At 45.5% G+C, this 121,896-nt stretch overlaps 1 protein-coding gene across 1 annotated transcript; it reads left to right on the forward strand.

The window, feature by feature from the left end:
* The first annotated feature begins 42,824 nt into the window (after positions 1-42,824).
* On the forward strand, positions 42,825-121,108 carry LOC144259183 (transient receptor potential cation channel subfamily V member 6-like). The gene is made up of 15 exons (XM_077807362.1): positions 42,825-42,952; positions 90,397-90,494; positions 90,741-90,863; positions 92,335-92,475; positions 106,427-106,525; positions 107,365-107,540; positions 108,204-108,350; positions 109,782-109,994; positions 110,904-110,990; positions 111,072-111,148; positions 111,315-111,480; positions 112,597-112,663; positions 113,662-113,930; positions 114,356-114,462; positions 120,808-121,108. The coding sequence occupies exons 1-15, from the start codon at positions 42,825-42,827 to the stop codon at positions 121,106-121,108; spliced, it is 2,199 nt and encodes a 732-aa protein (XP_077663488.1).
* Positions 121,109-121,896: the final 788 nt, after the last annotated feature.

A 121,896-nucleotide genomic window follows, 5' to 3' on the forward strand; every position in this document is an offset into this window, starting at 1 on the left:
CCAACCTAAACCTCCCCCACTGCAACTTGAGACCATTACTCCTTGTCCTGTCCTCTTCTACCACTGAGAATAGTCTAGAACCATCCTCTCTGGAACCCCCTTTCAGGTAGTTGAAAGCAGCTATCAAATCCACCCCTCATTCTTCTCTTCTGCAGACTAAACAATCCCAGTTCCCTCAGCCTCTCCTCATAAGTCATGTGTTCCAGACCCCTAATCATTTTTGTTGATTCTCTCCAATTTATCCACATCCTTCTTGTAGTGTGGGGCCCAAAACTGGACACAGTACTCCAGATGAGGCCTCACCAATGTCGAATAGAGGGGGACGATCACGTCCCTCGATCTGCTCGCTATGCCCCTACTTATACACCCCAAAATGCCATTGGCCTTCTTGGCAACAAGGGCACACTGCTGACTCACATCCAGCTTCTCGTCCACTGTCACCCCTAGGTCCTTTTCTGCAGAACTGCTGCCTAGCCATTCGGTCCCTAGTCTGTAGCTGTGCATTGAGTTCTTCCGTCCTAAGTGCAGGACCCTGCACTTATCCTTATTGAACCTTATCAGATTTCTTTTGGCCCAATCCTCCAATTTGTCTAGGTCCCTCTGTATCCTATCCCTGCCCTCCAGCGTATCTACCACTCCTCCCAGTTTAGTATCATCCGCAAATTTGCTGAGAGTGCAATCCACACCATCCTCCAGATCATTTATGAAGATATTGAACAAATGTAACAAGAAAAGCCAAAAAAGGAGTTTGAAGAACAGCTAGCCAAAAACTCAAAAGGTAATAACAAAATCTTTTTTAAGTACATCAGAAGCAGGAAGCCTGCTAAACAACCAGTGGGGTCCCTGGACAATCGAGATAGAAAAGGAGCACTTAAAGACGATAAAGTCATCGCAGAGAAACTAAATGAATTCTTTGCTTCAGTCTTCACGGCTGAGGATGTTAGGGAGATTCCCAAACCTGAGCCATCTTTTGTACGTGACAAATCTGAGGAATTGTCACATATTGAAGTGTCACTAGAGGAGGTTTTGGAATTAATTGAGAAACTTAACAGTAACAAGTCACCAGGACCAGATGGCATTCACCCAAGTGTTTTGAAAGAACTCAAATGTGAAATTGTGTAACTATTAACTATGGTTTGTAACCTGTCCTTTAAATCAGTTACTGTACCCAATGACTGGAGACCAAAGCAGACTGTGAAGAACTTCAAAAAGATCCCACAAAACTAAGTGATTGGGCAACAAAATGGCAATTGAAATTTAATGTGGATAAATGTAAAGTAATGCACATTGGAAAAAATAACCCCAACTATAATACAATATGATGGGGGCTAATTTAGCTACAACTAATCAGGAGAAAGATCTCAGAGTCATCGTGGATAGTTCTCTGAAGACGTCCATGCAGTGTGCAGTGGTACTCAAAAAAGGAAATGGGATGTTCGGAATCATTAAAAAAGGGATAGAGAATAAGATGGAGAATATCTCACTGCGTACAGATGTGGTCCCCTCATCTCAAAAAAGATATACTCGCATTAGAAAAGGTTCAGAAAAGGGCAACTAAAATTATTAGGGGTTTGGAACGGGTCCCATATGTTAGGGGGCTTATTCCTTCACCCACTTACTTCCCTGGTCCTTCTCGCATGAACAGAGAGCAACAATACCCAAAGTCCAAAGGTGCAAACAATTCAATGTTTATTGGGGTGAACTTCCAGCAAGCATGATTCCAGTTTCCTTCCTTAGTGTCCTCCTTCCCAGCTCTGACACCACAGAGCCTTAGACCTGTGTCCCTGTTCCCATTCCTACCCTTAGCCAAACATGATTCCAACTTCCTTTCTCCCATTCCCTGTTCCCATTTCCCCCTTTAGCAAAACATGATTCCAGTTTTCTTACCCCCATTCCCAGCTCCCATTTCCCTCACCCACATGCCCATGCCCACCCCCACCCACACCCACTCACTTCCTCATTGACTACAGATTATGTAGTAAAACTTGAGTTCTGCTTAGCTATACCTTAACCAATCATTTTCCTGAAATTTAACTAACCAATCCTAACATATTGTCCAATTATATCCCACCACCTTAATTAGTTTACACCCAGCAAAATTAATTATACAGCAGACAGGAACAATCACAGAACCAGACAGAGATTATAGAGACAAACAATAGGAAAGTGGGAACTACAATGACAAGGCAACACAGAAGCGAGGATTTCACATCCCAGCTATTGAGTTCTTGCCAGACAGGATGCTATCAAACTAAGTTTCCTTTTACATTTTCTAGGCACTTCCCTTTCTCTGGAGGTGATAGGAATACAATCCTGTCCTGATAGTGCCTAACAGCCCAATAGCACCTTCTTTCAATGTGACTAGTTTGGAATGTGAGGATGTGACTGTTCGCTTCCTAGCTTATGGCTGCCTCTGCTGCTTAGCCAAAGGCCTTAGCCTAAGAACAGGGCCTCAATCTGTCACAGTAAGAGAAGGCCCTTACACCGGCAGACAGTGATTTCTTTCTTTTATACCTCTAGAACTAGCCAAGCGATAAGAATACACCTAAATTCTTAAAGTACAGGCCTTTGCAGACAGGCCTGAATATCTATATCCTAACACCATATGAAGAGAGATTAAAGAGGCTAGGACTTTTCAGCTTGGAAAATAGGAGACTAAGGGGGGATATGATAGAAGCATATAAAATCATGAGTGGTGTGGAGAAAGTGAATAAGGAATAGTTATTGACTTTTTCCCATAGTATAAGAACTAGGGGCCACCAAATGAAATTAATGGGTAGCAGGTTTAAAACAAATAAAAGGAAGTTCTTCTCACTCAGCGCACAGTCAACCTGTGGAACTCCTTGCCTGAGGAGGTTGTGAAGGCTAGGACTATAACAGGGTTTAAAAGAGAACTGGATAAATTCATGGAGGTTAAGTCCATTAATGGCTATTAGCCAGGATGGGTAAGGAATGGTGTCCCTAGCCTTTGTTTGGATGGCAGGAGAGAGATCACTTGATCATTACCTGTTAGGTTCACTCCCTCTGGGGCACCTGGCATTGGTCACTGTCAGTAGACAGGATACTGGGCTGGATGGACCTTTGGTCTGACCCAGTATGGCCATTCTTATGTTCTTATGTAAGCTAAAGGTGAAAGGTTTGCTCATGGGTGGAGTGCTGAGGCAGACCACCTGGCTGCTGATTTTGAGCAGCCAGACACCAGGGCTATCAGAGGGGCCCAAAGGGGGGCAATTCAAATCAGGTTTTGAGTCAACATTTTGAAAATGAGAACCAGTAATGTATATATCTATGATTGGTACTGCAACATTATGTTACATCTAGTTTTCATAGGAAGCAATTGTGAAATCTGGGGCCTTAAATTCCAGTAAGCAAATGATTAAACTGCCTCTGTACGTCTTGGTAGTGCCTGGTATCTCAATTTGTCGGACACAAGTAAAGATTAGTTATTGTTCAAAAACTTTGCTTCTATTGCACAAAAAAACAACACACATGCACACACACACACAGGGTGGGAAAGGCGGTACCAAGGAAGAGAAGACTTTCAGAAGTGTGTGTAGGTCCAGCTATCATTTTGAAAGTTGTCCGAGGGGATGGCGTGAATGGGAAACCAAGAACACCCAGAAAGCGGAAAGGACCGTGTGGGCAGAGTTTGGGGTTGGGGAATAGAAAAGAGTTCTGAATGTGTTGCAGGGATAGCGGGCATGCATCTGCTCAGTCTGCAGCATTATTAAGGAATTCAGCATCTGCATTTGCTCTTAAATGACTTTAATCATCCACACAGTAGCGTCCTTAATGAACTCCTGATTTTCTTTTCTCTCCTGCCTGTTGGCTTCCCTCCACTCCCTGCCAGGGATTTCCCTACATCCTCCTCGACCCCGGAATTTCTTCAGCACCCCCACTAATTGTCAACTAGTTACACGCAGTGTTGCCAAGTTAGTCATTGGTTGGAAATTTGAATTGAAATGGAAACATTAATACACACTTTAGCATATGCAGTCTATGATAAAATACTTGTACCTGAAAAAACATAATAGGTTTGAAATGTATGAACAAAGACTAGCTTCCTCACACAGCTGTTGTTTTTACGACAATGTCAATGCATTCCTTTTAGTGGTGTTGGCCAACCTAATAATTTCAAATTAGGATTTCTAAGCAAGGTTTAATGAGCTCTCCCTGACAGCTAGTGATGAGCTGGGGGGCTATGGGGAAAGGCTTCAGTACCAGATTTTATTTACATGAACACACCTAATCTGCCTAAGTATCCAGCAGACAGAGCTGTGTTGCCCAAGTGGTCAATTTTGGCTGGTTTTGGGTTACAAATCACCTGAATGCAGTGTTAATGAAATGTTGTTACCCCTATTATATGAGTGAAGGGAAGCAGAACTGTGCTTAGCCTGTCCTGGTTGAGGGTGCTTCACCCTAAACTGAAATGCACTTGCTAAGCAGGGGGTTCGGATGCCAGTGGAGTGAGAGAGTGGGACAGGTGTTTTGCTTGATGGTCTGTCTAAGAGTAACAAGTACTATTTGACCTGCTCCTCTCCACTGTTTTGAGATAGAGCTGATTAGGCTTGATAGAGAGTCTTTTGTTTTGTTAAGTGACCACTACAGCTGAAATCACCGATAAACAGGTCTAAGTGCTTAGACCTGCTGTGGGACAGTGGTTCTGTGGAAGAGACAGCCCAGCCTGCACTAGCAGTTAGTATCCCCCACTGAGAGCTGGGTGGAACCTCAAGAGATCAACTCGCAGAGGTCGCAATGGCAGGTGGCAGGAGAAGGCGACAGCGCAGCGTCATCTGCAACAGAGCAGTGGAGTGAACAGTGGCACGATGAACAACAGTGGCCAGAGCGAGCGGTGAGCAGCTAGAGGACAAGCAAGGTGCCTTCTCCCCTCCTCACCACCCCCTGCCCTGGGAGGTAAACTCACGTGAAAGCATCTCTGAACACTGAGTCTCCACTGACCAAGGACAACAATGGTGAATGGGGTGTGGTGGAGGGAAAAGTGAGGAGCACGTTAAAGGAACATTTTTTGTTGGACTATGTTTTAGTGACTTATATAGCATCTTTATGATATTTTCTGTCTTGTTGTCTACCCCTTTCCTAATGGTTCTTAACATTCCATTAGCTTTTTTGACTGCCGCTGCACATTGAGTGGATATTTTCAGAGAACTATCCTCAATGACTCCAAGATCTGTTTTTTGAGTGGTAACAGCTCATTTAGACCCCATCATTTTGTATGTTTAGTTGAGATTGTTTTCCAATGAGCATTACTTTGCATTTATCAATATTGAATTTCATCTGCCATTTTGTTGCCCAGTCACCCAGTTTTGTGAGATCCCTTTGTAACTTTTCACAGTCTGGTTTGGACTTAACTATCTTGAGTAATTTTGTATCATCTGCAAATTTTGCCACCTCACTGTTTGCCCATTTTCCAGCTCTTTTATGGATATCTTGAACCGCATTGGTTCCCAGTACAGTCCCCGGAGGGACACTATGATTTACCTCTCTCCATTTTGAAAACTGACCATCTATTCCTACGCTTTGTTTCTCATTACTGATCCATGAGAGGATTTCCCTCTTATCCAAAGACTGCTTACTTTTCAAAAGTCAATTTAAATTAAATATATTTTTTTAAATATTTGTTTTAGAAATCTAGACCTGTTATGTGTTTTGGTGTAATTTGCATTGTCCTTATGTTAAATTTGCATTATCCTAACAAAATATTTAATTTCTTCATATCTCTTTTATATGTTGCAGGTCAAAATGAAAAGACAAAAACCAATGCAACTATTTTTTCCACTCAAAGGCCTCAAAAACTAACCAAGGTGAAGAACACACCAAGAATACATCAACATGTCAACTGAAGGTTCAAGTGGTGCATCTACCTCTGACCAGCCCGAAGCACAAATACAGCTACCTACTGAAGAAACAGTGTCTCTAAAACCTAAACACAGTTTGCAATGTTTGTTGGTAAAGTTTTCTCATTTATTGAAGTTACAAAAGATGGCTACTAGTGCACCTCTTACAAGAAAGCTTGCGAAGAAGGAAAGCTTCCCAATGCTATAACTGGTAAAAGTGGAGGAGCTTGGTTTGCCAGACAGATCAGCAAAGCCAATGCTGACAAACTACGTGAAAAGACTGCAAAACATCAAGTCTCTGAACTTCAACAACATGCAGAAAGCCTTATAAGCCAGTCACTTTTCAAAGCCAATTTCAGAAGTAGTTAGTGAGGCTGTGTCATGGGTCTGGCCCACGGTTGTGCCTGCGCACCGCCAGCCGGGGCTGTGTGGCGTAGTGGCCAGAGTCAATCCCTGCCCCCCAGGCTCAGGGCTGTGCAGCCTAGCGGCCAGATGAAGTGGGAGTGGGGGCTTGGGGGAAGGGGTGGGGTGGGAGTAGGGCAGGGGAGGAACAGGGGTGGGAAGAGGCAGGGTGGGGGCAGGACCTGGGATGGTGTGGGAGTAGAGCGCCCCCCCCCCCCGGTAGAGGGGAAGTCGGTGCCTAAGGCACAGCCTCCTCTCCCCAAATACTGAGCAGATCCTGCAGTTCCACAGAGGTCCAAACGGGAGAGCATTTGCTGCATGAAGGTGCCATGGTCACCTTGTAAGATGCAATGAGACCTTTCCAAGCCGAGCAAATGGGAAATGGAATTTCAAAAATTCCTGGGGCTTTAAACAGAAAGGGACAGATGGTTGTTTACCTGACTGCAGGGCAACAGAGTTCAAACTGCTGACCAAAGCAGTCAGGATGGGCTTTGTGGGACACCTCCTAGAGGCCAATTAAAGCAATAAAATCAAGCGTGGTGTCTACCCTGGCACTTTGTCGACAAAACTTTTGTGCAAAAAGCCTTATGTCTCTCATTGGGGTGGTTTTATTTTGTCACCAAAATAGGGCATTTTTGCCACCAAAAGTCACATTGTAGTGTGTACGCGTCCACTGCTTTGTCGACAAAAGCTGCCTTTTGTCAACAAAACTCTGTACGGTAGATAAGGTATTTAGGTGACTAAGTCCCATTAATTGATTGAAATTAATAGGAGTTAGGCACCTAAATACCTTTGAGGATCTGGACCTAAGGGACTTGGCCAAGGTCACATAGGAAGTCTGTGGCAGAGCAGGGAATTGAACTTTGATTTCTTGAATCCCAGGCTAGATATTAGCCCCAAAGTTGGTAGGTTATGCCTTGGGCTGAGGTGCAAGAGGAATGGATTTAAGGTGCAGGAGAGCAAATTCAGATTCAGTATTCTCTCTGCACTGGCTTGTTAGAATAATTGGACTCTCCTCTCTATCTATCTCTGTCTGTCTGTCTCACCCCTTTTCAAATTTTCAATTATCATGTCTTCTCGCAGAAGGAGGGGAGATGGAGCAGGGGGAAGAGAGAGAAAAGACCAAAAGAGAGAGAGAGAATAGAAGGAAATATAGAAACATGGGAAAGAAATAGAATGAAGGAAGAAGTGTAAATTGAATTCCAAAACAGCAATCTCAGATGTTAAGAGTCTTATTTCTAAGGCACAGTAAGGATAATCTTATCTAGTAGCATCACAGGAAATGAATTCTAGCTCAGTAGCACAGATTGAGCCATGTCATGTGATAATGGATCTACAGGGAGTTTCACAAAAGAAAAGGAGTACTTGTGGCACCTTAGAGACTAACAAATTTATTTGAGCATAAGCTTTCGTCAGCTACAGCTCACTTCATCGGATGCATTCAGTTTCAGAGTTTGCTGTTGCATGTTGAAGGGCTTTCTATATAGATGACATTTTCTGCTAGCAGTACAGCTGCTGAGCCCTGGTCTACACTAGGACTTTAGGTCGAATTTAGCAGCATTAAATCGATGTAAACCTGCACCCGTCCACACAATGAAGCCCTTTATTTCAACTTAAAGGGCTCTTAAAATCGATTTCCTTACTCCACCCCTGACAAGTGGATTAGCGCTTAAATCGACCTTGCCAGCTTGAATTTGGGGTACTGTGGACACAATTCTATGGTATTGGCCTCCGGGAGCTATCCCAGAGTGCTCCATTGTGACCGCTCTGGACAGCACTCTCAACTCAGATGCACTGGCCAGGTAGACAGGAAAAGAACCGCGAACTTTTGAATCTCATTTCCTGTTTGGCCAGCGTGGCAAGCTGCAGGTGACCATGCAGAGCTCATCAGCACAGGTGACCATGATGGAGTCCCAGAATCGCAAAAGAGCTCCAGCATGGACCGAACGGGAGGTACGGGATCTGATCGCTGTTTGGGGAGAGGAATCCGTGCTATCAGAACTCCGTTCCAGTTTTCGAAATGCCAAAACCTTTGTCAAAATCTCCCAGGGCATGAAGGACAGAGGCCATAACAGGGACCCGAAGCAGTGCCGCGTGAAACTGAACGAGCTGAGGCAAGCATACCAGAAAACCAGAGAGGCGAACGGCCGCTCCGGGTCAGAGCCCCAAACATGCCGCTTCTATGATGAGCTGCATGCCATTTTAGGGGGTTCAGCCACCACTACCCCAGCCGTGTTGTTTGACTCCTTCAATGGAGATGGAGGCAATACGGAAGCAGGTTTTGGGGACGAAGAAGATGATGATGATGATGATGAGGTTGTAGATAGCTCACAGCAAGCAAGCGGAGAAACCGGTTTTCCCGACAGCCAGGAACTGTTTCTCATCCTGGACCTGGAGCCAGTACCCCCCGAACCCACCCAAGGCTGCCTCCTGGACCCAGCAGGCGGAGAAGGGACCTCTGGTGAGTGTACCTTTTAAAATACTATACATGGTTTAAAAGCAAGCATGTGAAAGGATTACTTTGCCCTGGCATTCGCGGTTCTCCTAGATGTAGTCCTAAAGCCTTTGCAAAAGGTTTCTGGGGAGGGCAGCCTTATTGCGTCCTTCATGGTAGGACACTTTACCACTCCAGGCCAGTAACACGTACTCGGGAATCATTGTAGAACAAAGCATTGCAGTGTATGTTTGCTGGCATTCAAACAACATCCGTTCTTTATCTCTCTGTGTTATCCTCAGGAGAGTGAGATATAATTCATGGTCACCTGGTTGAAATAGAGTGCTTTTCTTCAGGGGACACTCAGAGGAGCCCATTCCTGCTGGGCTGTTTGCCTGTGGCTAAACAGAAATGTTCCTCGCTGTTAGCCACAGGGAGGGGGGAAGGTTGAGGGGGTAGTCACGCGGTGGGGGGAGGCAAAATGCGACCTTGTAACGAAAGCACATGTGCTATGTATGTAATGATAACAGCAAGGTTTACCCTGAAAGAGTGTAGCCACTGTTTTATAAAATGTGTCTTTTTAAATACCGCTGTCCCTTTTTTTTTCTCCACCAGCTGCATGTGTTTCAATGATCACAGGATCTTCTCCTTCCCAGAGGCTAGTGAAGCTTAGAAAGAAAAAAAAAATGCACTCGCGATGAAATGTTCTCCGAGCTCATGCTGTCCTCCCACACTGACAGAGCACAGACGAATGCGTGGAGGCAAATAATGTCAGAGTGCAGGAAAGCACAAAATGACCGGGAGGAGAGGTGGTGGGCTGAAGAGAGTAAGTGGAGGGCTGAAGACAGGGCTGAAGCTCAAATGTGGCGGCAGCGTGATGAGAGGAGGCAGGATTCAATGCTGAGGCTGCTGCAGGACCAAACCAGTATGCTCCAGTGTATGGTTGAGCTGCAGCAAAGGCAGCTGGAGCACAGACTGCCACTGCAGCCCCTCTGTAACCAACTGCCCTCTTCCCCAAGTTCCATAGCCTCCACACCCAGACGCCCAAGAGCGCGGTGGGGGGGCCTCCGGCCAACCAGCTACTCCACCACAGAGGATTGCCCAAAAAAAAGAAGGCTGTCATTCAATATATTTTAAAGTTGTAAACTTTTAAAGTGCTGTGCTTAAAGTGCTGTGTGGCATTTTCCTTCCCTCCTCCACCACCCCTCCTGGGCTACCTTGGTAGTCATCCCCCTATTTGTGTGATGAATGAATAAAGAATGCATGAATGTGAAGCAACAATGACTTTATTGCCTCTGCAAGCAGTGATTGAAGGGAGGAGGGGCGGGTGGTTAGCTTACAGGGAAGTAGAGTGAACCAAGGGGCGGGGGGTTTCATCAAGGAGAAACAAACAGAACTTTCACACCGTAGCCTGTCCGGTCATGAAACTGGTTTTCAAAGCTTCTCTGATGCGTACCGCACCCTCCTGTGCTCTTCTAACCGCCCTGGTGTCTGGCTGCGCGTAACCAGCAGCCAGGCGATTTGCCTCAACCTCCCACCCCGCCATAAACGTCTCCCCCTTACTCTCACAGATATTGTGGAGCACACAACAAGCAGTAATAACAGTGGGAATATTGGTTTCACTGAGGTCTAAGCGAGTCAGTAAACTGCGCCAGCGCGCCTTTAAATGTCCAAATGCACATTCTACCACCATTCTGCACTTGCTCAGCCTGTAGTTGAACAGCTCCTGACTACTGTCCAGGCTGCCTGTGTATGGCTTCATGAGCCATGGCATTAAGGGGTAGGCTGGGTCCCCAAGGATAACTATAGGCATTTCAACATCCCCAACAGTTATTTTCTGGTCTGGGAATAAAGTCCCTTCCTGCAGCTTTTGAAACAGACCAGAGTTCCTGAAGATGCGAGCGTCATGCACCTTTCCCGGCCATCCCACGTTGATGTTGGTGAAATGTCCCTTGTGATCCACCAGAGCTTGCAGCACTATCAAAAACCTTGCGGTTTATGTACTTGGCGGCTTGGTGCTCCGGTGCCAAGATAGGGATATGGGTTCCGTCTATGGCCCCACCACAGTTAGGGAATCCCATTGCAGCAAAGCCATCCACTATGACCTGCACATTTCCCAGGGTCACTACCCTTGATATCAGCAGATCTTTGATTGCGTGGGCTACTTGCATCACAGCAGCCCCCACAGTAGATTTGCCCACTCCAAATTGATTCCCAACTGACCGGTAGCTGTCTGGCGTTGCAAGCTTCCACAGGGCTATCGCCACTCGCTTCTCAACTGTGAGGGCTGCTCTCATCTTGGTATTCATGCGCCTCAGGGCAGGGGAAAGCAAGTCACAAAGTTCCATGAAAGTGCCCTTACGCATGCGAAAGTTTCGCAGCCACTGGGAATCGTCCCAGACCTGCAACATTATGTGGTCCCACCAGTCTGTGCTTGTTTCCCGAGCCCAGAATCGGCGTTCCACAGCATGAACCTGCCCCATTAGCACCATGATGCATGCATTGGCAGGGCCCATGCTTCCAGAGAAATCTGTGTCCATGTCTTGATCACTCACGTGACCGCGCTGACGTCGCCTCCTCGCCCGGTATCGCTTTGCCAGGTTCCGGTGCTGCATATACTGCTGGATAATGCATGTGGTGTTTAACGTGCTCCTAATTGCCAAAGTGAGCTGAGCGGCCTCCATGCTTGCCTTGGTATGGCGTCCGCACAGAAAAAAGGCGCGGAACGATTGTCTGCCGTTGCTCTGACGGAGGGAGGGGCGATTGACGACACGGCTTACAGGGTTGGCTTCAGGGAGCTAAAATCAACAAAGGGGGTGTCTTTACATCAAGGAGTATTTCAGGCAGGACTTCACGGAGGGTTCCAATAAGAAATGGTGCACCTAAGTTATCGTTCTTATTGGAACAAGGAGGTTAGCCTGGCCTCTGATTGATACATGGCTAGATTTACCTCGCTGCACCTTCTCTGTGAGTGACTGCAGTGTGACCTAGAGGAATGAGTCCCCTAGACAGGGAAGGAGGCAAATGAGTACAAAACAAATCTGGTCTATTTCTTGTTTTGATCCACTCCATCTATTTTTTACATCTTTGGCTGGCAGCAGACGGTGCAGAAGGACTGCATGCCATCCACATCTCATGGCTGCTCGGCAGAAGATGGTACAGTACGACTGCTAGCCATCCTCATCTCTTGCCTGCCTGGCAGAAGATGGTACAATATGACTGCTAGCAATCTTCATCTCTTGCCTGCCTGGCAGAAGATGGTACAGTACGACTGCTAGCAATCCGTATCGCCTGCCTGCTCACCATAAGACAGTTCAATAGGACTGACTGCAGGACTAAAGAGAATGACCTGGTCAAGTCACTCCAAATTTAGTCCCTGCGCCCATGTCTGTCCAGGCGCTCCCAGCCGACGTGGCCAGGAGCACCTCGGACATGACGATGACGGCTACCAGTCGTACTGTACCGTCTGCTGCCACAAGGCAAGGGGTTGCTGCTACTGTGTAGCAATGCCGTACCGCGTCTGCCAGCACCCAGGAGTCATAGGGTGATGGTTACCTGAGCGGGCTCCATGCTTGCCATGGTATGGCGTCTGCACAGGTAACTCAGGAAAAAAGGCGCGAAACGATTGTCTGCCCTTGCTTTCATGGAGGGAGGGAGGGAGGGAGGGAAGGGGGGCCTGACGATATGTACCCAGAACCACCCATGACAATGTTTTAGCTCCATCAGGCATTGGGATCTCAACCCAGAATTCCAATGGGCAGCGGAGACTGCGGGAACTGTGGGATAGCTACCCACAGTGCAACGCTCCGGAAGTCGACTCTAGCCTCGGTACTATGGAAGCGGTCCGCCGAGTTAATTCACTTAATGCACTTAGAGCATTTTCTGTGGGGACACACACACTCGAATATATAAAACCGATTTCTAAAAAAACGACTTCTATAAATTCGACCTTATTCCGTAGTGTAGAGATACCCTGAGCCAGGAAAGAAATAGAAGTGTTGTTCCAACTTTTACTTTTACTTCCTTCAGACTATAAAGGTGGAATACTCTATCTGAGGACCAAGACAGCAGCAGTATAAGGTCATCTGAGGTTCATGAGAATAGCAACATAAGCCTCTAAGATCCATGGGGATGGAGATGCATGGTTTTGAGCTTGGGTCCTTGGGAATGTGTTCTTGAACTAAATGCATAGGAATGGGGTACAGGGCTACATAGGGCTCTTGAGGATGTGTGGCTTTCATACATGGGAGTGTAAGCGCACTTCTGATCGTGGGGGGTCACTAGAAATGGGAGGCATTCTCAATCCAGATTCTGTGGGAACAACAGTGCAGGGCCTTGATCCAGGGTCCATAGAATGGCAGTGTAGCCTTAATTTGGGGTCCCTAGGAACAGGTGTGCCATGCCTCCATGCATGTGATTATAGAGAGCAGTGGTGGGAGGGGAGTCACTGAGTATACTGGCAGGCCCCTGAGTTCATTCCTCCCCAGGCTGAAAATTGCTGACATTTTTCTGGCATGTTTTCTTTATGAATGGGCAGTTCTGCTGAACTCCGTCTTAATTTTTCTTGAGCTTCCTCCAGAGCTGAGCACAAAATTTATCTATTCCTTTGGTAAAGTATGTGTATCGCTGCTGCAATCTTCTTCCAGGCTGTAATTAGTGTTGGGACAAATGAGGTCAGCTAGAATTTCAGCCCTGGGTGCTGAGAGAATGGTATGCAAACTCCACAACCCACAGAACCACATTCATGTTTCGCAGACCTTTCATAACATTTTAAACATTCCCACCAATCACGTGGGCTACTCAAAACTGCATATCAAAAATGGGATTAGAAAAGACTTTTAGATTTAACCCTCAAGATTTTATCCTACCAAAGGCGTGGCCATTCTTTGCTCCTCACCCTGCCTTTACCCTGTGATAAGTAAGTACTCTCTTCTGAGTAGAGGGGTGGGGTGAATAACTGATTTTTCCATTTACAGTTCATTCTGAAAAATTGAAAAAAAAAATTGGTTTAGGTCAAACTGACACTGGAATTTTTTTGAATTTTCAGCCAGTTGAAAAAGTTGAAAAACTTTTGTTTCATCTCAAAGGGCTAGAGTGACAAAAATAGAGTCAGAGTCTGACAGCCCAGCAGTTAGGGAACTCAGCAGGTTACCTCTCCCTGCTCTGGAGGAGGTACTCGTACCCACATCTCCCAGCTGACTGTCATAACCAGTGGGATACAGAGTCTTTTGCCCAGTGACTATGCATGTATCTCATACAAAGTAGAACGGCTTCAACAGGAAAGACAGAGAGGCCAACACCAGACTACCCTGTAGCCTGAGAATTAGGGCTCTCAACTAGTAGAGGGAAGGCCTGGATTCAAGTCACTTTTCTAAAGTAGGAACTCAAACCTGGGTCTCACACCTCAGAGGTGAATGCCCTAATCACTGGGCTGTTTGGGCATGACGGGGGAACCTTACTATTGCCTTTGTTGAGTGGCACCTCAATCCTCTTGTGAATCTAGCCCAAAAAATCAAAATGTGTCATTCTGACAATGTTGAAATAAACCATCTGACATTTCTGAAATATATTTCTTTTTTGGTTTTGTCTGTGAAAGAATCAATGTGAATTTGTGAAATGGTTTGGTTGACACATTTTTCATAAAGAAAGTCTCCTGAAAATTGTTGCTCACCCTACTTCTGAGCTGCTTCCTGACTTCTCACAACTCCTCAGCTCTCACCCAAGAGTGCCCTAGCTCTTCCTCTTCTATGTCTCCATCATGTCATGGTTGAAAAATGGAACCATGGACCAGAGCAATGGAGGTTTTCCAGAAACTGGTGTCACATATGGACGATATGCTGGGGAATTGGGTAGGCTGTAGTAGGGAGGCAAGTCACATGGGAAATGCATGCTGGAGGTCAGAAGTGCTTTCTAGCACTAGGTGGACTGCAGTTTTCCAGAAGATTGGCGAAGGCAATGGGAGGCAGGTTTGCATGAGCAGCAAGCATTTCTGACATTCTGGAAATTGGGTGGCCTCCCCCACTATGAGCAAGTTTCCTAGTCTGGCACCCTACTCTTTCAATCTCCCAGTCTCTTGGAAAGAACCTGTACCGATTGTCAGTGACTTAGAAGCTGCCATTCTGCTGGCCCAAGACTGGTGTACAGTGCATGGTGGTGTGCAGCCAGCTCTGCCCTACCCTATGCCATGGGAATTCCCAAATGGCTCTTTAATCCAGCTTTCTGTTGCCTTTGTGCAAGAGTTGCAGAAAGGAGGTGGACTGGAGCCAAATTCCTGGCCCTGAATAGAAGAGGCAGTGTGGTCCAGTGGCTTAGATACTTGAGTGGGCCTTGGGAGGTGTGGGGTTTATTCCCATCTCTGCTGCTGACATTCTGTAGGTCCTCAGGCAAGTCAATACCCCTTTTTGTGCCCCTGTTTCTCTTCCCACCCCATTGGTCTACTTATGTATTCTGTGGGACAGTGACAGTTCTCCTGGTATGTTGCCTAGCATGGGACCCTAACCTGAGCCAGGGCCTTTAGGTATTACCATAATAAATCTGCAGTACAATGAAAACGAAGGTGTTATAGTTTCAAGCTACATATGTATACTACACAGTGGCACTGAAGTGAGTAAAAGGGAAAGAATGTTCAGCTAGAGAATCAATAATCAGTGTTGTCCAGATTCACTGTAACAAGGGTGTGTATTACTGTTCTGAATTTATAGCAAAGCCCTAATGTATATTTAAGGATATTTTCCCCCAAGGTCAGTGAGAAACTTCTGGGTAATGAGGTAGCAAGTGAACTGAGAGGAAAAAACAGCCTTTTAAATTTCCTATTGTGAGCAGGGGTGTCCCAGGGTTGGCAGCCTCAGTGGAAAAAACAAAGGAGAAATGAACAATGGAGACAGAATCCCATACAAGTTGATTCTCTGGGTCAGAGACAGTGTGTGAGAGAGAGAAGCTGCAAAGAGACAAGGAGTAAATGGGAGAGGAAACCCCAGTATCCTTTGAGTTTAGAACTGAGGCACATTGGCAAGGACTGGAGTGTGTGCAGGCAAGGTTTACACTGAGTCTGCCTTACTGTACCTGGGCATAAGCAGAGGTCATCTGTCTGAGGTGCTGTCAAGTCAGCATTTCACCAGCATTTAGTTGAACTTATAAAATGTTAAAGGCAAAGAAAGAAAACAACACAGGAGCAAAGGGGCTGAGTGCAGAGAGTTTATTTGCTCTGCATTTCTCTGCATAAACTCAGTGACTCCAATGGGTGTAGTGCGGAAAATATCCTTGGGTAGCTGGAGGATGCTGAGATGGAAAAGTACTCTCTGATCTGTCTCTAGACACTGGGGAGTGGCCAGAAGGAGGTGGGGGAGGAAGTGGATGGAGAATGTGAATGTGGAAAAATACTTGACTTCGCTACGTTCCAAATGGAAGCAGTGGTCTGTGGCTGGCCCAGATGTAGGGCATTCCCCATGTTTTCCAGAGTGGTCCAGATCAATCCATGTTTAATTACTCAAATAAATATGCCAAGTCCAAACACTAGCATAGTGGACAAACCCTGCCCTTCTCTACCATGACCAGAAAGTGCATTCTTCTAGCCATCCCACTCTGCACAGGCAACTGGTTTTTGGCACACCCGCTCCATGAAGGCTTGCTACTTTCTGCTACACAGTAGGGATTTAGAAGTGAGGCTGGGTGGGTCAATGGATCTAGTGCTGAGCAGATTCATAGATTATAAGGCCAGAACAGACCACTGACATCATCTAGTTTGACCTCCTATATAACATGGGCCATAGGACTTCCCTGAATTAATTCCTGTTTGAACTTGGGGATACCATTTAGGAAAACCCAATCTTGATTTAAAAATCTCCAGTGATGAAGAATCCATCACAACCCTTGGTAAATTGTCCCCATGTTTAATCACCCTCTCTTTTAAAAATGTATGCTTTATTTCGAGTCTGAATTTGTCTAGCTTCAACTTCCAGCCATTGGATTGTGTTATACCTGTCTCTGCTAGTGTGAAGAGCCCTCCATTATTAAATTTCTATTTCCCATGTAGGCACTTATACACTATAATAAAGTCACCCCTTAATCTTCTCTTTGATAAACTAAATAGATTTTGATCCTGAAGGCTATCACTAGAAGGCACATTTTCCAATCATTCTCATAGCTCTTCTCTGAACCTTCTCCAATTTTTCAAAATCCTTCTCGAATTGTGGGCATCAGAACTGGACACAGTATTCCAGTGGTGGTCATACCAGTGTCAAATACAGAGGTAAAATAACCTTTCTACTCTTACTCGAGATTCCCTGTTTATGCATCCCAGGATCACATTAGCCCTTTTGGTCACCGCATCGCACTAAGAGCTCATGTTCAGCTGATTATCCACCATGACTCCCTAGGCTTTTTCAGGTTCACCAGTCATTCCTAATGCATGGAGGGCCCACAAAGCTAGATGCTATTTCAGCCCTGTAGCTGTTACACTGCCTCTGCTTGCCTTACGGGAGAGATTCTTCCTGCCAGCCCTTAGCAATTCCCCTCATCACTGTTCAGAATCTTTAACTAGAGCTGGATGCATTTTTTCACGCAAATAGGGTTTTTTGCTGAAAAATGCTTATTTTGGGTGACGGAAACTATTCATGAATTTGGGTCGATTCTGGCAAATAGTTTTGGTCAAAAAATGTTCAAAGGGTTCCAACTTTTCATTTTGGAAAGATTTTTTTTTTTATTTTGAATTTTCTGAAATTTTACCCAAAAAATTAAATTACATTAAAAACCTCAAGACCAGAGAGAAACATTTTGTTTAACCTGAAATGAAATTTTTGTGACTTTTCATTTCACTGAGAAATTCAAAAACTTTTCATTTTAGTTTGATCCGATATGGGTTTTTTTCCAGTTCACCCACCACACCAAAAAAATCAGTTGTTTTCCCAGCTCTAGTTTCAACATCTTACTATCACTTCTCAAACTAAATCCTTTAGGCAAAATGTTATTAGTTTAGTCTCAGCCCAAAGGGGAATTCCAAAGGGAAGGCTTTTTTATTTATTTATTTTTTAAATTCGAGTTAAACAGGTTAATCCACTGTTGTGTAATACAAGGATGAAAAATATACACTTTGCCCATTTTAAATATGCAGTTGGATTTACCATGCCTCTTTTACTTTAATATACAATGAAGTGTGCAGGTATATTTTATCCTAATAGATGTGTAATTATCGTCTAATTAGCTAGGATATCTATAGGATGGTGTCTACACTCCAGTCACAATCTCATTGAGAACTTCTTTCTTTGTCTCATGGTGATGTCAGTGTTTTGTTATTGTGTGTCTGCATCTAAAGGCAGAAGGACATAATTCCTTGGGAAGCCTGTATCAAGGAGGTGGATTTTGCACTTGGATATGAACACAGTGGAAAAAAAGAGCTAAATGCTTTGCAGAGTGAGAGAGAGAGAAAGAGAGAGGAAAGACAAAGAGATGAGAATTGTATGGACAGATAGATCCATTTAGAATTTTTTAGATTTTAAACTCTCTGAGGCAATGACTGTCTCTTTCTATGTGTTTGTACAGTGCCTCGCACAATGAAGCCCTGAACCTGATCAGGCACTATTGTAATACAAATTATTATTAATAATACTAATAATAATTTTCACAGCCAGGATCCTGCCTTTGTCACTCCCCTAACCCCAGCACTCAAGGATTTAAATATATGTCTCTCTTCAGTGACACAGTTCTTATGGAGTACAGCCATTCTGGTGAGTTCTCCTAGACAATCAGCCTAACTCTGAGGTAGCTCTGTGTGTCACAGTCAGCACTATTTAATTTTCAAGGATTTAATTATTAATTCATTTACATTTAATTATTTTTAACATTGAAAATTTAAACAAACCTGTGCATGAAAAAGCTGTTTTCAAATAGTGCTTGCTAATGGTCTCAGCTACAACTGTTGTAATCTGACACAGACACAGTGCTAGGGCTAGACTGTGCCTTTAAGGGAGGGTCTACGCTTGCAGCGGTATGTAGAGTAGACACTGCATGCCCAGCTCACATGGGTATAAATAGCAATGTAGACAGTGAGGCTTTTCTTCGGTGAGTGGACTACAGAAGCCTACAGTAAAGAGCATGCCTGGCTGTCTACATGCCCAAGGAATGCCTCCCCTGTCTACACTGCTGTTTTTATCAATGTAGTATCCTGCTGTGAGAGCCTTTCCCCACTGCCAGAGAGGCTTTCACTGCCGTGTGTAACTACTCACAACAGGGTGAATGTAGCCTGCTTTTCACTGCAACGTGTAGCCACATGTACCCTACACACCGCAGCCAATGCAGACAAGGCCTAAGGCACAGCCTTTAGTGCGCAAACCATGGCTTGCCTCTCCCCATGACCCTGTGCACTCACTATCTGGAGTCCATTCTATAGAAATTCCAGGCATCCAGCATTTGGCAGCAAAGCAGTGTTCTAGGGCACTGCTTTCAGATACTGGCATCATGGCCCAGAGAACAAAGAAAGGAAGCCGTCTCCTAAGCCACTACTGCAACCTCATGGTGGCTGCAGCACACCATGCCTGCTGCATCCTTCTCTATGGGAGACAGTGAGGAGGAATGGCCTTGGTCTCTGCTGAGAAGTGATAACAGGGCAGCAGGGTGGTGCTCTAGCTTCCAAAAAGCAAAATATTACTATTGTAATGAAGGTGGTAGAGAACAAGAGGTGGAGTGAGAGAAAGGAGAAAATCAGCCCAACAGACAGAAAAGCGGAGAGAGAAGGAAGGAAAACAAAAGGGGAGAACAGAGAGCAAGACAACTGGTGGAGGGAAGGAACTGAAGAAAAAGAGGAAAGAAAACAATCGTGAGCAGACATGGATTGGGGAGTATTAGTATCTTTTAACCCTATCATTTCTGCAGTGGTTTTCTTGCATTTTCCCTGGCAGGAGTCCTGTACATTTGTCAGTTATGGTGGAATAGCTCAGGTGATGGGACTCCAGTCAAATTAGTCTGTACAATTATATGTAGGCATGGAACTGGCTTAATGGGGCATTTATTTTAAAAGAGAAATGATAAAACTATGAAAGATGGCCTCTTATTCCCTAAATTTCAAGCTGTGCCTTAGCTGTTTTCCTGGTGTCATCTGTTGTTGGAGGTGAGACACAGAATTTCACATGCAGAGACAGCAGGTGCAATGGTAATACTAATGTCTTGCAATTTTACCAATTTGGTTTGGAGGGGCCATCTTAAGAGTGAGCAAGTAGTTCAGTCTCCTGCCTCCCTACTGAGATTGACAACAAGGAGGCCAGTAATGCGAGCTGTGATGGATTTATTTCCATGTGTACATCTGCCCACTTAGAAATTGGACTGAGAACCGCATAATCCATTGATATAGTCATCGGATGAGAACAACTCTCAGACAAAACAGATTGAGGGTCAGAGTAGAGCCAGTCCAGTCAGTAATCCACCCTGAGTCGCCCTTGCCCTTCTGAGCTTTCCTAAGAAGTCCGGTGTTCTGAAAGCATCCAGTATAATACCTGAGCTACTTGCAAACTTATTCAAGTGAACATAAAAAGATCACCGTATCAGTCTGTCTCTCTTTCTCTCTTTCACCTATTCATGGTCTTATTTCTGTCACATCATCCCTGATTTCTCCCTCACCTTCCTTTGTTTGTGATCATCACTCAACAAGTTATGTCTTATTTCAGGGCTGGATCCTGCAGACACATGCAGTACCACTGGGCATAGTACTTACCACTATGCCCAGTTGTAAGCACTATACCAGTAGCAAAGTATCTGCAGGATCAGGATTTTCGTATGAGTCACAATTTCCCTGCACTTTGTGTCGTTCTTTACACCAGTAGAAACAGGGGTTAATAAGCTACCAAATCTAAATGGCAGTGTTTTATACTCACTGGTGTAAATAATGGCAAAAAGTGTAGGGCAGAGAATCAGGCCCGCTGTCTTTTCCTGGACTATTAGCTCATGTATGCAATTTCACACACAATATATTAATAATAATACTTTATTGTTATATTAACCTCCTCTCAGATTTTATCCTGGGATTGTACCTTCTCCGGATATTCAGTTTTTAACCCTGGATGAAACTGATGTAATCCTCCACAGACACAGTACAGACACAGTTAATTTCAGATTTGTTCCTATATATTTCCTGACATAGTATTAGAATCATAGGGTTAGAAGGGACCACAAGGGTCATCTAGTCTACCCCCCTGCCAAGATGCATGATTTGTTGTGTTTAAACCATCCAAGACAGATGGCTTTGCAGTCTCCTTTTGAAAACCACCAGTGAAGAAGCTTCCACAATCTCCCTAAGCAATCTGTTCCATTCTCCTACTGCACTTACAGTTAGGAAGTTTTCCCTGAGATTTAATCTAAATTAGTTTGTTAGGGACTAACTATTGTTATTATTAGCTGGCTTTCAGCCAGATCTAGCTGCTCCATTGTATAACAGCTCCCTGATTTACTTAATAAGTGGCTAAATTACAGTTGATGGTTTCAATAGCTGCCTGTGGGAGATTATGTTGTTCTGTTAGTTTGCAATTAAACTTTATTTTGTAGCACACTTTCATGGTGTACAGAGTCAAACAGTTCACTAACAGCCACAGAACTTCAATAAGGCAGAAAATACGATTCCTGTAAAAATGATAACGGAGAAGTAGAGTCAAAAATACATACATTAAATAAATAAAACAAATAAACCACTCCAAAGTCAGGAGATCTGCAATTGCCATTGCAATGTCAGTTTTGAAGGGATGTAATGGCTGGAGGGAGAGAGAAAATTTTATTGTAATTTCTGGTTTTACTACTTGGCAAGAGGTTGGAGTCTATGATGAAAATAGACAGATAGACTGACTGTCAGGTTTTTTATAAAACTTCAAAAGAAATGCTCCACTTTATACACGCTCCAGTGGAAATATATATTTCAAACACATGTTTGTCACACTTCATAACACTTTGCTAGTACAAGGGAACCTGATAATGACAAGAAACAATGTGAAATTGCCTAGTCTCCTTCGTCCAGATGTGTGACACACACAAACTCAGCAAGCGGTATAAATAGTGCATCGGATTCAGGCACCACATCTTCATCTATAAACCTTAAATAATCTCTCACCATCTACATTTCTGCTGCCATTTTTTCTCTCAGCTTCACAGTCATGCTGCCCTGCAAACCAGGGATGTCATTTCCCTTTCTTCATCTGAAAATGCCCTCTCTCTCCTCCCACCTCATCTAGTAATCCTTTCTTTGTGTCTGCTTTCATTAATAATCCCCTCACATCTCTTGTCTGGAACTTGTTCTACGTCTTCTATGTGTCGACTGTAAACTCTTCTGGGAGGGCAACACTGCTTTATCTATATTTGTAAAGTGCTGTGCAAATTTACCGTGCCACGCACATAATTTCCAATAATAATCAGCATAAGAGAGAAATTTCAGGTCAAAACTTTTGCTGTAAATTAGGAGGAGGCAAAAATAGGGTATAGGTCATTGAGGTTATGGACTCATAACAGTTCACACTTTGTTCTTATATAGTGCCTTTTATCTTAAGTTCTCCAGCTACCTGAGCTAGTAAAACCTAACAAATGAACAAATAATGCAACACATCATTTATTTGACTTATAGTTGAAACTGTCTCGAGGATTATGAAGTTAGGGAAGAGAAAAAAAGTGAGAGGTTATGGAGGTATGGAAGGAAAAATGATAGTGCTGGGGTCATAAACATAATGAATCTATCTGCTGCAGACACACAGCTGGAGGAGGCCCAGGCTGCCCTGAGCCACCCCAATCATACCAGATGGCCCAAGCCCCGGGCCAGCCCCAGCTCCTGAATGGGAAACAAGCCATGCTGCGCCTGTCCTCCCGAGACGCCTGACGGGAAAAGCAGAAGCTCTTCCAGAAGCACGTTGAACATTTTATATGCACCATGCAGGTTCTGGGTCTGCTGAGGGGGCGGTTCCTGGGCTCATCAGTAATCTCTCTTGAGCCCAGGGAGATTATCAATGAAGCCAGGAAGCTGAATAGAAGATACCATCTCCTCAGTCACCCCAGAACTTGCATGGCGCATAATAATAAGCAAAATCTTCCTCTGGCAGAAGCCCAGCACTCACAAACTGTCAAAACCTGAGTCCAGCAGCGGCAGCTGCACCAAGGGATGCTTAGCCTTCCCTGATCTAGTATAGCTGCTGCCTATACACAAGAGTCTGGCTGTTTATACAGTACAGATAAAATTGGATTTTATGCCTCAGTGAGTTTACAGTTACACTGACTTAATCTAAAATAATTTAAAACCGAGTTAAACCAGATTATGTATGTACTGTACGGGTTGCATAGGTTTAACTAAATTCATTTAAATCAATCTTGTTAAAACTGGTGCATCTTTTCTGGTACAGACAAAGCGTCTCTCTATGTCTTTGTTCCCAGCTGGAAGTAATGTAGCCTGCAAATCATTTTCACATCTTCCAGCTAGATATGCTGTATGCTTCTGGCAGGATTCCAGTGATGGTGATACTAGTATTTGGCATGTCTACAGTCAGGAAAAGAGTCCAGAACACTTGAATGAACTGAGCCTCACAACTCATCTATAAGGTAGGTGGCGGTTATTATCCCCATTGTACAGATGAGAAAACTGAGGCACAGATCATAGAATCATAGAATAACAGAGTTGGAAGGGACCTCTGGAGGCCATCTAGTCCAACCCCCTGCCCAGAGCAGGACCAATCCCAACTAAATCATCCCAGCCAGGGCTTTGTCAAGCCTGACCTTAAAAACTTCTAAGGAAGGGGATTCCACCACCTCCATAGGTAACGCATTCCAGTGTTTCACCACCCTCCTAGTGAAAAAGTTTTTCCTAATATCCAACCTAAACTTCCCCCACTGCAACTTGAGACCATTACTCCTTGTCCTGTCATCCGCTATCACTGAGAATAGTCTAGATCCATCCTCTTTGGATCCACCTTTAAGGTAGTTAAAAGTAGCTATCAAATCCCCCCCTCATTCTTCTCTTCCGTAGACTAAACAATCCCAGTTCCCTCAGCCTCTCCTCATAAGTCATATGTTCCAGACCCCTAATAATTTTTGTTGCCCTCCGCTGGACTCTCTCCAATTTCTCTACATCCTTCTTGTAGTGTGGGGCCCAAAACTGGACACAGTACTCCAGATGAGGCCTCACCAATGTCGAATAGAGGGGAACGATCATGTCCCTCGATCTGCTGGCAATGCCCCTACTTATACACCCCAAAATGCCATTGGCCTTCTTGGCAACAAGGGCACACTGTTGACTCATATCCAGCTTCTCGTCCACTGTAACCCCTAGGTCCTTCTCTGCAGAACTGCTGCCTAGCCATTCGGTCCCTAGTCTGCAGCGGTGTATGGCATTCTTCTGTCCTAAGTGCAGGACTCTGCACTTGTCCTTGTCGAACCTCATCAGATTTCTTTTGGCCCAATCCTCCAATTTGTCTAGGTCCCTCTGTATCCTATCCCTACCCTCCAGCATATCTACCACTCCCCCCAGTTTAGTGTCATCCGCAAACTTGTTGAGGATGCAATCCACACCATCCTCCAGATCATTAATGAAAATATTGAACAAAACCAGCCCCAGGACCGACCCTTGGGGCACTCCGCTAGATACCGGCTGCCAACTAGACATGGAGCCATTTATCACTACCTGTTGAGCCCAACAATCTAGCCAACTTTCTACCCACCTTATAGTGCATCCAACCAGCCCATACTTCTTTAACTTGCTGACAAGAATACTGTGGGAGACCGTGTCAAAAGCTTTGCTAAAGTCGGAGAATAACATGTCCACTGCTTTCCCTTCATCCACAGAACCAGTTATCTCATCATAGAAGGCAATTAGATTAGTCAGGCATGACTTTCCCTTGGTGAATCCATGCTGACTGTTCCTGATCACTTTCCTCTCGTCTAAGTACTTCAGAATTGATTCCTTGATGACATGCTCCATGATTTTTCTGGGGACTGAGGTGAGGCTGACTGGCCTGTAGTTCCCAGGATCGTCCTTCTTCCCTTTTTTAAGGATGGGCACTACATCAGCCTTTTTCCAGTCTTCCGGGACTTCCCCCAATCGCCATGAGTTTTCAAAGATAATGGCCAATGGCTCTGCAATCACATCCGCCAATTCCTTTAGCACTCTCGGATGCAACGCATCTGGCCCCATGGACTTGTGCACATCCAGCTTTTCTAAATAGTCCCTAACCACCTCTATCTCCACAGAGGGCTGGCCATCTCTTCCCCATTTTGTGATGCCCAGCGCAGCAGTCTGGGAGCTGACCTTGTTAGTGAAAACAGAGGCAAAAAAAGCATTGAGTACATTAGCTTTTTCTACATCCTCTGTCACTAGGTTGCCTCCCTCATTCAGTAAGGGGCCCACACTTTCCTTGGCTTTCTTCTTATTGCCAACATACCTGAAGAAACCCTTTTTGTTACTCCTAACATCCCTCGCTAGCTGCAACTCCAGGTGTGATTTAGCCTTCCTGATTTCATTCCTACATGCCCGAGCAATATTTATATACTCATTCCTGGTCATTTGTCCAATCTTCCACTTCTTGCAAGCCTCTTTTTTGTGTTTAAGATCAGCAAGGATTTCACTGTTAAGCCAAGCTGGTCGCCTGCCATATTTACTATTCTTTCTACACATCAGGATGGTTTGTCCCCGTAACCTCAATAAGGATTCTTTAGAATACAGCCAGCTCTCCTGGACTCCTTTCCCCCTCATGTTATTCTCCCAGGGTATCTTGCCCATCAGTTCCCTGAGGGAGTCAAAGTCTGCTTTTCTGAAGTCCAGGGTCTGTATTCTGCTGCTTTCCTTTCTTCCTTGTGTCAGGATCCTGAACTCAACCATCTCATGGTCACTGCCTCCCAGGTTCCCATCCACTTTTGCGTCCCCTACTAATTCTTCCCGGTTTGTGAGCAGCAGGTCAAGAAAAACTCTGCCCCTAGTTGGTTCCTCCAGTACTTGCACCAGGAAATTGTCCCCTACAGTTTCCAAAAACTTCCTGGATTGTCTGTGCACCGCTGTATTGCTCTCCCAGCAGATATCAGGATGATTGAAGTCGCCCATGAGAACCAGGGCGTGCGATCTAGTAGCTTCTGCGACTTGCCGGAAGAAAGCCTCGTCCACCTCATCCCCCTGTTCCGGTGGTCTATAGCAGACTCCCACCACGACATCACCCTTGTTGCTCAGGCTTCTAAACTTAATCCAGAGACTCTCAGGTTTTTCTGCAGTTTCATACTTGAGCTCTGAGCAGACATACTGCTCCCTTACATACAGTGCAACTCCCCCACCTTTTCTGGCCTTCCTGTCCTTCCTGAACAGTTTATACCCATCCATGACAGTACTCCAGTCATGCGAGTTATCCCACCAAGTCTCCGTTATTCCAGTCACATCATAATTCCCTGACTTTGCCAGGACCTCCAGTTCTCCCTGCTTGATAATTTAGGGCAAATGTTTTAAAAAGTGCCCACTAGTCTCTGTAAAGTTGGGCACCAAGATTAGTAGACACTTGGAAATTTAAACTTAAGCAACTTGTCCAAAGATGCAGAGCAAGTCAATGTCAGAGCTAAATATAGAAATGAGTTCCCTAGGTCACAGCTACCTGATGTAACTATGAGGCTGCCTTACCTCTCGTGATCCATTGGCTCTAACAGAATGACATGCAGCTCCCCGTGGACAGGACTTGATAGCAGTTTGTATCTTGCTTTTGGGGTGGCATGATTGCAATAGACTTTCTTATTCACTCCCTGCTTCTTTACCTGACTTTATGGAGTTATCCTGGTCACATACGCTCCTTACAACTGCCGTGTGTTGCCATGGACACTGAACACAACTCTGAGCAGCTTGTTTGAGAGCTCACCCCTTGCTGCAGTCAATTATACCAGTGAACATCATTCCAAGCAGCATCTTGAAGTCAATTAAAGTATGTGGAATATGGACATCATTCCTCAGTAGGCAGCTCCTGGGCAGAATTCAGCTCCTCCATCCACAGCAGTGTCATGCTCTTGGCAGTTTCTCTAATGCTTGACCCAAGAGTGAGCAAGGTGAAGGTGAGTGATGCTAATTCACACTTCTTCCCAGAGGGAGGGCCAAATCCTGATTGGCGCTGAGAACTTGCAGCTCCGTTGGAAGTCAGCAAGAGAGGAAGGTGCTCAGTGTCTCTCAGGATTTGGCCTGGGGTGTCAGCTATTATAGTAAGTCTGCTGTATGCTCTCCTATCAGCTGGGGGGAGGGATAGCTCAGTGGTTTGAGCATTGGCCTGCTAAACCTAGGGTTGTGAGCTCAATCCTTGAGGGGGCCATTTAGGGATCTGGGCCCGGAATTGGTCCTGCTTTGAGCAGGGGGTTGGACTAGATGACCTCCTGAGGTCCCTTCCAACCCTGATAGTCTGTGATTCTATTCACTCCCAGAGTAAATTGTTCCTGTCTGGTGACCCCAAGCTTATCCAGACTGGCAAATGGCTTTAATTTGGGTCTGTGCAGACAATGAAACTAGTCTACAGTGTCATGGGCTAACATGCCCTCTATGAACTTCAGTATTTTTTGTGCAACAGCATCTTTGACACAGCACAGAGACTTAGCATCAATCCCAGGAGCTGGAGGTGAAGTTACTGTAACAATAATTTGCTCTGACAGCGTATAGCTCCTTTTAACCCATAGCACTTCGCAGGAGGGGAAACTGCGGCACTATCAAGGGAAGGACTTGCCCAAGGTCATGCAGCAAGTGGGTGCCAGAATCTGTATTAGAAGTTAGTCCAGGTTTCCCTCGCCCACCAGACCCCAGGGACCCCATGTTTACTGAGCACTGTTTGTTGTCTGGAGAAGCTTCTGATTCAGCCTCAGGCAGTTCATTATCCATTTGTTGATAAAAGCTATTTACTGTGGCCTCATTTTGGTGCTGCTTCTTTGTCTTTGTTGCTTGGGAACTCATGTCACACGTGTGACTAAGTGATGCTTTAGTCATATCACCTCTCTGTGTCTCCATTTCCCCATCTGAAAAATACAGAGAACAATGCTTACTTACCTGTGAGCTATACAAACAGAAGTGCTAGGTATTTAATAATACCAATGCATTATTAAAATCATTAAAATTATTATTAAAAATCATGTGTATAGTGCCAAACAATAATACAGTGCTTTACTAATACAGAGTAAGACATGTTCTGTGCCTCAACAAGTTTACAATCTAAGAGAGACAAGAGCAGAGATTAACAGGTCAGCCTGGACATTCCAGTAACATGGGTTGTTTTTTGGTTTGGGTTTTGGGTTTTTTTTCATTTAATGTAATATGCTATAAATAGCACCTTTCATTCCAAAGTATCCCAAACCCCTTATGCTCCTGTCATCTTCAAAGTACAGTGCAAACACTAACTAGTCCACACAAGAGCACTGTGACCTGAAGCTGATCTAGATAACAATTCAATGTCCACATAGAACTTCAAGGTACCACTTCACTTCACTGCATCCTCTCACACCAAAAGCCCAGGCCCCAACCATGTGTGATAAAGGAGAATTGCTTGTAGCGGTATAAGGTTTACAATATGCAGCTAAGCAGTTCTGATTCTACCCAATAGAAGGCAGTGGTGAGACACCAGCTAGTTCAATAGTGTAACACTATTCTCATTTTACAGTTGAGGAAAATAGAATATGGAAAAGTTAAGACGCTTGTCTAAGGACACACAATGAGTCCAGTGGCTGAACCAGGCTGGGAATCCAGGATTTCCTGACTCCCCATCCATTTCTCATTTATCATTAACCCAGTTAAGGATTTATTAATGAGTTTAATGTTGACTACATTCCCTTATATAAAAGGTGCTGAGTCCTGCAATTCCCACTGAGTGGCAGGTGGTGAGCACCTCTTAGGATCAGGCCTGAGAAGTTGTTTTCAATCTCCAAGCTAGGCAGCTATGTGATGGCTAAGCCTGGTAGTGTGTGTGTATGTATACATATATATGCTAGTGTAGGATAGCAACTGAGTACTGTGAATGCCCAAGAGAGGAGGGGTGACAGAAAAGGGAGATAAATCAATGGTGTGGGTTAGAGGACAGAGGAGATAAGAATAGGAATCAGGGAAGAAGCAATAGGGGTAGATTTTGCTTATGGGTCACAAATGTTTACCATGGCTCTCGTGATTCTGCATGATGGCTAGCTGCTTGTGATCCCTATTCCTTCTGCACTCAGCAGTACTTTTATTAAAGATGCTGTAAGGTAAGTCATATTGGATTCCTTAAATACCTAGGACTTTTCACATCAAAGTGCTTAAGTGGCCTTCTGCCTCTGGTGTGATGCTGGAGCTACTCAGAATTCTGCCTGTAGGTCAGGGCGTGGATTCTGTACCCTCCAGTGCACTGCATGTGATTCTCTTCTCTAAAGCCTGATTATTCAGGCTTTTGGGGGATGGGAGTGGGGTTGAATTCCACCCTAGGGAATTATCCTGGTTCTGTGGATGAAGGGAAAGCAGTGGATGTATTGTTTCTTGACTTTAGCAAAGCTTTTGACACGGTCTCCCACAGTATTCTTGTCAGCAAGTTAAGGAAGTATGGGCTGGATGAATGCACTATAGGGTGGGTAGAAAGCTGGCTAGATTGTCGGGCTCAACGGGTAGTGATCAATGGCTCCATGTCTAGTTGGCAGCCGGTGTCAAGTGGAGTGCCCCAGGGGTCGGTCCTGGGGCCGGTTTTGTTCAATATCTTCATAAATGATCTGGAGGATGGTGTGGATTGCACTCTCAGCAAATTTGCGGACGATACTAAACTGGGAGGAGTGGTAGATACGCTGGAGGGGAGGGATAGGATACAGAAGGACCTAGACAAATTGGAGGATTGGGCCAAAAGAAATCTGATGAGGTTCAATAAGGATAAGTGCAGGGTCCTGCACTTAGGACGGAAGAATCCAATGCACCGCTACAGACTAGGGACCGAATGGCTAGGCAGCAGTTCTGCGGAAAAGGACCTAGGGGTGACAGTGGACGAGAAGCTGGATATGAGTCAGCAGTGTGCCCTTGTTGCCAAGAAGGCCAATGGCATTTTGGGATGTATACGTAGGGGCATAGCGAGCAGATCGAGGGACGTGATCGTCCCCCTCTATTCGACATTGGTGAGGCCTCATCTGGAGTACTGTGTCCAGTTTTGGGCCCCACACTACAAGAAGGATGTGGATAAATTGGAGAGAGTCCAGCGAAGGGCAACAAAAATGATTAGGGGTCTAGAACACATGACTTATGAGGAGAGGCTGAGGGAGCTGGGATTGTTTAGCCTGCAGAAGAGAAGAATGAGGGGGGATTTGATAGCTGCTTTCAACTACCTGAAAGGGGGTTCCAAAGAGGATGGCTCTAGACTGTTCTCAATGGTAGCAGATGACAGAACGAGGAGTAATGGCTTCAAGTTGCAGTGGGGGAGGTTTAGATTGGATATTAGGAAAAACTTTTTCACTAAGAGGGTGGTGAAACACTGGAATGCGTTGCCTAGGGAGGTGGTGGAATCTCCTTCCTTGGAAGTTTTTAAGGTCAGGCTTGACAAAGCCCTGGCTGGGATGATTTAACTGGGAATTGGTCCTGCTTCGAGCAGGGGGTTGGACTAGATGACCTTCAGGGGTCCCTTCCAACCCTGATATTCTATGATTCTATGATTCTATGATCCATTTCTGGTGAACACTATAGTGCTCTGCTTCCCATTCCATACATACAGATTACTGCATGGGTGGTTCATATGATTATGTTCAGCAGCTGCTGTTTTCAGTGGATGGGATGGGAGGTTTATTTTTTGTAAGAAAGTGTAACAGGGTCCACGACCTGCCCCTCTTCCTAGGGCCCACTTGCTGCCCCCAATAAGGCTCAGAGAGGCTTCAGGGTTGTGCAACACCTGTGTCTTTATTTACCTGCAGTTATCCCACCACCAGTGTTTATCTATTTACAAGCTTTACAGGATTATTCAATCTCTTTTACAGGCAGAGTCAGCCTTCAGCTAGGAGGCCTCCAGTTCCCTCCCCGACCCACCGACTTCTCCCTGGCTGCCCCCCTGGCTTCTGGCTCCCTCCCCAGCCTTTATAGCCCTTGGCTTGTCAGGCCAGCAGGTGTAGCCAATCCTCAGGCCAGCATCAGGCTTTTTCGATCAGCCCCAATCTGTTTCTCCTGATTGGAGCTGACTGGGCAGGGGCTAATTAGGTGCTTTTGCACCAGCAACCTGCTACATACCTCCCCCCTTAAGCCGATGCCAGGCCTGATCTTCTCGGCCCCGCTTTCCTCGGCCTGGGGTTTTACTCTGGGGGTGCCCTCCCTGCCCAGTGGGATGGTCCCTGGACTCCACCCAGTGTTTTCCCCAGGAATTGAAATGGGGGGGTGGGGTTCAAATTTACAGGGGCCGATGAGGGGTGAGACCGTGAGGGTGAAGGCAGGCTGTATAGCACCATAGTAAAAACTGAAAAATGTTTCATGACCATTTTATTAGATTTTAAAATCATCACACAAATTAAAGTTCTGCCTTCTATGAAACACTACATCTACATCCTTCTTGGTTTCTTGTTATAATTTTGCACAACTCTGTTAATGAACTTCTTGAATACAATGCATTCATCTTTGGTGGCTTCTCGTGTGTCCGGTACTTCCATTCCTTCAATTGATATGCTCATTAGTTCATTCACATGATCAGGCAGAAGGCGACTTCTTTCAAAACACAAAATTTTATTCAATGATGAAAAAGAATGTTCAACTGTAGCCGTTGTGACTGGGAGTAGCAAGAGATGAATTTCTACTTCTTTCAGCCCAGGAAACATAGCACAAAGATTGGGTTGAGCCACTAGTGATAAAAAAAGAAGTTGAAGTCAAATCTTCATTCATTTGTCATATGATATTCCACTCTCTGTTCAAATTCTCTATTCTGTCCTGAGCACATGGCAGTCCCATTGCTGGTAGCGCCTCACTCCACTCAACTGTCAGTGTTTTATAAGACAGGGATCTGTAAAAGCTACGCAGAGGTTGAGTAGAATCAAGAAGTCGCTAATGTAGATTTTTAAGAATCAAGTCTGTGTGCTTTTTCAGTTGTCTTAACAAACACTTCTTGTCCTCTTCATTTAAGGATTCAATGTAAATGCCTTCATTAGTCAACTTCTGGACTGAAGTCTTTGCTTCTTCCAGTACTTTTTCAATGGATAGCTCTCTGATTGATCCAAATGTAGCTTCTATTGCTGAACAAAGATCTACTACTGTTGTAGCAGATGCCTGGATGGCATTGTTTAATGACCCAAGTGGTTTCAACAGTAGACTTACAAGAGAGAGAATGGCAATAGTCTTCTCTGAAATTAGTAACAAAAGTAGTCCACCAGCCTCACTACTTAGATCCGTCCTATCTTGGCAGATACTTTTCAAAGCCAGTAATAATGGCTGGAGTAATTTTAAGACAACAGCCAAGGATTGCTCATGAGAAAGCTAGAGGTATTTCCCATGTTGGACTAATTTGAACTTCAGTCCCAGTGTATCTTCTATATTTTCCAAGATATTCAATCTTTTTAGACTCTTGCTGAAAAAAGAAAATAATGAAGACATTAAATTTATAGCTTTTTAAATGTCTTTTGAAGAGTCTGCAGCTCGTACTAGCGCTAGTTGGAGTAGATGTCCTCTGCAGTGTGTATAGGAGAGACTAGGGTTACATTTTTCTCTGAGCAAAACTTGTGCTCCACCATGTCTTCCAGAGAAGTTTGCAGCTCCATCCAATGCACAAGCAGCCATCTGTTTGGGGTCCAATTGACAAGCATTTAACTCTTAGAAGATATGGGTTGTCACAGATGCAGCCAATCTGTCTTCTATAACTTGAACATCTAGAAATGCATTACTAGCCTACCACTGACATCAAGATAATGTACAAAGAGTCTTAATACTTGATGACCATTTGCACTGGTGCATTCATCAGCCATGTATGCAAATTTTCTGAATGCGGTGAGAGTTCTTCACTTTTTCAACTGTTGAGTCTTTCACTGTTGCACCACATGCATCTAGCCAGTCAGTTGAATTTCTTGCAGAAAGATAGTGGGGGGGGGAAGGTGAAGGGAAATCCCTGGCTCCACCCTGTGGGATTTTGGCATGCCCCACCCACAAAAGGTGCATTGGGTAGGGGGTGGGCCTGCCCACAAGTCCACCTCCGCCCAGAGGTCATCACACCAGTCGCAGCCTTAGGCAGGTCACCCCGAACGCTCTCTTTCCTTCTCTGGTGGGGGAGACGGATCAGAGCCAACTGCCCTGAGTCTGCCCCCTGCCTCCGGTTCAGGCCCTCTGCCTCTTGGAGTTTGGGCCTCCCTCTTTTGGGTTTCTACCTTCTGATATTTCTTTAGCTTCTCTACCTCTATCACTGGGATTCCCTCCCCGGGTGGTCCTGTTCTGGGACATTTGTTCCTTCATCGGTCCCTCCAGTAGGGTCCTGATCCTGGCTGTGTTGTCTAGGGTTTGTATCTTTTTCCCCTTGAGGTTGTGGAGACTCCCCTTTCCCAGGGTCCACCCCCATAGGGGACTGGCCCCCTCCCTCTAGGTCCTTCTCTCCCGCTTTCTCTGTTGGTCTCCTCCCTGTGCCCTCTTTCTCTTTTGGGGAAGGGTTCCAATCCAACCCCAGGACCACAGGGTAGGGCAACCCCTCTATTACCCCCACCCGCTTCCAGGCGAATCTTCCCTGCACCTCCAGGGGTATCTGGGCCATGGGACAATACTCCCCATCCCTGTGGATGCACTCCACCAGCATCCTTTCTCCAGGGATAAGCCAATGCGGCTTCACCAAGCAGCGCTGTATGAGGAGCGGGCTGAAGCCGTATCCACTAGACCCCTCTGGGGCTTTCTCCCCACCCGCATGGGGATGGTGGCTATTCCACGCCTCTTCCTCTGGTCCGCCAACATTGGTCCAACCACAGAATTCAGCAACCCCACAGTTCATCACTGGGCAGTCATGGCTCTTATGCCCCGCTGTCCAGTGCCAGCACACATGCTGCCCCGGGCGGCTAGGGGTTCCCTTGTGCTCCTCCCATCGCTTGCCTACCGGCTTCCCAGTGGGGTGCTCATGGGGTTTCTTGCCTCCCTCTGCGTCTCGCAGGGTCCAATGCTCCCTTCGGGGGAAGTTTGCCTCTGCATACTCCTCTGTCTTTTTGACGGCGGCTTCTACAATGCCAGGCTGATGTCGCCGCACCCAGACCTGCATGCTATCGGGGAGGCACTGCACAAATTGTTTGAGGATCACCTGATCCATTATCTGCTCCACTGTTTGGGCGGCAGGCCTCAACCACCGCGTCACCCAGTCCGTCAATCTCTGGGTGAAGGCCCGGGGCCACATGCCCCCCGGGCTGCCTGAAACTTTTGCCAGTATTTCTCTGATGAAAGCCCCAGGTGGTCCAAGATCGCTGCCTTCACTGTGTCATAGTCCCTAGCCTGGGCATCTGTCAGGGCCATATACCCTGCCTGCGCCTCTCCAGCAAGATATGGGGCTAGCCACAAAGCCCAGGTTGTCCTGTCCCATCCTGTGCCCAGGGCCATCCACTCAAAGGTACCCAAAAAGGCATCGGCTCATCTGCCAGGGCCATCTTACAGATGCTGAGGGCAGGGGCCAGGGGCCATCTCCCCCTGCAGGACTCATCAGTTTCTGCAGGACTGCTGCTGCACTGTTGCCTGTTCCTTGATGAAGTCCTGCAAAGTCCATTGCTGCTCAGCCTGCCAAGCCAGTAAAGCTGGCCTCTCCAGCTGGTGGGACTGCTGAAAGGACTGCAGCATCTTCTGCATCTCCTCATGTTGCTCTGTGAGCCACTGCAGAGTGCCCTCCAAACTGTGTCTCTGGCAAAGGATCCCGGACAAGCCCCCACGTGTAACAGGGTCCACAACCTGCCCCTCTTCCTAAGGCCCACTTGCTGCCCCCAATAAGGCTCAGAGAGGCTTCAGGGTTGTGCAACACCCATGTCTTTATTTACCTGCAGTTATCCCACCACCAGTGTTTATCTATTTACAAGCTTTACAGGATTATTCAACCTCTTTTACAGGCAGAGTCAGCCTTCAGCTAGGAGGCCTCCAGTTCCTTCCCCCAACTGACTGACTTCACCCTGGCTGCCCACCCTGGCTCCCTCCCAGCCTTTATAGCCCTTGGCTTGTCAGGCCAGCAGGTGTAGCCAATCCTCAGGCCAGCATCAGGCCTTTTCCATCAGCCCCAATCTGTTTCCCCTGATTGGAGCTGACTGGGCAGGGGCTAATTAGGTGCTTTTGCACCAGCAGCCTGCAACAGAAGGCTAAAAACTGAAACCATAAAAATTGTGTTGAACAAATCACACAAAACAACTGAGAAGGAAAAATATTGTAAATTTATGTAAGGCAATGAAATCACACCTGATAAACACAATTACAGTGGAAAAATATCATCTGGGTCTGAACAGGACATACCTTACTTATTCCTATAACAAACAACATGGGGACAGAGAGGTCACCGTCACCTGTACTCACATGGCAGATGTGTAGTCATGTTGCTTAATACAGTACTGGAAGGAGCAAAGACACCTACAGTGATGAGGGCCATATAAGAGCCTATATAGAAAAGAACCAAAAATATTCGGACTTCCCTCCCCATCCTACCTCACCACAGGGTGTTCAGTTTCTAATGAGTTTCTCTCTGTACTCCTCATGCACTTAGCATAGTGTGGTTGCTGTGGGATATCCAATACCCAATAAGAACATAATTAAGTATTACGATATTGATAGTTACTATAGATATGCTGCCAAGATTTCAAAATTGGGTGGCTAAAGTTGGGTGCTTAAGACCAAATTAAGGCATCTAAATAACTGATTTTAAAAGCTGCTGAGCACCTATAAGCTCACTCATTTTACCCATTTGTGAAAATCTTGGCTTGTAGAAAGATACTATAGGTAGGTAGGGCAGACAGATATCACAGTATCATAGCAGATACACAGATGCTATGGTATGTAGACATGGACAGACGCATATATATATATACAAAAAAAAATAGTACTGATAGAGTAGATAGAATACTGCACTGCAGATGAAATTTCAAATAATATCCATTGATTTTATTTTAAATTTCATTAAATGTTCCTATTCATAATTAGACTGATTTTATATCTATATCTATATTTATGTTTATCTATTTATCTATATATCTAGCTATAGATCTAGATCTAGATCTTAATTTGGTCTATAAACTTACTAACAGATGGTTTATGTGCAGAGTGCGCACTTGTTTCCTTTTCAACATTCATATTTAATTTTTACGAGTACAAAACCACAAGGACATCAACTCTATGATCTGACCAAATTCCAGTTTGAGGAATTGACTTCTGCCAACTTGCAATTTCTCAGTCTGCATTGTGGTCAGGAACAAGATTATGTACAATCCGTGTCACAGAATGAAAGTCCTTTCTCTCCTGGCCATGTCTTCATGGGAAAAAAGAAACTCATGTTCTTAACTCAAGTTAGCGAACACACAATAAAATCCCTGAACACAAGGCTGTTTTTGTTTTCACATGAGTTAGTAGGTCGAGTTAAAGACCAGGCTTCCCCCTAAGTCTTTAACTTGACCTGTTAACTCATCTGAAAAGTAAGTACTTGAGTTAAGAACACACAATTTTTCCTGGTGAAAATCCATTTTGAAGCACTTGGAGGAGAGGAAGTTGATCAGGAACAGTCAACATGGATTCACCAAGGGCAAGTCATGCATGACCAACCTGATTGCCTTCTATGATGAGATAACTGACTGTAGATATGGGGAAAGTGGTGGAGGTGATGTACCTTCATTTTAGGAAAGCTTTTGATATGGTCTCCCACAGTATTCTTGCCATCAAGTTTAAAAAATACGAATTGGATGAACAGACTACAAGGTGGATAGAAAGCTGGCTAGATCGTTGGGCTCAGTGGGTAGCGATCAATGGCTCAATGTCTAGTTGGCAGCCGGTATCAAGTGTCCTGCCCCAGGGATCTGTCCTGGGGCTGGTTTTGTTCAACATCTTCATTAATGATCTGGATGATGTGATGATTTGCACCCTCAGAAAGTTCGCAAATGATACTAAGCTGCGGGGAGAGGTAGATATGCTGGAGGGTAGGGATAGCGTCCGGAGTAACCTAGACAAATTGGAGGATTGGGCTAAAAGAAATCTGATGCGGTTCAATAAGGACAAGTGCATAGTCTTGCATTTAGGACAGAAGAATCCCATGCAATGCCACAGGCTGGGGGCCAATGGGCTAAGCCGATCGAGGGAAGTGATTATTCCCCTCTATTCGGCACTGGTGAGGCCACATCTCGAGTATTGCGTCCAGTTTTGTGCCCCCCACCACAGAAAGGATGTGGACAAATTGGAGAGAGTCCAGCCGAGGGCAATTAAAATTATTAGGGGGCTGGGGCACATGACTTATGAAGAGAGGTGAGGGAAGTGGGCTTATTTAGTCTGCAGAAGAGAAGAGTGTGTGTGTGTGGGGGGGGGGTGCGGATGTGATAGCAGCCTTCAACTACCTGAAGGGGGTTCCAAAGAGGATGGAGCTAGGCTGTTCTCAATGGTGGCAGATGACAGAACAAGGAACAATGGTTTCAAGTTATAGTGAGATAGGTCTAGGTTGGATATTAGGAAAAACTATTTCACTAGGAGGGTGGTGAAGTACTGGAATGAGTTACCTAGAGAGGTGGTGGAATCTCCATCCTTAGAGGTTTTTAAGGCCCAGCTTGACAAAGCCCTGGCTGGGTTGATTTAGTTGGTGTTGGTCCTGCTTTGAGCAGGGGGTTAGAGTATATGATCTCCTGAGGCCTCTTCCAACCCTAATCTTCTATGATTCTATGAAAACAAGGCCTCAGTGACTCCAGATCAAAACTGCACTCTTTCCAAATCAAAACCTGATTTTCTAACCATCAGCATTACAAACTCAATCTAGAATATGAAAATCCATGTGTGTTCTTTTTGTGTCTTGTATAATAATACCTAACACTTTAAGTACTTCCTGTCTTCAAAGTACTGTTCAAACATTAGTTACAGCATCTACCATTACAAAGGCAACAGTTATAAAACACAGTGATATCTGAGATTATTACCTTTACCCCCGGGAATTAGAATTGGAGATTGGTAATTGGTAGTCAAGACTGGCAAATAAGAACTCCTTAATGGTTTGTACTCTAGTTAATTCTCACCACAACGTTGCAAAATTGTTAAGAATCATTGTCCACATTTTACAGATGGGCAAACCAAGACATGGAGAGGTTAAGCAACTTGCCCAAGGAAAAACAGTCCTTTGTGGCAGAGTCATGATTAATATTATTAATATTTAACACCTGAATATATCAGCCTCGGAAAGCCTGGGTCTTTGCATTTCAAGTAAAGAAACAGTCCCTGCCTGAAAGAATTAATAATCCACACCAAGAAGATTAAAATCCAGCCTACAGCTTCAGCTCCGTTTTGTAAGTAAACTAAGCACAAATTGGTCTTGGAAGTAGGATTCCCACAGGATTAACACTCTGGACAAGCAATCCCCATCTCTGATTTGTACCAGAAGGTTATGTCATGTGTCATATATGCTTCTTGGAACTGCAGAACTGAGCCAGAAAACTTGCCTGATAGTTGGTGTGTCATGGTCAGCAGTAGAGCTGGGTGGAGAAAAGTAATTTAAACTATTTTGTGTAGGATTTTAATATTTCAAATTTTTTTAAATTCTCCACGACAGGCAGGGAGCAACCCTCTGAGGGCCATTGGAAACTTCTTGGTCAGTACCTCTGAGATAGGCCAGATAAGAGGTGGAGGAGGGTGACAGTGTCTGTGAGTGTATGTGTGTGTGTGTTGTATGCCCCCTGCTGGCATGGATCAGCCCTGCTCCTCTCTGGACCCCTGGGGCAGTCCACATGGAAGACATCCTTAGAACCATAGATCCAGAAGCCTCGGCTCCCCAGCCGGCAGCTGAGTGGGCGAGCTGATTGGAAACCAGACAGATTTTGAAACCCATCTGGCAGGCAGGGTTGCAGCTTCCATCAGCACTTCAGCAAAATCACCATATCTCCAGGAACTGTTTTGGTTTTCCAAAAGAAACAAAGTTGTATTGGAATTTCCTGGCCAGGTTAGTTTTAGGTGGGATAGGGTAAATCACTTCAGCTGCATATGCTATCAGAGAAGGGCTGAACTGCAAGGTCCTGAGTGTCCTCAAGTCCCTCAGGAGTCCATGGTTGCAAGGTGCTCCTCATCTCAGAGAACCAGGCCTTAAGTGATGGCACTTCCACGGGCTTCTCGGTGCTGTTTTGGCTAACTGCTAAGCTGTTAAGTGGGGCCCTGCTGGTGCTACTTTGGAGTATGCCCCTATTGAAACATGCACATATCCAAGAAGCTCTCTGGCCCCTTGTGGATTTTGCATCTGGAAGAACCTGTCCCTTGAATTAACTGCTGTAGATTGTGCAGAACTGTGATGAAGGCAAATTAAATCTGCAGCGATTTGATTTTCGGAGTGGGGCAGGGGCCCAGTTGCTTCAGTGGCAGAAATGCAAGCAGGGCCAGAAATAGGATATTAGCGAATGAATTAGCGCATCCAGTACATCTTATGGAGGTCTGAATAACTGCCACTTGGCTGCCACTCTCGGGACTGAACCAGAGACCCCCAGACCTATTATAAAAACAACAAACACAGTCTGTTACAGCTGGATCTATGGATCCATAATTAATAGGTAAAGGGGAAAGCACTATAACAACTCATATTCTCATGGTTCAGAACAGAGGGTGACCTGTAAAACACACTCACCAATGGGTTACACCAGTGCAAGATTATACCTGTTCCGGGGCTCTGTCTGGTCAGACTTTAAACTTCTCGTGTTGCGTGGTTTCCACCACTCTCCTTGGGAGAGACTAGTCTCAGCTCGGGCCATTAGAACAGCTGATATTTCACTAGTATCTTTTCCCGGGTGCTTCTGGAAAGCATAGAAGCTGTCTTTAAATGCAAAATAATGAGGATCACAATTGTGAGCATATTGTTTTAAACCCACAAAAAGGTTCATGGGTGGTTAATTTCTATTTAACCTTAACTCGCTCACCCACATCACGCACAGCAGGAGTCGGTGGGGCAGCTGTGGACTGAAGTACTTTTCCGATCATAATCCCACTCAAATGTTTGCACAAGTGCAACTCTAACTTCCTGATTGGCCCTGGCACGGGGAGAGAAAGTGGTTTATGACCCCAGCCACCCATGCTCTGATTGTTTCTGTAAAAAGAAAACAGGAGTCGGCTCCTAATTGCCAGCTACAGCGAGATAGATTTTATTCTGGGTTCACAGGGTTTATGCTCACAGCGTTCAGCAGACTGGCTGCACCTTGGGGCCAGGTTCAGGCAGGGGTGCCAAACCTGCAGAGGTAGCAGGGTGCAGCAGTGCTCGTATGATCATTACTGTTCATGCCTCAGTGCCGTGTGCTTCCCTAATAACAATTTTAAAATCAGGCTGTCTCCCCCTTTGTCATGGTGCTGGCTAGGGCACATTGCAGGTTCCCCACTCTCTGTTTAGTAGAAACATCCACTGACCTAATCCCCATACCATAGACCAAGTCCGGACATGGGCCGTTTTCTCTCCCCACACCTGCATGGGCTGAAATCCAGGCCCAGCTGGCAAGGCAGAACAGTCTGGGACAGGTGGGCAAGAGGGATGAAGCAATATAATGATCCTTGGGCTTTGAGGCCAGGGATCCTGATCTGGGGTGAGATTTTCCAAGTCATAAAAATGTGCCACCTGTGGGGACAGTTTTGTTGGTGTGAGCATGGAAGGGTCTTGCAATTGATGGGAAGTGAAACTGAAGCCCCTCCTCCCTTCCCCACTCCTCACCATCCCCAGTACCCTACACATTTTACTATACATGCAGGGGGAGGAGTGGTTCCAGGACTCATTGAAAGGGGGCTCATTTGCAGGCCTCCTGGTGGGAAAGGAGAGGATAGCAGCATTGGCAGGCCTGGAGGGAGCTGGTCTTTGGGATGTGCATGTGCTACTCCTGGGGGAATTCTGTGCCAAAAATTAAAAATTCTGAACACAGTATTTTAAAATTTTGCAAAATTCTGCATATTTTGCTTGTCAAAATAGCACAATATAATCACTCCAGTTTGAATTAGTTTGGTAATTTATTTCAAAATACCTGTCTACAAGTATGTCAACAATACTGACAACAACAACAAAATTCTCCCAAGAGTAGAGAGTTAAAGAAACCCCTATGACAACCCACTTCCAGTTGGGAGGTGTTGGAGCGGGCTGCGTGGGACCCCCAGAGCCCAGACGCCCACACTCTCCTCCCCTCAGAGCCCAGCCATGGGGCACCCCCCAGCCCAGACACCTGCACCCCCAGAGCCTTTACTCCCCCGAGCTTCTTTACTGTCCAGCTGGGGGATGTGTTGCAGTGTGGCCCTGCCCTTCTTCACCCTTTGCCAGAGCTTGGTCTCCCAGGACCTCTCCTGTCTCCAAGAGAATGAGGATTAAGCCAAGCAGCCAAAGCTTTACGAGCCTTCATCCCCAGCGGGCTAGGCACTCTGCTCACTGCAAATCTGGCTTCTGCAGAGTCCAGTTGCCCCTAGTGGCACCCAGCAGCTCTGCAGCCTCAATTCCGTGGGGAAACATGGACTTCTGCACAAATTCTGCATTGTGCAGTTGTGCAGAATTCCCCCAGGAGTAATGTAGTGAGCCAGGCTGTTTTCTGCAAAGCTTGGCAAATAACTAATTTTTCAGTTTACTGGCAGTTCCAAAAAATTGAAAAAAAAATCAGTTCTGGTAGAACCAAACCCTAACATTTTGAAAAATTTTGGCAAATTGAAATGGTTTTATTTGGGGCATTTTTCCAGGCACTAGATTTGCAAATGGCCAGATGAGGCACCCCTGCCATAACTTTTAGTCCAGAGGTTAGGGCATGCATCCGTGGCATGGGTGATTCAGGTTCTATTTGGCAACAAAAATGATTAGGGGTCTAGAACACATGACTTATGAGGAGAGGCTGAGGGAGCTGGGATTGTTTAGTCTGCAGAAGAGAAGAATGAGGGGGGATTTGATAGCTGCTTTCAACTACCTGAAAGGGGGTTCCAAAGAGGATGGCTCTAGACTGTTCTCAATGGTAGCAGATGACAGAACGAGGAGTAATGATCTCAAGTTGCAGTGGGGGAGGTTTAGATTGGATATTAGGAAAAACTTTTTCACTATGAGGGTGGTGAAACACTGGAATGCGTTACCTAGGGAGGTGGTAGAATCTCCTTCCTTAGAGGTTTTTAAGGTCAGGCTTGACAAAGCCCTGGCTGGGATGATTTAACTGGGAATTGGTCCTGCTTCGAGCAGGGGGTTGGACTAGATGACCTTCTGGGGTCCCTTCCAACCCTGATATTCTATGATTCTATGATTCTCTGATTCTATGATTCTATCTCCCCACTTCCTCCAGCAGGTGAGTGCTCTAACCACGGGGCTATGCAATCATTCTCACACACTTTCCCTAGGCCAATAACTACCCATTGTCTTTCATAGTGCCAATTCATAGTCATTCATAATGATAATGCCTAGTCATTAGGACAAAAAGAGAGTGTGAGAATGACTGTATAGCCCATGTTAGGACACACACACGGGAGGCCCACATTCAATTCCTTGTGCCAATAAATATTTAATTATTTATACAAAGTGAAACAGCTTCAATAGCAGAAATTGAAAGATGCCTCCCTCCACCCCTAAACACACCTCAGAGTAGCCCATGGCCTAGTGGTCAGAGTGCTCTTTTGTAATGCGGAATTCTCTACAGAAGAATTCTCTACATCCTTTGTTTGTTCTTAAAAAAATTCTTATCAGCTTTAAAATATCCAGTGGAAGTTCTGTGTAGCTTAGAAGTGAGATTGCTCAATAGACGTGTGGGAGTGTGAGCGGCTTCCAAACAAAGCTGTGTCTCTTTAAATCAGAAGGTAACTTAGTAGAGAGGGGTGTGTTCTCGCTCTCAGCAACTCCCCGGCAGGTAGTATCTGTTTCTGAGACACAGCCAGGTGCCTGCCTCAACTAAATGTTGTAACCATCCACCTCTCTCCCAAACTGACATTTTCTGAAGGAGCATCCATCTCCCACTCAGATCATCCTGCCCTCCTGGAATGAAGAAGTAGAGAGTCATTCACAAAGAAACATCACAGGAAGAAGAGCAGCAGGTCTGAGTTCAGCTGACGAGGAGAACACAGGACAATGGGGATGTTCCTGCCTGGGGATCATGGGCTGCTCCTTGGGCTCTGGAACTCTCTGTTGCACAGATTTCAGACTGAAAAATCCTGGACCAGACGCCTGGATGAAATCAGTTTGCTGCAGCAGAAAAGGTTAGTCCCAGCCTGGCAGCTCCCTCCTACTTCTTCTTCAATCCCTTCTCTTTCATGTCGTTTCTCCTGGGGCTCTTCCTGCAACAGGTAAATGGAGAGTGGGCTCTGAGTAGTTGCTTATGTCCTGGCTACCTCCCCTGCAGACAGGTGATCCTGTCATTTTACATTCCCAAGGCAACTTTGCAAAACACTGTAACTAGATCCCCAAGGGAAAAGCTACTTGTAGTTTTCACCTGCTTTCTGCACCTGGCTGGGATGAAAAACATAATCTCTGTCTCCAGCCAGCAGAGAAGCACTTCTGTCTTTTCTGGAGGAAAGAGGCACTTTTTCCTGTGTTTCTGGCTTTAGGACAACTATGCCTCTTGAGCTGCTACAGACACCAGCCAACAAACTTTAAATAAATCTACCACACCCAGGTGCACCCTGATCTTAGAAGTGGGACTGGTCCAGTCAGGGAGGAAAAGAAGAGTTTGATGGGGATCCTGTGCCAGCTGTGATGTTCTGTGGCAGGGGTGGGCAAACTTTTTGGCCTAAGGGCCGCATCGGGTTTCGGAAATTGTATGGAGGTTCGGCTGGGAAGGCTATGCCTCCCCAAACAGCCAGGCATGGCCTGGCCCCTCCCCCGTATCCCTTCCCCCCGCTTCTCACCCCTTGACAGCCCCCTCCCTCAGGAATCCTCCCCCATCCAACCCCCCCTGTTCCCTGACAGCCCCCCTGGTACCTCTGCCCCATCCACTAATACTGTTATAATAAATCAATGGGATACCATCTGCTGTAATGATGCACTCAGTTTTGGTTATCTTATATAAAAAAGGAGATAGAAAATGAGGGGGCTCTGAGATGGGTGACAAAAATTATTTAAAGGCATAAAGAGACTTGGTAAAGACTGAAAAGATCAAAATTGTTGAGTGTAGAGATGAGAGGTGTAAAAGGAGATGTGAAAGCGGTTTACAACACAATGAATGGGATAGAGCAGGTAAATTTGATAGTCCTGTTTATCCCTTCTCATAATACAAGAACAAAGAGATGTTCAATAAAATTGAAAAGCAATACATTTAAAACTGATTAACGGAAGTAGTTTTTTGAGCAATACATAATAAACTAGTGGAACTTGTTGCCACTAGGTGTGACTGAGACAAAGAGTGTGGCATGATCCAAAAAAAGAATTATACACGTCCATGAATAATGAGAACAAGAGGTATAAATAATGTGCAAGAGGTATAAACCCTCATGCTTTACATAATAAGCCAACCACTAAGTCCAGATCCTCTAATGTGTTTAGGCACCTAACTCCATGAAATAGCTTTGAAGATCTGGGCATAGTTGCCTGAGATTCAAAAGATACCTGTCCTAAGGACATGTTCATACTGAATGGGCCTCTTCCACCTTCCTTTGAAGAATGTGGTATTGGCTACAGCCAATGACAGAATACTGGACTGGGTGCATCACTGTTGTGATCCAGTATGGCGATGGCTAGGTTACTGTAGTTTCATACAGTAAGACAACTATAGTGCCATTCAGTGTGGCTTAGAGAAGTGAGTGCAGGCCTAAGAGTCAGGTAATCCTGACTTCTTATCCTGGATTTACCTACCTTAGTTTCCCCATCTGTACACTGGGGATAATAATATTTATCTACCTCCCTCCCAGAGGTATTGGGAGGAAAGGGAAATTAATTAATTAATGTTTGCAAAGAGCTTTGAATAAATAAAGTGCAGTAAAAGGTGCTGAGTATTATCATACAGTAAATCTGAAATATTTATAAATATGAGTTGGATGCCTTTCCAATTGTATTATTTCTTTCCATTACAATCTGTACATCATGCTAACATTCTTGATACACGAACAGCCACATGCCTGCAGTGGGATGTATGTACCTCATATTGTGTCAGCCCTGAGTGGTGATCTGGAAATCAAAAAGGTGACTCAGTGCCTAGGGGAATTGGAATTTCATGTAGAACTGTCTGGCGCATTCTTCTGAATGATCATATAGACTGGTAGCTGCGGAATGCAGTATGGTGCACTCAGCCATGTTGCTGGCCTGTTAACATAGCAGTGATGATTGTGAACCACTCAGATGTGATTGATGTTTAAGAGTTGTGTTTTAAGATATCTTTATCTTTATCTCAGGTTTTATTATACAACTCAACCAGCCTAGAGCCATTTTATTTTTACGGGCTAAATTCTAACCTCAGTGACACTATCCAACCTCAAAAAGAAAAGGAGTACTTGTGGCACCTTAGAGACTAAGCTCTGATGAAGTGAGCTGTAGCTCACGAAAGCTTATGCTCAAATAAATTTGTTAGTTTCTAAGGTGCCACAAGTATTCCTGTTCTTTTTGCGAATACAGACTAACACGGCTGCTACTCTGAAATGTATCCAACCTTAGTGAGATTATATGGGTGTAAATGAGGCTAAAACTTGGCCCTGTGGCCCAAAGTCACCCCTGGTGTAAAGTCACTTCAGCTGAATAAGAACAGGGATGAATTAGGTGCTGTGGAGCTGCTTTTCAGAGGTATTGACTGCTCCTGGCTCCCATTGACTTTAAGTGGTGTTGACAAAGGTCAGTAATTTGGCAAATCATCAGGCCCTATGGGTTTATCTCTTACCAGAACAGCAATCTGATGGGTCATGCAGGATAAATCTTTTCACTTGCTGAAATATTTCTGGTAAAACTTTGCAGTAACATCTCACCAGTATTGCTCTGGAAGAGGCCTGTGCCTCATGCTGATGTTAGGCTGGGGCCCTTAAACAAGAACAAACTCTTCAATGGCCTTAAGCCAACTGCAACACTGTTTTGGGTTGTTGTTTTTTTAAGTCAGCAGTTACCATAAAGACATTTTGTACCTTCAGCTGTTCTTTTTGTTAGTAAGAATAATCTGATTAGATATGTCAAGCTGGATCTCAAACGCATTTACTACACTCTATTAGGGCATCACTATACAGGTGCTTATAAAAGACCCTGTCTGTTGGGGCAAAATTCTATGTTTTAAAGAAATCATAGACACTAGATATGAAAATATCTTTTATCTCATATAGTTAAAGCTAAGATTTTGTCACAGATATTTTTAGTAAAAGTCAGGGACAGGTCACAGGCAATGAAGAAAAATTCACAGAAGCCATGACCTGTCTGTGACTTTTACAAAAAATATCTGTGACAAAATGGGTGTCTGCAGGTCCCCACACTGGCTGCTGTGGGGCAGCTGCACGTCAGCTAGGAGCTGCAGGGGTCCCCACTGCAGGTTGGGTATCGGAGCTCGAGGGTTCCCTGCTACCTACAGCTGGAAGCTGCAGGCCCAAGCCACCTGCAACAGCTTACACCTCAAGGGGTTCCCCCACCGCCCATGATGGCCAGGAGCTGTGGGGTGCTTCTGCCCCCTGTGGCAGCAGGGAGCTGCAAGGTACCCCTGCCGCCATGGCTCTGGGGGCCTGTGGCAGCCAGGAGCTCAGGGGTTCCCCTGCCACCTGCGGCATTGGGAGCTCCAGGGTTCCCCATCACCCGCAGCTCCAGGGGCCCCCACCACTCACTGCAGTTGGGAGCTCAGGGGTTCCCCTGCCGCCCACGGCATTTGGGAGCTGCGGGATGCCACCACCACCTGAGGCTGCTTGGAGCTCTGGGGGCCGCCAGAGGTGGTGGGGGTGCCCAGGAGCTCCCTGCCCCTGTGGATGGCTGGGGACCCTGCAGCTCCTGACCACCGCAGGCTGAAGTCATGGCGGTTGCTGGAAGTCACCAATTCTGTGACTTCCACGATCTCCGTGACTAAATTGTAGCCTTACATATAGACATCAACCTGCCAATACGGAAGTGTTCTTAGCAGTACACGTCTCAAAGCATTCAGCATATGGGATGGTTAATACTGAGATCTATTAGGCTGTGGCATGGTCTTCCAAGTGGAGTTGTGGAAGGCCTTTCTCTTAAGTCCTTTTAAATTGGACTGTATAATATACTGCCAGGGCCGGCTCCAGGCACCAGCTTTCCAAGCAGGTGCTTGAGGCGGCATTCAGAATGGGGAGGCAGTCTGTGTCCCGCGGTGGCAATTCGGTGGCAGCTCCGCCTCTCTTGCGGCGGCGGCAATTCAGCGGCTACTGCTTGGGGCGGCAAAATTGGTAGAGCCGCCCCTGTACACTGCCATCCAGCTGTACTGTATTATAAGGAATAACCCTGAACTGGTCTGGTGAGGAAAGAACAAGATGTACCTTAATGGGAACTTTCCATCTCTGCGTAATTTTTATGATGAAGATAATGGGTTGTTAGTGCTATTTTTGTAATGTTCCTTTTTATACTTCCCCCCCATTGAAATTATTTTCAAATAGGATGGATCTGAAGTAATAAACAAAGGTCATGCTGGTTTTAAGCTAGGTATGCAACTACTCTGAGGATTGTACTGATTTCTACCAGACCCCATGTTGAAGGATCTCTGCTAATGATGAGTAAATACCTAAAAAGTTCTGCTTGCTTAGGAGAACAACCCCAAAGTTTGAATGTTTGGCTTAACCTTCTTGGGGCTGCAAACTAGATGGAGAAATTTCAGGAGAGAACATCCTTGCCCTCAAGAATTCAAGAGAGGCAGCGCTGTCTAGTACTTAGTGTAGGACACTGAGAGCCAGGAAACCGGGGTTCTTTTTTCACTCTGTCACTGACTGTCTGTGAGACCTTCAGCTCATCCTTTCACTTCTCCGTGCCTCAGTTTCCCAATCTGTATAATAGCAATAATAGTAGCCCCTTTTTGTAAAGTGCTTTGAGATCCTCAGCTGAAAGGAGCTATAGGAATATGTAATTTGTCACTTCCCACTCCATGTCAAACTAAAAACACCTTGATAACAGTTTGTTTTAGGTTGGCTTTAACATTTAGGCCTGGTCTACACACAGAAATTGCACCAATTTAACTTTGCTGTTTTCTAAATTGATTTAGCTAAATTGGTGCAATTTGAAAAGGCGTACTTGTGGCACCTTAGAGACTAACCAATTTATTTGAGCATAAGCTTTCGTGAGCTACAGCTCACTTCATCAGATGCATACTGTGGAAAGTATAGAAGATCTTTTTATACAGACAAAGCATGAAAAAATGGTGCAATTTCTGTGTGGAGAGAAGCTCTTACAGTACCAGCTAGGATCCAGAAGCATGGAAGCAGCCACAGTGAAAATACAGAACTAATATGGGGGAATGTATCAGTCTTTACAGTGCACTTAAAAATTAAATAGCACATAATGTCTTCTCCAAGAACATTTGAGTAGGACAGGAAAAGTAGTTATGGAAAGTACTTGGGTAGTGGTTACTGTCAAGTCTCCTGCATCTTTGTATGTGCATAGCACCTGTCATCCAAGGATCTCAGAGCACTTTATAAACACTAACAAATTAAACTCCACAACACCTCTATGAGCAGCATATCATTATTTCCATTTTACAGATGAAAAAACTGAGCCACAGCAGGACTAACTTTGGCAGTCTGAGTAGGAATCCTAGGGCCTGTGATTCCCTTTTAATATGTGTTCCCTTTTGACAACAACAATGATCCAACCTTCAAAATACAGATTGGGGGAAGTGGAAAGGCCGTGTGAAATGGGGACAATATTGGACATGCAAGGAGGGGCACAGTAGATGATTCATAGATTACAAGGCCAGAAGGGAATCTAGATTGTATAACACAGGCTATAGAACTTCCAAATGATTCCTAGAGCTTAGTTTTTAGAAGAAAACATCCAATGTTGATTTAAAAGTTGTCAGTGATGGAGAAACCCCCAGACCCATGGTAAGTTGTTCTAATGGTTAATTACTCTTGCTTTTAGTAAATTGCACTTTACTTCCAGTCTGAATTTGTCTAGTTTCAACTTCCAGGCATTGGATTACGTTATACCTGTCTCTGCTTGATTGAAAAGCCCATTATAAATATTTATTCCCCATATAGATACTTACAGACTGCAATCAAGTCACCCCTTAAACTTCTGTTTGTTAAGCTAAATAGATTGAGCTCTTTGAGTTTTATAAGGCAAGTTTTCTAATCCCTTAATCATTCTTGTGGCTCATCTCTGAACCCTCTCCAATTTATCAACATCCTTCTTGAACTATGGGCACCAGAACTGTACACATTATTCCAGTAGCCGATGTACCAGTGCCAAATACAGAGGTAAAATAACCTTTCTACTCCTACTCAAGATTCCCGTTTATGCAACCCAAGATTGTATTAGCTCTTTTGGCCACAGCGACACACTGTGAGCTCATGTTCAGCTGATTATCCACCCCGCCCCCAAATCTTTTCCAGAGTCGCTGCTTTCCAGGATAGAGTCCCCCATTCCGTAATTATGGCCTACATTCTTTGTTCCTAGATGTATACATTTATTTGTATTAAAACACGTATTGTTTGTTTCAGAGTAGCAGCCGTGTTAGTCTGTAGCCGCAAAAAGAAAAGGAGGACTTGTGGCACCTTAGAGACTAGCCAATTTATGTATTTATTGCATTTAGTTTACCAAGTGGTCCAGATTGCTCTGAATCAGTGGCCTGTCCTCTTCATTATTTACCACTCCCCCAATTTTTGTGTCATCTGCAACCTTTATGGGGATGATCTTATGTTTTCTTCCAGATCATTGATAAAAATGTTAAATAACGTTGGGCCAAGAACAGATCCGTGTGGGACTCCATTGGAAACACACCTGCTTAATGACAATTCCCAGTTTACAGTTACGTTTTGAGACCTATAAGTTAGCTAGCTTTTCGTGTGTTTAATGTGTGCCATGTTAGTTTGATAGCATTCTAGTTTTTTAATCAGAAGGTCATGAAGTACCAAGTCAAATGCCTTACAGAAGTCTAAGTATATTACATCAACACTATTACCTTTATCAGCCAAACCTGTAATCTTATTTAAAAAATCAAGTTAGTTTGACAGGAACTATTTTCCATAAACCCTTGTTGACTGGCATTACAGTAGAACCTCAGCGTTATGAATATCAGAATTATGACTGACTGGTCAACCACGCGCCTCATTTGGAACAAGAAGTATGCAATCAGACAGCAGTGACCAAAAAAAAAAAAAGGAAAAAAAAGAAAAGAAAAGCAAATACTGTGTTAAATGTAAACTACTAAAATATAGGGATTTGACAAGGTAAGGAAACTGTTTCTGTTCCATTTAAATTAAAATGGTTAAAAGCAGCATTTTTCTTTTGCATAGTAAAGTTTCAAAGCTGTATTAAATCAATGTTCACTTGTAAACTTTTGAAAGAATAACCGTAAAATTTTATTCAGAGTTATGAATAACCTCCGTTCCCGAGGTGTTTGTAACTCTGAAGTTCAACTGTAATTACATTGTGGCACCTTAGAGACTAACCAATTTATTTGAGCATGAGCTTTAGCTCACGAAAGCTCATTCTCAAATAAATTGGTTAGTCTCTAAGGTGCCACAAGTACTCCTTTTCTTTTTGTGAATACAGACTAACACGGCTGTTACTCTGAAACCTGTAATTACATTGCCCTCCTTTAACTCTTTCTTATTGAGTCCCATGTCAGCCGCTGCATTACCTTGCCCAGTATTAATGTCAGGCTGACAGGCCTATAATTAACTAGGTCATCCCTGTTACCCTTTTTAAAAATTGGCACAACATTAGCTTTCTTTCAGTCTGCTGGAACTTAACCAGTGCTCCAAGACTTATTGAAAATGAATGTTAACAGCCAGTGAGTTCCTCAGCCAGATTTTTTTAAACTCTTGTATGCCAGTTATCTGGACCTGCTGATTTTAAAATGTCTAACACTTTAGGAGGAGATGGTATGATGGGATAATATGATTATGGCAATTGATTGATCTTTAAATATTCATGGTAAATAGGCCCAATGGCCTGTGATGGGATGTTAGATGGGGTAGGATCTGAGTTACTACAGAGAATTCTTTCCTGGGTGTCTGGCTGGTGAATCTTGCCCATATGCTCAGGGTTCAGCTGATCACCATATTTGGGGTCGGAAGGAATTTTCCTCCAGGGCAGATTGGAAGAGGCCCTGGAGGTTTTTTGCCTTCCTCTGTAGCATGGGGCACGGGTCACTTGCTGGAGGATTCTCTGCTCCTTGAAGTCTTTAAACCACGATTTGAGGACTTCAATAGCTCAGACATAGGTGAGGTTTTTCACAGGAGTGGGTGGGTGAGATTCTGTGGCCTGCGTTGTGCAGGAGGTCGGACTAGATGACCATAATGGTCCCTTCTGACCTTACTATCTATGAATCTGTGAACATTAGTAGTTTCTGTGTAACATCCTCCAGAGATACCAGTGGAATGGAAAGAGTGTTATCATCACCATAAAATGAAATTATATCATCTGTTTTTCCCCAAGTACAGAATAGAAATATTTATTGAACATTTCTCTCTCTTCTGCATTATTATTGATAATTCTACCATTTCTATCTAGCAATGGACCAATACCATTGTCAGGATTGTTTTTGTTCCTAATATATTTTAAAAAACTCCTTATTGATATCCTTAGCTCTTGGCCATAGATTTCTCCTTGAGCCACTTTGTTTCCCTCATCAATTTTCTACAATTCCTAACTTCTGATTTATATTCATTACTATGCGCTTATATAGCTGCCTTAAATCAGCATGGCCTTCTTCACTCAGTTGTGGGATTGTGGCTTTTGGGCATCTAGTAAGGTGTTCTTAAATGATTCCACATTATTACATTTTTCTGATTAAATTCTTCCTCACAACTGATTTAGCTCATAATTATTTTCAGCTTTGTGGAACTGGCCCTATTAAAATACCAAGTATATATATTATTGGTCTGGACTTTATTCTCCTTGCACATTGCAAATGTATAAACACTTTAGATGGTAACAAAATTTCCTGCAAGGGGATATAGGAGTTCAGAGCAAGGGGCTGACCTGGGAGTGGTGAATCTCCCAGCCTTGCTACTGAATTAATTCATGACCTTGGTCAGGCCACTTAATCTTGCTGATTCAGTTTTCCCATTGGTAAAATGGAGATAATGCTACTCAGGGTGAGGTGAGGCTTAGTTTTGCTTTAGAAATTGCTATGAGATCCTCGGATGAAGGGTGCTATATAAAGACAAAATATTTACTTTTATAGCTCCTTGCTCATGGTCCCTCACACTATACTAGATTGTTTTACTACATCATACAGTGAAAGACTGACCCAAGCCACCAAGTTGACATTCAAGTCTGAGTCTAAGCATTTGAGGCTTGGGGGAAAATTTGCATATGGACTGCTCAGATTCGACCCACTTCTATTTATAATGGTAGAAATCAAAGGTGCAAAAACCTTTTAGGCTATTTGGTCCATTCTCCTTCCTCATAGCTAATGCAAAGTAGTGCCCTACTGAACAATTTCCAAAGCTTTGCCTTGACTTGAAAGGAAGGATGGGTTAGTGGTTATGGTGCTAGTTTGGCCATTGCAAGTCTTAGGTTCAGTTCCTTTGTTGTATCAGGTCTCCTATAGGACTCTGGGCAAGTCTCATAGTTTCTCTGTGCCTCAGTTCCTCATCAGCACAATGGGGATGATGGTCCTTTCCTCCTCACAGCAAGTGTTGTGAGGAGACTGTGGTAATGGGGGCCATTTAAGCACCTCACATAAATGAACAGGAGTACTTGTGGCACCTTAGAGACTAACAAATTTATTAGAGCATAAGCTTTCGTGGGCTACAGCTCACTTCATTGGATGCATAGAATGGAACATATAGTAAGAAGATAGATATATATATATATACATACAGAGAAGGTGGAAGTTGCCATACAAACTGAAAGAGGCTAATTAGTTAAGATAAGCTATTATCAGCGGAGAAAAAAAACTTTTGTAGTGATAATCTAGATGGCCCATTTAGACAGTTGACAAGAAGGTGTGAGGATACTTAACTTAAGGAAATAGATTCAATATGTGTAATGACCCAGACACTCCCAGTCTCTATTCAAACCCAGGTTAATGGTATCTAGTTTGCATATTAATTCAAGCTCAGCAGTTTCTTGTTGGAGTCTGTTTTTGAAGCTTTTCTTTTGCAAAATTGCCACCCTTAAATCTTTTACTGAGTGGCCAGAGAAGTTGAAGTGTTCTCCTACCGGTTTTTGAATGTTATGATTCCTGATGTCAGATTTGTGTCCATTTATTCTTTTGCGTACAGACTGTCCAGTTTGGCCAATGTACATGACAGAGGGGCATTGCTGGCACATGATGGCATATATCACATTGGTAGATGTGCAGGTGAACGAGCCCCTGATGGCGTGGCTAATGTGGCCAGACAATCCAGGAAGCTTTTGGAAAATGTAAGGGAGAATTTCCTGGTGCAAGTGCTGGAGGAGCCAACTAGGGGGAGAGCTTTTCTTGACCTGCTGCTCACAAACCGGGAAGAATAAGTAGGGGAAGCAAAAGTGGATGGGAATCTGGGAGGCAGTGACCTTGAGTTGGTCGAGTTCAGGATCCTGACACAGGGAAGAAAGGTCAGCAGCAGAATACGGACCCTGGACTTCAGGAAAGCAGACTTCAATTCCCTCGGGAAACTGATGGGTAGGATCCCCTGGGAGAATAACATGAGGGGGAAAGGAGTCCAGGAGAGCTGGCTGTATTTCAAAGAATCCCTATTGAGGTTACAGGGATAAACCATCCCGATGTGTCGAAAGAATAGTAAATATGGCAGGCGACCAGCTTGGCTTAACAGTGACATCCTTGCGGATCTTAAACATAAAAAAGAAACTTACAAGAAGTGGAAGATTGGACAAATGACCAGGGAAGAGTATAAAAATATTGCTCGGGCATGTAGGAATGAAATCAGGAGGGCCAAATCGCACCTGGAGCTGCAGCTAGCAAGAGATGTTAAGAGTAACAAGAAGGGTTTCTTCAGGTATGTTGGCAACAAGAAGAAAGCCAAGGAAAGTGTGGGCCCCTTACTGAATGAGGGAGGCAACCTAGTGACAGAGGATGTGGAAAAAGCTAATGTACTCAATGCTTTTTTTGCCTCTGTCTTCACGAACAAGGTAGGCTCCCAGACTACTGCACTGAGAAACACAGCATGGGGAGTAGGTGGCCACCCCTCTGTGGAGAAAGAAGTGGTTAGGGACTATTTAGAAAAGCTGGATGTGCACAAGTCCATTGGGCCGGATGCGTTGCATCCGAGAGTGCTAAAGGAGTTGGTGGATGTGATTGCAGAGCCATTGGCCATTATCTTTGAAAACTCATGGCGATCGGGGGAAGTCCCGGATGACTGGAAAAAGGCTAATGTAGTGCCCATCTTTAAAAAAAGGGAAGAAGGAGGATCCTAGGAACTACAGGCCAGTCAGCCTCACCTCAGTCCCCGGAAAAGGCATGGAGCATGTCATCAAGGAATCAATCCTGAAGCACTTACACAAGAGGAAAGTGATCAGGAACAGTCAGCATGGATTCACCAAGGGAAGGTCATGCCTGACAAATCTAATCGCCTTCTATGATGAGATTACTGGTTCTGTGGATGAAGGGAAAGCAGTGGATATATTGTTTCTTGACTTTAGCAAAGCTTTTGACACGGTCTCCCACAGTATTCTTGTCAGCAAGTTAAAGAAGTATGGGCTGGATGAATGCACTATAAGGTGGGTAGAAAGTTGGCTAGATTGTCGGGCTCAACAGGTAGTGATCAATAGCTCCATGTCTAGATGGCAACCAGTATCAAGTGGAGTGCTCCAAGGGTCGGTCCTCAGGCCGGTTTTGTTCAATATCTTCATAAATGATCTGGAGGATGGTGTGGATTGCACTCTCAGCAAATTTGCAGATGATACTAAACTAGGAGGAGTGGTAGATACGTTGGCAGGTAGGGATAGGATACAGAGGGACCTAGACAGATTGGAGAATTGGGCCAAAAGTTATCTGATGAGGTTCAACAAGGATAAGTGCAGGGTCCTGCACTTAGGACACAAGAATCCAATGCACCGCTACAGACTAGGGACCGAATGGCTAGGCAGCAGTTCTGCGGAAAAGGACCTAGGGGTTACAGTGGACGAGAAGCTGGATATGAGTCCACAGTGTGCCCTTGTTGCCAAGAAGGCCAATGGCATTTTGGGATGTATAAGTAGGGGCATAGCGAGCAGATCGAGGGACGTGATTGTTCCCCTCTATTCGACATTGGTGAGGCCTCATCTGGAGAACTGTGTCCAGTTTTGGGCCCCACACTACAAGAAGGATGTGGATAAATTGGAGAGAGTCCAGCGAAGGGCAACAAAAATGATTAGGGGTCTGGAACACATGACTTTTGAGGAGAGGCTGAGGGAACTGGGATTGTTTAGTCTGCAGAAGAGAAGAAGGAGGGGGGATTTGATAGCTGCTTTCAACTATCTGAGAGGTGGTTCCAAAGAGGATGGTTCTAGACTATTCTCAGTGGTAGAAGAGGACAGGACAAGGAGTAATGGTCTCAAATTGCAGTGGGGGAGGTTTAGGTTGGATATTAGGAAAAACGTTTTCATTAGGAGGGTGGTGAAACACTGGAATGTGTTACCTAGGGAGGTGGTAGAATCTCCTTCCTTAGAAGTTTTTAAGGTCAGGCTTGACAAAGCTCTGGCTGGGATGATTTAATTGGGGATTGGTCCTGCTTTGAGTAGGGGGTTGGACTAGATGACCTCCTGAGGTCCCTTCCAACCCTGATATTCTATGATTCTATGATTAGGACTTATGATGGTGTCACTTGAATAAATATGTGGACAGAGTTGGCATTGGGCTTTGTTGCAAGGATAGGTTCTTGGGTTAGTGTTTTTGTTGTGTGGTGTGTGGTTACTGGTGAGTATTTGCTTCAGGTGGGGCAGCAGTCTGTAAGTGAGGACTGGTCTGTCTCCCAAGATCTGTGAGAGTGAGGGATCATTTTTCAGGATAGGTTGTAAATCTTTGATGATGCGCTGGAGACGTTTTAGTTGGGGGATGAAGGTGACAGCTAGTGGCGTTCTGTTATTTTCTTTGTTGGGCCTGTCCTTTAGCAGGTGACTTCTGGGTACTCTTCTGGCTCTGTCAATCTGTTTCTTCACTTCAGCAGGTGGGTATTGTAGTTTGAAGAATGCTTGATAGAGATCTTGTAGGTGTTTGTCTCTGTCTGAGGGATTGGAGCAAATGTGGTTGTATCTTAGAGCTTGGCTGTAGACAATGGATCGTGTGGTATGTCCTGGATGGAAGCTGGAGGCATGTAGGTAAGTATAGCGGTCAGTGGGTTTCCGGTATAGGGTGGTGTTTATGTGACCATCGCTTATTAGCACAGTAGTGTCCAGGAAATGGACCGCTTGTGTGGATTTGTCTAGGCTGAGGTTGATGGATTTCCATCCCCCCATCACCTTCAGCCCCCAAATAAAACCTTTCCAGCGCATCCGGATACAGACTAACATGGCTGCTACTCTGAAACAATGTCACATAAATGACTGTAAGTTGTCTCAAGTGATGGGACATCCACCATTTCCCTGGGTGCACTACTGTACATTTAAATAGCCCTAGTCTTACATACTTTTTTCTGATCTCTTCTAGAAGTTTTCCAGTGACTGCAAATCCTACAAGGGTTGGTTGGGGTATGATGACTTTTTGGATTGTAGGTAAAAATGACAAAGGACATTTAAAACATGTGGTTGTCATATTAACCGATGTGTGAATCATAGAATCATAGAATATCAGGGTTGGAAGGGACCTCAGGAGGTCATCTAGTCCAACCCCCTGCTCAAAGCAGGACCAATCCCCAATTAAATCCTCCCAGCCAGGGCTTTGTCAAGCCTGACCTTAAAAACTTCTAAGGAAGGAGATTCTACCACCTCCCTAGGTAACACATTCCAGTGTTTCACCACCCTCCTAGTGAAAAAGATTTTCCTAACATCCAACCTAAACCTCCCCCACTGCAACTTGAGACCATTACTCTTTGTCCTGTCCTCTTCTACCACTGAGAATAGTCTAGAACCATCCTCTTTGGAACCACCTCTCAGGTAGTTGAAAGCAGCTATCAAATCCCTCCTCATTCTTCTCTTCTCCAGACTAAACAATCCCAGTTCCCTCAGCCTCTCCTCATAAGTCATGTGTTCTAGACCCCTAATCATTTTTGTTGCCCTTCGCTGGACTCTCTCCAATTTATCCACATCCTTCTTGTAGTGTGGGGCCCAAAACTGGACACAGTACTCCAGATGAGGCCTCACCAATGTCGAATAGAGGGGAACAATCATGTCCCTCGATCTGCTGGCTATGCCCCTACTTATACATCCCAAAATGCCATTGGCCTTCTTGGCAATGTGGAAGTATAACATTGTATAAGTATAACGTTGTATAAGGGGACATGCTGGATACATTGTATATGAGAGGGCATGCCAAAACATGTTACAAAGTATCTGAGGGAGCACACGTAGGGACAGTTAGCTTTTGAATGGAGAAGCAATCAAGATAGAGCCAGCACGTCTAAGAAGCAGGCATCAGAATGGAAGGTGTGAAGGGCAATTAGTTAAGTCAACTGGAAGCTGTTCAAGGAGATTGTTAAGGGTGGCAGGTAATTGAAGATATGTGACTGGTCTCAGGGATCTCGAAGGGTGGTGGCTAAAATCTTTTTCTTCTTTTGTCTGTAACTTCTCTGTAACTTGTTCTCCAAAAAACTGTATAAATTAAAAGACACAAGCCCCACTCGGGGGGCTCACTTCTAAATGTATTAGCAGAGCAGCTTTGCTAATAAAACAGAGTGGTCTGATAAATTGTGAGTCTGAGTCAAACTTTGACAATTTGGAGGTTCCACCAAGATGGCAAGCGGCTTCACTGAGGCTGTGTGATCCCTGACTGCCTTGCAGGATGATCATGGCAGCCGGCGCCTGGACGCTTAGTCCAAGTGATCCTCCACAAGACAGAAGGTACACAGCAGCAGCGCAGTCTATGCCATTGAACTTGTTCATTCCCACTCTGTTCGGGTAGGGGTCTTTGGATCCAGCTTCTGGAATCAGACGTCTCAGGTAATTATTATTTTTGTGCTTTAACCGGTTTGAGGACTGTCTTGTCTTTGTGTCTATCCGTCTTCCTCGTGGTGTGTGTGTGAATCTGGGAGCCATCTCTGTCCGGAGACTGGCTGACCAAGGGGTCCCCGTCCCCACGGTCTGAATAAGTGGAATCTGCACAGCTGCAGCCGCACCTCGCCTTGGGTATAATCCCTGGTGTGAAAGCAAGGGCAGTTGAGGCAGTAGCCTGTGGGCTCCTTTCTGTGTGTTGCACCGGGTACCGCTCTGCTGAGCCCGAATTTCCTTCTTGTGTGAGTGCTGTGTGAAGTCCTCCTGGATGGGTAATCAGAAGTCTAAGGTAGAACAGTTCCCTAAGGGAACTCCAGCTTATTTTATGTATTTTAGGAGGGGTCCGGACTCTTCTAGGTTTCTTGAAAAATGGTCCAAATTAGCTCTAGAGAACCCCAAATTACAGCGGCCACTGTTAGGTTCTTGGGACAAGGATCGAGTGGACGCTTTAAAAAGCAAACTCGTCCTCCCAAAAACCAAATTGGAGAGAGGAGAAGTAGACTGCTTCATGCAGTGGTGGGAAGAGGCAAATCGTAGATGGACTGAGTCAAAACTCACCTCTCTTAAAAATTCTATCAAAAAACTAACAGTTCAATTGGATGCAGTCTCTCCCACCACTAGTCCGAGCGCTCCCCTTTGCCCAGTCCTGTGCAATGATCCGGATCAAACCCGACCCCCACCATACTCCTGCGCAAATAAGAAATCAGAAAAGGAAAAATCTTCAGTGACTACAGATAATGAAAGTGAAGAAGATACCCTCATTGGCCTCGCAGCTCTGCAAAATATTATGAAGAAGAAATCCAAAGCAGACTGCAAAGATTCTCTTGACATCTCTTCTTGGAAAGGAGAACCTGATGGGAGGTTAATGAGAGACTCTAATCAAACTGTTGTGGCACCCTTACGAGTCCTAAGGATGAGAGAAAGTGAGTCCATATGGGATTATAAGCCCTAGACTCGTACGGAACTTTTATCTATAGTTAAAAGTTTTCCCAAACCACAGGAAAACTGTGTCAAATTTGCTGAGGAGTTTCTGTTAATCTGTGAAACCTATGAACCCTCTGAGACAGATCTCCTCCAACTGTGTAAATTGTTAGCTCCTGCCAGTTATTATGAAAAATGGTTGGCTGCCGCAGACTAGCCAGCTGAGGCACGCCACTCAACCATAAAAAGTGCTGGCCCAGATTCGGCATACAGAGACCGGTGTATGGCTCTTTGGAAGTGCCTGCATCAAGCCATTCCCAAAGTGTGGTCTCCTAAAACAAACTGAACAGCAATACGTTGCTGTAAGCAAGGGCAAGGAGAAAGCCCAGGAGACTATAGGTCCCGGCTAACTGATATTTTCCTAAAACATTCAGGAATACAAGAGCCCGATGTAAATGGGCAGGGGGCCTTGGCACATGCATTTGTTGATGGTCTTCTCCCTGGCACAGGCAGCATGTTAAAACGAATAAGTGTGGGATGGGAGACTGAAACCATGGACAAATTGCTGGCAGTAGCAGAACATTGCCACCGCACTTTTAAAGGAAAGGAGGAACAGTCCTCCCAAAAGTTAATGGCTCTGCAGATACAGCATTATTCAGGACTAAGCAGACCATACCGGGGACAGGGATGGGGTTGCGGAAGGGGGCGGGGGGCTGGATTAACTGGGGTTTGTAACTACTGTAAACAGCCTGGACACTGGAAAAAAGAGTGTCCAAGACGACCTAATAATTGTATGGAAAATGAAGTGAACCCCCCGCTGGTTCCTCCAGCTGATCCCCAACCCTATTTTTCACCCCAACAATGACGGGATGCTGGGGAACCTCACAAAGTTTTAGCTTCCTTATTACCTCTGTCCCCTACTGGAGAATGTGTCCTGACTGTAAATGATCTCTCTCTCCCTTTCCTTGTTGATACTGGAGCTTCTCTTTCTACAATCCGCACCACTGACTTGCCTGAGGTTCCCCCGATCTGGAAAATCTGTGTCTGCTGTTGGCATTACAGGGATCCCTACCTCTTTTCCCCTCTCAAAACCTTTGTCTGTTCAGGTCGGTCCCCTCTCTGAGGAGCATGCATTCCTCCTCTCTGATTCCACCCCTGCAAACCTTCTGGGACGGGACTTGCTATGCAAACTTGGCTGTTCTATTTACTGCTCCCCAGATGGTGTCTATCTGCAAATCCCTCAGTCTTCCTTATGTGATTCTGTAGCCTCCCTGCTGTCTGAAACTTCCCTCTCCACTCCGGTCCCTTGCTGTCCCTTAACTCCGTCCCTAGAGCACCTAATCTCTCAGGTTCCTTCCTCCCTATGGCCATCTCACCCATCTGAAGTGAACCCATTAAATACTGACCCAGTTCGGATTACTGTAGACAATTCCAAACCTCTGCCTCGCCTGTCTCAGTATACTTTGAATCCTGAGGCAGAGGCTGGGATTGCTCCAGTTATATCTGCATTAAAAGAACAAGGAATTATTGTCCCTTGTTCCAGCCCCTGTAACACCCCTATCCTCCCAGTTCAAAAGGCTGATGGCAAATCATGGCGATTTGTTCAAGACCTTCGAGCTATTAACCGTATTGTCATACCTTCTTTTCCAGTGGTTCCTAACCCTGCTACAATACTAGCGTCTATTCCTCCAAATGCAACCCACTTTACTGTTGTAGATTTGTGCTCCGCTTTCTTCTCTGTCCCAGTTCACTCTAAATACCAGTATCTCTTTGCCTTCTCCTACTAGGGTCAGCAATATACGTGGACTACCCTTCCCCAGGGGTATACAGAGAGTCCATCCTATTTTTCTCAAGCCCTAGCCAGGGATCTCGCTGATCTGTGTTAGAGGGCTTATTCCTTCACCCACTTACTTCCCTGGTCCTTCTCGCATGAACAGAGAGCAACAATACCCGAAGTCCAAAGGTGCAAACAATTCGATGTTTATTGGGGTGAACTTCCAGCAAGCATGATTCCAGTTTCCTTCCTTAGTATCCTCCTTCCCAGCTCTGACACCACAGAGCCTTACACCTGTGTCCCTGTTCCCATTCCTACCCTTAGCTAAACATGATTCCAACTTCCTTACTCCCATTCCCTGTTCCCATTTCCCCCTTTAGCAAAACATGATTCCAATTTTCTTACCCCCATTCCCTGTTCCCATCTCACACACCCACATGCCCACCCCCACCCACACCCACACCCAGTCACTTCCTCATTGACTACAGATTATATAGTAAAACTTGACTTCTGCTTAGCTATACCTTAACCAATCATTTTCCTGAAATTTAACTAACCAATCCTAACATATTGTAACATGATTATGTAACCAATTATATCCCACCACCTCAATTAGTTTACACCCAGCAAAATTAATTATACAGCAGACAGGAACAATCACAGAACCAGACAGAGATTATACAGACAAACAACAGCAAAGTGGGAACTATAATGACAAAACAATACAGAAGTGAGGATTTCACATCCCAGCTATTGATAAGTGAGTTCTTGCCAGACAGGATGCTATCAAACTAAGTTTCCTTTTACATTGTCTAGGCACTTCCCTTTCTCTGGAGGTGATAGGAACTATCCTGTCCTGATAGTGCCTAACAGCCCAATAGCACCTTATTTCAGTGTGACTAGTTTGGAATGTGAGGATGTGACCGTTCGCTTCCCAGCTTATGGCTGCCTCTGCTGCTTAGCCAAAGGCCTGAGCCTAAGCACAGGGCCACAAACTGTCACAGTAAGAGAAGGCCCTTACACTGGCAGACAGTGGTTTTGATTCTTTCTTTTATACCTCTATCACTAGCCAAGTGATAAGAATACACCTAAATTCTTAGAGTATAGGCCTTTACAGACAGGCCTGAATATCTATATCCTAACACTCCACCCCTTTTTTTTTTTCTTTTTCTTTTGGGATCCTCCTGCCCAGGTATCCCTGGAAAAGCATAGGACATATGGCGACACATTTCCTGATAGGGCCAGGCATCAAGGTGGAAGGTGTCGATATTCCATTTGTCCCACTGCCCCTTGTGTAGTATTGTGCCCTGCACCTTCTCTCATACGGGCATACCACACTTATTCCAATTAGTGTTCCAGACTTCCCATTAGAGTGGGCCTGAGAAGGTTGGGTCCGGGTTGTCTAGTACACTGCAGGGTTTGGAGGGCTTATTACATTCCTAATAGGTTATCTCCCTATGCAATGTAACACAAGTACAGTTAACAATTCAAAATCCATAGCAACACTGAGTCCTGACCACTGCAGTATGGTCCAACATCCGAGACACCCCCAAAACACTGCCTCTCCTCCTTCGATGGGGTCACGATCTTGTGTCCAGTTGCTGGCAGTTGCAACAAGCTGCCCCTGGAGGTCTTGCTTGCTTTTGTCCATATCATAAGTCCATTGAATGTTCACAGAGAAATGGGATATTGTCCAAACCAGCTTGACCACTTGGTATGGAATCAGGCAGTAGGCTTATTTACAGCAATAAGATTCACAGATCCATTTGTGCACCAAAGTCCATATAGCAGCATGTAGATGGGTGTAGTTTGGTTATGGGCCGGTGTAATTGTGCCCCCAGTAATATGTACATTCCCAGCAAAACACCTTATACACAGTACACCCAATTGTCCACCCCTTGCATAGGCCATTGATCCTGCTCCTCTATAGTCATAGGAGAGGGGCACATCCAAACATCTTCTATTGATTTACACTATTTTACACACCCCTCCGTTAATTCCCAGTGAGCTCCTCCCCTTTTCATTATTTCCATAGGGCTTGTGGGGGCCACCTTAGTTGCCATTCCATTTCCAGGTACCACGGTAGCTATTACACAGGTCCTGGCCTCCTAGTTGAGAATTTGCATTCCCATACACATCTTCCCCCCCCAAGGCCAGCCTTTTGAAGCCACCCCCCACCCATATCATGAGGTTTTCTGTTCATTAAAACACAACAATGCTAGCAACAAGACAAACACCACAGACAAACAACACAAAACATAGATCCATGGTATTCTGGGTTATTTTTCCCGCTGGCGCCAGCTTGCTTGTAGAGTGTTAGCTTGCTTCTGGATCCAAAGCTGTTAGCAGCTCAGACACTGTCTTAAAAGGGAAGCATTTTACTTCCACCAGAGTTCTGATTACTTTCCACTTTCATCTCCTGCTCCAAAACACAACGATCTGAAAAAGAAAGCACAACCTATTGTGGCTCCTTTTGGAGCCCTATTAGGATTTTAATGAAGTACCATGTTTTATTTGCATTTCTTTTACTCCTTTTCCAATATACACTGCACATGTCCTGGGAAAATGCAAATTTCTTCCATATAGTTTAACCTCCATAACATCATATTAGCCAAATTAATTTTACACAAGGTACAACTGCCTCCCCCATGCCTACAGAGTTTTCATGCACACCCACCAAAGCAACAATCTAATCCCCCAGAGCCATCCCAAGGCTCAGTGTTCCCATCATTCCTCCCCTTTTCCTTTTCTTTTACCTGTGCACACACACACAAAATTCTGTTTTGCCTAACATCCCTTGCACTGTGATTACTCTTTTTTACACAACTGTACCCTGATTACACTTCCATCTTGTACAACTAGACACAACTAGGGGCAGCCAAGTTAAGTTCCAAAAGAAACCTCTTCCATCCTTTAGTGATTTTGATTACATTACCCAATAGTCAAATAATTTTGCTCAGATTCTCTCTCTGCCTGCTGCCTGCAGCAGTCCCCTATAGACCATTTCTGTGGGAAAAGGGCCCATTTTCCCTCAGAATAGCTATAAAGGCTTCTGGGGACAGAAGCATAGTGGTGGTAGTAGCCACTCGACCTGACCCCCTTGGATAATCTAATTACCAAGCTTCCATCCAATGTGACTGCCCAGAGTTGCACATACAGTTACATTTATATAACTGGGTTTTATCATTAAACAAAAACTTCCTTCTTGACATCTCACATAAGTATCCAAAGTACCCTCCATTAAAACTTCAGAAAAACAAAAGAGTGTGGAAAGGCAGGTTGCACTTTGAAACTTTTATTTTTTTTTTTTTTTTCTCCACTCCCCCAGGACCAAGTCTCAGATCCAGTCTCTAAAGGTGGTCTGTTAACTCTGCTTTTGACCTTAAACCCTTTTGTGCCAAATCATCTTTCACTACCCCTAACTAATTTACAACCCTTCAGCAGCCCTTGCTGAAGCAGCACCAAACTTGAAAGATTACTGGCAGCTTCCCATAATGCTGCCCTTACTTCAAACCTCTCAAGCAGACTGAAGTGCCTCTTTTCCCTGGGAGGCATTCAGTCCCCATGGGCAGGGACCTTCTTCCCCTACCCATATACCAAGGAGGGTGGGCTCCTCAGCCACCCCCCATACCTCTGGGTCCCCTAACACTTCCTCCATTTCCTTTTTAATCTTATCCCAGGTTGACCCCTGTACCTGGTATGGGCCCTGGTCCTCCCTTATCCATTCATCCAAAAAATCCTTTACCCTGGCTTGCCAGAACCCGCAACTACCATCACGAGAGTTCGCGATACCCCCTCCAAGCAGCTGCGCGGACTGTTGGGGAGGGGGACTTACAGGCTGCCACTCACCTATCCAATGCGATGCATCCGAGTCACGGCACCAAGATGTTAGAGGGCTTATTCCTTCACCCACTTACTTCCCTGGTCCTTCTCGCATGAACAGAGAGCAACAATACCCGAAGTCCAAAGGTGCAAACAATTCGATGTTTATTGGGGTGAACTTCCAGCAAGCATGATTCCAGTTTCCTTCCTTAGTATCCTCCTTCCCAGCTCTGACACCACAGAGCCTTACACCTGTGTCCCTGTTCCCATTCCTACCCTTAGCTAAACATGATTCCAACTTCCTTACTCCCATTCCCTGTTCCCATTTCCCCCTTTAGCACATTTCACATCCCAGCTATTGATAAGTGAGTTCTTGCCAGACAGGATGCTATCAAACTAAGTTTCCTTTTACATTGTCTAGGCACTTCCCTTTCTCTGGAGGTGATAGGAACTATCCTGTCCTGATAGTGCCTAACAGCCCAATAGCACCTTATTTCAGTGTGACTAGTTTGGAATGTGAGGATGTGACCGTTCGCTTCCCAGCTTATGGCTGCCTCTGCTGCTTAGCCAAAGGCCTGAGCCTAAGCACAGGGCCACAAACTGTCACAGTAAGAGAAGGCCCTTACACTGGCAGACAGTGGTTTTGATTCTTTCTTTTATACCTCTATCACTAGCCAAGTGATAAGAATACACCTAAATTCTTAGAGTATAGGCCTTTACAGACAGGTCTGAATATCTATATCCTAACAATCTGGTTTTCCCATCAGGATCCACACTGATCCAATATGTGGATGACTTACTCCTGTGCTCCCCCTCTCTGTCTGCCTCAGAAACTGATTCACTAACACTTCTCACAGCTTTAGCAAACAAGGGTCATAAGGCTTCTCGCACAAAATTGCAGCTCTGCCAAACCTCTGTCACATACCTAGGCTTCCTTCTCTCCCAGGGCTCCCGTACACTCTCTCCAGCCCAGGTACAAGCCATCCTTAGCTTTCCCCAGCCTTGCTCTCCACGCCAGGTCAGAAAATTCTTAGGCATGACAGGGTTCTGTAGGCAATGGATTCCCCAATATGCTTCTCTGGCTAAACCACTCCAAGAACTCACTCGATCCTCCGTACCTAACCTCATGCCATGGCCACTTGAAGCAAATGCTGCTTTCATCTCCCTTAAGCAGAATTTAGCCTCTGCCCCTGCCTTAGGGTTACCTAACTATGACAAGCCTTTTACCCTTTTCTGTCACGAACAATCTGCTTGTGCCCTCGGGGTTCTTACTCAGGAGCATGGTGACAGAAATCGCCCGGTGGCTTATTTTTCTGCAACCTTGGACCCTGTAGCCCAGGGTTTACCCCCTTGCCTACGCACTGTAGCTGCTGCAGTGCGCCTGGTCGAGATGTCTGAGTCCCTTGTCCTCCGCTCTCCTCTCACTCTCATGGTTCCCCATTCTGTGGAAACTCTCCTTCTGCAACGCAACACTGCTCACCTCTCCTCTGCTCGCCTCACTAGGTATGAACTTTTGCTGCTTTCAGCCTCACATATCACTATTAAGCGCTGCTCCTGGTTAAACCCTGCTACCCTCCTTCCTTTACCTAGTGATGGTGAACCCCATGACTGCCTTGCAACTGTCTCCGCTATCACTGTCCCGCGCCCCGACCTTTCAGATGTACCTCTCCCTAACTCTGACCTGGTATTATTCACTGATGGGTCCTGTTATGAAATGACCAAGGCCACCTTCTTGCAGGGTATGCTGTGGTCACTCTCTCTGAGACCATAGAAGCTGCGCCCTTACCCTCTGTGACCTCTGCCCAGGTGGCTGAACTAATTGCTCTAACCCGTGCCTGCTTTCTAGCCGAGGGACTCTCTGCCACTATTTTTACTGATTCTCGGTATGCCTTTGGGGTTGTGCATGACTTTGGCACCCTCTGGCAGGCTCGAGGTTTTCTTACCTCTACTGGTACCCCTATCAAGAATGGCCCCTACATTGCCGCCCTCCTGTATGCAGTTTTACTACCATCTGCCTTGGCAATTGTTAAGTGTACTGGCCACTCAGCGGCAGACACCGAGGTGGCAAAAGGTAATGCACTTGCTGATGCTGATGCAAAACATGCTGCCACTATAAAACCTTCACCAGAAGCGTTTCTTGGTCCCCTCTCTGTCTCTGTAATGCCACCATCCCTGTCTCATCTCGCTCAGCTCCAGGATTCTGCCCCAGAAACAGAGAAAGACTGCTGAAGTGCTTTGGGTTGTTCTTTGCATTCTGATTCCCTTTGGCGATCGCCCACCGGTACCTTTGTAGCCCCCCTCTCACTCTACCCGTCTCTAGCTGCCCTGCTACATGGTGTTTCACATGTCGGCAAGGAGGGGATGGTCTCTGCTATGAGTAAGGCGGGGTGGTGGGCTCCCCATTTCAGCTCCTTTGCAACCCGCCACTGTGCCGCTTGTGTTACTTGTCAAAGCCACAATGTAGGCAAATCTGTAAAAGTAACACAAGGGTTCCGGGGTTTGCCTCAAGCACCTTTCCTACACTGGCAACTTGATTTTGTACAAATGCCAGCTTCAACCCCAGAAGACAAAGAGGAACAGCCTGCAATACCTTACAATCTGCGCTCTCGTAAGGGTTGCCAGAAGCAGAGCGTAAGCAAACAGCAGGACCCAACAAACAAGAAGCAGTAGTGAGCCTAGCGCCTGCTGCCTGGTGGACGTAAAACTGTGACTGCGGTTCCCTCGAAAGGGGTTGTCGGAACCAGAAAGGGTCCTGCTTCCAACATGTGTCCTTTGAGAAGCTTAATTCTCAGCTACTGTGTCCTGAGGGTCTGGGGAATCCAGAGTGACAGTGACAATTCTTTCATCCAACAACAGGTGCAGATAGTCCAGATCCTGAATATTTCTATTTGCTGGGTCTGCAGCCACATCCCAGCTCACTCACAAGCTAGTATCCCCACCATGTCAATCCCTTTGAATTCCTCAGAGCTTGCTGGGGAACCCTATCCACTTAAAAAGACATGGAAGGAAAATGACACTTGGGGGCTGGGAAAAACATATGTTCCTAAACTTATAAGTGTGGTAAAGGAAAGGGCCACTGGTGCTGGGTGTGTAATGGGACAGGGCTGAATCTAGGGAGGAGCAGCTGTCTCCAATACATCGTGTCCCATGGTGTATGGGACTATTCAAACCAGGTTGGAGAATGGCGAACCGGGTATGGAAAGATAAACTTCCTCTCAACCTGGGATCAAACCAAAGATTCAATCTCTTGCTCCCCCTACAGCCTCCCTGAAAAAAACAGCACCATCTACAAATGTCATGTGAATGCTACCTCTTCTCCCAGTGAAAATCATCCTGTGCCCTTTGGGGGATACTATTCCTCCTTCGTAAATTCTTACATGTCAAAGGGTTGCAGTCAACCCTTCCCAGCTTTAATGGGACATCATTGGGTTTGTGGGGAAAATGCTTACACTGTGTTACCAGCAAATTGGTCAGGTATCTGTTATCCTGCTCAGCTTTTCCCACAATTCTGGGTGCTTCAATCCCTACCACGAAATCACCTCCGTAATTTCAGGTGAAAAAGGAGGGACTTGCCAGATGCTAAATGGTATGTGGATAACATAAACCCCCTAACTTGGGAAGAAGCTGTTGGCATTTCTTTAGTCCCAGTAGGGGGGGTAATCCACCATGCAAAAAGGCTTTTAAGGTTACAAGCGGTGGTTGAGATCATGGCCAATGAAACAGAAGAGAGCTTAAAAGCTCTAGCCAAAGAAGCAGGAGCGGTCTGACAAGTGGCCCTCCAAAACCGTCGGGCATTAGATATAATACTGGCAGCCAAAGGAGGGACCTGTGCTCTAATTGGAACAGAATGCTGTGTATACATACCTGATAATACTAATGAGGTAATAAATCGTGCTAGCCATCTGGAGCAAATTGCATACCTTCCCCACGAAGAACCAAGTTCCTTGTGGAAATGGATAAGTAACTTATTCAATTTCTCTAGTCTGGGAAACTGGTTGTTTCAAGGAATCCTAACTATCCTATTTGGAATTCTAATAATCTTTGTGTGTTTTCAATTGATTTCTTGTTGTATCCAAAACTGCACAAGACACACCATCCATCAGGTTACCCCAACCAGAGTGCTAATCTAATGTTGTTAAATGTCACCAGTGAAAGTAATGAAAAAGAACGATTGATGTATGAAATTCAGTAAGTCATTGGTCATGGGCGTAGCCTTGACCAAAAGGGGGGATTGTGGAAGTATAACATTGTATAAGTATAACGTTGTATAAGGGGACATGCTGGATACATTGTATATGAGAGGGCATGCCGAAACATGTTACAAAGTATCTGAGGGAGCACACGTAGGGACAGTTAGCTTTTGAATGGAGAAGCAATCAAGATAGAGCCAGCACGTCTAAGAAGCAGGCATCAGAATGGAAGGTGTGAAGGGCAATTAGTTAAGTTAACTGGAAGCTGTTAAAGGAGATTGTTAAGGGTGGCAGGTAATTGAAGATACGTGACTGGTCTCAGGGATCTCGAAGGGTGGTGGCTAAAATCTTTTTCTTCTTTTGTCTGTAACTTCTCTGTAACTTGTTCTCCAAAAAACTGTATAAATTAAAAGACACAAGCCCCACTCGGGGGGCTCACTTCTAAATGTATTAGCAGAGCAGCTTTGCTAATAAAACAGAGTGGTCTGATAAATTGTGAGTCTGAGTCAAACTTTGACAGCAATAAGGGCACACTGTTGACTCATATCCAGCTTCTCGTCCACTGTCACCCCTAGGTCCTTTTCCGTGAAGAGGCTAGTGGGATGGAATTCGGCACAGTAATCTCTTTGCTTATGCTGTGTTGCCAGCTTTTGTGACTTTATTGTGCATCTTGTAATACTTGGCATTTTTCTTGAAGTTTCAGCTGCTGAAGTCATATAAATGCATTGAGAATCTCAGCTTTCATTTAGAAACAAAAGAAAAGCTTGAAAATATGAACTGAGTGCACCCTAATGGTTTAAAAACCAGAAAGTAAATAAAAATAACCCCACACATATTGTTTTAAAGCCAATCTCCTGATTTTTCAGAGGCATACTATTGATTTCTGAATGGTTGAGGCTTGCAACTGCGGCTCCGTTCCACAGGTGAGGGGTTCGAGAAAGCAACATTAAGACACCACAAAGTGCATGCTACTTTGCTATTCAGAAGCCAGTAAGGTGAAGTAAGAGCTTGTCTACGTGGGAAATTGGCCAGAATAGCTACTGCAGAATAAGCTATTTGAATTTCACAGGAGCTAATCTGGTCCATTGCCCATTAAACAAAACTTATATTGTGTGGGGGTATTGTACTCTGGTATCCTTGCTGTTGTGCCAACTGAATTACAACAGCTCATTCAGAGCGAACTCCTGAAAGTCAGTTGAGAAGGGTTAGCATCGCAAGAAGTGATGTGTGCTGGCCGGACACAGCCATGCTGAAATGAACGTAGGGCATTCTTAGCTTGTGCAGGATATGCCAGCAACTGTATGCTTGCATCATAGATCGTGGCAGAGAATCCATATGGCCTTTACAGTGCCATTTCACAAAGAACTGTTCCTTATTGTAAATGATGCCCATGCTACGTTGCCTCATGCAGTCCTTCAGATTATGAAATCAGCTAGTGCTGTTGCATCCATACAAGCCTTAAGGGAACTCTTTCCCCATTTGGCACTACCAGAACAGTTACAGATAGTGATCTGCTCTTCCTGTAGCAGAAATTTGAAAAAATTCTCTAAATTACCTTGGATGCAACATATCTGTTCTGCACCTCATTGTGGGTTATGCCAAAACTTGAGTCATTTTTAACCTATTGCTTTCTGCAAAGGAAGCTCAACAATACCCCCTGCAACACAGATTTCAGTCTTCCTTTTTTTTTTTTTTTTTTAATCATATGGTCTTTCTGCCTGGGGTTGTGACCCCCAGGAGGGTCATGAATAGGCATCAAGGGGTTGTGAACCTATCTTGCCCATATCGCTAAATAGAAGGGGATCCGAGCTGGTTCCCAGCTAGACGGGATGGAGGAAGTGGGATCCTAGTATGTGTTCACTGTGCTACTTTCAAGTGTGGTGTAACAGCAACACAGAGGTACATAGCTGACCTGGTCAATGTGGCCTGGCCAGGAACTTCCTGGTCCAGGGAAAGCTAAGCTGGTAGCACAGTAAGTCCCAGGTTAGCTTGTTGATTAGGTTTTAGGATTCAGTGGCCCAGCTATGGAATGCTCTAATACAGGAGTGAACAGCGGCCTGTTGGTTTCCAGTTTCAAGCTGCAAAGGTCAGTCTAGGCATGTTACTGTGTCAGCTCGTGAGATACTTTCCCCAAGAAAATATCTGAAGAGCAGCAACAGAAAGGTGGCAACCGTTTTTGCTTTTACTTGCTCCCTATGGCTAGTCTGAATATCCTGGGGAGTGCTGAAGAGGTAATAATAGCAAAGAAACATGGAGCACAGTGCCTGGGATCTTTTTAGCTGCTATGGCTAGACCAGGACTGTGGGGGTAGGAGCAGCCCATCGTCCCCCCCTTCCCCCCCCCCATAACAACAGCAGGAGTATCCCTGGGAAAGAGGAGCTAATTGCAAACAACACAATAGTAGTATTTATATGTTGTTTTTCATTTGGGGATCACAAAATGCTTTACAAAGGAGGATACATGTCAATATTCCCACTTGGGTAAAATAAGACGCAAAGCCTGCCCAAAGCTTTATGGCATTAGAGCTGGCCATAGAAACCCAGGTCTCCTGACTTCTAGTCCAGTTCCCTGTCCCCTGCATTGTGGTATGTGTCAAAGCTCTGGTGCAGAGGGTGTGGGCCTGAAGGTGATGTGAGACTCTTCAGTTGCCCTGGCAGGTGTCTGATGTGACCCATGCTGGCCCATTCCAGAGTATTTGGTAATCTGCAAACCTCTTTGACCTACATCAGGGACCCCCTGTTTGGGTGGTATGATCAGCGGGGGAGGTAACATAGTGCAGTGACTGAGCATAGTGAAGAGTGTGACCTGCTCTGTGCGGGCACCATGGAGAGAATGTGAGTTGTGAATGCCTCTTGTTTTTTCCGCGCAGCTGGTCTGAGCCAGTTCTACACCTTTATGCAGGCCCCAAATAGAGCCACTGAATGCTTGTGTTCACAACCCGTGTGTCCCTGGTGTGTTTGCTGAGCAGCACCTTAGTGACAGGGTAGCACGAGTATGAAACTTGACACAAATGAACCTAGGGCCTGGCACAAGGTGCTGTATTGTGGGGGTGGTGCCAGTGGTAAGGAACAAAGCAACAAACACCCACCCATCTGCTGCTATCATGCTGGGATCACATTGTTGTGACTCTGAGTCACTCACAGATATAAAAATGAAAGGAGGGAACTGCTCCAGGGAAAATGTTAAACTGAGCTGTTTCACCCAGGGCTTTTCAAACAGCTGAACGAACCAGAGAGCTCATAAGAAGAACCAGTTCTGATGAAAATCCATGGACCTGTTTCAAAGTAATCTAAGAAGGGCTTACATGCATTTTCCAGTACAATTGCTAATCTCGATTCTGGGAATTCGGCACATGGTCTGAAGGAAAGAGCAATTAGGGTGGTTTCCTAGCAGTGCAGTTTAGTGCAACAAGCACAGAGTGGGGATTCAAGAATTCCTAAATTCGAATCCCAGCTCTTCCACTGACTCACTCACTGTGTGGCCTTGGGTGTGTCATGGCACCATTTATGGTGGAATTATGGTTCTGGCAAACCCAAATTCATCAGTTTCCCCATCTGTAAAAGGGGTATGATATTTACTTTGTGAGGACTAAGCAACTAAAGTTTTTTGAGCACTTTGAACCTGTTAAGCACCATCTATGGTGGTATTATGATTCTGGCAAACCCAAATGAACATGCCTGAATCCATGTGAACCTGAGTCTTGACTGGGCTTGCAATGAAATCTGAATGTAGGAAAAACAAGTTCACTCCAACCTGAAGATCCTTGAATATTGGAAGCTGTGCATCAGTTCTGCTGAAAATACTTTAAACCCAGTCGAAGCAGAACCTGGAAGAATTCACACAACCCTAGTATGAACAGCTCTCACTGACCATAAGTCATATAAGGCATGACAGAATGCTGCCTGTGAACTAGGTTTACACCTAAGATAAACAGAGAAGCAGGTGGAACAGATTTGTTATGAGTACTGGAGCTTGGTGCCACAGTTCTCCTGCCAGAGAACCCTGAACTTCAGAAAAGCAGACTTTGACTCCCTCAGGGAACTGATGGGCAGGATCCCCTGGGAGAATAACATGAGGGGGAAAGGAGTCCAGGAGAGCTGGCTGTATTTTAAAGAATCCTTATTGAGGGTACAGGGACAAACCATCCCGATGTGTAGAAAGAATAGTAAATATGGCAGGCGACCAGCGTGGCTTAACAGTGAAATCCTTGCTGATCTTAAACACAAAAAAGAAGCTTGTAAGAAGTGGAAGATTGGACAAATGACCAAGGAAGAGTATAAAGATATTGCTTGGGCATGCAGGAGTGAAATCAGGAAGACCAAATCACACCTGGAACTGCAGCTAGCAAGAGATGTTAAGAGTAACAAGAAGGGTTTTTCCAGGTATGTTAGCAACAAGAAGGTGGTCAAGGAAAGTGTGGGCCCCTTACTGAATGAGGGAGGCAACCTAGTGACAGAGGATGTGGAAAAAGCTAATGAACTCAATGCTTTTTTTGCCTCTGTCTTCACGAACAAGGTCAGCTCCCAGACTGCTGCACTGGGCAGCACAGCATGGGGAGGAGGTGACCAGCCGTCTGTGGAGAAAGAAGTGGTTCGGGACTATTTAGAAAAGCTGGATGAGCACAAGTCCATGGGGCTGAATGCGCTGCATCCGAGAGTGCTAAAGGAGTTGGTGGATGTGATTGCAGAGCCATTGTCCATTATCTTTGAAAACTCATGGCAATCGGGGGAAGTCCCGGACGACTGGAAAAAGGCTAATGTAGTGCCCATCTGTAAAAAAGGGAAGAAGGAGGATCCTGGGAACTACAGGCCAGTCAGCCTCACCTCAGTCCTTGGAAAAATCATGGAGCAGGTCCTCAAGTAATCAATTCTGAAGCACTTAGAGGAGAGGAAAGTGATCAGGAACAGTCAGCATGGATTCACCAAGGACAAGTCATTCCTGACTAATCTAATTGCCTTCTATGATGAGATAACTGGTTCTGTGGATGAGGGGAAAGCAGTGGACGTGTTGTTACTTGACTTTAGCAAACTTTTGACACGGTCTCCCACAGTATTCTTAACAGCAAGTTAAAGAAGTATGGGCTGGATGAATGGACTATAAGGTGGATAGAAAGTTGGCTAGATTGTTGGGCTCAACGGGTAGTGAACAATGGCTCCATGTCTAGTTGGCAGCCGGTATCAAGTGGAGTGCCCCAAGGGTCTGTCCTGGGGCTGGTTTTGTTCAATCTCTTCATAAATGATATGGAGGATGGTGTGGATTGCACCCTCAGCAAGTTTGCAGATGACACTAAACTGGGAAGAGAGGTAGATACGCTGGAGGGTAGGGATAGGATACAGAGGGCCCTATACAAATTAGAGGATTGGTCCAAAAGAAATCTAATGAGGTTCAACAAGGACAAGTCCTGCACTTAGGATGGAAGAATCCTATGCACCGCTACAGACTAGGGACTGAATGGCTCGGCAGCAGTTCTGCGGAAAAGGACCTAGGGGTTACAGTGGAAGAGAACCTGGATATGAGTCAACAGTGTGCCCTTGTTGCCAAGAAGGCCAATGGCATTTTGGGATGTATAAGTAGGGGCATTGCCAGCAGATCGAGGGACGTGGTTGTTCCCCTCTATTTGACATTGGTGAGGCCTCATCTGGAGTACTGTGTCCAGTTTTGGGCCCCACACTACAAGAAGGATGTGGAAAAATTGGGAAGAGTCCAGCGGAGGGCAACAAAAATGATTAGGGGACTGGAACACATGAATTATGAGGAGAGGCTGAGGGAACTGGGCTTGTTTAGTCTGCGGAAGAGAAGAATGAGGGGGGATTTGATAGCTGCTTTCAACTACCTGAAAGGGGGTTCCAAAGAGGATGGATCTAGACTGTTCTCAGTGGTAGCTGATGACAGAACAAGGAGTAGTGGTCTCAAGTTGCAGTGGGGGAGGTTTAGGTTGGATATTAGGAAAACCTTTTTCACTAGGAGGGTGGTGAAACATTGGAATGCGTTACCTAGGGAGGTGGTGGAATCTCCTTCCTTAGATATTTTTAAGGTCAGGCTTGACAAAGCCCTGGCTGGGATGATTTAGTTGGGGATTGGTCCTGCTTTGAGCAGGGGGTTGGACTAGATGACCTCCTGAGGTCCCTTCAAACCCTGATATTCTATGATTCTATGATTCTATGAATGTAAGCACATGTAGCAAAATTTCTGAGAAAGAGAAGACAAAGGCTTGTAACCTGATTGTTACCATAGATGCTATATCATCGGCACAGTGACAGTGTTGGCTACAGCTTTTCTTAGGAAGATAAGGTTGCATGATATGTGTTGTGTCTCCCTGGCACTGACATACTACAATGCTCATGGATTACAGTAGGGACTGACAGTGGTTCACGAGAGATGACTGAGCTCTCGAGAGGGACGGTGAATAGGATACCTATCCTTTCAACATTAGGCCCCATTTCCAGCCTGGATCCAGATTGAGGGTAGGGCAGGACTGGATAACTCAGTAAAAAATGAAGTTCTAGGACAATATATCCACTGTTGCTGGATGATGGCTAAAGAGGGAGTGGATGGTTTAGGGGAATGGGATATAGAGCCTTTCAGCTTTAAGGAACTGGTTCCATTATGGCCACCAGTTTGGGGGATTAGGTTTCTCAGAAGATTAGGGAATGGGATACAGACTCTTTCCCCTCCAGGGTTCTGTTTCAAATCCACCCACAGGATCCAGCATCCAACAGAAGTGGACCCAGAGGCACTGTTGGGTTTACTATGATGAGGTTCCACATATTCCCTTCCATAACTCCTTAGTTCAGGCCAGGACAGAGGGAGACCTTCTGTGGTGATGCTAGGCAATACAGGCTGCATTAATCAACCTGGGAGGTATAGAGCCAGAAAGAATAACAGGTTCTGTCTGGGTTCAGCAGACTCAGTAGAGAATTGCCTTTATGAGCATTACAGTGGAATACTGTCCCTTCCCTACACTGGCATTCTGGCGTGCTCTCCCCTTTCTCACTGGGTATGTGCTAGTAACATTCCTCAGGCTGTAATGCCAGATGGTTTCCTGTTCGGCTGGCTGTTTTGGGGCGTGATAATGTTTATTAATTATATGTTGTAGGTTGTTTTGCTTATACTCCTGCTCCTGTAATTATTGATATGGCTCTCACTGGACTGAAGGTCATACGTTCAACCACTTCCCAATAAGGTGGCACCCAGAGGCCTCCACGTAGTGGGTATCTACACATTAGGGACATAGGACTGGAAGGGACCTCCTGGATCATAGATTCCAGCCTCCTGCTATTGCTGGTAACCCAGTCATGTTATCCCATTCATAAATGTATCAAGCTCTATCTTAAAACTACCTGGGTTGTTTGACTCCACTACACCTTTTAGGCGGCTGTTCCAGAATGTCACTCCTGTGACAGTTAGAAACCTTCTAATTTCCAGCACAAATTTACTCCTGGTCAGTTTATACCCATTTGTTCTTGTGCCAACATTGCCCTTAAATGACTCTTAACCCTTCCTGATGTTTACCCCGATGAATTTATAGAGAACAATTAGATCCCCTCCCAGCCTTTGTTTTCCTCGGCTAAACTGGCGAAGCTCGTCCTGTCTCCTCTCATGCAGGGGCAGCGAGTTGTATGGGTCTGTGGTGCCCAGGCTCCAGCAATATTCAAGGCCCGGGGGCCCAGCTCCACCAATGTTTGGGGCCAGGTCTCTCCCCTGGCCCTGCCTGCCGCACCCCTGTACCTCGCCCGAGTGCCCCCTGGCCCCCACTTGCTGCCCCCGTGCACCTCCCTGAGGCCCCAGAGCATCCATGCCTCTCCCCCTGCAGCTCCATGCTGCCTGTGCTCTGCTGGCTCCCAGCATCAGCTGCCACCGCAGGGTCCTAGCACCCCACATCCACTGGTGGCAGGGCAGACTGACCCTGAGCCTGCCCTTCCCCCTCAGACCCTTTCATTTTCCACCGGGACCCTCCACCAGCACAGAGGCCCCCCTCCCACCCGCAGTCACCGCTCCTGCCCCACACTAGACAAGGGGCAACCCCATCCCTCACCCCCCAGTGAGGCTACAGTGAGGGGCAGCAGGAGGGGAGGAGGCGCACATGTGATGGCAGCCCCCCGTCCCCCCGGCACCCACCACAGGGGCGGCAAGGGAGCTTCCTGGGCCTGAGAGGGGCCCTAGGAGCATGTGCAGTGACAATGGTGCGGGGTGAGTGTGCTGCTGGGGGTGGGAGAGGGGGCCCCTCCCCCGGAGCTTGCTGCTGCCTGCAGGGAGAGAGCTGAGGGGAGTCCTCTCTGGCCCCAGCTCCGGGGCAGTCTGCCTGCACCCCAAACTCATCCCCAGCCCTGCCCCACCCCAGAGCCCACACCCCCAGCCAGAGCCCTCACCCCCGCACCCTGATCCTCTTCTCCAGCCCTGAGCCCCTCCCAAACCCCTCTTCCCCAGCCAGAGCCCTCATCCACCACACCCTAACCCTCTGCCCCAGCCCTGAGCCCCCTCCTGCATTATGAACCCGTTGTCCCCAGCTCCACCCCACAGCCCTCACCCCAAACCCCCTCATCCCCAGCCACATCCCAAACCCCTCATCCCCAGCCCCACCCCACAACCCTCACCCCTGCAGCCCCTCCCTCTGCACCCCCTCCCACCCCAAACTCCCTCCCAGTGCCTGCACCCCCCCACCCCCTCCTGCACACACACCCCTGCACCAGCCTGGACCCAAACTTCGTCCCAGAGCCTGCACCCCCACCTCCTTCCCACACACCCTCTCCTGCCCCCAAACTACCTCCCAGAGCCTTAGGCAGGTGTGGGCGGGATCTGGGCACCACCAAAATTTCTATAAACCTGCCACCCCTCCTCTCATGAGATACAACCTCTATTCCCTTGATTATCCTGATCGCTCTTCTCTGCACCTCTTCCAGTTTGAATTAATCTTTCCTGAACATGGGGGACCAGAACTGCACACAGTAGTCCAGATGAGGTCTTATCACTGGCTTGTACAATGACTAAGGCTACAATTTAGTCATGGAGGTCGCAGAAGTCACAGAATCCGTGACTTCCAGTGACCCCTGGGATTTCAGCGTGCAGCAGTCGTGAGCTTCAGGGTCCCCCACTAACCATGGGGGCAGGGATCTTCTAGGCACCCCCACCGCCTCTGGTGGCCCCCAGAGCTCCAAGCTGCCATAGGTGGTGGTGGTACCCCACAGCTTCCAGCTGCCGCAGGCGGTGGGGAATCCCCAAGCTCCTGGCAGTGACGGATGGTGGGGGCCCCCGGAGCTGTGGGAGGCAGGGAAACCCTGCAGCTGCTCCCGACTGCTATGGGTGTCGGGGGTACCTCCAAGCTCCCAACTACAGCAGGTGGTTGGGGCCCCTGGAGCTGCAGGTGGTGGGGAATCTCGCAGCTCCCAACCGCTATGGGGGACAGGGGATCCTGGAGCTCCAACACCCAACCCGTGGCGGGGGCCCCCGGAGCGCCTAGCTGCCAAGCAGCTGCCCCGCCACAGGCAGTGTGGGGACTTGCAGATCCCCATTTTGTCACTGATAGTTTTAACAAAAGTCACAGACGGTTCACAGATTCCATGAATTTTTCTTTATTGCCCATGACCCGTCCCTGACTTTTACTAAAAATATCCATGACAAAATCTTAGCCTTAAAAATTGCATTAATACTGTAAATAAATCAAATAGATGTCAGATTAAGTAAATGGTTCCTCCAAGCTGCTTGACCAATGCCCTCGAAGTGTCCTGCGCATTATCCATTTGAAACCTCCTCCCTTTGTACAGGCTTTGTATGTGTAGGTGTCAGTGTGTGATACTGCCTTCTGGTGACAGGCTCTCAGAGAAGATAAGTAACCTCCTAATTAGTCTGAGCTAATGAAGCTCTCTTTTAGGTAAAGGCCTGTGCCTTTGGAACTAAAGACCTGGAGTGTTAGTTCAGCGGTATGTGAGAGGGTGTGATATCTTTGTCTCTGTTGCCTGCAGAGCAGCATGGATTCATTGTAGTGGGTGCTACCTGTTCAAGAAACTGCCAGTCAGTGTAAAGTGGTAACCAGTTCGAAAAATCAGTACTTTTATTGTTGTTTTTATTATGTGTGGGGAGAACATGCTTTGAGGGGTACCTGCTGATGTTTAGATAGTGGCTGGGAAAGACATTAGAGCAGTAACCGCATATGCAGCTCTCTATGTGTTATGTGGACTGCATCCAACTATATATATACTACCTGTATGGCCCTGAGTATGTCACATAGGCCACAGCTGTGCGTTGATTGGGCCACAAGCAGACCCACAGGCCGTGGGTTGAGAACCACTGCATTAGAGGAACATTGAGTGCATGAGGTCAACTCAACATGAAGATCTTTTCTTAGGCACTGGAATCTGAAACAATTTTCTCATCTCTCTGTTTCATGTGGACTGAACCTACTGATTAAGTTTGCCTTGTCATATCTGTTTCCCTTGGCTCTGACAATTAGAATCATAGAATATCAGGGTTGGAAGGGACCTCAGGAGGTCATCTAGTCCAACCCCCTGCTCAAAGCAGGGCCAATCCCCAATTTTTGCCCCAGATCCCTAAATGGCCCCCTCAAGGATTGAAGTTACAACCCTGGGTTTAGCAGGCCAATGCTCAAACCACTGAGCTATCCCTCCCCCTACCGCCAAAGTCCTCTCCTTCGAGCTGGAATCGAACCAGCGACCTAAGGATGTACTGAAGGAGGATATCACTCATGCCCTAAAGGCAGGGTGAGACCCAGGGACTGGTAAACTGGTTCAATAAAGCTAAATACTCATCCTTTCACCCTCTCTTAATCCCTTGCAGATTTCTAGGCTTGAATGCAGGTTTACCCTTCTTTAAGCTTCTAAGATGTTTGGTAACTTTTCTTCCATGGTTTCTTAGATCACTGCCTGTCTAGGCATGTCCTGATTCTTAGGACTGTAAAGCCAGGGAGAGGAAAAAATGTGTTTGTGATATATCTTTGTAATATTTTCAGTTTTGCAATCCCAAGCATTCAAAAATCTTGAGCAGACCTGGTTGAAATTTTTCCACTGGAAAATGCCGTTTCCTTGAAATGCAAACTTTCTGTTTTTGGAAATGCATTCATTTCAACATTTATTTTACATTTTACATTTTAAAAATTGAAATAATATGTTAATCAACACATTTTGATTTGTTTGAACCTAAACAATCTGAGTGACCCAAAATGAAACAATTTGGAACAAAAAAAATTGGAAATAGCAAAATTTTCCACAAAACAGAAATTCTGGTTCCTACAGATCTCTAAGCATGAATTGGGACTCCAAAAAACATGCAATTAGCTTAAAAATCATAAGCCTTTTAATATTCAGGATTTTTAGCTTTGCCTCCTAGTGTTCTGGCCTTAAGGTTTCACATTTTCAACTTTTTCTTCACAACCATCAGAGCTAGAAATTACATTTTTTAAATGAAAGCTGAGATTCTGACCTAGTCACATGAATCCAGGAGCTTTAATAACAGTGCCAACTATCACGAGAGTTGGTAACACTGTATTTCATCAAGGACTGATAGCTAAAAGTGTTGGCTATATTTTACGAGAGCTTTGTGGGGATACGGTGAGAGAGCCTTGGTTTTTCACACACAGAAGCTCTTGTGTTCCCCTCCAGTTGCAAGCTTGTAAGATTCAACCTTCACAAAATTAGCACCTAGGTCTCCAGAGATGAAAAGCATAACCCCAATGATGATCTCACCTTCCTTCATCCCATTAAGTGGCTGAGTATGTGGTCAGACTGTGCTGGCTTGTGTTTCCTTGTTTGGGGGTAGTTAGCAGTTTGTTTTCCATACACAAAGAGCAAAATGTCCACTTTCGCTTTAGAGCTAGATTAGATCAAGGAAGAAAATGACAAGAATAGACAAAAGCAAAGTCCCATGAGAGAGCACTCTGTAGTCTGTAGGTATGTCTACCTAGACATCTGCAGCTGGCCCATGCCAGCTGACTTAGGCTATGTAGCTGTTTCATTTCTGTGTAGACTTCCAGGCTCATGCTGCAGCAACTAGACACCAGTGGCTGGCCCCTTCCAGCCAATTCAGGCTCATGAGGCTCAGGCTAAGAGGTTGTTTCATTGCCATGTAGACTTCCATGCTCGGGCTGGAGCCTGGGCCCTAGGACCCTGTGCCCAGAAGGACAGACACATGCTCTCACAGTTCACTGGGAAAGAATTATAGAGCAGCTCAGCTTGCTGCAGCTCTAAGAGCAGTGGGATGTGTCCCCAAAGGTCTTAGCAACCCACATGAAGAGTGCAGCACTAGTGAGATCACAGTAGGTAGCTGTCTCTGCAGTCATATGGTGTCTTTTTTCAGAGTAACAGCCGTGTTAGTCTGTATTCGCAAAAAGAAAAGGAGTACTTATGGCACCTTAGAGACTAACCAATTTATTTGAGCATGAGCTTTCATGAGCTACAGCTCACTTCATCGGATGCATACCGTGGAAACTGCAGCAGACTTTATATACACACAGAGAATATGAAACAATGAGGAGGTATTGTTTCATATTCTCTGTGTGTATATAAAGTCTGCTGCAGTTTCCATGGTATGCATCCGATGAAGTGAGCTGTAGCTCACGAAAGCTCATGCTCAAATAAATTGGTTAGTCTCTAAGGTGCCACAAGTACTCCTTTTCTTATATCAAGGCTGTGGGTCCTCTCAGGATGAAAAGCAGTCTCTGAATCCTCTTCCAGCAGGGGTGCCATGTTGCAGCGCTGCCAGGGCTGCAGCAGGGGAATAGCTTTTGAGCTGTTGGCCTCCTGTTCGTGTAACCAGCTTAGTGTGGAGTGCTTCTAACTTCCTCCATGTGTGCTGTGTAAATAAACCACAGATCAGATTTAAAGAGTAGGTGTGTGTCACCAAAACCACAGACTTGCCTGGGGGAAACTACCTGCCCTTTGAAATGCCGTCTGCCTGGAATCTGTCACTCCTGGCTCCAGGAAGGGGAGGAAGGGGTTGTTGCTGTTTTTATTGCAAAGATGATGAAAAATAGGATAAATTTTTGAGAAGGTCAATGAAAATGATTAATAGTCTGGAGGGACTGATTTGTGAAGAGAGATTGGAAACCTGACTATGTATTGTTTGACTAAACATTGGCTCCAGGGGGAATGATAGGCATCTACAAGGATCCGATGTGTATAAACACCATAAAGAAGGGGGAGGAACTAAACAAGATCAAACTGAGCAAAGGGAAATCCAGGCTGCATAACAGGGAAACATTTCCCTTAAGTGAGGTCTATTAGCATGTGGAATAGTCTCCCCAAAGGAAAGGATGAAAGACTCCTTGCTGGGATATGTCTGGTGTGACTCTTTCAGCCCTTTTATGGACACTTTTTCAAACAACTGTCCATTGTCATACAGCAGTCTAATCCAAAGGGCAGGTACTAAGCCCAGTTCTGATTTCAGCTACACCAGAGTGATTCTTAAATAACTCCACTGAAACCAATGGCAGGTTTCAGAGTAGCAGCCGTGTTAGTCTGTATTCGCAAAAAGAAAAGGAGTACTTGTGGCACTTTAGAGAGGTGCTCAAATAAATTGGTTAGTCTCTAAGGTGCCACAAGTACTCCTTTTTCTTTTTACTGAAACCAATGAAGCTACTCCTGATTTATGCCAACGTAAGTGAGAAAAGACTAGGGCCCATACATTGCAAATTGACTATAAAAGTAACATTTTGAAGTTCAATTTATTACTCTCAGTGATTCCAGATCAAATCTGGAGCACTTACAAGTAAAAATATAGTGTTTTCTAATTGGTAGCCCTTGCAAACTTGACCTGGGCTCTGCTCTCAGGGTCAAGCTGGGATCTTTCCTGCTTGGCCATCATTAAAGCTTGACTTCAGATCCATTCCCCAGGTGAGTAGTGTACTGGCTGGCAGTCAGAATATTCCTCTTTATACTCCTGAACTGAGCAAGACTTTCAGATCAGAAAAACCTCACATCAGACAGTTCCCAGTTGAGCCCTGTAGTTTTTCAGCCTTTTCTCACATCATTCAGACCTTTGCTGCCACTCTGTGGCCATTACAATCACTGCAGTAGAATGGATTTTTTTGTTTCCTTTCTGCATCTGTGTGCCTCTATTGATCCCAAGCTGTTGAGCTGAAATCACAGAATGAAGCAGCAAGTGGGAGCATAGTGCCCATATTTTAAAAAGGGAAGAAAGAGAACTCAGGGAACTACAGTCTCACTTCAGTCCCTGGCAAAATCATGGAGCAGGTCCTCAAGAAATTCATTTTGAAGCACTTGGAGGAGAGGAATCAGAGTAGCAGCCGTGTTAGTCTGTATTCGCAAAAAGAAAAGGAGTACTTGTGGCACCTTAGAGACTAACCAATTTATTTGAGCATAAGCTTTCGTGAGCTACAGCTCACTTCATCAGCTGCATAAAGTGGAAAATACAGTGAGGAGATTTATATACACACAGACCATGAAAACGTGGGTGTTTATCATACATATTGTAAGGAGAGTGATCACTTAAGATGAGTATTACCAGCAGGAGAGTGGGGTGGAGGGAGACAAAACCTTTTGAAGTGATAATCAAGGTGGGCCATTTCCAGCACATTTCCAGGAGTTAACAAGAACGTCAACCTCCCCCCCCCACCCCCGCTCCCCATCCACCCTCCCCTCCCCCCCACAGTTCCTCAGACGTTCTTGTTAATTCCTGGAAATGTGCTGGAAATGGCCCACCTTGATTATCACTTCAAAAGGTTTTGTCTCCCCCCACCCCACTCTCCTGCTGGTAATAGTGAGTAGTGATCAATGGCTCAATGTCTAGTTGGCAGCCGGTATCAAGTGGAATTTTTGTTCAACATCTTTATTAATGATCTGGATGATGGGATGAATTGCACCCTCAGCAAGTTCACAGATGGCACTAAGCTGGGGAGAGAGGTAGATATGCTGGAGGGTAGGGATAGGGTCCAGAGTGACCTAGACAAATTGGAGGATTGGAACAAAAGAAATCTGATGAGGTTCAACAAGGACAGGTGCAGATTCCTGAACTTAGGAAGGAAGAATCCTATGCACTGCTACAGGCTGGAGACCAACTGGCTAAGCAGCAGTTGTGCCGAAAAGGACCTGGGGACTACAGTGGATGAGAAGCTGGATATGAGTCAGCAATGTGCCCTTGTTGCCAAGAAGGCCAATGACATATTGGGCTGCATTAGTAGGAGCATTGCCAGCAGATCGAGGGAAGTTATTATTCCTCTCTATCCAGCACTGGTGAGGCCATACCTGGAGTATTGTGTCCAGTTTTGGTCCCCCGACTACAGAAGATATGTGGACAAATTGGAGAGAGTTCAGCAGAAAATGATTAGGGTGCTGGGGCATATGAGTTACAAGGAGAGGCTGAGGGAACTGGAGTTATTTAGTCTGCAGAAGAGAAGAGTGAGGGGGGTTTAATAGCAGCCTTCAACTACCTGAAGGGGGGTTCCAAAGAGGATGGAGCTAAGTTGTTCTCAGTGGTGGCAGTTGACAGAACAAGAAGCAATTGTCTCAAGTTGCAGTGTAGGAGGCCTAGGTTGGATAATAGGAAACACTATTTCACTATGAGGGTGGTGAAGCACTGGAATGGGTTACCTAGGGAGGTGGTGGAACCTCCACCCTTAGAGGTTTTTAAGGCCCAGTTTGACAAAGCCCTGGCTGGGATGATTTAGTTGGTGTTGGTCCTGCTTTGAGCAGGTGGTTGGACTAGATGACCTCCTGAGGTCTCTTCCAACCCTAACATTCTATGATTCTGTGGAGGTGCACTGAGTTCCACATTTGAGGAACATCTGTCCCAGTGCCGAGCCATGCTAAGTGTGTCTCAGCTTGGAGCACTAGTCGTTGCAGATTTTGCCTGTGTTAAAAAAAATCTGAACATTTTTCCTGGCCCAGATCAAATTTACCCAGCACTGCCCCTCAAATAAACTTCACCTCCAAACTTGAACCCTGAACCTTTATGTAGAGATTTGGATAAATTTAGGTAGTAATAGAATTTTCATTCATTTAATTTCTGCAGCTGTCTCTGTGCTTTCCAGTTAGAGACACTAAAATGCCAGCCAGAAAGCAAGATCAGTGGCTTTGGAGGGAATATCCCATTTGCTTTGTCAGTGTAGCACAGACTTTGTCAACAACCTTTAACCTGGCACCATGCATTGTGATGCCATTGCTGTAAGGTCAGTATTGCCTCATTGCTACAGGCAGGGAACTAAAAGGCACCTCCCCTTTGAACCAAGTCATTAGGAACCATGTTGGGGCATGTCTCAGCTGGGAAACGTCTCCTCTCTGAGCTGAGTCAATAGAAGCAGCACTGGTGTGCCTTGGCTGGGAGATGTCTTCTTCCCTTGAGCCACTCATTCAGAGGCATGCTGAGCATGTTGGCTGGGAGCTGATCTTTGCAGATCTCCCCATGTGCTCAGAAAGAAATCTGAACATTTGTTGCTTCTTGAACTGGATAACTAGTCAAGGCCTCTGTTATCATGAATGAGTCCCCTATTGAGCCAGTTGAGTGTAATTTGGCTCTGATTCATTATTAAGCCCCTCTCTACAAAGCAGCAGATTTCTATGCTGGCAATTCTTCAGTTGTCATTGTTTTATTTCGTATAGCTCCTTCTACAGCGCTCATCATCATAGTATCTGAGTGCCGTCCAGTAGTGCATTAAGAAACATGACTAACATTGTCATGTATTTGTTTTCTCATCCACTCCGCTGGAGGGAAGTGTATGCAGTGGAGTGTCTTGTTTTTGAATTCAATTTTTATTGTATATATATATATATATACACACACACACGTTGATATTGTTGTTGGTGGAGAAGGCAGGTCAAAGAAACTTGTCTTGCACTTACAATGTAAGATGGTGAGGTTTACGATGGTCCATAGTTCCTGTAGGAATCTCAAAGTTCAAAGCCCTAGACCTCATTGTATGTCTGAGAGGCCCTTAGGGCCAAGAGTGAAGGTATCTCAACTAGTGGGGTCGAGAAAGTCTGTTCTGGAGAAGCTCCATGATTTCTCGGCACTTGTTTAGAAGAAGTTGGATCATTCCAGATATTCTGCTAGCAGGCTGATTTAGATACATACATTGTTATTGTTATTGTAACATACATATGTTGCTACAGGAAGCATAATGGCTATGAGGGTGCATGAGAATTTTGTACAGGTAATTTAATAGGTATACAAGCCAAGAAACAAAAGGAATTTTTTTAGGGAGGCCTGCAGAGGTATAAATAGAGAACAGGAAAATAAGAAAAGAGAGAAAATTAAGTCTGGATACCAGGAAATATTTCTTAATATTAATAATAAAATATTTCTTAACAAGGGCTCTATTAGTCTCCCCAAGGGAAGTGGTGGAAGCCTCCAGGCCCCCAAATCTTGCCTGGAAAAACAGAAATTTCACCTTTCAAATGGGGTGTACAAACTATGTACTTGGCATGCTTGGCCATGCAGAAAAGAAGTGGGACCTGGGGTGCACAATACCAGCAAATATCTGAGATGTAAATGCCCAAGAGGTTGTGGAATTATTTAAGATAGTGACTAGGACTAATGGGGTGGCATTGAACAAAGGGGAAATGTTCAGGTTGAATATTGGCAGGCATTCTGGATAGGGTTTTGGGCACCTTTCGCTGGAGCACTGAGCTGGGCTTGTTTGTTAGGATCAGCTGTGTGTAACCCACAGGATCCATTCATTTCTCATAGGGAAGGGCGGAAAATATGATGGACCCTGCCCCAAAAAGGGTGGCAGATGGAACAGGATCCACATGTATGTGTGGAAAGGCTTCATTTCCACCTGTACTGAGCAGCAGGGTCTGGGCTTGTGCAGGAAAACAGACATGGCTCTGGGTGTTTATGGCATCTGCAGGGCAACTTGGTGGGTGTTACAGCCTCACTATCTTATCTGTCTTTTTTACTATGGAAGAGATTGTGTTACTCACAGAACTGAGTGCCTGATGGCACTAGCTAGAGTGGTATATAGAGCAGGCACATGCGGAGCAACCTTCCCCCTTCCTCCAGTGCACCTAAATTCTGACCTGCATTCCCCTGCTGCTCCAGGCTCGGGTTTCTCCACACAGCTCTACTGAGGCAGGTCCAGAGAGAGATGCAGCCCCCTTTCCTGCCCCCCACCCCCTTCATCCCATGACCCCTGTCAAGGTTCCTCCCCCACTCTGAACTCTAGGGTACAGATGTGGGGACTTGCATGAAAACCTCCTAAGCTTACTTTTACCAGCTTCGGTTAAAACTTCCCCAAGGTACGAACTATTTTACCTTTTGCCCTTGGACTTTATCGCTGCCACCACCAAACATCTAACAAGTATATAATTGGGAAAGAACCCGTTTGGAAACTTCTCCCCAAAATCCTCCCAACCCTTACACCCCCTTTCCTGGGGAAGGCTTGATAAAAATCCTCACTAATTTCCATAGATGAACACAGACCCAAACCCTTGGATCTTAAGAGCAATGAAAAAACAATCAGACTCTTAAAAGAAGAATTTTAATAGAAGAAAAAGTAAAAGAATCACCTCTGTAAAATCAGGATGGTAAATACCTTACAGGGTAATCAGATTCAAAACATAGAGAAAAGGAGTACTTGCGGCACCTTAGAGACTAACCAATTTATTTGAGCATAGAGAATCCCTCTAGGCAAACCCTTAAGTTACAAAAAGACACAAAAACAGGAATCTACATTCCATTCAGCACAGCTTATTTTCTCAGCCATTTAAAGGAATCAGAATCGAACGCATATCTAGCTAGATTACTTACTAAGTTCTAAGACTCCATTCCTGTTCTGTCCCCGGCAAAAACATCACACAGACACAGAGAGAGGCTTTGTTTCTCCCTCCCCCCAGCTTTTGAAAGTATCTTGTCTCCTCATTGGTCATTTTGGTCAGGTGCCGGCGAGGTTATCCTAGCTTCTTAACCCTTTACAGGTGAGAGGGTTTTTCCTGTGGCCAGGAGGGATTTTAAAGGTGTTTACCCTTCCCTTTATATCTATGACAACCCTCCCCACACCTGTCGAAGCACCTCTGTCCTGAATTGCAGCACCCTCTGTTGTTTCAGTCTTGCTCTGCACTGCAGCTCTGCCAGTGACCTCACTCTTGCCCCACTATTCTAGGCTTGGGCATGTCTTAGTACACCATGCTGCATTATGTGCTGCTAGAGGTGCTTTACATTTACATCATCTTTTTCGGAAACATGGGAGTGCATCTAATCCGTATATTTGCTTGGGCTATCACATTATTTTACTGTAAACTGCTGACTGACTTTGGCAGACTAAACGGGCTGGGTGAGTCCCTGTGCTATGGTATGTATGTGACCCAAGTGCCCCACCTTGGCAATGGATGGGGGTACACAGTTACAAGTCTGTACCCAAGGATTTGCCTAGACATGCCCAGACAGGCATGTTTTGCCTGTGATCAGCCTGATATTTCACTGAAGAGGGCCGTGTGCATAGGTGCTGGCTTCCTTCAGGCCTGGGGGGTGCTCAACCTCCCCGCTCCACCCCAAGCCCCCACCCTGTCCCACATCTTCCCGCCCCCTCCTCCCAGCATGCCCGTCCCCACTCCAGCTGATCGCAGCAGGCGGGAGACGCTGGGAGGGAGTGGGAGGGGCTGATCAGCGGGGCAGGAGGCTTTGGTGGGAGGCGTTGGTGAGAGCTGGTTAAACAGCCACTAATTTTTTTCTGTGGCTGCCTATGCCCATGTGTGGTCTCTGCTGAAAGTTAAGAACTCACTGGTCATCATAGTTATTGCGGGATGGATGGATGGATGGATGGATGGAAAAATTTTAAGAGTTATGTAACATGTAGAACATTGTGCTCCAAAGCTGCTGGAGGTGAAACTGGTCATCTGGGGCAAGGTGGTTCTCATGGCTAACTCACTCAAGAGTGGGAACAGCTGACAATCTAGCGACCCAGCCCAGCCAAGTGTTTACACTCTGACAAGATGCAGGCTGGGCCTTTACAGAGCACAAGAAGCCCAAGACAAAGGTCTTCACTGGGGGTTAGTATCAGGGCAAACTGAAGGTAACAAAATGCCCTGATTATGAAAAGAGACAAAAGGTCTGGAACTGTCTAATAGGAGAAAGAAGGGCCCAAAGCTGTATCCATTAGGGAGGCAATACTCTGTCAGCGTCTCATGAAAAATGGATCCCAGCACTTTAGACCTGATACTTGAAGTGCTATATGGACTGACCGTTGGGAGAGAAATACCACGTTAGACAGGAGAGGAACTTGTTAGTAAATATAGGCTGTAGATTATGTTTCACATTTTTCTTTTATCTGTAGCTATATATTTCTAATCCTTATACTTGCTTCTATTTGAATCTTTACCTTAAGCTTTGTTAAATAAACTTTAACTTCTCTTTGATTTTACTATAGACACTAGTAAGTGCTGTGTGCTAAGGAGAGTGTTGTAACTGAGGTCAAACTAGTGAGCTGGTGGGCACTGCTTCCAAGGGGGCAGTGAATCTATGTGCACTGAGGGTATCCAGAGGTGAAGGGACTGAGTGCTTGAGTGTAATGAAGTGAGGTGTACAGACAGGTTAGCAGGATACATGGCCCGGGGCCAAAGCAGAACTCTGGGGGCTAACTACCTCCAGAAATTTAGCAACAGGTTCTCTCTGCTCTGCCTCAAGGACTCACTCAGGAAGCCTAAAGGCTGGGGAGTGCAAATTGCTAGCCTGCAGAGGGAAAGAGTGGGGCGATCAGAGTCCAGGGTAGGGCACTCATGTTGCCAGCAGCCAGTCATTTTGGGTGAATTTCCCTCGGTGGGCCCAAACAAGTCTCCCTTGACCCATAAGCAGGCAGTAGCAATTCACCTATACCAATGGGTAACCTCAAAAGTGTCACAATGTGCCACATGACCTTGTAGCTTATGGGCACACATCCATTTTTTCTTTGAAAATTATATTAATTTGAAGCTCTGGTGGCAGCTTATAAGGGGTTGGAGAAAATTCAATGTCATGCTGTCTGATTGGCTCACAACTAGGAGCAGGGCAGATGTCAGAAAACAAGGCAGACACCCTAAACTGATGGTGTTGCTATAATTATATCTCACCAAGCCAGTAACAAATATGAAATCATGGACCACTATCCCAGTCTTTCCATGGAGTCACAGACTGTCCCCTTATACTCCCCAGTCTATCTTGCCACCCAGGCAAGCTGGACTATGTGAAAAATAGTCACACAAGAAATCACACCACATTCAGGTTGCTCCTCGTCCCAAGAAACCAGTCACTTACCCAAGATCTTACACCAATGACAAAAAGATGAGAACGTTAGCTAACTCTCTTCTTTGACAAGAATCACTGATCCAATGTATACTGGTCTAGAATCACAAAATCTGCTGATGAATCTGAAATGGAAATACAGCATTTTACAATCATTCAAAGAATGTATTGAAATGTTACACTCATGTTCAGATATGACAATGCTGTGGGTTGGCAGTGGGAAATTAGTGGGAATTTGACTTGTTACTTTGCAATTTCTTACTATTTGCAATTTCTACTCAAGATTTATAAATATTGTAGAAATAACTTGGAATCATAAATTACCAATGGAGCCAGAAATTCTGTTCCCTATGTGACATTTTTACTAGGACTACAAAGGCTTTTTAAAAAAGGACTATAGTTCCCTGGGTTATGCAGAAATTGACCTTATAGAAAGTGGATTACTCATGCATGTGCCTGTCTAGCTTTCTTAGACATTTCTAAGCTATCATCTTGATAATAAAATATTGCATCCCCGTTTTTTGAATGCTTTGCTGATATGGAAGAAAGTGTTTACTCTGAGCATCTTATTTGTTATAAGGTTCTAATCTGGTGATTTTTCTTGTTGCAGGATCTGGGAGTCCTCCTTGCTCCAGGCTGCCAAGGAAAATGATGTCCAAACCATCCAGAAACTGCTCACCTGCCATACTTGTGATATTCATCAAAGAGGTAGGGTACTCCATATGGTGTCCATGACTAGGATAGCTGCAAGGAGAGGACACCTTGGGACTGAGAGTCTGGAGGATGGCAAAGCTTCTCAAGCAGTAGAAAAGGGTGATCTTGGCAGGTCGGAGTGAAAACACTCTTTGCGTGAGGGTAGGGAGTCCTCAGGATTGAGTGTATTACTCTCTAAGATTCATCTCACCAGGCTGGCAAAGGAACTTATGACACATATACACGACTCTCTCTCTCCAGGTGCCTTGGGGGAGACAGCTCTTCATGTGGCTGCCTTGTATGATAGTGTGGAGGCTGCACAGATGCTGATGGATGCAGCTCCAGAACTTGTCAATGAAGCAATGACATCAGAATTCTATGCAGGTAAGAATGCCAAGATGAATAGACATGGGCTGAGACTGCCGGAATGGCTGGGAGATATGGCATAGTCACTGAGATTCTGTTAGCTTTGTGTCCAGATCCCAAGGTGCCCTTTATAAAATGGTCTGTTTCAGGGAATCATGTTTTACTGCCACTTACCTTCATTTTCAACTACCCATGGGTGCTGTTGTGTTCCCAACAGATCTCCAGGAAATGAAACCTATACCATATTCCTTTAAAAGAGGGTGCATTTAGAGGGTCATTTTATCCTTGGAGGATATCCTATTCCCAACTACCACCCCAAAATCTGAGATCCAATAATTATATCTGGACTCCTAGCTAAGCACAGTCAACTTTTGAGTGGAAAACCTCCAAGGAAAGATCTAAGTGCTGGAAGAAGTAGTATTGATTCAGTAGGTGATGCTTTTCCATCTAAGTTATTCCTGAACCTAGTGTCCCAGTGTGGTGCTAGAGGGAGATATGCTCTAGGGAGTGGTATGATTGATTCCCTAGAGGTTGGTCACCTCTCTGAGTCAGTACTGTCCCAAATGCCTCACATGTTGTCAGGAGGATGCAGTGCTGCTGGAGCGGCCATCTTCCAGATGAGACATAAAATCTAGGCCCTCCAGGGTGGGGTTATTAATTCCAGGGTTTGTAAATTACATTCTACCTCCATTAATTCCCTCTGCATTTTCACTTGGATATGGATTTTTTCTTTAGGGTCTACCGACTGTATTGTCACTGTGCATTGTTAAAGAGTTGCCTCCTTCTACCCCAGAACCAGCTGCAAGGGAGGAAAGAATATGGTCTAGTGGCTCGAGTAGGGGATAGGAAGTCAGGAGACCTGAATTCTAGCCACCATCCTGTTACTGACCAAGTCACTTAATTTCTCTGCATTTAGTTTCAGGCTAGATATTCCAGGCTCTTGCACAAGGGTTAATGTGAGGTTTAATTGATGAACATTTGTGAAGTGCTCTGAGATCCTCAGCTGGAAAGTGTTACAGAAGTGTAAAATATGAGCAGGAGCATAAGTGGAATTAATGAGGCACTAAACCACTTCACTGAAAAGTGGTGAGAGAGAAGTTGCAAGTGTAAGTCATTTAACAGCAATTAATTTCACAGTTGCAAGTCCTACCTTAGGGCTAAGACACAATAAAGGCGGTATTCGTGAAAACACTGGGCAAAATTCTGCTGAGGTTAATCCACTGAAGTCACTGGGATAGTCAGTGTAACAGAGATAAGAGTTTGGGCTGCAATTTTCCAGGGACATTAACCACTCACATGCAACTGGAATTCCATGGGAGCTGGGCAGGTGACTTCCTTAAGGTCCTTTGAACACCCCAGACTTTGCCCATTGGATTTTTCAGTTATTTACTAATAAAGTGGCCTTGGTTGCACAGTTGATCTCTGAAGTGCCTCTGCTCCCTGTGGTGCAATGTTGGCATTACAAAAGGGGTGTGATTGTGTGTTGCAGGGGAGACTGCTCTCCACATCGCTGTGGTGAATAAGAACTTCAAACTTGTGAAGGCGATGCTTGAGAAGGGGGCTGATGTCAACAACCCACAGGCCACTGGCTACGTCTTCAGACTCAGCAGCCACAATCTCATTTACTTTGGTAGGGCTCCATCTGCAGGCCTTGACTGCCACCAGACTCTTCTTCTCTGACACACTATGAGTTCTGTGGCCTCTCTGGATCTGGTATGGTCTGCTCCCTTTCTGTCCCTCTCTCTGTCAACAGGGCCCCATGTGCTCTGGGAATTCCTGTCTATGCAACTGCTATGCAATGCAGACCTTGCTACAGAATTGTGCTCTAGAAGTTCAGCTTTCATTTTCTAAAAAATGTTAAATCTCTAGCTTTTGTGTAGACCACTTGCCCTAACATGACCTGAATGAAACCAATGGAGTAATGTCTGCCTGAGTCTGCAGCCAGCCTATCGTAATAGCTCTGTGATGAGCCTACTTATCCATTCTTTTCATTTGGGTGATAACTCTGAAGCCTAATGATACTTATTATGCCATTGTTTCACTCCTAGACCAGGGATAGTTAAAACTGAAGTTTTATAAACTTTAGTATAAAAAACCCAAACAAATACACCTTGCACAAGCCCCATTACTGCTCAGCACACCTATCTATGTCTCTGCAACCAGAAAGAAAAGGAGTACTTGTGGCACCTTAGAGACTAACAAATTTATTTTAGCGTAAGCTTTCATGAGCTAAAGCACTAACACGGCTGCTACTCTGAACTCTGCAACCAGAGTATCCCCTTTGACCCCCCTGAGCAGACTTTCAGTCCTTAAAGGGATAGGGCACAGGAGAATATAAGCCTGATATTGCCTTATGAGTGCTACTCTCCCTCCTCATAAATGTAATGTCATCCCAACATTTCTATTTAAAAAAATATATCATACAGTCCATCCATTTGACTTATTAGCAGTCATCCAAGTTCCACAAGTTTGTAACAGTCATTCTCAAGTTAGTCTTTGAGTATCTTCCTCTGTAACAAGCTCTGGTACTGACAGTGAAATCTTCTGTAAGTCTCTTTAGTTTATTTTACATTCAGCAGAAAGTTTCTGTGGCAATTTTAGTTCCATTAGCCAACTGAATAGTTAGTTCTGAACACCTCAAATTCCCAAAGATATTCATATCTTATGGAATAACAGTTCCTATACGATCAGTGCTATAACCATGTCATGCCAAGTTACTGGGCATATGGCAAGCTAGTTAGAAACCATATCTCTCACCATGCCTCAGTGGGTCACAGCTGAGGATGCCAGATTCAGGACAAGCTGCTGAGAAATGGGGCAGACTCTCCCCAAAATGGTGGTTATTCTACCAAGCCAGTAACAAAAGTAAACTTCTGTCTCACCACATTGGTTAACACGAAGTCAAAGATGCAGTCTCCTTAGGCATCCCAGCCCTTATTTCACCCCCAGACACTAGACTTTGTGATGAGTGGCTATTGAAAACCAATTTAATCAAACCAAGGTTTCTTCTGATATCAAGAGACCATCCACTTAGCCAGGTAGATATATAATTCAGATCTTACCCAATAATCACACTGCTGCCAATCCATTAGTAACTGAAATTTAAAGGTTTATTTATAAGAGAAAATAAATAGAAGAGAGTTAAAGTGGTTATGGAAATCATGTACATACAAGAGATTGAAAAGTTCTTATATCAGATTTGAAGCAGTGATGGAATAAACTGCTAGTTTGCAAATTTCTCTCTGGAACTTACTACAGCAGCTTGGGGGTCATGAGTCCTTGATTAGAGCTTCCTTGTTATTTTAGGCCCAAGATGGAGTCCAGAGTCACATGAGCAAGTCACATGCCCTTACATGCTTTGAAGACTCACAGGAGCAGTCTTTACCCATATTCTGGCTAAAGCATCCACAGGAAGGCTCACTGGGTGGGGACAAGCTTCTTCTATGGCCCATTGTGAGTGTTAGATGTTCTTTAATGGGCCATCAACTTGAATAGTTCATTCACAATGTGCTGGCCATACTGGATGTAAATTACCTTGGGGATGTTATCCCAGGAGCAAACACATTTGGGATATAGATCTATATAGCCTATATTCTTAACTTCAAATACTGTGATGATACACGGATATAAACAAGCTAATCATACTTAGCAAATCATAATCATAGAATCATAGAATCATAGAATATCAGGGTTGGAAGGGACCCCTGAAGGTCATCTAGTCCAACCCCCTGCTCGAAGCAGGACCAATTCCCAGTTAAATCATCCCAGCCAGGGCTTTGTCAAGCCTGACCTTAAAAACTTCCAAGGAAGGAGATTCCACCACCTCCCTAGGCAACGCATTCCAGTGTTTCACCACCCTCTTAGTGAAAAAGTTTTTCCTAATATCCAATCTAAACCTCCCCCACTGCAACTTGAGGCCATTACTCCTCGTTCTGTCATCTGCTACCATTGAGAACAGTCTAGAGCCATCCTCTTTGGAACCCCCTTTCAGGTAGTTGAAAGCAGCTATCAAATCCCCCCTCATTCTTCTCTTCTGCAGGCTAAACAATCCCAGCTCCCTCAGCCTCTCCTCATAAGTCATGTGTTCTAGACCCCTAATCATTTTTGTTGCCCTTCGCTGGACTCTCTCCAATTTATCCACATCCTTCTTGTAGTGTGGGGCCCAAAACTGGACACAGTACTCCAGAATGTTTCATGTTTTCATTAACATTGTACATGATTTACTTTGTACACGATTTGTTGCAATTGTCTAACAATGGCAATATTCATTATATAAATGGTCATGTTTCTATCATACAGCATCACAATACTAAATTAACATAATTATAAACTATCCAGAGCTATCAAATACTTCATTTCCCAATATTACATCAGCCTTGGAGAGAATGTAAGATTAGGTCCAGGAATAGGCGCTTGGTATGGCATGTGACAAACAAGTGGATAAATCCATGATGCATTCACAAGTCCAAAAGTTGGATTCAGACACTTATAAGTAGGTGTTCCTAATCGTTCATATGTCAGTGGGACTCTTCTCTTGCTGGTCAGGTGACTTCACATGTTAGTGGATTGTTCTGGTGATCTGTCCTCTTGTGCAGTGCTTGTTTCAGGTTCCATGGTCTCGTTTTGGCATTCATGTTTCTCTACAGCAGCTGTGAATGTCCTATCACTCCACTCAGCTGCTTTCAAGTTTACAGAATCAACTACATCCTCATTTCCCAGGAATTGAGGGTCTGTACTATGGGCAGTATCTGGAACCATCACGTAATGTGGTTCATCTTCACCCTCACTGCTGTCCTTTTGTTATCTCTTATTGCACTAGCTTGCCTTGTTTTCTGTGTCTTATCATAGAATATCAGGGTTGGAAGGGACCTCAGGAGGTCATCTAGTCCAACCACCTGCTCAAAGCAGGACCAATTCCGGGCCCAGATCCCTAAATGGCCCCCTCAGGGATTGAACTCATAACCCTGGGTTTAGCAGGCCAATGCTCAAACCACTGAGCTATCCCTCCCCACCTGCGGTGGGTTAGAGGATGGAATTATATCCCTAAGTAAGAAGTCACAGGAAAGTAAAAGATTGCAGTGAAGAGCTCTAACATATCCTTTTACATCTTCTGCTTTTACTTCATAGACTGAACTATCCCCTTTCCTTTGAAGTACTACATGAATCTTATCTTCCCACTAGGATCTTAATTTGCCTTTTCCTCCTTTCTCTGAAAGGTTCCTGACAAGTACTCTGCCACTTGGTAAGAGAGCAGCACCATGCACTTGTGGAACTCTTGGATTTGACTAATAAGTCAAATGGATGGACTGTATGTTAGATGTTTTAATATAAATGTTGGGACAACATTACATTTACAATGTGTTGTCTTGTGGTTTCGTAAGAAGGAGGCACAGTCTGGATGTAGAAGTAAGGCTTTATTAGAACTAAAACAGAAGTACATAAAACAAAGGGAAGCCATGTGCTCCTAGCTGTGTAGCTGGTGAAGCTGACTCTGGAGTGCCTCCAGCCAGTTCTCACTCGCCCCAATCCAGTTCCCGTTAACATGTGCTCTGCTCTTAAAGGCCCAGTACATGCTCCTAACATTTGAGGGGGGAGTGTAGCACGCACAAACGAATGTCAGAATTAGATTTACCTTTGCCCTTTAAGAAGCTCTTTCGCGACAGCAAGCACGGGGAGGGAGGGGGGAAAAGCGGGCACATGGCGTGCTCATGGAGGAGGCGGAGTGGAGGCGGAGCTGGGGTGGGGGCAGGAAGCTGTCAGTGGGTGCAGAGCACCTACCAATTTTTCCCCATGGGTGCTCCAGTCCCGGAGCACCCACGGAGTTGGTGCCTATGCACCCACCTATAACGAACCCCCTGGGTCCAAGCCATTTGGCTATTATAGCTAGGTGTTTGTTGTAGCAAAAGAGAGGGAGGGCACAGCTCCTCCAGCCCCGGGGCCACGGCGTTGGCAATGTCACAGAGCTCCTCACCACCCCAATGTGCCCCTACCTCCCCTTCACCTGGACCACCTTGGCGAGCCCTCTTCACCCAGAACCTCTCCCCACTGAACCCCAACCAGCTGTACCTGGACCCCCACCCCACTAAGTTCTCCTGGATCCCCCCTGCTGAGTCCCCTACACTCAGACTGCACCAATGAGCCCCACTACTTTTGCCTAGACCCCTTTCAGAATCCCATTGCCCCTGCACCCAGAACCCCCGAACCAGACTCTGTGCATTCAGATCCCGCCCCCACCCAGACACCTCACTCAGCTGCCCACACCCAGATTGCACCACACAGAACCCTCTCATCCTACACCTGGATCCCCCCACACTTGGATCCTGCTGGGCTGAGCCTGCCTGCCCACACCTGGTGTACCTAGCATGGAGGGGCAGGGCCCCAGGGTGTTTCTGGGGCAGGCCCGGCCCTTGCATTGTGTCAGGGTTGGGTGCAGCCTCACCACAGAGTCCATGTCCTGGGGAGGGCTGCAGGGTGATTTCCCACCTCCATGCAGCCAGTGGCCTGTGCTCCCCACTGCCATGCTGGAGGCTCCACATTTATTTATTGACAAATAAAATTTGCAGAATTTTAAAATATTGTGTGCAGAATTTTTATTTTTTTTTGGCTCAGAATTCCCTCAGGAGCAGCAACTGCAGGCTGCTCCTGGTAAATCAGATGCAGTATCAGCTTTATCTCTGCTTTTCCTATACCACATCCTGACTCTGCCAGATTGCCTGCAACAACACATCTTCTTCTCTGGGCTTGCTTCATGTCTGCATGACTGCTCATACCATTATCAGTTCTTTTGTCACAGTCCTGGACAGGTTTCAGAGTAACAGCTGTGTTAGTCTGTCTTTGCAAAAAGAAAAGGAGTACTTGTGGCACCTTAGAGACTGTGCTGGAAATGGCCCAACTTAATGATCACTTTAGATAAGCTATTACCAGCAGGAGAGTGAGTTTGTATGGGGGTGGAGGGGTGAGAAAACCTGGATTTGTGCTGGAAATGGCCCACCTTGATTATCACGCACATTGTAGGGAGAGTGGTCACTTTTAATAAGCTATTACCAGCAGGAGAGTGAGTTTGTGTGTGTGGTTTTTTGGAGGGGGGTGAGGGAGTGAGAGAACCTGGATTTGTGCTAGAAATGACCCACCTTGATTATCATACACATTGTGAAGAGAGTGGTCACTTTGGATGGGCTATTACTAGCAGGAGAGTGAGTTTGTGTGTGTGTGGGGGGGGGGGGGGGGCGGGTGAGAAAACCTGGATTTGTGCTGGAAATGGCCCAACTTGATGATCACTTTAGATAAGCTATTACCAGCAGGACAGTGGGGTGGGAGAGGGTATTGTTTCATGGTCTCTGTGTGTATATAATGTCTACTGCATTTTCCACGGTATGCATCCGATGAAGTGAGCTGTAGCTCACGAAAGCTCATGCTCAAATAAATTGGTTAGTCTCTAAGGTGCCACAAGTCCTGGACAGCTTGCTTTAATATGTTAATTTCAGCTATCACATCTTAGATTGCATCAATACTAGCCTTTAGTTCCCTTACCTCATTGATCAGTATGGGAGACTCCTTTTCCTTTGGGAGGAAGTGTTGCTTTACTCTCTGACCAGTGCTCTGTGTATAGGACAACCGAACAGAATTATATGCAACTGCTGTAGCACATACGCCTCCATTCCCCAGCTTCTGCTCTCTCTCTATCTGATCATTTACAAAAGTGTGCAGCTTCTCAAACAAGGTCTCATCTGCAACCTGATTATCTTTTAAATAAAGTTGAATCACAGTCTGAATATTGTCATTCTGCAGTCCTGTCAGGACTGTATGGAGGAACATGTTTTGTACAAAGACAAGGTCATTTCTTAGGTCAGAGTCAGCTTCTTGTCAGGCTGGCAAACATTATGTCTCAAATCAAGGGCTCAGACTAGGAAATCCAGAGGTGTCTGTTTTGGCTCTTGTGTTGCTCTTGAGAGCTGCAGGTAAGGTTCAGTGGCACATTTTCTTGATTATAGGTTTCAGAGTAACAGCCGTGTTAGTCTGTCTTCGCAAAAAGAAAAGGAGTACTTGTGGCACCTTTGAGACTAACCAATTTATTTGAGCATGAGCATGAGCTTTCGGATGCATCCGATGAAGTGAGCTGTAGCTCACGAAAGCTCATGCTCAAATAAATTGGTTAGTCTCAAAGGTGCCACAAGTACTCTTTTTCTTTTTTCTTGATTATAGGATCTTAAGATACCCCTCAGTTTTGGCAGGCTCAGATTAGTTTTTCTCTCCAAGTAGCCCCTGAAGCTCCGTGCTGGGCAAAGAGCCCCGATCACATATTCTCTGCCTCAGTGTACCCCGTTTGAGTCCCACTTTCAATTGATTGGCTTAACCTGTCCTTTTGGTGGAAATTCCCAATCTTCTCTGTAGGTTTAAAGTCTTTCTTTAAAATTGCTTTTGTTTTCTGTGGTAGGCTGACAGATTTGACAACAGGGGGCTGGTTTTAATTTTTTTCATCATTTCATTCTATTTTAATTTTTCACTTTACCGTTTCTGAATGGTCTTTCATCAGTTTTTCCCATTTGCTTCTCCATTGCTGTGAGGTGTAAAATCTTATCTTTTAATGACAGCAGTGCAGACACTTCCTGATCTTCCAACTCATCCTGCTCATGTAAATTGCTTCTTCTATATTTGACTAAAGCAAAATGACATTTAGCTGCAGTTTCACTCTGACTTGACCCAGAAATACCCAGAGAGTCACAAACTTCTCTTAAAACTTCATCCTTTAGCAGGTATTAAAGGGCTCCTATGTCCATGTGAAGGTCCTCTAACTCCCCCCGCCAGAGTACTTACACACCATTAAATCTCCCCTAGCAGCTATTCCTGGAACAGGCTACAAAAGATTCAGGTTCAGGTTTGTCTCTTAGGGTAGGTTTGCATAGCAAAAAAAAAAAGGAAAAGAAAAAAGACTGCAGCAGCAAGTCTCAGAGCCCAGGCCAACTGACTCTGCCTCATGGAGCTTGAGGTGCAGGGCTAAAAATAGCAGTGTAGAAGTTCAGGCTTAGGCTGGAAGGGGGAGGGTCTCAGAGCCCAGGCTCCAGCCCTAGCCCAAACAGCTACACCAAGGGTCCCCAGACTTTTCATGGCGGTGCCCTCCCTTACCCCTGTCCGCACCCCCCTTCCCAAGAGCCGGGAATGGGGCCGCGGCTAGGGGGGTGTGCGGACAGGGTAAGGGGGCTGCGGCTGGGGCTGCAACAGCTGGGGGCAGGTTTGGGTCTGGGTCCAGGAGTCCCAAGACTGGCCAATCAACTCCCAGAAAATGGAAGTCACTCCCTGGTTCAAGTACAGCTGCTTGGCACTTAATACTTCCATTTTATTCTGACCGCTGAGTGAACCTTCTGCTGTATTTGTTATGGCCACCAACATGAAGAAGTCCTTGCTAGTTGGTCACAGGTGCACAGCCAGATTTTGGTGAATCTCTGGTGCAGTGGTTCTCAACCTATTTATCTTTGTGGCCCACAAAATATTTCCTGGGCCATAGGTTGAGAACTATAGTGCCCCACACTTAAGCCCACCCGCAAACTATTATGCCCAGTGCCCTCTGCCCAGAGACCCCTCCACAGAGTGGGACCAAGAGCAGAGAGCGGGGTGCGGGGCCCTGGCACAATTTGGAAACCCCATTTTCTCAAAACCAGCAGATACTTTTGGAATATCTTTTATGATCGCCACCTTGGAGTAAACCACACACCTGATTGCCTCTGCCACCACTTTACCCTCAGTTGACTTTGCAATGCTGAACTGGTTAGCAATCGGCCTGTAGCATTGTGGGGTAGCCAGCTTCCAGCCAGCTTCCAGACAATTCCAGACAATTACAATTACAAAACCCACTTCTGGATTGGTATTGGCCGCCCCCATATGTGTGTCCTGATGCTGGAGGGTCGGAGCAAGCTGCTCACAAAGCTCCAGAAACATAACTTTCTTCATGCAAAAGTTCTGGACCCACTACTGGTTGTCCCAGATCCACATGACCATGTGGTCCCACCAGTCTCTGCTTGTGGCCCAGTCTGTACTTGTGGATCCAGAAGTGCCAGTCTACACAGGTGGCATCAGTGGCTATCCTGAGAGTTGTAAGCAGCATCAGCTAGTTCAAGTCCTCAATGTCTGTGTCTTCTTCCTCCTCCGACTCCTCCTCCAGATGCCTTTGATGGGTCAGGAAATGCTGCTCGAATGTCCACCAGCATCTCATTGAAGCTCTGCCCATTTAGTGAAACAGGAGTGAAAACACAAGCAAGAGAAGCTCTTCAAATGGTGACTCCGCCATGATGCTGTCTCTGGTTGCCCAGAACATGCAGACCCAAAATACGGCTCAGCAAGATGTTGGGAACTTGGTGGGCTGTGACAGCTTCTTGTAACATGCAAGATGGACAGTCAAGTTTTCCCACACTGCACTATAATCTAGGGGCTAGAGTGGCCACAGCTGGGAGGGTTGGGGAGAGCACCAGGCAGCCTGGGATAGATGGTTTGACTCGGGTGCTGCAGTGTGGATGCTGGATCTCCAGATTTGGGGCCCAGATCCACAAATTGTAAATCTGTGGTCACCAATGTGTGTGGATGCTCAAGCCCTGGGCTTGCAAACCCAGGGTCTGCGGATTCGAGTCCCACTAACTGTGGGCTTACATGGCAGAGTAGACATACCCTGGGAACTCTCACAGCTCTGCTGTTGCCATGCAACCAGAGCTATCCCCTTTAATGCCTTCAGCAGACTTTCAGTCCTTAAAGAGTCAAGGCACAGGTAAATGTAATCCTGATGTGCCCTTATGGGTGCTACACCATCATTTGTAAATGCTTCACATTCGACCATTTTAGCAGAAACATCCAACTAATGTGTTAATCCCAAATTGCCTCCTACTCCTTCCCAGGTGGTCAGATCCCCAGTTGCTTCCTACCCAGCTGTTAAAACCTCCAGCTTCCCCCAGCACCCTCTCCTATATAGTTACACAATACAAAATTCTGCAATACACTGAAAGTAATAAAAAGTAAGGGCACCATAACATGAATGAAGTTTCGTGTCAAAGGGGCAGATTATGTGCACATTCCTCTTATTGAGTAGTATTTCACTTCACAGATGGCCCTATTGATTTCAGTGGAGCTACACGTGGAGCAGGATACTATTCAGTGTGTGTAAGGAATTCACAGACTGGGTCCCCAAAATAATCCAAAGGGCTCGGTGCTCATGGCACTATTTTTTCAATGAACATGTCCATTTAAAAACAATATGATCTGATGCTGCCACAGAATTTCCCTTTTGCTGAACAATAGGCCTGCAAAAACCTGAGGGCCTTGCCACAGAGTACTTGGGTTTGTCTGTCAGCCATCTTTCTGTCTCTCTTATTCATCTCTCTTTCTTCCATCCATTCATATCTCTTTCTCTTTCTGGCTAGCATCTATGCCATCTCATCTTAATGCCATAGATCATCTCATTAATGATCTGGAGGTTGGCGTGGATTGCACCCTCAGCAAGTTTGCAGATGACACTAAACTGGGAGGAGTGGTAGAAACGCTGGAGGGCAGGGATAGGATACAGAGGGACCTAGACAAATTAGAGGATTGGGCCAAAAGAAATCTGATGAGGTTCAACAAGGACAAGTACAGAGTCCTGCACTTAGGACGGAAGAATCCCATGCACCGTTACAGACTAGGGACCAAGAGGCTAGGCAGCAGTTCTGCAGAAAAGGACCTAGGGGTTAAAGTGGACGAGAAGCTGGATATGAGTCAACAGTGTGCCCTTGTTGCCAAGAAGGCTAACGGCATTTTGGGCTGTATAAGTAGGAGCATTACCAGCAAGTCAAGGGACGTGATCATTCCCCTCTATTGGGCATTGGTGAGGCCTCATCTGGAGTACTGTGTCCAGTTTTGGGCCCCACACTACAAGAAGGATGTGGAAAAATTTGACACAGTCCAGCGAAAGGCAACAAAAATGATTAGGGGACTGGAACATATGACTTAGGAGGAGAGGCTGAGGGAACTGGGATTATTTAGTCTGCAGAAGAGAAGAATGAGGGGGTATTTGATAGCTGCTTTCAACTACCTGAAAGGGCGTTCCAAAGAGGATGGATCTAGACTGTTCTCAGTGGTAGCTGATGACAGAACGAGGAGTAATGGTCTCAAGTTGCAGTGGGGGAGGTTTAGATTGGATATTAGGAAAAACTTTTTCACTAGGAGGGTGGTGAAGCACTGGAATGCGTTACCTAGGGAAGTGGTGGAATCTCCTTCCTTAGAGGTTTTTAAGGTCAGGCTTGAGAAAGCCCTGGCTGGGATGATTTAGTTGAATATTTGTCCTGCTTTGAGCAGGGGGTTGGACTAGATGACCACCTGAGGTCCCTTCCAACCCTGCTATTCTATGATTCTATGATCATATGATCTCATCTCATCCCATCCTCCTTGAAGCATGTGCCCAGTAGACAGAGGAATTGTTAAAGAGACTCCATAGGGGCTAACTAAGAATAAAGGGGTGAAATTTAGCAATGAGAAAATGTAGGCTGAATACCAGGAAACATTTCTGAAAAGCAAAAATATTTCCCCTGTGAGATTAGCAGAAGCCTCAAAGCAGGAGTCACTTAAAACTAAAAGGATAACATCTCAGATAATAAGAAAAAAACTGGAGCAGAATAGCATTCCGTATATTTGGTACTAAGTGGGGCTATCTCTTAACAGGAGACTGGTCTGTTTCTTGAGCAGAATGCTGGGAACATTTCTGCTTCTGGCTGGGCATGGGGACATGGGGTATAGATAAGATGTGACCTAATAGGCCTGGGACCTTACAATTCTGGCTAACCTACAGGAAAGGAGTGGCTCCTTTATTTCAGAAACTTTGTGCTGTTCAGTGGAACTTCCCCTACAGGCAGGAAATTCCCTGCAGCATAGATGGAATGTTAAGGCTACAGGATTGTAGCAGGCCTTTTCCATATCCAAATCCTGTGATCCACTTCAGGAGTATTCTTGTATTTAAAGATTGATTTTTCCTTTGAGATTTTGCTCGGCCAGAGCCTCAGGTGACATAAATTAGAGTAGCACAACCATTCTGTGCTACCCATTTCTGACTGTAATTAAACTGTATCTAGCAGAGAAATTTACTTTTTTTTTTTTTTTAATGAGCTTTCATTAATTTTCACTTAGAGTAGTTTGAAACACTCTGGAGAGGAGTATGTGACTGTGGGTTGAGGAGGTTGGCTCAGGGTTCTGCTTTCCCCATGCAGTTTTACTCCTGATTAAATCAAAATCCACACCCACTGAAACTTGGCGTCTTTGAGCTTTTAGCCCCAAAGGGTTTTTAATATTCTCTTGTATATCTGCCTGGCTATTGTTTAATTACAGAGTGGGGAAAGCAAGAGCACTTCAAAAATAAAGGTAATAATCTCCCCATGCGATTGCTTTTAAAAAAATACAGATAGATTTAGATAGAAACTTTTCAAACAAAATGTATCAGGTATGATTCTGCTCTCATTCATATGCGTGTAAATTGGAAAAAGCTCCACTTAGGTCAGAGTATTTTAGTTCTTGCTTTAGATAGGGCAACTTTTGCTCTTTCTGGGTGAGATTCAACCTTGTGAATAGGGCCAGTATAAGACTGGTGTACTCCTTACATTCCACTTAGGCCATGTCTACACTAGCACTTCTGTCGGCAAAACTTTTGTCACTTAGGGGTGTGAAAAAACACCCTGTGTGACATAAGTTTTGCTGGTATAAGAACTTGTGTGCACAGCGCTGTGTCAGTGGGGGGATGCTTTCCCACCGACATAACTATTGCCACTTGTTGAGCTGATTTTATTACTCTCTCCTGTTGGCATGCCGTTGCTACATGAGCGCTCTTACAATGGCACAGCTGTATCGGTACAGCTGTGCTTCTGTAAGCTTGTAAGTGTAGGCATGGCCTTACACTCTATTTTGCAGGCTTAACTGAGACTGAAGTAGTGCATGGGCGCTGTGCTGTTTCTCTGCACAGAAGTGCATTTCACCTTCTGTTCACATTAAGTTTATACTTCCCCTTTTGACCTATTTTATTCTGTTCACTCATGGACTCATAGAATCATGGAAATGCAGGGCCGGAGGGGATCTTGACCAGGACCAAGTAAATCTCGAGCATCCTTGACAGTTGTTTGTCCAACCTGTTATTAAAAATATCCAGTGATGGGGATTCCACATACTCCCTTGGAAGCCTGTTCCAAAGCTTAACTACTTTTATAGTTAGAAAGTTTTTCCTAATATTTAACATAAAACTCCCTTGCTGCAAATTAAGCCAATTACTTCTTGTCCTATCTTCAGTGGACCTGGAGATATAACAGCCCTTAACACATTTGGAGACTATTATCAGGTCCCACCTCAGTCTTTTTTTCCCCAAAACTAATCGTGCCAAGTTTTTCTAACTTTTCCTCATAGGTCAGGTTTTCTAAACCTCTGATAATTTTTGTGGCTCTCCTCTGGACTCTCCAATTTGTTCACATCTTTCCGAACACATGGTGCCCAAAAATGGACACAGGACTCCAGCTGAGGCCTTTCCAGTGCTGAGTAGAGTGGGACAATCACCTCCCATATCTTATCCACGACGCTTCTGTTAATACACCCCAGAATGATATTAGCCGTTGTCACAACTGCATCACACTGTGGACTCATATTCTGCTGTCATCCTAAGCAATTTCTCTTCCTCCATGGTGTTTTCTACTTCAGACCCTTATAAACAGTTATTATGTCCTCTCTTTGTTTTCCTTTAACTCCACTGTACAGCTCCTATTTAACTATTGTAATCTTTCTTCATAAGCAATCTCTCCATTCCCTTAAAGGTGTGCTGAAAACATTGTCTGTGACCATTTTGTTTCTGTAGTATGCATGAAGCGGGAGGCCTGAGAGAGTTTGTTTTAACTCAGGGTTAGATGCGGCTCGCTCTGACTCACTGCTATACGGCCTCCTCTAAATCCCAGCTCTTCAGCTGCCAGCTCATGCAAGATGTCCCTACGTGTCTTCTCAGGTGTGAGCAAACCAGCCCTCCTCCGCCCACTTCACTGCCTTCCCATTCATTGTGGGATCCAGCTCCAACTGGATCCAGTTCCAAATTGTCCTCCTGAGTTTTAAAACTCTTTGTGGATTTTCCCCACTCAGTGTTGCAGAGCTAGTTTCTCTACCCAACCCCAGACCCTCCCTGCTCCCTCTAGCTGTGTGACATAAGCCTTCGCTTTCACTCTTCTCATTGTTTTAGTTTCACTTTGTTAGTTCAGGACCCTTCTCCTCTGTGGCTTCCTTCTCCTCTGTGGCTTCTTCCATGTGGAACAGCCTCCCTGGATCTCTTAGCCTCATTCATTATCCCGCTCTTTTAAAAATCCTGTCAGCAAACACGTCTCCTTTGCCTTGCTTAGGCAGTACCTCCTGATTTCTGTGCTCCCCTCCCTGTTGGGTACCTCTGCAAAGCATTTGGAATACAGTTTACATGGGTTTTTTACATAAAGATGTGTGTGTGTGTGTGTGTGTATAAGGGATGTGTTTAGTGGTCTGGGTTTTTTGCCCTCTTTTCGTCTCCTCTCTTTAACTCCATATTATGTATTCCCTTGTCTCCATTCCTTTCTCTTCAGGGGAGCACATCTTATCCTTCGCAGCCTGTGTAGGAAGTGAGGAGATCGTCCGGTTGCTCATCAAACATGGAGCCAACATCAGAGCACAAGACTCCTTGGGTAAGAGCTCTTCAGTGGCTTCTTTTAAGGTGCTGTGCGAATGGTGTGGTACCAAATGATGGTAGCTTTGTGGGACTGTGTCTGAAGTTGGTCAACTCACTTTAAGAAAGGTTCTGGTGAGGCTGAGAAGGTCCAGTGAAGGGCAACAAAGGGACATAGCAATATGGTATTGTAATGTACTCAGCAGCAAGCAGTCCCTCCCATAAGAGCATAGTCCAGGCTTTAGGGAGACCCTGTGTGGTGACAGTAGGCTGCAAAGGCTGTGTCTGAGAGCCAGAAAGAGAGAGAAAGCCACAGGGTCCATCTGTGTGCATCAGTCTCACTAAAAAATCCCCTTTGTGTTCATTACAGCTGAGACCTGTCTCTCCTCTGCAGTGAGACACACCATGGGCAGGATTTACATAGGAAATGAGATGGCCAGAACTAGTGTTTCAAAATTATGAAAGATGCTAACTTGAATCCCAGGGAAAAACATCCCAGTTGGTGAGGTGGTAATATCAGAGCTGGCTAGCTGGAACAATGGTCTGTTCCAGGATGACTAGTTCTATACTGGAACCTTAAATAGACTTTTGCCTAGATAAAATACGACACCAGCTGTCTTTTATTATTCAGTTTTCTGTGGATTGAAGGACTTTAGATGGGGGCTACTTTTCCTTAATTGTCAAGTGGGGCTGTTCATACTGTGCAGAGCCACACAGAATACTAATGGAAAACCCTCTTGTACAGAGGCTGAGCAAGGTCTGTATATTGACTGTCTGAGAGTCTGTCAAGATTGGGAGGTGATTTGTGTTTCCCATTTTACCAGTTATCTCATCCCTCTGTCTCTCTCTCCACTACAGGGAACACTGTTCTCCACATCCTGGTTCTCCAACCCAACAAGATTTTTGCCTGCCAGATGTACAACTTCCTTCTCTCCTATGACAAGAGCGAAAGGGAGCTGGGAGCCCTGGACTTAATCCCTAACAACAAGGGGCTCACTCCATTCAAGCTAGCTGGGGTTGAGGGCAACACTGTGGTGAGTTTGTGTGCAGCACTTGGCTTTCATAGTTGCTGATGTTGCTGAGGCATGTCTCCGTCTGAAGGATCCCAAAGCACTTTCCAGATATCACTCCAAAATGCAGCTGCCTCTGGGGTGGCACACAGCAACTGCTCTGTGTCAGTAACACTACAGGGGAGTGTTGCTGGAGGGGAGCTGTAATATTCTCCACTGACAGTTCAGGGGAAAATGCTGGAAGACTAGCTCAGTGCTGATTGAGAGAGAAGAGCACCACCTCCTGCCTCATCAGCACCATAGTACCAGGCTGAGGTGGAGACTTAGAAAAGGAAACATCACCTACCGAGTCACCTGCACCATGGCATTTAACACTGTGCTGGGGCTTAGGGTCAGTACTAACTTAGAAAGGAGAGCACCCCCTACTGAACCAGTAATACCTATAGCACATAGGTCTTCCATCCGAGTTTTGACCCATCCCAAATTTGCTTGGCTTGAGAATTAATAAGATCACAGTCCAACCCCCTCTCTGCAAGGTTTCTGTAGACAAGTGTTTTCGGAGCTGAGTTTGAAGTAGGGGTGCAGGTGATTTCAATGTCCTGGGATACTGGTGCTGGTGGTGATGGGTGGTTTGAGCAAATGTGTACAGCCTTCCATGAGCCCAGCTCTGCCCTTCTTGCCAATCAGATGTTCCAGCACCTTATGCAGAACAGAAAGCACATCCAGTGGACCTTCGGCCCCCTGGTCTCTACCCTGTATGACCTCACAGAGATCGACTCGTGGGGAGATGACCAATCTCTCTTGGAACTCATTGTCACCACCAAGAAAAGAGAGGTATGTTGGTGTGACAAACTGGGGGGTCTGTTTGTATCACTTCTGAGTTGTGGATGACTTTATGAAATTGTATTTTGAAATTACTATGTCCTGGAAAAAAGCCTATATGGATGTGGATCCCCCAAGAGTTAGCAGGGTTGTGGCATGTCTCTCTGCCAGGCCAGATCATGGTGAATGATCAGAACTCAAAATAAAACACCTTGGGACAGTAGGTTTGCACACCCTGAGAGAGGTGGCTTCCTCCTTGTGTCTGAAGGGAGGGGGTTTGGGAGTAATGGAGGATTACCAGAAGGCAGAACAAAAGAAGCAGGTGACCCCAGCAGGAGTCTATAAAGGGACACCACAAGAGGAACAGGGAAAGAGAGAGCCATTTTGCAGCAAAGAAAGATTAGGGAGGCTGCTGAAAGGGTAGGACACACAAGGGCCTGGAGGACCCTGCCTGCCTACCTGCCAGAACACAGATGATCCCTCAGGGACTCCCAAAGGGAGGATGAGCTAGGGAGGGGCATTGTGTTTAGGATGTTTTATTGTGTGGTATGATCTGTACTGTCCTGTGCTTCATCTACTAAGTAAAGAGCATCAATTTGGTAGATTGAACAAAGTGTGCATGTGTTGATTGCTTCGCAATTACTGCATGCCCCTGAAGGAGTTAAACTGTAAACCAGATGTTCACACCTGATGGGTAGAGTCCAGGGAGAGGGGTGTGTTTGTGTACTGCGGAGTCAGAAGGATCAGCTCTGGATCCAGAACCGCTAGGAGGAGGGTGCCAGATAGAAGATCTGCACCCTGTGAATGTGCCTAGGGACCCTGAAACTGGAGTAGTGGCTGGACTCCATTCAGGTTCCAGGAGACCCAGAGTGTATAGACCAGGAAGGGGCACCCACTGGGATCTGTTGGCAAGTCAAGTTCTTGATCTGTAACCTCCCTTATAGCAAGAAATTATTACAATATTCTAGAGTAATGGTCTGAAGCATTACAGCTTTCTGTAGAGACACTGCAGGGTATGGGACTATGACTGTAGTATATTACAGTATTGCCATGTGGGCATCAACCTGTCATAAGAAGAGCCTGTCATTTCTAACAGGACTGAGGTCTTTGTCTCCTCTCTTCTTCTCCTACCTTGCTCTCTTCTTTGTTATTGGCATGGCAAGGTATCCAGGTGTTTCCAGAGTGAATGCACTCTGGATGGGTATAGTGGCATTAATGGACCAGGTGGGACAAATTCTGACCTGTTCCTGCAGCCTGTCTCTGCCCATGTCCTTTGAGTCATTGCTCTGTGTTTGGCAGACAAAACGGGACAGACAAGTATTCCAGTCAGATTTGATTTAAGATATTGTGATTGTTTTCATGAACTTGGGGTGATTTGCCAGTTTGCTCTTTGGGGACAGAGAGGTGCCCTGCAATGAATGAAGTCTGGTGTTTGTCTCTCAGGCCCGTCGGATCCTGGACTTAACCCCTGTGAACGAGCTGGTGAGCCTGAAGTGGAATAAATATGGGCGTCCCTATTTCTGCATCTTGGCCTTGTTCTACGTGCTGTACATGATTTGCTTCACCATGTGCTGTGTCTACCGACCTCTAAAACATCGACAGAGCAACAAAACACACGAAAGGGACAATACCATCTACGTCCAGAAACTGCTGCAGGTACATTGTGTACACCATTAATATCCCACAAATCTTCCCAGCTTTTTAGCCCAAAGGTCCCAAAGCACTTTACAGGCTATGTAGGCAAATGAATACCTGCAGCCATCTGCTCCCTGCAGCACAGCACCCCCAAGCAGCACGCTGGGAAGTTGGGCTCAGTACTGACGCAGAGGGGAGAGCACCTCCTATAGCACCCTTCTTATTATAATAATGCATCCTGTTTCTGGTGGTAGTGCCTAAGGGCAGCCAAGAGTGGGGCCCCCATTGTGTTGGGCAATGTACCCAAAGAGCTTACAGCCTGAAGAGACCAGACAGATGCAGGGTGGGGAAAAGGGTAGAACCCACAAGCAGAGTGAACTAGGTGGTGATGTCAAACAGTGTGTTGGTCCACTGTTTGGGGTGGTGGGATGGGTTTACTTAGGAGAGGATCAGCTACGTGGAAAGGGAAGGGGAGTAAATGGGACAGAGCAGGGGAGGGGAAGGGAGGTGGACAGATGTGGGCTGGAGCTCAGTTAAAGAGACTCACTTGTTTCCCGGGGCCGATTCTTCAGGAGCGCTGGGCACCCAACTCCAGCAGAACTTAATGGGTACTGCAGGTGCTTAGCAGCTCTCAACATCAGTACCACAGTGTCTTCAGTTGGGCACCCAAAACCTAAGGGACCCAAAAGAGGAGGCTTTGTTGGTCCAGGTGACTGTGCAGTCATCCAGTGCCAGAGCTGGGGGTAGAAACCATGTTTCCTGATTCCCGCTGTCATGCTTGATCTTCTAGCCTAACTGCCTCTTCCGGAGACTATGGCATGAGCAATCCTGAAAGGAGAATCCTGTTTTGCTCAAACCTAGATGGGGCCTAAGAGTCCTCTCCTGGCCATGCACAGTTTGACTGAGGGGGGGCTCCTTCTCTCCTTTCAGGAATCTTATGTGACTCCTGAGGACAATCTGAGGCTGGTAGGGGAGCTGATCACGGTGATAGGAGCCATAGTAATATTGATCCTTGAGGTAAGGGAAATCAATAATATTTAATGTTCTGTGCATATGTGAACTTATTGAGCCCCAATTTGAACAGCGTATTCTTTTTAGATTCCAGATATCTTCAGAGTTGGAGTCACCAAGTACTTTGGACAAACTATTCTGGGAGGACCTTTCCACATCATCATGTGAGGTTCCCCCTCTCCTTATTTCATACAGATTTCTTTCTGGTGTGGATGGAGGTTGGAGGAATTACAGAGAGTTAGTCGTTAGGAGAGACTTGAGTGTTCGGAGGTGGGAGTGTGGAGTGGAAATGTGATTCTGATCCTCCTGGCTCTGCCTTATCCTCTATAGCATCACCTATGCCTGTATGATCCTGGTGACCATGGTGATGCGTCTCACCAGCACCACTGGAGAGGTGATCCCCATGTCCTTTGCCCTGGTGCTGGGCTGGTGCAATGTCATGTACTTCGCACGAGGCTTTCAGATGCTGGGACCCTTCACCATCATGATACAGAAGGTAAGAACAACACAGCCCACTGCCTGACTGAAAGAGGGAGAGAGACTGTAATAAAGATATCAGCAAAAATGGATCCTGAGCAGCAGTTATCCAGCCATGCCATGCATCAGCATGTGCCCATGGTCATATCTTGGTCCTTCCATCAGAATGGAAACACTTTCCCAGGAGTTTCTGGCGTAGGATTCGAGTTGCTGGAGCCAGACGAGAACCCCTTTGGCCTTTATCTAGCAGGCTGTTTTAAGTGAGGTTCGTCTTTTATGTACTGAGGTAGGCCACAGACAGGACAGTGAAGGGTACAGTGGACATTAGAGACATAGAAGTCACTAAACTGGCTCAGAACATTAGTCAGTTCAGATTGGTTTCTCATCTCTGTCATACTGGTGGAACAGGCTGTAGGGTCCTCTAGTTCAACGGATGACACTGCTGGAAAAAATACTGAGCCAAGCAATTTAGTAATATTAAATATATAGATAGATTTAATTGGACTGATAGCCGTGCCTACAGTAGTATCACTGCAGCTGGGTAATCTTATCCAGACAAATTATATCTCAGTCCTTGTGCTTTAGCTGAGCAGCAGCTGGGTGGCCAAGAAGAAATCCCTGTTTTCAGTGTTTTATGGTGGACCAAGTGTATTATGGTGGTGTTCCGACTTCCCTCTGAAATATCAAGTATGAGCCATTCTGCAGCCCGGCTACTAAACGACTAGTACTACTAAAACATTTCGATAGCACTCCCATCCATAGAGCTCAGAGCACTTTCACAAAGTGAGTGTGTATCATTAGCATATAGTATTACATATCTGGAGAAACTGAGGCAAGAGAGGTTAAGTAAATTTCCCCAGCTCACACAGTAACTCCTTTGGATTAGAAATTAGATCTGCTGACTTCCAGTGTCCTGCTTTGGCTACTGGACCATGCTGTCTCCTGACTAGAAGGACTAGTGGTCTGATCCAATCTGACATGAGATACAAGACTGGATGGACCATTGCTCTGATTTGCTATGGTGGGAGGTGAGAGACCAGGATACATGGACCAGTTAGACAACAAAGCCTCAGTTTCAGGGCTGTCATTGTGAGAGAGTGGGGTCTCATGGCAGCTGCTTTTGTTTCATCTGCAGATGATATTTGGAGATCTCATGCGCTTCTGCTGGCTCATGGCAGTGGTGATACTTGGCTTTGCATCAGGTAGGTATGATGCTATACACAGTGTCTATTAATGTACAGCAAGGTGCCACAAGCCCAGTTACAAGACAGCAGGGTCACAATGGACACCCTGAGGGGCACCATGTCTTGCAAATCCATCCACAGAATACTGGGTTTTATGGAACAGTTGTCTGGAAAGAGGGCACTCAATCCTCCAGCTCCTTCATAGCTTATATTAGAATACAATTCAAAGCTCCCAGGACTGCCCATGCTGCTGGGCTTTAAGTTGCCTGTTCCATTTTCTCCCTTCCCTTTCCCCCTGCTCCTTGCTATTCACAGTCCATGCCTTCTCCTCTTCCTGCCTTTTCCTCCCCATATCTGAGGTTTCTTCCTACGAAATTGCCCCACCCTTCTGCCAGTCTCTCTTCTCTTTCACGAACTGATACATCTGCCTAGGAAGTTATTGATTCAGCCCTGAAGAGGACAGGCTGCTTGGGAGATCTCAGCAACCTGGACATGGGGAAATGTTAGGGGCTGGTGGGACTTGACCCAGTTCTGAAAAAATGTCAATATTCCACAAAGAGGAGGAACCCACCTCTCTACTCCAGAGGGGATGGGATGGTAGTTAGTCACTCTCCCTTCAGAATTCACAGTGTTTTGCGATCAATGTAGGGCACGGTTGCCTTTTGACACAAAATAATCTCAGCCTGATGCCTGCTATGGTTTTTTTATGCCTACTGGTGTCATGATGAGGGCTCTGGATACCACGTGAAGTGAGGACATAATGTTGTCCTGTTATGATTAAACAAAATGAGTCCCAAATAGCGCTCAGGACTCTTAAGTGTCCTATGAGCTCTGTGACACAGGAAGGCCTCCCTGGAAACTGGGGCTGTCTGACTGCAGCTGGGATGCATGGCTGCCCTGGGCTAAAATCTAACTCTATACTATTTTTTCAGGCAGATGGTAGGATGGTGCAGGGCAGAGCAGAGAAAGCACAGAGGCTTCCTCACTCATTTTCCCTCCTTTCCTCTCTATGCCAGCTTTTTACGTCATCTTCCAGACTGAAAACCCCGATGAGCTGGGCCACTTCTATAACTACCCCATAGCTCTCTTCAGCACCTTTGAGCTCTTCCTCACCATCATCGATGGGCCCGCCAACTATGAAGTGGACCTGCCCTTCATGTACGGCATCACCTACTCTGCCTTCGCTGTCATCGCCACCCTCCTCATGCTCAACTTGCTCATCGCCATGATGGGTGACACCCACTGGCGCGTGGCCCATGAGCGGGACGAGCTTTGGAGAGCGCAGGTGAGGGTGCTGCTCAGCCACATGTGAAGGGGCCTTAATACATAGACTCACTCTGAGCCTAGGACAGGGCAGGGTCAGGAGCTCCTATTAGGGTATGTGTATAACCCAGGAGTGATGACCGCAGAGCCTTGTGGGTTCGTCCAGTGTGGGGAGGGTTGAGTTCTTGGCAGTAGAAGGCATGTGTGTTTTTGGAGGAGGAGATCAATGAATGAAAAAACATGGAAGAGGAATGTATTTCAGCCCAGGGCAGAGGAGGGCTGAAATGGGGCCCATTGTGTAGGCACGTGTGTGGTATATCTCTCATATGTGTCTATGAGACGTATAGATGCCATCTATGCCCCCATGATTTCCTGCTGCTTGTCCTACCCACTTCCCCGTCTCTGCACCCCTTGTTATCTTGCCAACACCTTTTTTGTGTTTTGAAGGTTGTTGCCACTACTGTCATGCTGGAGCGGAAACTCCCACAATGCCTCTGGCCTCGCTCTGGGATATGTGGGCTGGAGTATGGCTTGGGGGACCACTGGTACCTCAGGTGAGTTCTGTGGGGCTTGCCCACATGTTGACTAAACAGAGTGGATTCTCTTGTGCAAACCTGTCAGAGAGAAAGATGGCGTTAATCCAACCTGTTCTGGCAGTGCAGCCCCCTGTGAAAGGGAGCCATTTCAGGTGGCAATAGCCTGGGCTCTGCAACCTGAGGATGGGCAAGATCCATGGGAGAATTATAGGAATCGGAGATGGAAAAGGCTGTGAGCTCACACCTAGTCCAGCTCCCACCCACCCAATGCAGTCTATCTTCCATTGTTGTGCAGTTCAGCTTATAAATGACTCAAGTAATAAAAGCTGGACAGTGAGGCCTCACCAATGTCGAATAGAGGGGAATGAGCTGTTAGGCAGTGCTGTCTCACTGTTGAGCAGTGCTTCCAGATATGCAGCCTTAAATGTCCCCCCCAGATCCCATCCCTTCCACGAGGAAAGGAGCTCATTGTCCTCTGCACGCATGCATGTACCAGTTTGTACTATGAGTGAGGGGGAAGGAGCGTGGACTCAGGGTTCCCTGACAACTTTTGAAGCTTAAAAACTACCAAACCAACTGTCTTCAATGTTAACTTAATGTTTAGATCTCTCTGGGAAGAGAGTTCAGCAGTTCAAATGAGAACCATTTTAAATGTGCAAGTTTCCACGTGTACACAGTTAAGAAGTTGCCTACGGTGCATATCTAAGCTGGCACCTGGTTTTCTAGTGGGTGTGTCTGATTCAATTTTCAAACAGTCTTTACATATTTTTAATTAACAAAAAGTAGTTTTCTAATCAAGTAAACATTGGGCAGGTTTGATACAGTTTCTACTGGGCGTTGGATACAGTTTGGAAACAGTTATAACCTTTTGTTAATTAAAATTAATATTTCTCCAAACAAGTAAAGACACTAGTTCTCAGTGCAGACTTCATCCAGGCCAAGTTTCAAGCCACTGCTATTTTTGCTGCAGCTCTCCAAAGGAAATAATGTGTGGGGCTTTTTTAAAGGGGGGAGGAAGGGAAACAAGTTTTTTTTTTTTTTTTTTTCCCATCCTGGCTGAATTTGAAAACAGCTGAAGGGATTTTGTTTTAACTTTCCAAAACAAAAGCAAAACCAAAACAACAACAAAAACACATCCACACAGAGCCTAAGCTTGGAAAACCTGAATTTGTGCTGGAAATGGCCCACCTTGATTATCATACACATTGTAAGGAGAGTGATCATTTTAGATAAGCTATTACCAGTAGGAGAGTGGGGTGGGGGGAGAGCAAACCTTTTGTAGAGATAAACACCCGTTTTTTCATGGTTTGTGTGTATAAAAACATCTTCTGTATTTTCCACAGTATGCATCCGATGAAGTGAGCTGTAGCTCATGAAAGCTTATGCTCAGATAAATTGGTTAGTCTCTAAGGTGCCACAAGTCCTCCTTTTCTTTTTAAGCTTGGAAAATTACAGCAGCCCTGAAGGTGAATCGTTTTGGAAAGTTATGAGCATGTGAAAACAGCGGATTATAATGGCAACTGTTTTGCAACTTTCATTATTACAGAAGCTATTATGCACCCATTATAATTAAGGTTCTTTTGATAAGACAACATTAAGTTGAAGGTTCTGCTCAGAAAAGTAACTATGTAAAAACTGCCTTTATCACTCAGCATATCTGACTCTGGTATCTATCAGATTTGCTGACTTATGGCTAAAATAAGCTTTCATTGCTTTTTACTCCTGGTTGTCTGCAGAGCCAACACAGTTCAGAGAGAGGGAATTGGAACCTATTCCTTCTTGTGCAGCATTAACAGAATTGTTCATTAAGTGTCAATCTGTTACATCTGTGCAAACGTACTGATTACAATAGGGTTGCACAGATGACACCAGAGATAAAGCATGGAGGCATGTGGGTTGCCCAGGTAGAACTGAGAGCTTAATGTGACCTGCAGAGCCTTTATTTCAGGTGATGATGTGTGTGAGATGGAAAGAGCCCATCTTGACTCTCAGGGCCAGACTGAAAAATGTATTTAGGTGCCTAAAGATGCAGGTAGTGGTTTAGTGGGATTTTCAAAAGAGTCTAGGTGCCTTGAAATGATGCACTTGAAAATCTCACTAGGTCATTACCTGCATCTTTAGATACCTTGAAAAATCTGGTCATTAGTTCTAGGCTAAGAGAGACTGTCAGAAACAAATGGCCTTTTACTGGTAAACTGAGTGCATTTGATCAGGAGTCTCTGAGGCCCATGATGCCATAGAGTCACTGTCAGAACAGACCTGCTCTGTGAAGCTGAATAGCAAGGGGGTTCCAGTTGCTGACTTTGGGCTTACTCCAAACTGCACTACACAAGTGCCTGAAACCATAGTGGCTGCCAGTATAGGAGCAGTATCTGTAGTTAGATTAGTTAGGGAATGGTTCACACTGGGCATCCATCTTCATTTCTTCAAGGAATAAGCTAATCAGCAGTTAGGAAAGTCAGGAAGAAATCCCCCCTCATAATATTGTATAGCTCAATCAGGAGCTGTTTGAGATAGGATCCAGCATCAGCAACTGCTAGAAAAGAAATGTGCAATAACTGAGCCACTGGGCTTTTCCAGTACACTTAAGTATAGCACCCTCCTCTCTGCACTTCATGCAGCAGAGCATAAGGGGGAGTAATTTCTCCCTACTGTCCAAGACTTGCAGGGGCATGGCCTGCAGCAATGGGCACAGAGATTTCACATCAGTTCCATACAGCAATTAAAGCAACACTGAAGCGGAACAGCCTCATGCTCAGAGCACTGTGACCCCCTGAGTGCTGGAGCATAGTGTAAAATCTTGGGGGGAGGTGCTGGGCTGGAACATGAAGGATTATGCTGCATGACTGTAGGTGTTACTCTGCTGGGCTATCCATCAATGACAGTCCACCAGTTCCTAGAGTGCTGTATGATCAAGAGAAATTGACCATGCCGGATACCTACTGCACACATCTGTGTGCATGACTCAGTGCTCCCTTCCCTCAAGGTCCCTGTTGGTATTCCCCTACCAGGGAAGGGCCAGTTCCTTCCAGACCCAAAACCTAGCTATAAGTTTAGCTCCATTTGTGTGCACAAGGATAACTTTTTGTGAAGCATTTAATCCCATTGAGATCCCATACCTGTATATACAGTAGATAATGATGGTACCGACAGAGACTAAGGGTGTGTCTTCACATCACAGTTAGCTTGAGTTATAACTCGTTACTAGAGCTGTCGATTAATCGCAGTTAACTCATGTGACTAACTAAAAAAAAAATCACGATTAATCGCAGTTTTAATTGCACTGTTAAACAATAGAATATCAATTGAAATTTATTAAATATTTTGGATTTTTTCTACATTTTCATATATATTCTGTGTTGTAATTGAAATCAAAGTGTATATTATTTTTTATTATAAATATCTGCACTGTAAAAATGATAAACAAAAAAATAATATTTTTCAATTCACCTCATACAAGTACTGTAGTGCAATCTCTTTGTCACAAAAGTGCAATTTACAAATGTAGATTTTTTTGTTACATACCGGCACTCAAAAACAAAACAATGTAAAACTTCAGAGCCTGCAAGTCCATTCAGCCCTACTTCTTGTTCAGCCAGTTGCTAAGACAAACAAGTTTGTTTACCTTTCCAGGAGATAATGCTGCTCGCTTCTTATTTACAATGTCACCAGAAAGTGAGAACAGGAATTTGCATGGCACTTTTGTAGGTATTTACATGCCAGATAAGCAAAACATTTGTATACCCCTTCATGCTTTGGCCACCATTCCAGAGGACATGCTTCCATGCTGATGATGATCATTAAAAAAAGTATGCGTTAATTACATTTGTGACTGAACTCCTTGGAGGAGAATTGTATGTCCCCTGCTCTATTTTACATGCATTCTGCCATATATTTCATGTTATAGCAGTCTCGGATGATGACCCAGCACGTTGTTCATTTTTAGAACACTTTCACTGCAGATCTGACAAAACGCAAACGTACCAATGTGAGATTTCTAAAGAAAGCTACAGCACTTGACCCAAGGTTTAAGAATCTGAAGAACCTTCCAAAATCTGAGAGGGACAAGGTGTGGAGCATGCTTTCAGAATTCTTAAAAGAGCAACACTCCATTGCGGAAACTACAGAACCCAAACCACCAAAAAAGAAAATCAACCTTCTGCTGGTGGCGTCTGACTCAAATGATGAAAATGAACATGCGTCGGTCTGCACTGCTTTGGATTGTTATCAAGCAGAACCTCTCATTAGCATGGACGCGTGTCCCCTGGAATGATGGTTGAAGCGTGAAGGGACATATGAATCTTTAGTGCATCTGGCACGTGAATATCTTGCGATGCTGGCTACAACAGTGCCATGAGAATGCCTGTTCTCACTTTCAGGTGGCATTGCAAACAAGAAGCAGGCAGCATTATCTCCTGCAAATGTAAACAAACTTGTATGTCTGAGTGATTGGCTGAACAAGAAGTAGGACTGAGTGGACTTGCAGGCTCTAAAATTTTACATTGTTTTATTTTCAGTACAGTTTTTTTTGTACGTAATTCTACATTTGTAAGTTAAACTTTAATGATAAAGAGATTTCACTACACTACTTGTATTAGCTGAATTGAAAAATACAATTTTTTTGTTTTTTTACAGAGCAAATACTTGTAGTCAAAAATAAATATAAAGTGAGCAGTGTACGCTTTGTATTCTGTGTTGTAACTGAAATCAATATATTTGAAAATGTAGAAAACATCCAAAATATTTAAATGGTATTCCATTATTGTTTAACAGTGCGATTAATCACGATTAATTTTTTAAATCACTTGACAGCTCTATTGGTTACCCTTAACTTCCCTCCTGTCCACAAACAAAAATCTCTAGCTCAAATTAAGCAGTGCTGGTTGGGTTGGGTTGAAGGTCGAGTGATCTTGAGCTAGTGATGCAGTGAGGATGTAACAGCTTGAGTTACAACTCATCAGCAGCTACTCCAATCACTCTGCTAACCCAGTCACTCCAGGCTGCTAATTAAATCAATAACTCCAGCGTAACTAAAAACCGTAACAGTGAGGGTAACTCCATACCCATCCCTCAGTTATTGCTAGACTCCTTGGTACTCCTCTTCATCTCCCTCCATGCCCCAGAGCCTTTTTTGCAGCTCAGTAGGGCTCATGGTGTGGGATTCAAGGAGCTACAGCCGCTCCTTTATTTCCTGAGATTCCTGAACAGTGGAGATATCTGTGTGAAGGGACAGACAGGCTCTCTGTGGCCCTGCTTCAGCCAGAGGGTTAATGGGCTAGGAAGAAGGGACGCTCCTAGCAAAATGTAGGCAGACACTAACTGATCCCTTGCCCGCCAGCCCTAATGCAGAGGTGCCATAGTGCACTAGCGTTGCCCCTAGGCTGCAGGCCATGCCATTTGCCCACTCCCAGCTGGGTTTTTAGGAGAGAGAACGTCTGCACTCTGCACTGCTCAGATTGCCACCACCTTCCTTCCCCTCCAGGAACAGATACAAAAGCCTAGCACCAGTGGCTCCTTGCCTTGGAAAGCTTGTGGGAAAGGCCTTGCCTTTGAGGTAAACAAACTGTTGCTTGGGTGAGACAGTGGATGCACACTGACTCAATATCTATGTCGGCAGAGAGACCAGAGGGGGAGGGCACTTGCTACCTGCTCTGGTTTTCGGCAGCAGGACCCAGGAATTGCCAGACTGGCGCAGATCCCGCTAATCTAGTATCCTGTCTCTGACAGGACCCAGTAACACGAACCTCGGAGGCATGCGTAAGGAACCCCAGCATGGGTAATTATGAAATAGTTGGTCCTTAGGGGAAGTTCCTTCCTTGAGCCAGCCTGCTGGAATTTGGCTTGTTCTCCAAAGCAGAAGGGTTTTATAACCCTCATAGTATTTTATCCTTGCTAATGGAACTGTGGCTGTTTTCATTACTCACAGAAATGCAGAATGCTTTCCTGAATCCTTCTCAGGTCTTTGCCCCAGTGAGATCTTGTGCAAATGAATTCCACAGGTGACTTATGCATTGTGTACTAAAAGCACCAGATGGAGGGAGGTCAGGCAATAATTTGCTTTCCATTCTGCTCTTGCAGCGGCTGCTATTGCAGGGGAGGTGGAGCATGGAGAGTTACCTCTCTGTGTCAGTTCCCACTGCTAGGTGAGAGATCATCATGTAACACGAAAGTAAGATTTTTCCCCTGACTGCAGTGGCTCAGGCCTGTAGTGTAGTGTAGTTCTTTTGGAGAGAGGGAGACATTGCATTGGTAGGAGAGGCCTAGTTGGTTTGGCTTCTGCTTTGGCTTGGGGCTGAAAAGTGTGAGATGTAGGTATTCCTAGCACACTGGTCTTGACTGACTTTGTTCTCATCCTGCCTACAGGGTGGAAGACCGATGCGAAGGCAGGCAGCACAAGATGCACCGCTACATGGAAGCATTTAAGTCCCAGATCACAGAAGACTTTGACAAGTACTCACAGAAGAAACAGGAGCTGGAGGATGAGAAGGACATGGAGGCTCCGTACAGGAAGAAGACCCCTTGCAGCACTCCAGCTGTGTCGCCAAGCCTGTCCCGGAGGAGCTCCAGTCATGGCTGGGACATCCTGAGGCACAGCACCCTAGGCCAGCTGTACGGCCATGTCAACCTTGCCATGGAGAAGGAAGAGGAGGTCTACCATGTCTGAGTGATTGCTCGTCTGCCTCCTTGCAGTGAGTGATCCCTCTCTCCTGCCAGTGGTAAAGGCCACGTTCCGGCATGGACACCTTGCAGTAGTGAATGTCCTATTGCCTACACTCCCGTGTGGACGGCTCACTCCACAGCAGCTCTCTGTGGGGCTAAATGGAGTGCCTGGAGCGTGTGAGGACATGGGGCTGGTCACCCATTGCAGGAATGTAAACACTCACTAACTTCTTCCCCACCAACCCATTCAAGAGGAAAAATGTCCGATTCCTCACACAGATGGCAGTACTGCTAAAGTATATTCACTAGTGCAAACATGTAGCAGTGCCCTCAAGTGGAGGCCTGTGGAAGGTGCGTCTGCTACCATGGTAGTGGTAGCGACTGGAGCGTCTCCTTAGCATCCCATGGTGATGTCTGTGTTTTTGGCACTGAAGGTGCGAGTTTGGTCTCAGACGGTGTAGATTTGGCTGGCAAGCATAGCGGGTGTAAATCTGGATCAGGTTGTGCTCTGAATTCCCAGACACTCTGGCAAGCAACAGAGAGCTTTTCTAGGCATGGGCTTGCTGACGGGTTCCAGCGCTGATGCTTCTTTATCCTCTGACTGTCTTTGTGCTGCTGTGACTCTCTTGTCCCCCAGCCCTACCCCCCAGCTCAAAGGGCCCCTGGATTATTTTTGTATTTAGTTTTATTTACATTTGAATCAGGAGTTTTCTCTCTCGCTCCCTCTGTTAAAGATAAATTAATATATTTTACTATTTCAGTGCATTGAAGGGTCTGAACTGTGAATTTTAC

The sequence above is a fragment of the Eretmochelys imbricata genome, chromosome 1 (assembly GCF_965152235.1).
Source record: "Eretmochelys imbricata isolate rEreImb1 chromosome 1, rEreImb1.hap1, whole genome shotgun sequence".
NCBI classification, from domain to species: Eukaryota; Metazoa; Chordata; order Testudines; family Cheloniidae; genus Eretmochelys; species Eretmochelys imbricata.

Bases quoted from the DNA above. Each gene is read 5' to 3' on its own strand.
- LOC144259183 (XM_077807362.1), top strand. From the start codon at position 42,825: ATGGGGATGTTCCTGCCTGGGGATCATGGGCTGCTCCTTGGGCTCTGG. The intron at 107,541-108,203 runs GTGAGTTTGTGT...CTTGCCAATCAG, and splicing joins GGGTTGAGGGCAACACTGTG to ATGTTCCAGCACCTTATGCA. The intron at 111,149-111,314 runs GTGAGGTTCCCC...TATCCTCTATAG, and splicing joins GGACCTTTCCACATCATCAT to CATCACCTATGCCTGTATGA.